The sequence below is a fragment of the Lithobates pipiens genome, unplaced genomic scaffold (genome assembly GCF_037356315.1).
Source record: "Lithobates pipiens isolate NorthernLeopardFrog02 unplaced genomic scaffold, aLitPip1_a1.2 Scaffold_25, whole genome shotgun sequence".
In the NCBI taxonomy this organism is placed as follows: Eukaryota; Metazoa; Chordata; class Amphibia; order Anura; family Ranidae; genus Lithobates; species Lithobates pipiens.
The window spans coordinates 224,756,836-224,901,014 of NW_027507787.1; the positions used below are offsets into that span (position 1 = coordinate 224,756,836).

Here is a 144,179-nt window from a genome sequence, read left to right on the forward strand (position 1 = left end):
GTGGATTTACTGCCTATTATGGACTATTGCCCCAAGAAGGGATTAGTATGGATTTAGCCACGTGTCTAAAGTATGACTGCCTCATGGGGCTCTACAGTACTTTGGGGCACTTAGGCCCCATTCATACTAGCGTTTTCAGGCAGAAAGTCAAAAGGTCATCCATGTAAAAAGCAGAAAAAACACCCAAATCTCCCTAAAAAACAAATTTCCAGAACTTGTTTGAGCTTCAGGCGTTTTGGAGCTTCTGGCTTCAGGCATTTTGGAGTGGAAGTGTGAACCATCTCCATAGAGAATAATAGATTTTTTCCCCTCCAGCATTTTGTAGCTTCAGGCTTCAAGCTACAAAACACTCAGGTGTGAATGGGGCCTTAGAGAGCTTTGTACAGGAAAGTGTGCGAAAGAAGTCTGAGAACTGTTTACTTGTTTCTTGCAACTACCTCAGTAAAGTGTCTTTATTGTTGATCTAAATTGTCTGGTCAGAAGTCTCGGAAAGGGGTGCATGTAAGGCACATAAACAAAAACAGGGCATACAACAAGGGCACTGGAAAGGTTAGAAAAGATACAGTACAGAGATCTAATGAGCAGACCTAGCCTGGAATCACAAAGAGAGAAGTAGATGGGGCCGGAGGAGGAGAGCAAGCATGGAGTTATGAAGGAGTGTGTTTTCTGTATCGAATAGCAACATACAGAACATCGACACAGGAAGTGTGGTGAACGGACTACTGAGTTGGTGGAGACCTGTACATACTCTGCGGTGAGTATCCATTTCACAAGGGTGCGGTTAGGGTTGCCACCTCATCCCTTTAAACCTGAACACATATGAATTACACAGGTTCTGAGACTAATTTAGTGCAGATAAGGCACCAAGTGAGTTTAATTACCACCTTAATCAGCCACGAAACCTGTGTAATCAATATGTGTTCGGGTTTAAAGGGATGAGGTGGCAACTCTAGGTGCGGTGGATGATTCTGGAGCACTGTACTGGATCCCCTCTTCACTTTTCATCACCACCAAATTTTTCTGCACATCTTTGCACCAAACAAGGATAATGACAAGATAAGAATAATGACAAGACAAGAAACAGGAAGTGGGCTATATAAAGGTATTTACTGTCAGAAAAAATATATATGTTTTACTATCCAAAGGTAAAACAACAAGGGCCTAAGATTTAATAGACGGAAAGATGAAAAAAATTACTGAAGGTCCACATTAAAGTGGAAGTAAACCCATCGATTTAAACAGAAAAAAAAAAAAGGCATGCTGGGAATGCTAACTGCATATTGGCTGTGCTCTCAGCCAAACTATCAAACCATCCAATGGCTGGTGTCATAACGAATCACATGTGCAGCACCATAGCAGTTGAAGATTAAACAGAGGCAAAGATGGCAGCTTCCTTGGCTGAAAACGATAGGGGAGTTTACTTCCACTTTAAGCTCATTAGAAGTGACCCTTTGGGTCATATACAAAGAGGAGTTGAGATGATAAAAAAAAACATAGCTCCCAACTGTCCCTGATTTCGAGGGACTGTCCCTGATTTGGAGCAATGTCCCTCTGTCCCTCGCCCCCCCTCATTTGTCCCTCATTTTGGTCTGATCTATATAGTTGTATATAAAATGCACTATTTATCTATCAAAAAGTGTTTCCCAGTGCTAAACCTTTCATCCAAATTGTAAATTGGTGCATTTTTTTATTTTAAAAGCCAATATAAAGGAATAGTAGTGGTAAAAAAAAAAAAAAAAAAAAAAAAAGCTCTTGTGGATTTGATTAACCTTTTGTTTTGGTTAATTTTGCCTTTAAGAGGGTGTGACAGGGGGCGCGTCCTATGCCTACATACGTTTGCTAGTAGGTGTCCCTCATTGCTATCTCAAAATGTTGGGAGGTCAGGTATAGCAATATGAAAGTAGGAGTTCTTTCCAAAATGAGGCAAATGTCCTCTTGGACAGTTATCTTCAGAACAAATGTCAGCATTCAGTTATCAATCTTTAGTGGATTTACTCTTTAACAGATTGACTGAATATAAAGTCATGAAAAGGCACACACATTGTACATATTTTTATTTCACATATCCTTATAGTAAAGAACACAGAAAGATGACCATGGAGAATGACTATTTACTGGTATGTAAAAGAAGTTGGTCTGATGAAAGATACGATAGTGAAAATCTTATTCCCTGCAGATTAAGTGACACAGTTGACATATTTGTTCCTGTGAATACCGGAATGTGGGTACTGCTCCTGCCAACGTTCCGAGTCTTCATTCCTCTATCTTGAATTGCCAACATTTTTACCTAACAATCAAAGTCAGAATGAGAAAATTACCAGTGATGGAAATGAATGTTTGACATCATGTATATAGCTGGTTTAGTTACTGCTACATAAGTGTTACTGTGCTCAAGACAGAACCAGGTCACGTGATCTGTAGATGTTGCGGTGTGTTCCTGAATAAATTTTAAATTAGCAATTTCTTCCACATTTCTTCTGTTCTGTGTAAACTTTCAGTTATGACATTTAAATTATCTTTTTATTATCTAAATTGATATCATATCATTAATAGTACTGACTTAGCAATAATAGCTGGACATGTGGGTGACTAGGCATGTGCAATTCGCTTTGATCCGAATTCGTTTAACAAATTTTGTCAAATTTGTAAATTTGAATATTTCAAAATCTGTGAATTTGAATATTAAAAAAATCATATCTTTGTGAATTTGTAAATTTGATTATTTGGAAATTTGAAAATCCAAAAATCTAAATTTCGGAAAGTAGGAACCTCAAAAATGTGAAAATAAGAACAAAAATTCAAAAGAATGAAAATAAGATTGAAAATTTGAGTATCTGAAATACTAGCTGCTGACTTTTAATAAGGACACTTACCTGTCCAGCGAGCACGCGATGATGGCCGTCCCGAGGCTGATCCGTCCATCAGATCGTCTAAGGGAAACAGGCAGTGGAGCCTTGCAGCTACACTGCCCGTTTCCTCCTGCGCATGCCCCGTTGTTTCCTGGGACACACACATGTCCCAGAAGACAACGGGGCTGCTCGCTGAGGAGGAATTGAAGAAACAGCGCCGCGGAATAGGAAGAAGCAGATTAGGAACACTGCCTAGCAACAGGGGTTTCTGGTGAGTTAAAAAAATAATAATTCAATTTTCTTTTAAATATTTTTTAAGAATGTTAATATACTTTTTTTTTTAGGGTGGCCCTCCACTTTAGCTATTACTACAAACTAACTATTAAATTATAGGTATTGGAATTTCCTTTAAATTTGGCTATTAGTCAACATAACGAATTGCTAATTATTCTAAATAACGAATGCTGTATCTAAACGAATGGAATGCAACAAATTAATAATAATAAATAACAATCATAAAAATGTATTATTATTATTATTATTATTATTATTATTATTATTAATAATAATAATAATTCATTATGTTTCATTTGTTTAGATGCGGCATTCGTTATTTCGGATAATTCACAACTTTAGATAAATTCGTATTTGTTATGTTGACTAACAAATTTTTAAAGGAAATTCCAATACCTATAATTTAATAGTTAGTTATTATTAGTTAGTTATTTAGTTAGTTTTAGATTCCAGAAAACATCTTACCAGTACTACAAGGATGATTATAGTCTGCAGCCGCGCGATCATCTGCAAGATAAGACAGTATTTTACATTTCATGTTTTATTTTTTGGCTACAAATCAGTAACTTAATATACATTACCACAACAGTTGTGTTTGGACTTTTCCAAAGGACAGAAATTAAAGTGGTTGCAAACCCACAAAAAAAATAATAATAAAAGAAAAGCTGCAAGTCAAAGTCATAAAGAGCTAATATGCATAGCATACTTTACTACAGTAGGTGCCGCCAATATTGTATTTCCAGCGCAACAGTATCACACTGGTTCCCGGCGACAGGCTCCTCTAACCAGCGCGATACTGTTGCGCTGCCTGCAATAGGAAAATGTTATTTTCCTATAGCAGAAAGACCGAGGCGATAATGTCGCCTCACTCATGAAGCCTGCATGCCTTCTCGGGGGCATACCAGGCCCTTAGGTCTGGTAGGGATTTTAAGGGGAATCCCCTTCGGCGAAAAAAATGACATGGGCCCCCCCAAAATCCATACCAGACCCCTACGCAGCCCGGCCGGCCAGGAAAGGGGGTGGGGACGAATGAGTGCCTCCCCTCCTGAACCGTACCAGGCTGCGCGCCCTCAACATGGGGGGTGCCTTGGGGAAGGGGGGGCCATGCGCCCCCCCTTCCCCAAAGCACCTTGTCCCCATGTTGATGAGGACAAGGGCCTCTTCCCGACAACCCTGGCCGTTGGTTGTTGGGGTCTGCGGGCGGGGGGCTTATCGGAATCCGGGAGCCCCCTTTAATAAGGGGGCCCCCAGATCCCGGCCCCCCACCCTATGTGAATGAGTATGGGGTACAATGTACCCCTACCCATTCACCTGTGAACAAAAGTAAAAAAAACAACACACAAGGGTTAAAATAGTTTATTGCACAGCTCCGGGGGTCTTCCGTATTCGGGGGTCTTCTCGCCGGACTCCTCCGCTATCTACTGCTAGCTCTTTTACTAGCGGAGGAGCCCGGCATTCTTCTTCGCCGCCACCACCCTCTTCTTCCGACTTCGGGGGTCTTGCCCCCCTCTTCGGTTCTTCTTGCCGGGCCACCGCTTCTTCTTCCAGCTCTTTTACTAGCGGTGGCCCGTTCTTCTGGTCTTCTGGTGGCCTGGTACGGTCCAGGAGGGGGGCGCTCGCTCGTCCCCACCCCCTTTCCTGGCCGGGCTGCGTGCTCGGATAGGGGTCTGGTATGGATTTTGGGGGGGACCCCACGCCGTTTTTTTCGGTGTTATGTTGAGCCTTGAAATAAAGGACATCTACGAAGTAGCATTCGTCTCAATGCATGTTTACTTCAGAAATACTCACTGTACAGAGGACCACACCTTCCAAGCGGTTGTGGTAAAGAATACAATTTGTTACAGCCTTTTATAAGAAAATGATAACATAACAGTGTATGGCGGGCAAATTCCCAAGTTACAAAATACGCAATACATTCCAGGATAATCTATTTCATATTTCATATGGTCATTCTGGCCCGAACACAATAACAATTTTAAAGGTCATTCTGACAATTTAGCAATTTAGATATTAATTAAGAAGGGGAAAAGTTATGTTATAAACAGGGACTTTCCATAAAAACATTTCAACATCATTTCTGGGAATAATATGCTTTATCATGTTACTGGCAGGACATCTCATGTCAAGCAAAGAGCAAGACACAGAAAATAAGTCAAAATAAGATATGTGTTGCAATATTGAGAAATACCAAAAGAATCAAGAAACATTTTAGAAAGAAATACATTCTTATATTGAAGGGGAACTCTGAGTTACATGCAGATATGTGTTGCATATGTCTTCATATCTTGACATCCCCTCCTATGTTTATAATTCTTTGGGTATTCCTCTTTAGACTTCCTCTGTGTCTCTGGGTTGGACTCCAGGTATAAAAGCCACCATCTCATGAGCAGTTCTGATTTTTGACCTTTGGGGCTCAAAAGAACCAGTATTAGTACAAGCTTTCCAAATAGCACTACAAGAAGTGGTAGTTATTTTCAAACAACATTTGAATAACATAGGTGCACATTTGATTATAAGGATTATAAGTACTATGATACCAACAATATAAAGGATACCATGTAATATACCAGCAAACCAACCTCCAATGCTTGAAAACCAGTTGACAGGATTAAGCCAGGAAGTCTAGCTTTCCCAACTTCCTTCAACCCAAGCAGTTTCAGTATGCTCTTTCCGAAAATTGAGCTTAAGCTGTTGCACCTGTTCCACATGTGAAATGATGGCATCTTCTGCTTTAGTATAATTTCCAATGTAGTTACAACAGCCTGTTCTCACTATGGTGCATATTCCTCCCTGGCTTGCTGTAAGATAATCCAGCACCAGCCGGGGCTGCAAAATCTCCTTTTTAACCATTTTTAGTTCTGTGGCAAGAGCCACAAAGTTCCTATCATACAATGCTGTAATATTATCAATCAAGTCAGCTAAATCAATGATAAAACTGAATGCCTTTTTGATACAACATCTATTTACCCATGGTATGGAGAATATTGGCTTTATTTCCTTGTCATGTGACTCTACATTAGTGTCAATATCACTAGTATCAGTATCATTAGTATTTTCCTCAACCATAAGTGGCGGTATCTCAATGTTAGTCTCACCCTCCTTGTTCATATCAGGATCTTTAACCTCATCATGATTCTCTTCCTCCCCCCAGGTTCTGACTGAGAATCTAAATCTCTTTTTTAAAAGATGTATGGGGATTTTACGGATTTGAGACTCCTTAAACTCATCGTTACTCATATACCAAGAGGCAGGTATTACTCTCCCAAAATAACAAACCCCCATAGAATTTAAAGGGATCCAATTATATGCTTTCTTCCCACATATAAAGTAATAACCTGGGGGAGCTGCACAAGCCTTCTTGAAATTATACACCTGCAAACACATTAATAATTTCATATTGTTTTGTCTAGAATGTTGTCGATGCGTGTAGTCATGTAGTTCCTGATACCGATCTGTGCTCCATGCTGTATCCTTACCATCAAACCAATATCTGATCTCAGCATTGTTCATACAGTTGGAGTTCCCAATAGGTCTGGTAGTACTTTGGAAACCCTGAGTAAGCAGCTCAGATGAGTATTCTCCAGTGAAGTTTATATAGACCGAGGGAATTTTCATTGGAGCATTAGTGAACAACAGGAGTAAAACAACTCTGTCAACCATAGGTCTGCTTACATCTTCAAAGTGGGCATTGTTCTCTATTTCGGCCAATGTGCTGGGCACACCTAATAAGGGTATAGTCTTATATGATATAGGTGCATGTGTGCATATCCAGCAATTAGAAATGTTCAGTCTTTTTGCTGCATGTAGATGCATGGACACAAAGGAGTTATGAAAGGGTTCACCCAATTTAACATGATACTCATGAGTGTCTCTTCTTGTTCTTTGATTGGGATTACGGCTCTCTTCAGATTGCAATTTTTCACTTGTGACAGTGGCATTGAAAAGGTAGGTGTCATGTATCTTACCCTTTTCTTTATGGTATGTCCATTTGAATGCCATGACTGTGATCCACACCACCACTCCACCACAGAGGATAACGCTCCATAACTCCACATTCGGTCTAGGCCCCAGGAGATTCATTCTGGAGTCTTCTGGCTCTGGCACGAGTGATTGGCGGTGATGACCTAGAAGGCAAGGGTAAAGAAGAATACCTGCTAACAGCAGAATGATCTGTATGTTCCATCGGACCTATAGTCTTTTTACAATGGGAACCATGAACCCAGTACTTGTAGTCTTTCAGCTTTACAGCAGTTGGAGATTCAAGAATGATCTGAAACGGACCTTTCCACCTAGGAGACAAAGTGGTCCGGGGTATTCGATTCTTGATGTACATGTGTTCCTTCACTTGTATCCACTGGTTGTCCTGCTTTGGCTCTGGAAAAGGTATCAGAAAACACATTTGCCAATTTGCGTAAATAGTCTATCATGGCATCTTGACCTTTTAGCAAAGTCACTGTCTCTGGTGGCACAAGGGTTGCAGGAAGTCTCTTAGGCGGTCGCCCAAATAGTATATCAAAGGGTGATAGTCCATGCTTCTCCTTAGGGGTGGTCCTAATGGTAGCTAAGGCTATTGGCAGTGCTTCTACACATGTGCTTTTCCCATTAGTAGTTATCTTGGCCAGATACCCCTTTAAAGTTTGATTGCTGCACTCCACCATCCCGCTAGCTTGTGGCCTATATGGGGTGTGCAGCTGCTGTCTTATCCCCAGAATATTCACCACTTCTGCCATTAACTTGTTATCAAAGTGTGTACCTCTATCTGAGGAGAAAACAGCCCCTATACCAAATCTTGGGATTAACTCTCTAATGAGACATTTTACTACTGTTCGGGCATTACTCCTGGCACATGCAAACTAAAAGATACTTGAGCCGACCACAAGGGGGTATATCTGAGAAGTCAATCTGCACAATTTGAAACGGCTCCTCAGTATGTGCAATATGCTTCATATGAGTGGGCACTGGTTTTGCAATGTTATGCATTTGACATATTGCACATTCATTAATCTATTTAGCAGCATATGTATGAAAGCCTGGAGCCCACCAGTGTTTGTTCGCCACCCAACACATCCCTCCTGTTGAGACATGGCAAGGCCCATGGCTCAAAGCAAACAAATAAGGAAACAGAGTTGGAGGAGCAACCATTTTTCCCTTCATAGTCCACAGGCCATCCTCATCACAAACAGCCCCTTTGGAGCACCAGGATGGTCTGTGAGGTGAGTTTTCCTGTAAGGCAGACAAAATGTGTAAATCAACAAGTAAGTCAGTCAGAAACAACATAGGCATGGCAGTGGATGGCTATTCGTAGATTGCTCCTTTAGCATATTCATTGGCTTGTTACACAAAATAGGTAGTAAGGTTTAGTATAGTCAGGTAGCCCAAGATTTGGGGTTGTCAGTAAAATTTCTTTCATTTCTTTCTTCACTGCTGGGGTTAATTTGTCCTCGATAAACTTATAACTACCCTTTGTATGTCGCTTTAATAATACTTGTAAAAGACCTAATACTAGTGGAGGATTGAGTCTCCTTCATCCAGTAAAATTTTTATTTTTTTTATTTATTATCTATTCTTAATCACCGGGCAGCTTCCTCCGGTGACTTCTCTACTCAAGATACTGAAAAATTCTTGGTACTGACAGGGCTAAATCCCCATGACTTTTCACCGTGGCCACTTTCATATAGTCTGGTGAAAATTTCCAGTAATCCAGACTGCTGGATTCATAAGCCCCTTGTGGGCTTCTTGTAATCCCTCCTATTTAGGGTTAATAAAGTTCTGGCATAAGGAGCAAATTTAACATCTCCCTTTGCTTCAAGTATGTTTTACTCCCATCCCTTCAGGCATTAAAACTATAGTTACTCTTATATTTTCTCTGTCTAGCAGACTGCTAGGGGAGTATGGCGATACACCACCTCTTACCTATAGAGGTTCAGTGACGTTGGCAGTAATTACATCATTACTTATCTTAACCAAGAAAATACCTGCTGATTCAAAGTAGGAAAATTGGCATCACATATGTTTAACAAAGTCTTTTTTGTCTTTCTCGTTTAATTTGAAGAGCTACAACCTGCACTTCAATACTTTCCATTTGCAGTGCTGTTTTCTTAGGTATGGGAACTTGTTATACATTTACTATTTTTATCGCTATCCTTATTAATCTCTTAGATTCTTTAAGATCCACTTAGCGCTGGCTTATTTCTCCATTCTTTAACTTCCTATAACAATCCTCCCATGAAACTGTTAACCAGACCATGTCTTTACACTTTCTTTTAATTCTTCTTAAATTCTTATTGCTGAGTCAGAAACTGTAGCAGCAGGCGTCTGCCGCACTGTTCCCTCACTGACACGGAGCCTGTTGACCCCTCCCTTTCAGAAAATCATAAGCACATCTGCAATTTGCTAGCTGTCCCGTGCACACCGATAGGGAGAGATTAACCCATTTGCTAACTCATCACTTACTTCTCTCTAACATTTTATTGTTCACAAGCACCCTTATTCTTTGCAAATACGTTACATACATCCACATACTTTTCAGGCACCACACAGTCAATCAAGATCCACATATCTGTATATGTTGCTTGTTGAGTCCTTTCCATCCACATCATTTTCCCATACCATTTCTTAGGACATTTTTCCATATTGGGCAGTTTTGCCACAATTGCTCTTATCTCACTAGGCTTCCATGGGACATAAACTTGAGCCATATTAGCTACATATTGATCTCCCACTACCCCTCCTAGCAGGGCCACTTCCCTTAGGGGCATCTGCTCTACCGGCTTTTCTACCGGCTTCTCCTTTAATAGGGACCTGATCAATTCCCTTGTTTCTCTTTCCCTATCTGGAGTGTGTAGTATCCCTAAAGCTTTCTGCTTTGCTGCTGCTTTTTGCCTCGTAACCACTGGGGTATAAGTCTGGCTTGTCTGTTTTATGGGGGTGTGTAATCTATCTATTTTAGTGAACTTTACTAAAGCATTTGGTTTTGATGGAGTGTACTGCCAAATTTGTCCATCTTTATCAAATATTACCCCCTCACTATTATCCAATGAAGATCCCAAACTACTCCTCCGCTGAGAAGTCCCTTGGGCTCCCTCTAACATTCGGCTCCTTCCCTCCTGTGAGAAGCTGGAAACAGCTTACTGCTGCTGAGGGGTAGCCTGGATGCTGGGAGCCCTCTATTCTCCCATGTCTTCTTCACTTTGCCCCATATGATCAATTTCAACTATAGGGGCAGAAGCTGCTCTGGATGCTATTACTAAATCCCTTCTTGCAAAATCATTAGGAAGTTCCTCTTCATCTTCCAGATGTAGAGCAGCTTTCTCAGTACACATCTTATAAGGGGGTGGTTTTAAATTCTTTCGGGACTCTTCTTCCCAAGCAGCTAAACATTCAGTCCCCCCGCAATCACACATTTTAAAGAGTAAATTAAATAATGCATCAATTGTTGGGGTATCAAGAGAACCCTCAGGGGGGCCACCATTTCGATGGGTCCTCTTTGTATTCCCTTTTGGTAATCTTACACCATTTTACATGATGCTTTAAAGCATCCGGCTCTCCACTTACCATCATCTTGATGATAGGAGCGCTTGGATGCAATTTCACTACACTTAACCCTGTTTTCTTTGCTATTTTTAATAATTTCTTTGCCCTTTCTTTTGTTAACCCAAAAGTATTCATTACCGGTAAAATATTTTTTTCAAGCAAATTTCCCATTTTCTTTATATTTCCCCTGTTACTCTTTTCAGAAATGACAATAGTTTAGAGCTCCGGGACTGAGAGCTCTACTTTTTACTTCTTACGGCTGTGTACCAGCAGCCCAGTACATATATTGAGATATCTCACTTCGTTCTACTCTCAGAAGGACGTCTCCTTTCTGAGTGGTAATAGGCTAGTCTCTTTCTCAACTCCCTATTCCAGAGAACATACAGCAGGTCATTCACCCATTTGTGGCTATCCGCTGAAGGCAAACCTATCCGCCTTAGGACCACAAACGTTTCTCAAAAAATCACACAAAAAATTCAACATCCACCACCTTCTATTCACTCATAGAAATTGTGGTACCTGCATTTTACACATCCCTTAATAACATGACTATATTCATTGTCATTTCTGAGAGTAAGAAGAAGGACAAGTAAGTACTTTTGCATGCTTAAGCTATAACTGGTAACATTAGTATTCTCAGTAATCATACATAGACAGAATGCAGTAAAATCAAAAAGGAACGTGTTACCTTCTGTATTCCACAAGCCCCACCCGGCTCCTCAAAACCGCACAGAAAGACAGTACTTTCTAATATGAGAAATAAAAGGTTTCTCACCTGAGGCCTCTGTCCTGTCCCTCCTGTTGCGGGTTGAGAGCCGGTGGTGGAGTAGCAGATAAGAAGACCGTCCGAGGGTCACCAACTGTTATGTTGAGCCTTGAAATAAAGGACATCTACGAAGTAGCATTCGTCTCAATGCATGTTTACTTCAGAAATACTCACTGTACAGAGGACCACACCTTCCAAGCGGTTGTGGTAAAGAATACAATTTGTTACAGCCTTTTATAAGAAAATGATAACATGACAGTGTATGGCGGGCAAATTCCCAAGTTACAAAATACGCAATACATTCCAGGATAATCTATTTCATATTTCATATGGTCATTCTGGCCCGAACACAATAACAATTTTAAAGGTCATTCTGACAATTTGGCAATTTAGATATTAATTAAGAAGGGGAAAAGTTATGTTATAAACAGGGACTTTCCATAAAAACATTTCAACATCATTTCTGGGAATAATATGCTTTATCATGTTACTGGCAGGACATCTCATGTCAAGCAAAGAGCAAGACACAGAAAATAAGTCAAAATAAGATATGTGTTGCAATATTGAGAAATACCAAAAGAATCAAGAAACATTTTAGAAAGAAATACATTCTTATATTGAAGGGGAACTCTGAGTTACATGCAGATATGTGTTGCATATGTCTTCATATCTTGACATTGGCGAAGGGGATTCCCCTTAAAATCCCTACCAGACCCAAGGGCCTGGTATTCCCCCGAGAAGGCATGCAGGCTTCATGAGTGAGGCGACATTATCGCCTCGCTCTTGCTGCTATAGGAAAATGACATTTTCCTATTGCAGCCAGCGCAACGGTATCGCGCTGGTTAGAGGATCCTGTCGCCGGGAACCAGCGCGATACTGTCGCGCTGGAAACACAATATCGGCGGCACCTACTGTATATTGCTCTTCTGTAATTGAGCTTAATTAATCAGCCATCTGCAGGAGTTTCTGGGTGTTGTCTGTGTGCCCTGAGTGCAGTATACACCTGTATCTACCTATATAGCTATATTGCTCTTCTGTAATTGAGCTATTAGCCGTCTGCAGGAGTTTGTGGGTGTTGTCTATGTGCCCTGAGTGCAGTATACACCTGTATCTACCTATATAGCTATATTGCTCTTCTGTAATTGAGCTTTCAGCCATCTGCAAGAGTTTGTGGGTGTTGTCTGTGTGCCCTGAGTGCAGTATACACCTGTATCTACCTATATAGCTATATTGTTCTTCTGTAATTGAGCTATTAGCCATCTGCAGGAGTTTGTGGGTGTTGTCTGTGTGCCCTGAGTGCAGTATACACCTGTATCTACCTATATTGCTCTTCTCTAATTGAGCCATCTGCAGGAGTTAGTTGTGTGTTGTGTGCCTCCAGCACAGCACAGTGTACACCGGTATCTACCCTTTAATTCCTGTTGTTCTATAATAAAGGCATCTGCAGGAGTTAGTGGGTGTTGTGTGCCTCCAGCACAGCACAATATACACCTGTATCTACCCTTTATTGCTGGTGTTCTATAATAAAGGCATCTGCAGGAGTTAGTGGGTGTTGTGTGCCTCCAGCAGAGCACAGTATACATTGGTATCTACCCTTTAATTTCTGTTGTTCTATAATAAACACATCTGCAGGAGTTAGTGGGTGTTGTGTACCTCCAGCACAGCACAGTATACACCAGTATTTACCCTTTAATTTCTGTTGTTCTATAATAAAGGCATCTGCAGGAGTTAGTGGGTGTTGTGTGCCTACAGCACAGCACAATATACACCTGTATCTACCCTTTATTGCTGATGTTCTATAATAAAGGCATCTTCAGGAGTTAGTGGGTGTTGTGTGCCTCTAGCACAATATACACTACCCAATTGCTGGTTTTCCCATCTCCCTTCAGGCCATTACCATGTCTGGGAGGCCAACAAGGAGAGGCAGACAGGCACGGGCCGATAAAAGAGGGCAAGCAGGCTCTGTGTCTAGAGACAACAGTGCTGGTCGTGGACACGGTGCATCATCATCAGCACGTGGCCATGGGACACGCTTGTCCTTATTTTCGGCAGCTGGACGTGTTGAGCCGCATCATGCCGAAGACTTGGTAGAGTGGATGACCAAGCCCTCTTCATCCTCCTCATCCTCTCTCACCCAGGCTCAGGGTACTAGCAAAGCAGCTGCCAACGCACCGTCTTCCCTCATCTCAATGTCACCATCAGTGACTCCTTCTCTATACCCACCAAGTCCTCCTGAGGAGCCCCCTGAACTCTTTGAGCACAGTGTTGAGTACATGCTCCTGGAGGATGCCCAGTGTTTTGTAGGCTCTGATGATGATACTCAGCTAGAGGAAGGCAGTAGCGTGAGCGCAGAGAGAGGGGTGCTAAAGAAGGACAGCAATCTAGCAGTCATGTTCCACAAGCTGCAGCATACTGCCAGGTTTGCTCCAGCGATGAAGAGGTAGGGGATGATGAGAGCACTGACTCCACGTGGGTGCCTGGTAGGAGAGAGGAGGAGGAGGAGGCACATCTCCAATGAGGCAGGATGCCCTCCGGGGGCCAGCTTAGGGGCAGCACACTGACTGAATAACACCGCAGAGCTCCGCCTGTGCAGGGCGCTGCCTCTGCGCGTTATTCTAAAAGTTCTTTGGTGTGGGCCTTCTTTGAGACGAGTGCATCAGATCGCACCACTGCTATTTGCAACATGTCTCAAGCGTATCTTGCGTGGCCAAAACATCAGCCGCTTGGGCACCACATGCTTGACTAGACATATGTTAACCTGCCATGCAGCTCGTTGGCAAGCTTACCTCAAAGACCCACACCAAAGAACAAAGCGGACCTCTCCTTGCTCCTCATCAGCTGGGATCTCCAACCCCACTAGACATTCAGTCCTCTCTGAAACCTGTGCTGAGAGGAATGAAGATGTAGAATTAGGTGTGTCACAGCCAAGTGCTTGCGGGAACTCTGCTAGCAGTACACCCACGTCCGATTGTAGCAGGCAAATTTCCCTGCCCCAGCTGCTGAACTGTAGAAAGAAGTTCACTCCCAGCCATCCACATGCCCAGTGGTTGAATGCTAGCTTGGCTAAATTGCTAGCACTTCAACTGCTGCCTTTTCAGTTGGTAGACTCAACCCCCTTCCGTGAGTTTGTGCAATGTGCGGTTCCTCAGTGGCAGGTCCCCAAACGCAACTTTTTCTCACGGAAGGCGATTCCGGTTCTCTACCGGCATGGGGAAGGCAATGTCCTTGCCTCGCTGCACAGGGCGGTCAGGGGTAAGGTGCATATTACCGCTGACTCATGGTCCAGCAGGCATGGACAGGGATGTTACCTGTCTTTCACTGCCCATTGGGTCACTCTTCTGGCAGCTGGGAAGGATGCAGGACAAGGTGCAGTAGTGTTGGAGGTTGTTCCACCACCACGCCTCCAAAATGCTACTACTGGTTGTGACACACCGCTCTCCTCCACCCCCTCCTTTTCTTATTCCTCTGTGGCCTCTTCCAGTGCTCTGTCTTTGTTTGGGAGAAAGAAGCCACACTGGGGCAGATATTTTGTTAGCTCTGCAGGGACAGGCCGAGAGGTGGTTGACACCACGCCAGCTTAAGCCAGGATTGGTGGTTTGCGACAATGGCACCAACCTTCCCTCCACCCTCCGACAGGGAAAAATGACCCATGTGCCCTGTGCAGCTCATGCCCTTAACTTGGTGGTGCAGCAGTTCTTGGGCAGGTACCCGGGGTTACAGGATGTCCTGAAGCAGGCCAGGAAAGTCTGTGTGCATTTCCGCCGATCATTTAATGCCTGTGCTCAGTTGGCTGAGCTCCAAAAAGAGTTGAACCTGCCCAAGTACCGCCTTATATGTGACATGCCCACCAGGTGGAACTCAATGTTGGCCATGCTGCAGCGGCTGCACATGCCATCAATGAGTACCCGTGTGACTACGGCACCAGGACAGGGGCAGGGGAACTTGTTTTTTTCTCACCACGCCAGGGGGACATGATCAGGGATGCATGCACTGTCCTGTCACCGTTTGAGGATGCCACAAGGATGGTGAGCAGTGACAGTGCATGCATCAGTGACATGCATCAGTGACACTGTACCTCTTGTCCAACTCTTGGAGCATACACTGCGTGGAATAATGGACAGGGCATTTGAGGCAGAACAGAGGCAGGAAGAGAAGGACTTCCTTGCCTCTCAAGACCCCCTTTATCCAAACAGTTTTCCTGCCGTCCCACCATCACACAGGAAAAGGACGAGGAGGAGGAGGATGATTGTGTCAGCATGGAAGTGGAGCCTTGCACTCAGCATCAGCAACAGCAGTCTTGTAGGGATGATTTACAGTCCCAAGAAATCCGTGGACTTGTACGTGGCTTGGAGGAGGTAGCTGTGGATCATGTTGCCCTTAGTGACCCAGAGGACTCCGGACCGAATGCCTCAGCCAACATACGCTGCATGGCCTCCCTGATCCTGCAAATCCTGCGGAAGGATCCTCGTATTCTTCGGATCAAGGAAAGGGACCATTACTGGCTGGCCACTCTTCTTGATCCACAGTACAAGGGTAAGGTTGCAGACCTTATCTTGCCATCGCAGAGGGAGCAGAGGAAGAGACATCTCTGGGAGGCCTTGCAGAAAGGTCTGTGCAACGTGTTCCCAGAGACTGGAAGGTTACAAACTTCTGGTCCTGGACAACATGTTGCTGAGGCTTAGGTCAGAAGGAGCGGTGGAGAAGGTGGCCGTCTGACCGATGCGTTCAGACAATGTTTTAGTCCGCAGCCCCAAGGTATGATCAGTTCCAGCAACCATCACCAGCGTCTGATTTACATGGTGCAGGAATACCTAGGGGCAAGGTCAGACTTGGACACTTTTCCCACCAAAAATCTTCTGGCTTACTGGGTCTTGAGGATGGATCACTGGCCAGAGCTTGCACAGTATGCAATTGAGCTACTGGCCTGTCCTGCATTCAGCGTTCTTTCGGAATGTACCTTCAGTGCTGCTGGTGGCTTTGTTACCGATCACAGGGTGCACCTGTCCACCGACATGGTTGATTGACTGACCTTCATAAAGATGAATCAGTCTTGGATCACTCACAGCTACCAAGTACCTGAAGCTGATGTAACCGAATAATTTTTTTTGAAATATCACATCCCTTCAAGACTATGCTGATGCTGACTGTCCTGTTATGTTGACTGTCTATCCTCTTCCTCCTCCGTTGATATCTTGGAAGAAAATTTTTGGTTCTGGGTGATGCCACCAGCCCAATTTTTTCAGCCCCTGTTTAACAGGGGCATGTAATTACAATTTTTGATGCAATGCTTTGCAGCAGGGCTCATTCCTGCACTACAACTAGAGTATATGGGAGAGGTTGCAGTGACGTGGCACCAGCACCAGTGCCTAAGGCCCAATTTTTAAGCCCCTGTTTAACAGGGGCATGTAATTACAATTTTTGATGCAATGCTTTGCAGCAGGGCTCATTCCTGCACTACAACTAGAGTATATGGGAGAAGTTGCAGTGTCGTGGCACCAACACCAGTGCCTAAGGCCAAATTTTTTAGCCCCTGTTTAACAGGGGCGTGTAATTAAAATTTTTGATGCAATGCTTTGCAGCAGGGCTCATTCCTGCACTACAACTAGAGTATCTGGGACAGGCTGCAGTGTCGTAGCACCAGCAAGCAGTGCCTAAGGCCCAATTTTTCAGCCCCTGTTTAACAGGGGCATGTAATTACAATTCTTGATATAATATTTCACAGCAGGGCCCATTCCTGTGCCCACTGAGAGCAACTGTGAGGACTTATAGTGTTGTGGTACCAGCACCACCACCATAACCACCAAAGGCCCAATTTTTCTACCACTGTTCAACAATGGCATGTAATTACAATTCTTGATATAATCGTTCACAGCAGGGCACTCCAGCACCCACCAAGAGTCACTTTAAGGGCTTACAATGTTGTGGCAACACCAACACCTTGTTCCGCCATTTCTACAGAGCATATAGGGCAGGCCCCTACTTTCAAACATCCAACTTACAAACGTCTCCTACTTGCAAACGGAAGGAGACAACAAGAAGTGAGATGAAAAAAGACATACGGGAATTTTTTTTATACAGGGGTGATAACCCCTCCCTATGTTTTCCAAAATGCTTAAAAATAGATTTTTTGACTGGAGCTACACTTTAAACATGTACCAGTTCAAAATTACAAACAGATTCTACTTAACACAACAAACCTACAGAGTCCCTGTCTTGTTTGCACCGCCTGTATACTGCTGTTCTGAGTATATAGGGCCTGGGGGCCACACGTCTTTCCTTTTTTTAATATGGGTACGGGGTTCCCCTTAATATTAGAAGGGGGTTGCTGTGAATAGATCTGGCGCTATACCTATGTATTATCAAATAATATATCACCGGGGACTCATTTGTCCGAAGTGTTCAGCATAAAAGTGGGTGGTGTTCAAAAATGAAATTGGTGGTGTTGGTGTGCCAATAAATAAATTGAAAATCTAAAAAGTGTTAAACCAGCCCAATTATAGAAGGAATGAAAGTGTGCAGTATACTGCCACTTTGTGTAGCACTAGTGAAAAATGAAAATTAATACGAAAAATTAAATTAAAAATATTTTCCACAACAATAAATATTTTCCAGCGTGCTGGCTATATGAGTGAAAAAAACAAAAAGATTATAATCCTCAAAAGATTGTGACCAATGCTGGTACATAGAATATATAAAGTGCTAGTGCTATTATATTACTAATACATTAGTGACAATAGAGTATAAAACCAGGACTGACTGTGCTGTTTTCAAAAAGTGCACTGATGTGACAGTGAAGTATATACAAAAATTCATGCAGCAAGTAAATAATACAATAAATAGGTGATAAATATCAATGCATCAAGTGAAACATGCCAAAAAAATTTAAAATATTAAAAAATAAAAATAAAAATAAAAATAAAAATAAAATAAAAATAAAAATAAAAATAAAAATAAAAATAAAGATAAATATAAAAATAAAAATAAAAAATAAAAAATAAAAAATAAAATATAAAAATGAAAAGTCTCTGGTGAAATAAGATTGATGGGATTGTCCCGTGAATAGGGAGGGGGGTGTGATAAATTCAGATTCTATTCTTCATGCATTGTGGACACTTCTAGGTTGTACTCTCACCGGAAAAAATACCCCATCCGGGGTGGATCAGCCTTCACAATATTAGCTATTGTGTCGCTCTCTGGCTTGCTTCTGGTAAATGGTTGGGGATCCCTCGTTATTTCCAGGTGGAGTGTGCCACAGTGTATATGTTAAAAAAGAGGACCATCCATAGTGTGATACCGTATATAAAACAGTTTTATTGACAAAGATTAAAACTACTTACAAATTGTCAGTAGGAGTAATAGCGGTATGGTTTGGTTGTCTTTATTGCTGAAAAACAGCTACGAGCGTTCCGTTCGGCTTCCCCGCCGTCTGTGTTTGAAGGGGAAGCCGAACGGAACGCTCGTAGCTGTTTTTCAGCAATAAAGACAACCAAACCATACCGCTATTACTCCTACTGACAATTTGTAAGTAGTTTTAATCTTTGTCAATAAAACTGTTTTATATACGGTATCACACTATGGATGGTCCTCTTTTTTAACATATACACTGTGGCACACTCCACCTGGAAATAACGAGGGATCCCCAACCATTTACCAGAAGCAAGCCAGAGAGCGACACAATAGCTAATATTGTGAAGGCTGATCCACCCCGGATGGGGTATTTTTTCCGGTGAGAGTACAACCTAGAAGTGTCCACAATGCATGAAGAATAGAATCTGAATTTATCACACCCCCCTCCCTATTCACGGGACAATCCCATCAATCTTATTTCACCAGAGACTTTTCATTTTTATATTTTATTTTTTATTTTTTATTTTTTATTTTTATTTTTATATTTATCTTTATTTTTATTTTTATTTTTATTTTTATTTTTATTTTATTTTTATTTTTATTTTTTAATATTTTAAATTTTTTTTGGCATGTTTCACTTGATGCATTGATATTTATCACCTATTTATTGTATTATTTACTTGCTGCCTGAATTTTTGTATATACTTCACTGTCACATCAGTGCACTTTTTGAAAACAGCACAGTCAGTCCTGGTTTTATACTCTATTGTCACTAATGTATTAGTAATATAATAGCACTAGCACTTTATATATTCTATGTACCAGCATTGGTCACAATCTTTTGAGGATTATAATCTTTTTGTTTTTTTCACTCATATAGCCAGCACGCTGGAAAATATTTATTGTTGTGGAAAATATTTTTAATTTAATTTTTCGTATTAATTTTCATTTTTCACTAGTGCTACACAAAGTGGCAGTATACTGCACACTTTCATTCCTTCTATAATTGGGCTGGTTTAACACTTTTTAGATTTTCAATTTAGTTATTGGCACACCAACACCACCAATTTCATTTTTGAACACCACCCACTTTTATGCTGAACACTTCGGACAAATGAGTCCCCGGTGATATATTATTTGATAATACATAGGTATAGCGCCAGATCTATTCACAGCAACCCCCTTCTAATGTTCTCCACCCCACCAGGTGGATATTAATAGAGGCTGCTTTTACCTATCTACTTATATATAGACTCCATAGCGCAACCTACCACCTCTTTTCTTTCTCCCCTTAATATTAGTACAAGACCCAAAGGGGCTGGTAATGGGCAGGGGGGGCTACCCATGCCATTTTTCTCAATGATTTTCATCCATATTGCCGGAACCAGATATTACATTAAAACCGCAAGCAGTTTTAAATGACTTTTTTTCCATTAAATGTAATTTTGTGCAGGGACTGTTCTAAACACAGCAAACATGTGCCACTTCACAGGCATACTATAGACACCCCCAGGCACGATATTTAAAGGAATATTTCACTTTTTTTTCACTTTAATAATCATCAAAATCAGTGCTCCCGAACAAACTGACGTTTTTAAAAACATTTTAGGCATAGACCCATATCCTCTGGGGCAGGAGCCAGGTCCCCAAACCCTTTTTAGGACAATATCTTGCATATTAGCCATTAAAAATAGCACTTTTTATTTCGAACATTGGAGTCCCATAGACTTCAATGGGGTTCTAAAGTTTGCACAAATTTTCGGTCCGTTCAAAAGTTCTTGTGCGAACCGAACCGGGGGGTGTTCGGCTCATCACTAGTCGTATATGAACTACACCTTACAAAAATGGGGCTTTGGTCCTAACTACATAAATTGGATAATGGCATTATATAACAAACCAGAAGCTTACGTAAAATATGAGGGTTGCAAGTCTGAACTGTTTAACATTGAAAGAGGTACAAGACAGGGATGTCCACTTTCCCCTTTATTGTTTGCGCTTTTAATTGAGCCACTTGGTCAGTGAATAAGATCAAATCATACTATAATAGGCATTGAACTGGGTGGTTACCAACACAAAATCTGTCTTTTTGCAGATGATATATTACTATTTCTTTCTTCTCCACAGGTCTCAGGGAGAATTCTTATTCTTAATGAATTTGCTGCTTTTTCTGGCCTATCAATCAACCCCAAAAAATGCTTCGCTTTGAACATATCCCTTTCAGAGTTGAAACTAAACTCTTTGAAACAGGGACTCCCATTTAATTGGAATGAAAAATCAATCCCATATTTAGTGATCAATCTTACTGTGTCATTGTCAGATCTTTTTCCATTAAATTATCCTCCAACCCTGAAATCTATATCAAACCTAATGAAATCCTGGTCTCACATCCCACTATCATGGTTTGGAAGAATAAATGCAATTAAAATGACAATACTTCCCAAAATACTATACTTATTCATAGTGTTACCAATTGCGGTGCCTGCCTATTTTCTGAGAAATCTACAGAATAGAACATTGACATATATATTGGGTTCCTCTAAACCGCGAATAGAAAAATACACGTTATTTCTCCCTAAATTAAACAGGGGTTTGGGATGTCCTAACTTTGCGCAATACTATTTGGCTAGACTCATCAAATATCAAGCAAATTACGAGATTCCTCTATGGGTACACATTGAAGCTGCAGGATGTGACCCATTGACGATTTCCAACCTACTTTGGATTTCCCAGAAAGACCGCAAAGAATTGCGCAATCCATTACTAAGCATTTTCTTTCTCTATGGGATAAAACTAAAATTGGGAGCCGTTTACAATCAATGCAAAATCCTCTCCTCTCATTCTACAAAAATCCAGCTTTCTATCCTGCATGGGTTTCTCCCAAATCATTTAGAGAATGGTTATCCCTTAACCTCTTGACGATGTATAAATTCGTAAAACTCCTCATCCTTTATCCCTTTTCCATCTCTATGTGAATCTTATGGTTTACCCCAATCTAAATTATTTTTATACCTCCAAATTAAAAATTTCTTCACACCCTACCTAAACTCTGATACTCAACTTGATCAACTCACTCGTTTAGAAAATATTTTAGCACTATTATACTCCCAGATTTTAACACATCCTAAATTGGGAAAACCTTCCTATGTACAAAAATGGGAGTTGGATCTGGAAAGAACATTAGAAAATGTGTAATGGAACCGAATTTGGTCAGTAACAAAAGCAATCTCCCCCAATGTATTGGCAGTTGAGGCAAACTGCAAAGTGATAACCAGATGGTACCTTGTACCATTTAGAACTGCTAAATATGCACAGAATTTCTCAGCACAATGTTTCAGTGGTTGTTCGGATTTGGGCACATATTTCCACACCTGGTAGGTATGCCCTAAAGCACAAACTTTTTGGACGGCAATATTCAATATGGTTCCTAAATTGTTTAACACATTTGAGGGAGTTCCTCTCCCTTCCTGTTATGGAACAGGAAGTGAATGGAAATCTCCCCAATGGACACAGACGGCAAAAAAAAAACTAACAGGGGTTATAACCCTCCCTTACTCTATGTAAATATTTAAAAAGTTGAACTTTAAGATCTACTTTAAAAGTAAACTGTAATTTGTCATACCGCATGAATTGGAGGACATATCAGGGCAGTTGACAAGTTATAGAAGACTTACGCAACACCTATTCCAATTTCAAAAGTCCTCACTGGTTCCCCGTCACATTCCATTTCTGAACTGGTCTCCACAGTAAGTCAAAATACAGATTCTGCTTTTGGTGGAGGGACATTGTCTCTTGAAACAGCCTGTAAAGCAAACAAAGAACCTTTTAATAGTCATAAAAAATGAAAGTAGCCTTCATAAAATATTTGAGAGAATATCAAAGGCAGTTTTTATTCTGTACATAACAAATACATCATTAAATGTGTTTATTACCCTTAGATATGTGCACGACAAAAAAAATGTGTTTTGGATCCGCTGTGCTTCAGGGGTTGTCACCTCAGGGGTACTCTGGTCCACGTGTGGTGGGAATGTCCCCGGTTAAGATCATTTTGGGTGAGAATTTTTAAAATTATAGACGGAATCGCTGGGTGCCGGGTCCCCCGGTCCCCTACCATTGCTCTTCTTAACGCTCCAATCATCAAGATCCCCAAGCATTCCATGAGTCTGATCAGATTTATTCTAATAGGAGCCAAACTCACCATCGCAAAAGCTTGGAAACAACCCTTAGTTTCGGTCAAGGCAGCTAAAAGGAAAGTCTCCTGGATCATGGCTCAAGAGAAAATTGCTAGCATTATATCTGATAAACGTGATAAATTTGACATTGTTTGGGAACCTTGGGCTAGGCTCATGGGCATCCCCCTATTCCACGCCCCATTGGGGCTATGATCATCAACTATTACTCATAAAGCATCAGATCTTGGGTAGATAGCAAAGCCCTTTGGTTTATTTATGAATCATTCTACTGGATCCCCCTCCCCCTTACCTTTCCCCCTCTTTTCCTTTTCTTCTCCCTTCTTTACTTCTCTTTGTGGTTATGTTTGGCTTGTATGGCCGACATTTGAGCTTAAATGTTCTCTTTTGGTTTTTGTTTGTTTTTTTTTCACATGTCTTTATTATGATGTCAGATATGATCTGTTGGGTGGGTTTAGGGGTGGGGGGATTGGCCTCCTACTAATGGGGGCCCTCTGGCTAGGTCCCTCACTTGGTACAGCATGATCCCGCAAGGGGTACCAAGTGGCCCAGGGACCGCTAGGGTGTTCTCCTTACCCCAGGTCATGGAATTTGTAGGGGACTTCTGTAGAAAGTTTTTTTCCCTGAACGGTGCTCTACCTTCAAGAGTGCTGGTATATGTCAGGTTCCAGGACCTTGATAACCCTAAGTTGGTTAGATCAGTCTTGAAAAGACATTGTTTTCCTATGTTCAAATATTGGATGGTGCATGGTTCAAATGCTTTGTTAAATAATCTGCTGGCCATGTGGGCCTTTCTTTTGTAACATAAGCTGTTTTCAAAAATAAAATATTTTGAAAGTAAAAAATGTGTTTTGTTTTTCGATTCGATTCATCTAGTTATTTAGTATCAATAAATTCGGTTGATTCGTTCAATTTGTATTCGGGATTCGTATTTGGAATTTTACCAGGTTTTTTTTTTTCAATTCAAAAAGTTTAAATCTATACATTTCGAATCGGTCGAATCAAAAACTGTTTTTTTTTCGATTCCAATGTGGCAAAGTGAACAAACAAAATAAAAATCTTCATCAATGATTACAATGACTCTATAAATCACCTTTGGCTTAACAAAAACATTATTATTTCAAAATGGTACTCTAATAACACACACAGTCTTTAATTTCAGCATTATGTGTACAGTTAGAATTCGACTGAAGTTCAATGTAAAATTCGATTCAAATTTCAGTCCAAATTTCCAAAATTCAGATGAATTTCATTTTGTTATTTGGAGCATTCGGTAAAATTTGTTTATACTGTAATTCCGATATACAATATCCAATCAGTCCCTAACCTGTCCACCTTTAGGAGATCCCTGAAAACTCATGTATTCAGGGAAGCCTATCCCACACCCACCTAACAACCCCATCAAATTATTCCCTGCATCTATTACCTTTTATACCACCATCCCCTCCCTTTAGAATGTAAGCTCTACAAGGAGGGTCCTCTTGTCCCTTCTGTATTGTACTGAAATTGTAAAGCACTGCGTAAACTGTTGGCGCTATATAAATCGTTGATGATGATGATAATTCGGGTATATGGATATATCTGAATCTCTGAATAACGAAAATTAGTCAGAATATTAATTCTCGGGAACAAAACAAACCACGCATTTCTAATTACCCTTTTACTGATGAATGGCATATGTTGGTGGCAGCTGGTGGTTTTACATACACTCCCAGGTGCTACAGTAGTCGGGTCCATCTCACAAGTCAACTTGATTTTCAGATGAAAGCAACTAGGTGGCTCTACAGCAACCTGATCACTTTCACATGCAACCCCCATACGCTAGGAATTCCAGGCTCTGGTGCTGTCCTATCTGCATGCCTGGGACCTCCATGGCAGGTGTCCTGGGTAGAAGAGAGGAAGATTAGCAAACTGATCTATTCTACTTATCTGCTTTCAAAAGCTAATGGGGCTTAAAAATAATAAATAAAACCCAGATTTTTTTTTTGAGCCTGCCATGCCCCATGCACATGCCAGCGGTGCCTAACACGGAAACGTCACTTGTGTTACACATTTTGCTGCACACATCAGAGTAGAAGCAAAAATTCCAGGCCCATTATTCACAATTAACTCTAAACTGAAGTGATCCAATTTCCATAATCCAAGGAGTGCATTTCCAACAATTAAAATTTTTAGCTGCATTCCAAAATATTCCTATTGGTACAAAGGTAGGAAGCTTGTAATCAAATTAACCAACATCGAAACAAAGCATGAAAAAACAGATAACCTTTTGATTTAACACCCATCGTAAACCATATTAACAGGACAATAGACATGCCACTCTGGCTCCTGTAGCCATCATAAAACCTTTAAGTTTTAAGTAATTAAAACATTATACAGATCTCTATCCCAGTGTAGCCAAGGGTTCACTAATATAAGGCATTACAGTTGTTATGGTTGCAAATGAGTTTTGCTCCATCTAGTGTCCTTTTAATGCTGTTAGAACTTTCTTTTAATTTCTGAGAAGCAGCGCTGAGAAGCATTGTGGGAGATATAGTATGGAGGAGGAAGTGACTCTGTTAGCTGGATCAGCCCTGAACTAAAATACAGACAATGCAAAGTGTGCAGCACTGCATGCTGGGAGCAGTAATAAGAGGAACAGCCACCTTTCGGCCTCTCTCGACACCATTCAATACCTGCCAGCAGGGGGTATATATGTATGACCAGGAGACGGAGGCCTATACAGTATGGATCCAGCCTCTGAGGTGCTTCAGAGTACAGCCCGGCCAGCCTAGCAAGCGGATTGGTTTGCAGAACCAGGGTAACTGTAGGTTTCCTGCATTTCAGCCATCCAAAGGAGTGGTACAGCATGGCAGCGCCATTTTTTTTATCAGACTGAGACATCAGGAGGGGAGTCCAGACAGATCCTCACACCCTCTGAGTCTATTGTGGTGAGAGGGCACTTGCCCATTTTAGTAAAGTGCACTGTTTGCTGAGCGAGTTATTTACAGACTGCTGGTGAAACTTGTAGTTCCACAGAAGTGATTCTATTTATTCACAGGCCACACACAGCTGAACTCTGGGGTTTGTTATTCCCTGTGCTGTAAAGTCAGTACTCTATTACACTCACACATAAGCAGGAAGTGTTACAAGTGCTCTATTTCTTCAGTTAAACAGTTATCAACCATTTATTCTAAAGTTTGCTTTCTCTCTGTTTCCCTGTTGGATTACAAATACTGCATTTTAAACTACAGGCTAGCTGAAGATATCTTTTGCAAAGCATCATGGTTCTACTTTGTAGTTTGAACATTGAATTAAAACCTAGGGGGAGCCCTTGAGTACAGATTATTGAGTACAGGTATTACTGAATGTGAGAAACATTATATTGCAATTTGGTGGGTGTATTGAGACTTCAGTGGGAAGGTGTTTAATATAGGTCTTGGAGAATAATGAACATTTGTCCCACTGTACACCTATCTATGTATACTCCCTACGGTGATTATTGAATCCACAGTTTCATATTTATACTGATTGTTATCAACTGTCATTTGATGTTTGTGTTTAATCACATTGTTCTTTGTGTTTAACATTCATTCTAGTAAACTTTCTGAGTGGTTCAGTGACATTGTGTGAGTTTCTCATTGATAACATTCCATTACAGAATGGAACCCAAGGTGTCAGAGGTAAGAGGGGATTTTCAGAGTCGGGATAGCCAGTGGGATATAGAGTCAATCAGCAGCCCTCACGGGGGTACTGCTACATTTGGAGGCCCCATCAAGATATCCCATTTGGGGTGCCCAAGCAGATCAGTTGATGAGTCCAGAGTAGAAGAGGTCATGGACTCAGCTACTGCCACCGAATGGAGCCAGGAGTATGGGAGCCGATTGGAGAAAACCACAGTTCTGAGGCTAAAAGGAGACCAGAGGTTTGATAAAGGGGTACGGCTGTTGATGGGGAAGGGTGTCCCAGAACAGGGGTCCTACCTTTGGACTTGAAACATGATTTGGAGGAAGATTTCCCCTATGCCCTTCTAGAATGGAAAGAGGACATTCCGGCAGAGCTCAAAAAGGGAGTGGTGAGTCTAGCAGAAGGTCTAGATAAATGGCCATGTGATCCTAGTACAGTTGCCAGCGGAGGCGGGAGAGAAATCACCTGGGTCACCACCAGAGAGCCCTGTTGCAGGTAGTCTAACTGTCGGTAATCCAAATACCACCAGCATAACAGTGAAAAACCCAGGAATCGGGATGCCTCCTGCGTCATTCTATCTGGACATGAGTCCCCTAATAGACTGAGTCACAAGACATCCACCAATGAAGGATATCGGAAGCTACCAGCATTCTCAGGTCATGTCCCTAGACCTGATGGGGAAGAAGAATTTCATAGTTGGATGGATCAGGCTATGCAAGCCATAGAAGACTGGAATGTGTCAAGACCAGTGGAAAGACGGCAAATTAGCGAGAGCCTGTTGAGCCAAGCAGCGGATGTCATCAGGAGCTTAAAGAGGGGAAAGCTGGATTGTGAAGCCAGAGACTATATCTACTCATGTTAACGAACAAGTAGAGAAGCTATCTGATCTGATGTACAAGTTTGAGCATACCCACCAGATGACAGGAGAGAAGTTGTCAGAATATATTGTCCGCATAGACCAAATTCTGCACCAGATCATCCTAAAAAAAGGTGTTGACCCTAAAGAGGCAGACAATGTCCGGTTGGACCAGACCTCTCAAGGAGCTAGGCCAAACCATCCCATCTTGCTTTGATTTGCTTTTGAAAGGCACCAAAGAGGCTCCTTCTTACCCAGAGTTGATGGGGTTGGTGAGAGAAGAGGAGGCTATTTTGGATGAGAAGAATCAGGAGGCTTGACTCGCAGCAAGGACCTTTCAAAAGAATGAGAAGCTCACTGCACAATCAGTTCAGGTGCATGGCAGCGTGGAAGAGAGCGCCGAGGAATCTGAGTGGGGGGAGCACACTTAAATTTCTATAGTGCAATCCAGCCCAAAGGTCCTTCTTGTCAAGTCACCAGAAAATGGAACTCAAGTCCAAGAACAGACACGGCAAGCTTTGTTAAAAGTGATGTAAGCACAGGCCAAATACCAGGCTGAACGGACAGGTATTTGGAAGTGTTATATGTGCAGTGATCCAGGACACTGGAGGAGTTAGTGAAGATGTTAAAGACATTATTGAAAGATCGGTGAACAAAATGAGCTGCGCTAAAAACAAATAATTAAAAATTAAAAATTAATCAAACACCTAAAACCTAATCAAAACCTATACCAATAAACGTGTAAAACAATATTGAATTGACAAAAAATTTGATTAGTAAATAGTATACATGAATACTATCATATCATCATAGAGTGAATAAAGTGTATACTAGATCTAAATTGAAATTAGTATAAATAATATAGAAAAAACCCCACAGTAATTAATGTAAATTGAAACAAAAAATATGTGCTAAATCTAAACGAATAAAATTAACAAAAATAATATTCAAAAACCATAAAAAGTTCATATGTGATGAAGAAAAAAAATTTTTTTTAGTCCAAAAATATTATTGATTCTTCAAACTTGATATTAGGGTGCAAAAATATCCACAAATGCGTGTATATAGAAAATATTCAAAACAATCCTCCACCAGTGAGAAGAGGGGCCGCTTACCAGAGTTTTAGATCCCAGTGTTAGTGAGATCAGTAAGGCAACAGCACAGAGGTTTCTGGGTGAACCGTCACAGGCATCCCACCATCTACATCTCCAATACGAAGGCTCCAATCGGGGAACGAAGGTGTCGTAGATTGCTGACACCACGCTGTCTCTATCTCCAGTACGAAGCCTCCAATCAGGAAACGAGGGTATCGTGGATCATCCCTTTCTTCACAGTGTTAACATGCACAAGACCACCGTCTGGCTTTTCAGATGGATCCTCTGGGCCTTGAACAGGATCGCAGGAGATAATTTCTGTGATGTTGACCAAGGCAAAGGCACTTCGTTCCCCGATTGGAGCCTTCGTATTGGAGATGTAGATGGTGGGATGCCTGTGACGGTTCACCCAGAAACCTCTGTGCTGTTGCCTTACTGATCTCACTAACACTGGGATCTAAAACTCTGGTAAGCGGCCCCTCTTCTCACTGGTGGAGGATTGTTTTGAATATTTTCTATATACACGCATTTGTGGATATTTTTGCACCCTAATATCAAGTTTGAAGAATCAATAATATTTTTGGACTAAAAAAAAATAAAAAATTTTTTCTTCATCACATATGAACTTTTTATGGTTTTTGAATATTATTTTTGTTAATTTTATTCGTTTAGATTTAGCACATATTTTTTGTTTCAATTTACATTAATTACTGTGGGGTTTTTTCTATATTATTTATACTAATTTCAATTTAGATCTAGTATACACTTTATTCACTCTATGATGATATGATAGTATTCATGTATACTATTTACTAATCAAATTTTTTGTCAATTCAATATTGTTTTACACGTTTATTGGTATAGGTTTTGATTAGGTTTTAGGTGTTTGATTAATTTTTAATTTTTAATTATTTGTTTTTAGCGCAGCTCATTTTGTTCACCTATTTAGTTTGATATCGGAGTATTACGATCAGGGTTGCTGCTTATAGGTTGCTTTCTTTTGTTGTTTGAGTAGCGCGGTTTACCCTTTGTACCATTATTGAAAGATCAATCGGTGGAAAACTCCAGGGGGTCTCAGTGAGGAAGCCAACTGAGAACCCCAATGAGAAACAGAGCTCCAGGAAGCAAAGGAAGAGGGGGCCAGAAGGAGGCCACAGAAAGGAAGAGTGGTTCAATCACCTGAGCCATACCGGAGACCAAGTAACCTGGCACTAGGGTCTGAGGGTTAATGCTTTACCATCCCCTAGGACCGCAGTTAGGTACTATGAGAACACTTCTAAGAAAGTTTGGCAGACTGGCCCAATTCAAAGAGGTCTGGCGACACCATTCGGGACCCCAGTCAGGTCCTACCAGAACACCCCCATGAGGGATTACCGGCCTGGTCCCATTGAACGTGATCTGGCAACACCATCTAGGGTCCCTGTTAGGTCTTCACAGAACCTCAAGAAGAAGGAGAATTGTAACCCTAACCGAACTCGAGGCACCTCTGCCAATTTCTCGGAAAAGATGGTGGGGCCATTCCTGATTGTACCGGTACAAATTGAGGGAGTTTATACCAAAGCTCTACTATACACAGGGGCACAGGTCACACTATTATATCAGGACTTCTATGACAAACACCTGAGTCACATCCCCCTCCACAAGCTGGAAGAGCTTGAGATCTGGAGAATTGGAACCACCAGATGCTCATATGATGGCTACATCCCTATTACTATTATTATTATTATTATTATTATTATAATACGTGATTTATATAGCGCCAACAGTTTACGCAGTGCTTTACAATGTATAGGGTGGACAACACAACTACAGTACAGTTCAATACAAAAGGTACAGGAGGACCCTGCTCGTAGAGCTTACATTCTAAAGAGAGGGGGTGGTGGTACAAAAGGTAATAGCTGTAGAGAATGATTTGATGGGGGTGGCTCGGTTGTTAGGTTAGTTGTTAGTTGGGTGTGGGATAGGCTTCCCTGAATAAATGAGTTTTTAGGGATCTCCTAAAGGTGGACAGGGTAGGGGCTGATCGGACAGACTGGGGCAGGGAGTTCCAGAGGATGGGAGAGGCTCTGGAGAAGTCTTGAAGGCGAGCATGGGAGGAGGCAATAAGGGAGATAGAAAGCAGGAGGCCCTGGGAGGAACGGAGGGGACGATTTGGGTGATATCTGCAGATGAGGTTGGTGATGGAGATGGGGGCGATGTTGTGTATGGCTTTGTATGTTATAGTTAGCATTTTGAATTTTACACGTGGGGAGGGGAAGCCAGTGAAGGGATTGGCAGTCACGGATCGTGTAGATGTGACGCAAACTAAAATTGTATTACTGAAATGGTTAAAAAAGAGTAATGAAATCTGTTCGGGAGAAGTGTGTGTGACTATAAGCATCAAAAGAAGTTGGTTCTTGCAGCATTGTAAAGAACAAGAGAATGCACTTGATGAATGATTTTTTAACATTGCAGCGTGACGAATGTGCTATATCGCTTACGAGCAGTAGTTTTACCTGAACGAGCGCTTCCGTGTCGGAATTTGAATGTGAGCATGCGTGGCACTTGGTCCGATGAAAATGCTCTACACATGATCGGATTAGGTCCGTCCGGCCCAGTTGGTCGAGAAATCTTTACAACATGTTGGAAAATTGGATTGGACGGAGATTCGGACGGAATCAGTCCGATGCATACCACACACAGTCGGATTATCTGACGACACGGTCCGATAAGACTCATTCCGACAGATTCTCCGACCGTGTGTACAAGGGCTGAGAGTATCATTGTCGTGTTTCGGTGAGAATGTGGTGTGAGTTTGACGAGCCATCTGTCACAAGTTGGTGAAAAGGCGTTGCTCTCACATTTATCACAGTTATGTTTTATTTTTTGGCACTAGACATACAGGATTCCAAATTATTAAATTATAGGTATTGGAGTTTCCTTTCAAGTTTGTCTGTTAGTGAATGTAACTAATATGAATTTATCCAAAGTTACGAATTATCCGAAATAACAAATGCCGCATCTAAACAAATAGAACGTAACAAATCAATAATAATAAATAACAATAATAATATTAAAAACTTTTTATTATTATTATTTATTATTATTATTATTGATTTATTATTTATTACATTCCATTTGTTTAGATGCAGCATTTTTTATTTTGGATAATTCATAACTTCGGATAAATTTGTATTCGTTACATTCACTAACGGCCAAATTTGAAAGGAAATTCCAATACCTATAATTTAATAGTTAGTTATTATTAGTTAGTTATTATTTAGAATTTTCTAATCTTCAAATTTTTTTCTTATTTTCGGATTTTAGATTTTTTCGGATTTTGGAATTTACGAATTCTCATATTTTCTAATTTACACATTTGCGAATCTTTGAATTTACAAATTTATGAATCTACTAATTTACGAATTGCGGTCACAATGAATAACCCGGAAAAAAAAACAAATGAAACTAAAACAAACACATTTTTTGGCAGTGCACATGTCTAATCAAATTCTTTATGAAATATTTTGATTCCAATTGCCCATACATGCTAGATGCTTGATCACTGGATACCAGACACAATACACCTCAGGCGGGAATTACACCAACCAATCATTACTCATACAGGAGGTGGGTTACTAGCCAGATCACCGGGTGAAACAGAGAGGAAAAAATCCAAAGTAATGATGAGTAATGGTGGGGTGAATTTCTGCCTGAGGTGGATCGCATCTGGTATCCAGTGTTCAAGCGTCTTGCATGTATGGGGAATTGGAATCAAAGTATTTCATAAAGCGTATTTTACTACTTTACTTTACTACTTGTGGTCCATATTTTGCTGTAAGGGTCAGTGTGAACCTTTCATCTTGGTGGTGGTCTGGCAGACCCCTCTATACACTCTTTTGTGTTGACCAACACAGAATTACGTTTTTATTGGAGATGTTTTACTCTTAAAATATCTGGATTATGATCTGGGCATAAGCTCTCCATTTTGTGTTATGATATTATTGTTTTCTATACCAGGAGGACTGTGTACGCTGCTTTGCCATACTGTGATTGATATTTTTTGTGACTGTATCTAGCGCGGGTGGAAGAACCTTGAAGTTGCGCACATTGCTGGATCAGTTCTCTGAAGCGATGTGCTGCAGAAGTTCAGGTTATTTAAGCAATTTATAATGGAGCTCTAAATCCAATTGATAGGGTACCTTGAGCCCTCTGCACAGAGAACTCTACACAACTTAAGCCTCGTACACACTATCAGATTTCCCGCAGACATACAAACGGCAAGGAATTGTGGGCCAGCAAAACACGAACATACTGCATGTTTTTTCAGCTCTTTAGCACCACCCTTTGGGCTCCATTTGCTAATTTTGTGTTAGTAGAAGTTTGGTGAGTGTTGATTCGCGCTTTTTATTTCATGCTCTTCATTTCATACTTTTCAGTTCATGCTTTTCAGTACATTTCTGAACGGCCATTTGTCAACCAGACAGGTTGCAGAATCTGAGGAGAAACATGTTATTTATTATTAGCTTTGGAGTTATTGTTTTGACCCAAGTTCAGTCCTGGAACAAGAGGAGGAAGAGTTCTTGGACCAAAAATTGGTTGCTTTATTAACTGTGACCAATTATGTCATATGCCTTTGCTGTGGGAGCTCCAGGAGAATAATCCAGATGTTTTTTCAGAATTATCTCCAGATGATGGACCCCTGCTTTCACCAACTCTTGGCATTGTTGACCCCCTATATTAAGAAGCAGGGCACATGCAGGAGGCTTTTATTTTATTTTTTGGTTGAATAATAATGGTTTGATTTAGTATATTTTCTATATTTTTGGATGCATAGAATGCCCTTTTTGGTTAAGTTCTATTGGCAGACAGCATGTCTAATTTTATTTGTTTTCTTTTTTTTAATGCACAATAACAAAATTGTGTAGAATAATACTTGGCTATGTGTTATACTTCAAATGACAGTTTGGGAGTAGGCAGTTACATTTAAAAAAAATACAATGTAAAATTGACAAGGGACACCAACATAGTTGTATCTTTGATCGTAAAAACTATGGGATAATGGTGTTGTGGTAAGTTACCCAAAAAAAAATAAAAAAACATAATAATATTATTCTTGATATCACTAGAAAAAAAAGCCTTTGAAAATTAGTTTGCATTAACTCCGTCAGTATCACCAGCAAAGCAGCTTCATTATTATCTCATTAAAGAAAAAGAGAATTGTGCGCTGCATTTTGAGATTTCATAATTTGCTGCGTCACCAATGTTAATTCTCCATTACGACCGCTAGTTTACAAAACCAACTGCTTCTGGCTCGTCCTTGCTTCTGAGCATGCGTGTTTGTACTTTGGACTTTTATCCAATGGACTTGTGTACACACGCTCGGAAAATCCGACAACAGACGTTTGTGCATGGAAAATCCAACAGCAATTGTTCAATGGAGGGTACAAGTGGTCACAGCCTGTCATCACACAATTCCCATCAGAAAATCCGATCGTATGTACAAGGCTTAAGTCTACAAAGACTAAGTTGCTGGCTACCTTACATTTTTTTGTCAAGGCATCCTACCAGATGGTCGCTGGTGAGATTGTGGGATGTGAGATGCTTGTGATTACTGCATGGTTTAATGCGGTATTTTTGGAAATACAAGTTTTTTTATCAAGAGTTTCTTGGTGAATATCACAGTTCTTTGTTTCTGAATGTTGTGCCATTTGTTACGGCGCACTCGGATGCGGTAGCTAATCGCTTACTGAATTGTGCCCATAGAGATTGTAACAAGAAGAGGGGAAACTCTGAGACACTTTGGCTGTAGTATAAATAAGATTCCAAGAGGCAGAAGCTATGATGAGGAGATTTTGCTAGAGCCCCCAGGAAATACAGAACTCAGTGGGGTTGATTTACTAAAGGCAGAGAGACTGTGCACTCTGGAAGTTGCTCCAGAGCTTAATAAATGAGGTAAGGCTTTTTTTTGCAAAGAATACCCAATCACGTTCAAGGAGAATTTAAAAATACTGCCTCTTTGCTTGCATATGATTGGATGATGGAATTTAGTAGAGCTTTTGCTCAGTTACAAAGCTCTGGAGCATCTGCTCTCACAGAGTGCAACTGCAAAGTGCACAGTCTATTTCCGTTTAGTAAATCAACTCTAGTGCGTAACTTATCTCACAGACATACATAACTAAAATATAACTTTTGGTGGACATTTTAAATGGGATTAACAGCCTTTTTTTACTTTTAACCACTTTAGCCCTGGAAGAATTTACCCCCTTTCCTGTCAAAAGCACTTTTTGTGATTCGGCACTGCTTTGCTTTAACTGCCAATTGCATGGTCGTGCGACGTTGCACCCAAACAAAATGTATGCCTTTTTTTTCCCTACAAATAGAGCTTTCTTTTGGTGGTATTCAAAAAAAAGAGAGACACTTTTTAAAAAAAGCTATATTTTTTAACTTTTAAAAAATACATTTCTTTCTCAGTTTAGGCTGATATGTATTCTTCTACATATTTTTGTTAAAAAAAAAAAAGCTATAGCGTCTACAAAATAGGGGATAGATTTATGGCATTTTTGTTATTAATCTTTTTTTTATTAGTAATGGCGGTGGTCTGCAATTTTTATTGTGACTGCGACATTATGGCGGACACATCGGACACTTTTGACACTATTTTGGGAGCATTGTCAATTATACAGTGATCAGTGCTATAAAAATGCACTGATTATTGTGTAAATGACACTGGCAAGGAAGGGGTTAAACACTAGGGGTGATAAAGGGGTTAAGTGTGTCATGGGGAGTGATTCTAACTGTGGGAGGGATTGTCTCACTAGAACATGACAGCGAGCAGTAGATCCCTGTCATGTTGCCAAGTAGAACAGAGAAATGCCTTGTTTACATAGGCATCTCTCCTTTCTGCCGCTTCGTGACACAAGGGCTCACGGTCCCCCGGTGGACATCGAGTCTGCGGGACCCGTGGGCACGGTTACGGAGTATCCAGTGGGGTGTGCGCATCCACAATACCACGATTTAAAGGGGATGTACCTGTTTGCCCATTTGCCCAGCTGTGCCATCAGTGATCTTCCGCCCTCACAGCACAGTGGAGTGGAGGTCATGTGCTTCCTGTCATCGGTGGAGCTCCACTCTGCAGCCAGACCCCATTGCTTCAATGTCGGAGGTGCGTCAAGGAGCAGTGAAATGGCATCTCTCACTGCCCGCACTACATCACCAATCTCCTGCCCTCACTAAATGGACCAGTGCTGCCAGCCTGCCACCAATGCAGCGACAATGCACATTTGGTGACACTGGCTGGCATGGTAAGTTACAATCCACATTGGTTGGCAAGTGACAATCCACATCTGGTGCCAGGTAACATGTCAAGTGACAACCCACATCTAATGGCAGGTGACTTGGCAAGTGACAATTTGCAAATGGTGGCAGGCGAGGTGGCAATCTGTAAATGGTGGGAGGTGACATGGCAAGTAACAATCTGCAAATGATGGCAGGTGACATGGCAAGTGACAATCTTCAAATGGTGGCAGGTGAAGTGGCAAGTGACAATCCACATCTGGTCCAAGGTGACAGTGGCAAGTGACAATCCACATCTAGTGCCAGGTGAAAGTGGCAAGTAACAAGCTGCATCTGGTGACAGGTGATGGTGGCAAGTGACACTCTGTATCTGGTGGCAGGAGATGTGGCAAGTGACATGCCCAGGGCTCCCACTCATTTTGCATTATGGTGAGTTGAACCACTTGCTTACCACTGGTGTGCCCCTCCCTGCAGGCCTGCAAAAAGGCTGGTGACCACTGCTATAGGCTCTAGACCCAGATCTTTTGCAGACCTAGCAACAGCCTTGTGGGTCACACAAACTGTTTCTGTAAACCTGTCCAGATATTCCTCACCTTTTCCCTCATTCGGCCACATCAGAGAGCTAAATCTTTTCTTCCTCAGGACACCTCCAGGCTGTGAGGATCAGTAAAAGAAACATTATATAGTTTGTTGTGTTACAGTAATTTCTCTGCATATATAATAGTTAGGGATTAGCCGAACCTCCCCCTCCCTCCCCGGTTCAGTTCATACCAGAACATGCCAACAAAGAATTTGTGCAAACACCAAGTCTATGGGACACGAACGTGTAAAATCATTTAAAGGCTAATATGCAAGTTATTGCCATAAAAAGTGTTTAGGGACCTGGGTCCTGCCCCAGGGGACAAGTTTTAATGCAAAAAAGTAGGGCTGTTACTGATTAAAATTTTTGTGTTTGATTAATCATTTTTTTTAATCGATTAATCGACTAATTGTAGCACTAATTCTAACTAACTGTAGCACTGATGTAAGTAATATTTTTTCCACAGTAGTATGACAATCCCTCCACCTCCGGTCTATCACTCTCGCCTTATGGCATGGACCCCTGTGCAAACAGGTGGTCATGCAAGCGGGTATCAAAAGGGTTAACACGGACCATAAACTTCTCTCCTTAGATCTCAGCAAGGACGCCAGGTCATGGGTAGAAAGAAAAGATCTAAGTGCTCACCGCTTAAGTATAAGATTACATTTTTGTGTTAAAACACAAACTACTCACATAAAGATGATAAAAACACACAGCATGTAAAGCCGTCAATCACGTTAGTTCCGTAGAGCAGCAGCGGGTGATGTCATGCGTAGCTCCTCCCCCATATGTGTTACGTTCATTCAGAACTTCAATGCCACTGGACTCCTCCCTCCTTCCCTTCATTAGCAGATGGAGGCACTTGGGGAAGGGGGAAGAGTCCGGGGAAGTCTATGTCCGTGAAGTCACCGGATCTCTGGAACTCCCTGAAGACCCGGAAGCCGGCGGAGAGGTGAGTACCAGTCAAAAGAATTTTGTTCGATCAAAAAAAATTTGATTGATTAAAAAAATTAATGATTAATCGAGGAATTAATCTTTAATTTCCACAGCCCTACAAAAAAGTTTAAAAATCGGATATTTTTTCCAGGAGCACTGATTTTAATAATGCTTAAAGTGAAACATTAAAATTGAAATATTCCTTTAAATATTGTGCTTGGGGGGTGTCTATAGTATGCCTGTAAAGTGGAGCATTTTTCTCATGTGTTTTACTGTGCTGCAGCAAAATGACATTTCTAAAGGAAAAAATGTCATGTAAACTTGCTTGTGGCTGTAATGTTGCCGGCAATATAGATAAAAATCTATGAAAAAAACAGCGTGGGTCTCCCCCCAGTCCATAACAGGCCCTTCGTGTCTGGTATGGATATTAAGGGGAACTCCATCCCAATCAAAAAAATGTTGCGGGGTCCCCCCCAAAATCCATACCAGACCCTTATCTGAGCAAGCAGCCATGGGGGGGATGAGTGACTGCCCCCCCCCCCCCCCCGAACTCCTGGACACATCGGATATTTTTGACATATTTTTGGGACCATTGGCATTTATACAGTGATCAATGCTATAAAAATGCACTGATTACTGTAAAAATGCCACTGGCAGGGAAGGGGTTAAACATTAGGGGGCAATCAAGGGGTTAACTGTGTTCCCTTTCTGTGTTCTAACTGAAAGGGGGAGGGGACTGTCTAGGGGAGATGACAGATCGCTGTTCATACTTTGTATGAACAGACTATCAGTTTCTTCTCCCCTCAAAGAACTGGGATCTGTGTGCTTACACACATAAATCCCGGTTCTCGGTGTGTCATGAGCGATCTTGCATTGGGTCCAGGGGAAGAGCAGTGGGCGCCCGCCCCTAGTGGCCATAGGGCAAAGCAACGTTACATGACGTTGTTTCGCCCAGCTGTGCCATTCTGCCACAGTAAAACTGTGGCGGCTGGTTGGCAAGTGGATAAATTAAAATAAAAGTCCATAAGTTCATATCAGAAAAAATAACTTCAGTAATAAGATTAAAGTGTAGTAAGTCCTGCCAAACGTGCATGCTATTGGGCAGTATTTTCATGCCACACTCGTGCCCCACTCGTGCTGCACTCAGATAATATTACCCATCAAAGGGTAACTAGACTCCACAGTGTCAAATGATTGTAAATGAGGTCCTTGCGGTTTACTCCTTGGCTCTTCCGCCTCAGTAAGCTTGTGAAAAGAGAATAATGATGCCCATAGCGTGACTCTGTATACCTCTTTTTATTGCCCAATTTATATAGTACACTTACAGGAATCCAAATGATTTCAGGCATTGTATAACAAAAAACAGGAAGTCCGGGTGCTTACAAGAGACCAAAACTGGATGTGACGTAATGACGCAATGGCCCCCTAATGCGTTTCATTACAAAGACGTCTGCCTTTGATGACATCTTCATGATGAAACGCATTAGGCCAAACCATAGTGGTGAGCCAGGGAGTGCAGCACAAGAGGGGGGCACGAGTGTGACACGTAGCTACTGCCCGATTGAATGCACGTTTGGCAGCACTTACTACACTTTAATCTTATTACTGAAGTCATTTTTTCTGATATGAATTGATGGACTTTTATTTGAATTTATGGACTTTATTTGATGTTATCATGTTTACACATACATCACTGTAGCACTTTGTACATTGTATTATTGCACATTACCACTTTGCATGGTATAGTTACACTTAGCACTTTTTTTTTATGGTTGCTTATGCTTTTTGCTTTTTTATTTATTTTTACAGTTGTGTATGATTTTATTGACACATTAGAGCACATTGTGCATTAGCAGTGCCAATTCCACCTACCCTACATCATATACTGCAAATTTTTGTATACCTTTGACCGACTGTGATCTTTTGGCAATTTGACTTACGTGATCCAACACATCTAGCCACAGCATGTCAAATTTTGTATAATAGTGACAACAAAAATGTTAGCTATTTCATTTTAATCCCCTTTAAATTAACTACATAATGGCACATTTTTTGTCTCATCAGTATAATAGGGGAAAGTGTTAGGGATCCAGGATTTATAGTGGAGACCGCAAAGGATTTTCCTTCCCTTCCATTTTATGAAATACAAGCTATGGCTTCACATCAAATGCTATGTATGGACATAAGTGAAAAGGAAGGTGGGAAACGTTCTAGATTCTCCAGACACTATAGAATAAAGCTTGTCTGATGCATACTGACCTGAACAAGTAAAGACTTGACAATTGTATTCTTGCCTCCTTGCTTAGGGACAATTGGGATCTTGTCTTTGCACAACTCTTTTGTGTCCAGAGCTTCAGTGTTCACTGTGAAGTTTACTTCTCCTATAAGGAAGCATAGATGCTCATTACAAATAAACATACACTATCTAATGTAGCTTTTATATAACACTAGCATTATCCACAGCATTCTGCAAAACACTGAACTACATTATTAACCTCTCCCCTGGTTTCCTCCTGGTCCCCACCAAAAACATACACATACATAAGATAGAAGGTGGTAGCACAAGGCTGCATTTCAGTCACAGGGAGAACCGATCTTCATAAGTCAGCCAATAAGGAGAAGGGTTAGTGGGACTTTAGATTTGGCAGATGATACGTAGTTTAACATTTATTGGAATGTTTATTGGCATAGATAACATACCATGACACATTAGAATTGAATGCATGACATAAGAATAATACATATATACATATATCTATCTATATATCTATCTATCTATATATATATATATATATATATATTAGACATGTGCATTCGTTTTCGTCCGAATGCATTTTCGTCCGAATTTCAGCTATTTTCGTTTTCGTTTTGACAAACGATAACGAAAGCACAAAATCCGAAAAACGAAAGATCCGACATAAATAAATGCTTTATTTTCGTTTTCATTGTTACAACAGTTCGATATAGAATAGGAGATTCGACATGACTCTGACAATAAAAATCTGTCTATAGAACCTGTGGTCGAATGTGCCTAACCTTAACCTTAGTCCAAGATTATATAGAGAAAATATTCGACAGAGAAAAAAGATTTGACAGAGAGAAAAGATTCTGCAAGTTACTGTCCTAAAAAGTGTTTGGGGACCCGGGTCCTGCCCCAGGGGACATGGATCAATGCAAAAAAAAGTTTTACAAACGGCCGTTTTTTGGGAGCAGTGATTTTAATAATGATTACAGTGAAACAATAAAAGTGTAATATTCCTTTAAATTTCGTAGGGGGGTTGTCTATAGTATGCCTGTGAAGGGGCGCATGTTTCTGGTGCTTAGAACTGTCCCTGCACAAAGTGTCATTTATGCAGGAAAAAAAGTCCTTTAAAATCACTCGCAGCTATTATGAATTGTCGGCTCCCGTAATACAGAGAACACTCATTGAAAGTCATTGATAAAAAAATAAATAAATAAAAAAGCGTGGGGGTCCCCCAAATTCAATTACCAGGCCCTTCAGGTCTGGTATGGATATTAAAGGGAACCCTGCCTCAAATTTAAGAAAAAATTTGACGTGGGGTTCCCCCTAAATATCCATAACCAGACCCTTCAGGTCTGGTATGGATATTAAGAGGAACCCCGCGTCAAATTGAAAAAAAAATTGACGTGGGGGTCCCCCTAAAAATCCATACCAGACCCTTTATCCGAGCACGCAACCTGGCAGGCCGCAGGAAAAGAGGGGGGACGAGAGAGCGGCCCCCCCTCCCTCCTGAACCGTACCAGGCCACATGCCCTCAACATTGGGAGGATGCTTTGGGGGTCTGTGACCCCTCAAAGCACCTTGTCCCCATGTTGATGAGGACAAGGGCCTCATCCCCACAACCGTGGCCGGTGGTTGTGGAGGTCTGCGGGCGGGGGGCTTAACAGAATCTGGAAGCCCCCTTTAACAAGGGAACCCCCAGATCCCGCCCCCCCCCTGTTTGAAATGGTAAGGGGGTACAAAAGTACCCCTACCATTTCACAAAGAAAGTGTAAAAAAATAGTTAAATAAGACAAACACACTTTTGAAAAATATCTTTATTAAAAAAAAAAAAAAAAAAAAAAAAAAAAAGATTCCAGCGGTGGTAATCCACTCTTGCTATCCAGCGACAGACGGTCATCTCTCCAGCGATGGCTCATCTCATCCAGCGCAGCGTATCCATCCTTCTTCTGTCTCAGCGGAGGAGACACTGCAAGGATTCCGGCGGCCTGACGTTTCTTATATACGGAGGGCGGGGCCACCCGTCACCTGACCCCGCCCCCCTCTGACGCAAGGTGAAACCCGGGGTTCCCTGTGACGTATGGGTGACCCCGCACCCCTCTGATGTAACACAGGCAGGTTTCCGTTACATCAGAGGGGGCGGGGTCACCCATACGTCACTGGGAACCCCGGGTTTCACCTTGCGTCAGAGGGGGGCGGGGTCAGGTGACGGGTGGCCCCGCCCTCCTTATATAAGAAACGTCAGGCCGCCGGAATCCTTGCAGTGTCTCCTCCGCGGAGACAGAAGAAGGATGGATACGCTGCGCTGGATGAGATGAGCCATCGCTGGAGAGATGACCGTCTGTCGCTGGATAGCAAGAGTGGATTACCACCGCTGGAATCTTTTTTTTATTTTTTTATTTTTTTTAATAAAGATATTTTTCAAAAGTGTGTTTGTCTTATTTAACCATTTTTTACACTTTCTTTGTGAAATGGTAGGGGTACTTTTGTACCCCCTTACCATTTCAAACAGGGGGGGGCCGGGATCTGGGGGTTCCCTTGTTAAAGGGGGCTTCCAGATTCTGATAAGCCCCCCGCCCGCAGACCTCCACAACCACCGGCCACGGTTGTGGGGATGAGGCCCTTGTCCTCATCAACATGGGGACAAGGTGCTTTGAGGGGTCACAGACCCCCAAAGCATCCTCCCAATGTTGAGGGCATGTGGCCTGGTACGGTTCAGGAGGGAGGGGGGCCGCTCTCTCGTCCCCCCCTCTTTTCCTGCGGCCTGCCAGGTTGCGTGCTCGGATAAAGGGTCTGGTATGGATTTTTAGGGGGACCCCCCACGTCAATTTTTTTTTAAATTTGATGAGGGGTTCCCCTTAATATCCATACCAGACCTGAAGGGTCTGGTTATGGATATTTAGGGGGAACCCCACGTCAAATTTTTTCTTAAATTTGAGGTAGGGTTCCCCTTAATATCCATACCAGACCTGAAGGGCCTGGTAATTGAATTTGGGGGACCCCCACGCTTTTTTTAAAAAAAAATTTTATTTATTTTTTATCAATGACTTTCAATGAGTGTTCTCTGTATTACGGAGCCGACAATTCATAATAGCTGCGAGTGATTTTAAAGGACTTTTTTTCCTGCATAAATGACACTTTGTGCAGGGACAGTTCTAAGCACCAGAAACATGCGCCCCTTCACAGGCATACTATAGACACCCCCCCTACGAAATTTAAAGGAATATTACACTTTTATTGTTTCACTTTAATCATTATTAAAATCACTGCTCCTGAAAAAACGGCCGTTTTTAAAACTTTTTTTGCATTGATCCATGTTCCCTGGGGCAGGACCCGGGTCCCCAAACACTTTTTAGGACAGTAACTTGCAAATTAGTCTTTAAAATTAGCACTTTAGATTTTGAATGTTGGAGTCCCATAGACTTTAACAGGGGTTCTAAAGTATGCTGTATACTAGCTCCGTCGAATCTTCTTTATACATTCGACAGACACCATAAGCCTTAAAGACAGATTCGACTGTAATTCATGTGGATTTTCGGACGAATGCAATTTTTGAACGAAAAACGAAATAAATAAAAACGAATTTCGGGAGTAACTAAATAAATTAAGTTTTCGGACGAAAACGAAATTCCGAAATGAAATATTTTACTCTGCACATGTCTAATATATATATATATATATATATATATAGATATATATATATATATATATATATATATATATAGATATATATATATATATATATATATATATATATATATATATATATATATATATATATATATATATATATATAGATGTATATATATATATCTATATATATATATATATATATATATATATATATATATATATATATATATATATATATATAGATGTATATATATATATCTATATATATATATATATATATATATATATAGCACTGGCCACCGAAGGAGTTGCTGAATTTGGTTGGGCCTGCACTCTGCTATTAAACCCCCAATGTCTTGGCTCAGTCCCCTTGACACAGCTGTGGTGCAATTTTGGTGTGAAGATAATAGTAAAGGATAACCCCACAATGTACAATATAACAATAGTATACCTTTGTTGTTACCTGGGTATGCGATGTTCCACCTGCTGGAAAAGGAACAACACTCCACACCAATTGTACTTAAAGTGGAAGTAAACCCACTTTTTTAACTTTTACCTACAGGAAAGCCTATAATAAGGCTTACCTGTAGGTAAAAAAAATATCTCCTAAACCTGTACGGTTTAGGAGATATTCCCCTCGGTATGCGCCGCTGACTGCAGCGGCGCATGCGCACAAGGGGGTTCTCTCCGCGAAAATCCGGCAGCGCTCGTCCGGCCGGATTTAAATCTCCCGCGCGCATGCGCGGGAGTGACGATATCGCGGCTCCGGCCACTCACAGCGCCGGAGCCGCGATACCCGGAAGAGACGCCGAGGGAGCATGTCGGCTTCCTCGGCGTGGATCGGGCGAGATGTCGGGGCCTCGTTCTAAGGTAAGTATTTCATAATGAGCTAGTATGCGGTGCATACTAGCTCATTATGCCTTTTGCTTTGCAGGTTTTAAAAAAAAAAAAAAAAAAAATGCGGGTTTACTACCGCTTTAACCAGAAACGTATTTTCACTGGAACTGATATAAAATAGTAATTGCAGTATTTGCACTGCCACACAAACGTAATGCAACGGCACAATAGGTATTCACAACAGTTGGTAACACATAAAGTTGTTTTAGATAACCCATGAGAGTGTGTCTACAAGTGGGACTAATGCTCACAGTACTAATGCCCTAACTCTGGGCACCTTCCCACTTCCAGCACACATTGGTATGCAAAGTTAATCAATAAAGTACAACACATTCACTAGGGAGCTACCCCTACTTTATAATGCAGTCCCTCTTAGCATTAATAGGATGCAAGGCCTTGCAATGAGAAATGCAATCTGTAGTCTTCTGTCTTCTGCTAGCTATTTGTGTTATAGTAATTGTAATCCAACAGTTGAACAAACAAGGATTAAAGTAAGGTGAATGTTAGAACTATTCTTGTAGTGCAGTACACCCGTAACTGCTTCCGGTGCAGTTGGATTTGAATAACACAGTGGCAGTATTACAGTGAAGGGTAGGCTTGAGGCCTGTTTAAACTCAGTCCTTTTGAATAAGATCTCCTCTGTGGAACTACAGGTCCCAACAACACTGTGTTAAAAGTCTAGGTGTATAAAAGTGTGTTAAGAACTATGGGCAACATCCCTCTCACTCAATCTGGCCTGAAGAATAGAACAGCTCTGCTCCGGTGCACACAGTCTTGCTTCGTGCCAGCCGCCACCGCCACACTGCTCTACTCTGCAAGGTGTCTCTGGATCCTTCCTGCTCTGGTCACACAGTCTTTCCAGCACACAGGTATAAGGCAGAGTCTCTAGTTGTTCTGCTCCACAGTGGCTGTAGGCCACGCAATCTGGAGACCTCCTCACAGGTCCTTGCAGGCAGGCCACGCTTCCAGAAGAGAGAGAAAATGGCCATGCGTGTCCTTTTATATCCTACCCAGCATGCAGTTCAGTACTGAGTGCTCTTGGGTAGGTCACTCTGTATTCTGGGTAGGTAGGTAGAGTTGCCACTTTTTCTTCAAGCCAAACCCGAACACTTTAGTGGCGCACAGCAAAAGATAATTTTTTTTGCATTCTATAAAGGATTGTAAAAGACCTAGGACACCTTTGGACTCTCCAAGGAGAATAGTAATGTGGCTTGCATAGTGCCCCCTCACCCTCACTGTTCTGAGCTACATTAATGCCTGAATATTGTGTCCAGGTTTCAAGTGGACTGAAACCCGGACACATGATTCAAAACTCGAACTGTCCGGGTGAATCCTGGTGGCAACCCTATAGGTAGGTCATTGTAAACAAACAGTCACTTCTTGTAATATTTCTCCATGTTCATGAAAAGAAAATAATTGAAGTCCATTTCACATTTAGGCCACTAGATGGTGCCAAATACCAAGATATAACACTATGATAGTTTAACACTGCATAACTAGCAGGCAAAAATACCAGCACTACATTATATATATATATATATATATATATATATATATATATATATATATATATACCTGTATATCAAGTGAAAGTACTAATGAGCAAACTAAAATAAATAATACACTAAGCAGCTGCCAACATAAATGGTGTTTCCACAATAATACTAATACTATATATAAAAAAACATTATTCATCATATATATATATATATATATATATATATATATATATATATATATATATATATACATATATATATATATATATATATATATATATATATATATATATATATATATATATATATATATATATATATATACTGTATATACACTTACAGATGTACCCAAGGTGGATATTCCTTTTCCTCCTGCCCTTACTTTTTTCTTGCCCTCTGGGTAAAATACAAGATTATATTAGTAGCCTCAGTTTTTTGCTATGCTATGCGTCTTCTCCTGAAGAAGTGGAATATATCCACGAAACGCATCAAGCTTATTAGATGCTACCATGTCTTTAATATACATTCAATTTCTTAAATTTCCACCCTGACCTATTTTATTTCTATTGATTATCATTGATTATATTTAGTACTATTGGCATACAACATCTGGTTACTGCAATGGGTCATTATGCTAGCTACAGGTGTATAGGTATATATATATATATATATATATATATATATATATATATATATTGCTCTTATGTCGTTATGAATAAAGAGGATATTATTATTCAATCAAATCAAATGCGTCATGCTATGTTATCTATGCCAATAAATAATACAATACATTTTAAACTGGGTATCATGTGCCTCATCTAAAGTTCCACTAACCCTTCATCTTATTCTCATATTTAGGGATAGAGGTGCATATACATACACTTCATTTAAAGTCCTACAAACCACTTGTTCTTCATAAGTCAGTGTGCCAAAAGACATTGTTCTGTGTACATCGGGAGCTGTGCAACTGGTGCTATTCTGACCACGTGCGTTACCACGTCTGCTATTTCATCCACCTCATATACACCAGGGTGCATAGCCATAACAAAGACTGTAACAGCAATTTTTATAACAACAAACAGAGTAAGCATTACACTTATCAAATGTTCTGGGGGGGGGGGGGGGGCGACGATGGGGACTACATGGCCCAGAAAACGGCAGTGTGTGAGTGAAATTTTGTGCGTCGTACTTGTGTACACACAATCGAAAATTCCAACAACAAAGTGTTGTTGGCGGAAAACTTGAGAATCTGCTAGCCAACATTTGCTGGCAGAAAGTCCGACAACAAATGTTCGATGAAGCATACACACGGTCGGACTTTCAGCCAACAAGCTCACATCCAACATTTGTTGTCGGAAAATCCGATCATGTGTACGGGCATAAGTGTAGCAATATGGTTACATTTAATGAAAGCACAACATTTAGCAATTGTTTGAAAAATTTCTAAATTCTCACATGGTTGATGAATAAAACAAGCACATCTAAGTATGCAGACATCCGGTGTAAAGCTGTCCACATAGACCGTCTTCCGCACCGCCATCAAGGTCATCCCTTCCATGCTGCACTCCACGAGCGTTTCAAACCTCACTTTCAGATCGCTCTACTGCAGGTCTCTTCCCAGTCAGGATTGCAGAGGATGGTCCATAGGAACAGCTTTACCCTGGATGCCTGCATACTTAGATGTGCCTGTTTTAATCTTCAACCATATGAGTTGCTAAATATTGTACCTTCATTAACCACTTACAGACCGGATTATTTTGCTGGCTTAAGACCAGACCACTTTTTGCGATTCGTCACTGCGTTGCTTTAACTGACAATTGCGCGGTCGTGCGATGTGGCTCCCAAAAAAATGACATCTTTTTTCCCACAAATAGAGCTTTCTTTTAGTGGTATTTGATCACCCCTGCGGTTTTTATTTTTTGCGCTATAAACAAAAATAGAGTGACAATTTTGAAAAAAACTAATTATGTTTTACTTTTTGTTATAATAAATATCCCCAAAAATATATAAAAAAAAACATGTTTTCCCCTCAGTTTAGGCTGATACATATTCTTCTACATATTTTTGGTAAAAAAAAAAAAACGCAATAAGCGATTATTGATTGGTTTGCGCAAAAGTTATAGCATTTACAAAATAGGGGATCGTTTTATGGCATTTTTATTAATAATTTTTTTTTACTAGTAATGGCGCAGGTCAGTGATTTTTATTGTGACTGCGACACTATGTTGGACACATTGGAAATTTTTGACACATTTTTGGGACCATTGTCATTTATACAGCAATCACTGCTATACAAATGCAGTGATTCCTGTGTAAATGACACTGGCAGTGAAGGGGTTAACCAGTGGATGGCAGTGTAGGGGTTAAGTGCTCCTAAGGGCGTGTTACTAACTGTTGGGGGCTGGACTTTCTTTTAGTGAACACTGATCTCTGCTCCAATCACATGGAACAGAGATCAGCGTCCCTTGTTGCTAGGCAGAACGGGGAGATGATGTTTACAACAGCATCTCCCAGTTGAGTCCACGGGACCCGCGACTGGACTCACGGTGGTTCTGACCGACACGCAAGCGTGCCACCGGCGGTGCGCTGGTGATGGCAGGGCGGCATTTAAGATTGGACGTACCTGTACGCCAATATGCCTGCCCGTGCCATTCTGCTGACGTACATCGGCGTGCGCCGGTCAGGAAGTGGTTAAATTTAACCATATTGCTACACTTAGAGGCGCCTCTCTTCTCTTTTATACTCTGTAGCTCCTGCTGGATTTTGCTTATAATCCCCTTGTGGAGGCTGCAATTTGTGGCTGGACATTTTATGGTTACACAACCTGGTCACATTGCTATAATCTTTTTATATGGACTATAAACTGAAGAACTTAATGAATAAATGGTTGTGGAATGAATCATTTGAGTTTCCATTATTTCTTATGGGGAAATTCGTTTTGATATACAGTACGAGTGCTTTGGATTACAAGCATGTTTCTGGAACGAATTATGCTCGCAATACAAGGTTTTACTGTACTGTATAGTAAGCTACAGCAAACACTTAAAATATCAACATAAGAGCATTTCAGTGGTGAAGAGATTGGAATCTTGGAGAGGTGAGGGATAGAGATGGCCTTGCGGTTCGCCCGGCGGTCGGTTTGCAGCGAATTTTGCTTGTTCGCGATTTGCCAAACCAGCGGACTTCTGGCGCTGTTTTCAACAGCCATATTTGTTTACATTGTGAAGAACTTTGACCCATGACACATCCATCATAGGGTAAAGGACAGCCAATTGAGACATTTCAGCACATGGGCAATTGGACATTCCCCCTACCTTATAAATAGACCTGATCTGGCGGCCATTTTACATTCTGTCTTTTGTCAGTGTAGGGACAGGATGCTGTGTGGAGCAGGGACAGTCAGTTTAATCACTAGCTATTACTATAAGGTCCACAAAGGTCCTTTTAAGGACTGGTATAGGTGTACAGTATATAGGGTTGTAATACACTTATTATTATTATTATTGATTTATATAGCGCCAACAGTTTATGCAGCTCTTTACAATGTATAGGGGAGACAACACAATTACAGTACAATACAAAAGGTACAGGAGGGCCCTGCTCATAGAGCTTACATTCTAAAGGGAGGGGGTGGTGGTACAAAAGGTAATAGCTGCAGAGAATGATTTGATGGGGGTGGGCCGGGGACAGTTAGGTGGGTGTTGGATAGGCTTCCCTGAATAAATGAGTTTTCAGGGAACTCTTAAAGGTAGACAGGGTAGGGGCTGAGAGGACAGACTGGGGCAGGGAGTTCCAGAGGATAGGAGAGGCTCTGGAGAAGTCTTGAAGGCAAGCATGAGAGGAGGTAACAAGGGAGCTAGAAAGAAGGAGGTCGTCAGAGGAGGAGCGGAGGGGATGATTTGGGTGATATCTGCAGATGAGATTGGTGATGTAGATGGGGGCGAGGTTGTGGATTGCTTTGTATGTTATGGTTAGCATTTTGAATTTTACACGGTGGGGTAGGGGAAGCCAGTGAAGGGATTGGCAGAGAGGGGCAGCAGTCATGGAACGATTAGTGAGGTGTATTAGTCTAGCAGCAGCATTCATAATAGGCTGAAGGAGGGATAGCCTGCTTAAGGGTAGGCCATTAAGGAGAGAGTTGTAGTAGTCAAGGCGGGAAATAATCAAGGAGTGAACAAGTTGCTTTGTGGTGTCATTAGTCAGGAAGGGTCGAATTCTGGAGATGTTGCGGAGGTGAAGGCGGCAGGATTTAGCCAGTGATTGGATATGGGGGCTGAAGGAGAGGTCAGAGTCAAGGATTACACCCAGGACTCTGGCATGAGTGGAGGCACCAATGGTTGTGTTGTTGATATTAATGGTAAAGTCACGGGGGGGGGGGCATCGTGAAGGGGGAAATATAACCAGCTCAGTTTTAGAAAGATTGAGTTTAAGGAAGTGGTGTGACATCCATACTGATATGTCATTCAGTAAGTTGGAGATCTGTGAGGAGATTGAGGGGGTGAGTTGAGGAGTGGAGAGATAGATCTGGGTGTCGTCGGCATAGAGGTGGTATTGGAAACCATGGGAGCTTATCAACTGGCCCAGGGAAGAGGTATAGATTGAGAATAGGAGGGGCCCAAGGACAGAACCTTGGGGTACCCCAACAGAAAGAGGAAGGGGAGCAGAGGAGATGTACTTGTAAGCGACACTGAAAGTGCGCTGAGATAGGTAGGAGGAAAACCAGGATAAAGCAGAATCGCAGAGGCCAAGGGAGCATAATTTGCTGAGGAGGAGCAGGTGGTCAACTGTGTCAAAGGCAGCAGAGAGGTCTAAATGTATGAGTATGGAGTAGTGGCCATTGGTTTTAGCAGTTAGTAGGTCATTGGTGAGTTTTAGTAGGGCAGTTTCAGTAGAATGTTGTGGGCGGAAGCCAGACTGTAAGGGGTCAAGAAGGTTGTTGTCCATGAGGTAGCGACTCATTTGGTCATGGTTCGATGAGCTTGGAGGCAAACAGGAGCAGGGAGATGGGTCTTAAGTTGTTCAAATAGGTGGGGTCTAGTGAGGGTTTTTTGAGTATGGGGGTAACCAGTGCATGTTTGAGCAGGGAAGGAAAGGTGCCGGAGGAGAGGGAGAGGTTGAAGATTGAAGGTTAGGGAGTTAAGGATAGAGTGGGAAGGTGGTAACAGTAATTGTGAGGGGACAGGGTCCAGGGAGCAGGTAGTGAGGTGGGCCGTGGAGAGGAGTTTATTAACTTTATCTGTGGTAACTGGGCAAAAAGAGGAGAGTATTGAGCGTGGTGTTGGACCTGTTGTGTTGGGTAGGGGAGGAAGTTGAATGCTGGATATCTCCTTGCGAATTGTGTCAATTTTGGTATTGAAATGGTTGGCAATCTTTTGAGCGGTAAGCAAGTTGGTGGGTGGGGCAGTGGGGGGTGAAGTAAGGAATTAAGGGTAGAAAAGAGTTGACGTGGTTTGGATGAGAGGGTTTTGATGAGAGTGTTGTAATAGGTTTGTTTAGCAGTGTGGAGGCAGGAGTTGTATTTGAGAAGGGCAGATTTGTAGAGGGTAAAGTCTTGCAGGGACTTATATTTACACCACGCTCGCTCAAGAGCACAGCTGTGTCTCTTAAGACTTCTGGTGTCGTCTGTTTGCCAGGGTTGTGGCAGACAGGGCCTTGTTCTGCATGTAGAAAGAGGAGCAAGTATGTCTAGGGAGGATGACAGCATGTTGTTGTAGATGGAAGTGGTTAGGTCTGGGCAGGACAGGGGTGAAATTTTGTCATAAAGGCCATCAGTAGCAGAAGGAAAAAGGGAAGGGTTGAGGTTGCGAAGGTTTCTGCAAGTAGTGGTTTGTAGGTTGGCAGTATGGGATGTAGGAGACAAGGAGAGAGTGAAAAGGATAAGGTTGTGATCAGAGAGAGGAAAGGGTGTGTTAGAGAAACTGCAGGGAGTGCAGCGATGGGAGAATATGAGGTCGAGAGTGTTACCGTTGGAGTGAGTGGTGGTTTGTGTCCATTGTGTTAGGTTAAAAGAGGAGGTTAGGTTGAGTAGTTTAGAAGTGGTAGCAGTATTAACATTGATTGGAATGTTAAAATCACCTAGGATGATAGCAGGTACTTCAGATGAGAGAAAATAGAGTAGTCATCCAAAAAGCGTGACACTGGTCCAGGAGGTCGATAAATAACAGCGACCCTCAGACAAACTGGAGAGAAAAGACGAATGCAGTACATTTCGAAAGAGCAGGGGGAAAGAGAGGGAGGTGTGGGAAGTACCTGAAAGGTGCATTGTGGGGAGAGGAGAAGTCCAACGCCACCTCCTTTTCGTCCACTGGGTCTGGTGGATTGAGTCCAAAGGAGGCCACTGTGGGACAGGGCAGCTGGAGAGGTAGTGTCAGATTCCTGGAACTTAGAATATACTTTCCTTCAAATATATTATGGTGCACTGCTGACTGCTGTGCTGCTGAGTGCTTGCTGACCGATTCTGCAGCTGTCTTTTATCAGTGTAGGGAGGGACAGTTTGGTGTTTGGAGCAGAGACAGTCTGCAAATCACTAGCTATTAGGTCCACAAAGGTCCTTTTAAGGACTGGTATAGGTGTACAGTATATAGGGTTGTACACATATAATATACTTTCTTTCAAATATAGAAAGCATATTATACTTGACTGCTGTGCTGCTGAGCTGATTGCTGCCCGCTTCTGCAGCTGTCTTTTATCAGTGTAGGGACTGAGGGACAGTCTGCAAATCACTAGCTACTAGGTCCACAAAGGTCCTTTTAAGGACTGGTATAGGTGTAGAGTTTATAGGGTTGTACACGTATAATATACTTTCTTTCAAATATAGAAAGCATATTATACTTGACTGCTTTGCTGCTGAGCTGATTGCTGCACGATTCTGCAGCTGTCTTTTATCAGTGTAGGGCAGGCTTTCTCAACCTTTTCAACACAGAGGAACCCTTGAAAAAACTCTAGGTCTCAGGGAACCCCTGTTAAAAATGACTATATCTACAACTCGTGATACATTGGTGTAATGGTCAGTGGAAGATTGCTCCATACATCTATGGTCTTGAGGAAGAATGTCCCCCCTACAGATAGTTAAAAAGATCATTGCTGTCACTGGGAACTTATCTGAGAGGGAAAAATTGGTCATTGCTCAAGGAACCCCTAGCAAACTTTGGAGGAACCCTTATTGAGAAACCCTGGTGTAGGGACTAAGGGACAGTTTGGTGTTTGGAGTAGGGACAGTCTGCAAATCACTAGCTACTAGGTCCACAAAGGTCCTTTTATAGGTGTACAGGGTGTATAGGGTTGTACACGTATAATATACTTTCTTTCAAATATAGAAAGCATTTTATAGTGCACTGCATGCAGTGCTGCTGACCGATTCTGCAGCTGTCGTTTCTCAATGTAGGGAGGGACAGTTTGGTTTTTGGAGCAGGGACAGTCTGCAATTCACTAGCTACTAGCTAGCTACTTGTCATGGTTATGCAGTGATCTTCCTGTGTTTGCTTACCTCCCCTCATGTGTTCAGACTAAGAGGCCAGCCACTTCCACCTGGTGGTTTTTATAACCTCTCCTCTAAGCATGGCTCCACCCCAGGCCCTATCAGGGAACCCTATATTAACCCGTGCACTGCAAGCCATCAGGGCTGATCAACCTTTGTGTGTTAGCTTCCTGTTACCTGCCGTGTGCTCTTCTGTTGTTCCGTTACCGACTTTGGCGTGTCCTTGACTATCCCTGTTTGCCTGTGATCCTGACCTTTTGGCGTGTCCCTGACTATTCCTGTCTGCTTATGGCCCCGACCTTGGCTTTGTCCCTCACTATCCCTATCCTCCTGTTGGCTACTGTGGGTGTGAGCTGGGGGACCTTGGGGGTCGCGACCTGGAGCCAGTTGCAGCCAAGTCCATCCTCACCACTAGAGGCGCTGGTGAACACCTGCTGGCTCTTAGACTCCGCGCCCCAGGGAATCTTACGCTCTAACCCGCAGCAGTCAGCAGTAGGGTCCACAACCTTGCGGTGCACTCCTGATCCCTACGGTGTGCATCTGTCACCTCGCCTCAATGTGACCTGACAGTTTGATCAGCCATGGACCCAGCTGATGTGCTGCTACCCGCAGATGATCCATTGCAGGGCTTAGTTCGCAGACTTGAGACCCAAGAATCGCATCAGACCCAGGTGATGTGATTCCTTCAGGATTTGGCATCCCATGCTGAACAGGTTCAGGCCTCATTAGGACCCCCAGTTCAACAACCTCAACCGCTATCTGCCGCTGCACCTATCGCATCAGTCGCAGCCACAAATTCATTACAACTACCAGCTCCGGCCCATTTCTCTGGGGACTCCAAGGCTTGCAGGGGGTTCCTTAGCCAGTGCACAATTCATTTTGAACTTCAGCCCCAAAACGTCCTGTCCGATCAGGCGAAAGAAGCATATATTATATCCCTCCTGTCCGGTGAGGCGCTAGCTTGGGCTGCCCCTCTGTGGGAACTGAATGATCCAGTGGTTTCTAGCCTGTCTGATTTCTTTAAACTTTTTCGGAATATCTTCGAGGAACCGGGTTGTGTCTCCTCAGCAGCTAGCACTCTTTTATGTCTCCGTCAAGAGTCCGCTTCTGTGGGACAGTATGCTCTTCAGTTCCGTATCCTCACAGCTGAATTGAGCTGGAATAATGAGGCCCTAGTTGCAACCTTTTTACATGGCCTCTCTGATAGAGTGAAGGATGAATTAGCAGGAAGATCCCTTCCTGCTGATCTGGACAGTGTCATCACCTTGTGTAACCAGATCGATATTCGCTTTCAGGAGAGGGCCCTGGAAAAAAAGACGTCAGCACTCCCCGTTCTTTAGGCAGCCTGAGCTCCCAGTCCCTTCTCTTCGATCCGAGGAGCACCCCATGCCTGCTGAGGAACCTATGCAGTTGGGCTGGACTAAGTTATCTCCCGAAGAACGCGCTAGGCGCAGAACTCTGGGCCTATGCCTCTATTGTGGGGCTAAAGGTCATTTCCGTGACACTTGTTCTCTTCGTCCGGAAAAACGCTAAGGGCTAATACATCTGGAAGGTGGAGTATTAGACCCTGAAATATTACCTTCACCTTCTCGTTTTCTACTTTCTGTGTTGCTTCATGTCGGTGCTTCCTCTTGATCGGTCTCAGTACATCTGGATTCCGGAGCCGCTGCCAATTTCATCGATTGGGAAACTGCATCCTCCATGAGACTCACCCCTTTGCCCCTTACAACGCCATTGGTGGTCTTAGCGATTGATGGCACTGTTCTCCCAGGGGGCCCTATCCGCTTACAGACCCTTCCTGTTAAGATGTCAGTAGGGACACTCCATCGGGAGTGGATATCCTTCCTTGTCTTACCTAAGGCTTCATCTCCTATCATATTAGGTCTTCCTTGGTTACGGCTCTATTCTCCACATGTTGATTGATCTGCTGGACAGATCCTGGCTTGGGGTTCCTCCTGTTCCTCTTCCTGCCTATTCAAGGGTACCCCAAAAGAGAAACTTCCTGTTACCACCATCCCAGTATCTTCTGCTCTTCCCGCTGTATATAGCAATCTCTGGGATGTGTCCTGCAATAGTCGGACTGATGCACTCTCTAGGTCATGTGATACTCTGGATGAGGGGCCCACCTGTGAACCTGAGTTGATCATTCACTCCAGTTTGCATAACCATTTACCTTTGCCTGTCCCTAATCTCCCTTGGACGCACAGCCAGGCTAACTTGTCTGCAAGTTCCACAGTCGCTATGCCCTGTGATGCGATGGAGATGGTTGCTACACCTGACAACACTATTCAGTCGGCCTCTGTACCAGTTATGCCAGTCCAGCCCATGCCCAATGAGCTTCCTGCTTCTTGTTCAGGACCTTCTGTAACCTGGCCTCACCCTACTGCTACTATGCCCATTCAAACCCGTTTAAGAGGCTCAATACATCCTTTGGATAGAATACCTCATTCGGCCAGGTGAGGTTTTCAATCTTTTTCTCAGGGCTCTCGGCATTCTGTTTGTGTTTCAGCTATCCAGCTTGACTCTTGTGACATGTCACCTTCTAACCAACCTGACCTCAGGGATCCACTGACCTCTGCCCAGTCTGCTGGTCCTGTGCTGGATGTCCAGCTCATCTTTAAGGGTCTGGGGGACCCTGCTCAGACTCCTGATCTTCTCATGCCCTTACCCATTCCTAAAAAGCCTTTAGTCCTCAAGCCCTCTCATCCTCTCCCTACCTTGGTTCCGGTCTCTGAGGATAATTTAAAATCAAAGATTAGTCAAGTTTTGGATTCCCGGCTTCGTAAAGGCATTCTTCAGTACCTCGTACATTGGAAAGGGTTTGGTCCTGAGGAGAGGTATTGGATCACTGCATTTGAGGTCTTTTCTCCCTGTCTGTTAAGGAGGTTCCATCTGGAGTTTCCCTTTAAGCCTGGACCCAGGCGGGGGAGGGGGAGGCCTTGTAAGAGGGAGGGTACTGTCATGGTTATGCAGTGATCTTCCTGTGTTTGCTTACCTCCCCTCATGTGTTCAGACTAAGAGGCCAGCCACTTCCACCTGGTGGTTTTTATAACCTCTCCTCTAAGCATGGCTCCACCCCAAGCCCTATCAGGGAACCCTATATTAACCTGTGCACTGCAAGCCATCAGGGCTGATCAACCTTTGTGTGTTAGCTTCCTGTTACCTGCCGTGTGCTCTTCTGTTGTTCCGTTACCGACTTTGACGTGTCCTTGACTATCCCTGTTTGCCTGTGATCCTGACCTTTTGGCGTGTCCCTGACTATTCCTGTCTGCTTGTGGCCCCGACCTTGGCTTTGTCCCTCACTATCCCTATCCTCCTGTTGGCTACTGTGGGTGTGAGCTGGGGGACCCTGGGGGTCGCGACCTGGAGCCAGTTGCAGCCAAGTCCATCCTCACCACTAGAGGTGCTGGTGAACACCTGCTGGCTCTTAGACTCCGTGCCCCAGGGAATCTTACGCTCTAACCCGCAGCAGTCAGCCATAGGGTCCACAACCTTGCGGTGCACTCCTGATCCCTACGGTGTGCATCTGTCACCTTGCCTCAAGGTGACCTGACACTAGTATTAGGTCCACAGAGGTCCTTTTAAGGACTGGTATAGGTGTACTATTTGGTGTGCAGTATATAGGGGTGTAATACACGTATAAAATACTTGCACATATAGAAAGCATAGTATAGTGCATTTCCACTGTGCAGCATTGTGACTGCTGAGCGGTTCTGCAGCGATACTACAAAGAGTGACAAACGCAATTAAAAAAAAGTATTATAACTGGTGTGATAGACCAGTGGCCCCCAAAAACGACAGATTGAAGCAGAGTCTTATATACCTTCTTCCACATACATACTGTACTTCTCTAGAGACTTTTGTCACAGGGTCATTTAAAAAATGACAGGCAGGGGAAGAGGCAGACCCTTCCTTAGGGGTGGTAGGGGTACGGACTTGAGCCAAAGTGGCAAATTGCAGAAGGTGCGTGCGATTACGTTAAAGGACGCACCAGACTTGGTTGAGTGGCTCACTCAGCCTTAAGCCTTGTACACACGGTCGGAGAATCTGTCGGAATGCATCTTATCGGACCGTGTCGTCGGATAATCCGACTGTGTGTGGTATGCATCGGACTGATTCCATCCGAATCTCCGTCGGACCCAATTTTCCAACATGTTGGAAATATTTCCCGACCAACTGGGCCGGTCGGACCTAATCCGATCATGTGTATAGCATTTTGATCGGACCAAGTGCCACGCATGCTCACATTCAAATTCCGACGCGGAAGCGCTCGTTCAGGTAAAACTACTGCTCGTAAGCGATATAGCACATTCGTCACGCTGCAATGTTAAAAATGAATTCATCAAGCGCATTCTCTTGTTCTTTACAATGCTGCAAGAACCAACTTCTTTTGATGCTCATAGTCACACACACTTCTCCCGAATGGATTTCATTACTCTTTTTTAACCATTTCAGCAATACAATTTTAGTTTGCGTCACATCTACACAATTTTAGATTTTGTTTTTGATTTTTTGGATGTTTTTTTTGGGGAGGGGGTTCCCTAAAAATCTCCTTTAACCACCTCAATACAGTGCAGTTACGCCCCCTTCCTGACCAGACCAATTTTCAGCTTTCAGCGCTCTCACAGTTTGAATGACAATTACTCAGTCATGCAACACTGTACCCATATGAAACTTGCGTCCCTTTTTCCACACAAATAGAGCTTTCTTTTAGTGGTATTTAATCACTAGTGGGTTTTTTATTTTTTGTGCTATAAATAAAATAAAATGTAAATTTTGTGAAAAAAATGCCTTTTTCTTTGTTTTTGTCATACATTTTTGCTAATTAGTAATTTTTCTTCATACATTTTGGCCAAAATTTATACTGCTACATATCTTTGGTAAAAATAACCCACATTAGTATATATTATTTGGGCTTTGTGAAAGTTATAGCGTCTACAAACTATGGTGCAAATCACTGAAAATTGATCACATCTGATCAGGCCTTCAGTACATCAGGTGTACCTCATTTCTTGAAACACTAACAAGTCAGGAAAGTACAAATACCCCCCAAATGACCCCTTTTTACAAAGTAGACATTCCAAGGTATTAAGTAAGTAGCATGATGAGTTTTTTTAAGTTGTCATTTTTTCCCACAATTCTTTGCAAAATGAAGATTTTTTTTTTATTATTATTTTTTTTTTACAAAATTGTCATATTATCAGGTTATTTCTCACACACAACATATGCATACAACAAATTACACCCCAAAATACATTCTGCTACTCTTCCCGAGTACGGCGATACCACATGTGTGAGACTTTTACACAGCCTGGCCACATACAGAGCACCAACATTGATGTAGTACCTTCAGACGTTCTACGAGCAAAAATTACGCATCTCATTTCTCATCCACCTATTACACTTTTGAAGGCCCTGGAGTACCAGGACAATGGAATTTCCCATAAAATGATCCCATTTTGGAAAGAAAACACCCCAACGTATAATCTGTGAGGCATAATGAGTCTTTTGAATGGTTACTTTTTTTCCAGAAGTTTTTGGAAAATGTGGAAAAAAATTTAGACGCATTTTTTTTTACACAAAATTGTTTATTTATGAGATATTTCTAACACCTAGCATGTATATAGCAAAAATTACAACCCACAACACATTCTGCTACTCCTCCCGAGTATGGCAATACCACATGTGTAGGACTTTTACACAGCCTGGCCACATAGAGAGGCCGAACATTGAAGTAGTACGTTCAGGCGTTCTAGGAGCATAAATGACACATCTCATTTCATTCCTACCCATCACACTTTTGAAGGTCCTGGACCACCAGGACAGTGAAATTACCTACAAAATTACCCCATTTTGGAAAGCAAACATCCCAACGTATATTCTATGAGACATGGGCTGCAAATAGGTACTCGGGTACTCTGATGGGCTGGAGATAGGTACTCTGGTACTCTGATGGCCTGGTGACAGGTACTCGGGTACTCTGATGGCCTGGTGACAGGTACTCGGGTACTCTGATGGCCTGGTGACAGGTACTCGGGTACTCTGATGGCCTGGTGACAGGTACTTGGGTACTCTGATGGCCTGGTGACAGGTACTCAGGGTACTCTGATGGCCTGGTGACAGGTACTCGGGGTACTCTGATGGCCTGGTGACAGGTACTCGGGGTACTCTGATGGCCTGGTGACAGGTACTCGGGTACTCTGATGGCCTGGTGACAGGTACTCGGGTACTCTGATGGCCTGGTGACAGGTACTCTGTTGGCTTGGTGACTGGTATTTGGGTACTCTGAAGGGCAGTGACAGGTACTCATATGGACTGTGACAGGTACATGGGTACTTAGATGAACTGTGACAGGTACTCAGATGAACTGTGACAGGTACTCGGGTACACTGTTGAACCGTGACAGATACTTGGGTACCATGATGGACTGTGACAGGTACTCGGGTACTCTGATGGACTGTGACAGGTACTCGGGTACCCTGATGGACTGTGACAGGTACTCGGGTACCATGATGGACTGTGACAGGTACTCGGGTACTCTGATGAACTGTGACAGGTACTCGGGTACTCTGATGGACCGTGACAGATACTCGGGTACCCTGATGTGCCGTGACAGGTACTCGGGTACTCTGATGTGCTGTGACAGGTACTCGGGTACTCTGATGGGCTGGGACAGGTACTCGGGTACTCTGATGGGCTGGGACAGGTACTCGGGTACTCTGATGGGCTGGGACAGGTACTCGGGTACTCTGATGGGCTGTGACAGGTACTCAAATACTCTGATGGACTATGACAGGTACTCTGATGGACTGTGATTGACAGGTACTATGAGGGGTGGTGACAGGTCCTCTTTATTGGGGGGGGGGCAATCAGTGTGACAGTGGTGTACACTAGGCGGTAACGAGATGTTACCGCAATCTCCTCCTCACACACGATCGGCGTGTGAGGAGGAGAACAACCCGGTAACATCACGTTACCGCGGTTTGTTTACATTTTAGTGATCGGCTGTGAAAGGATCACAGCCGATCACGTGGGTAAACAGCCAGCCAATGGCTGTTTACCAGTGTCGGACGAGTAGTGTTCCCGGGGAACACGCCACCACCGACGTGCACGCGCAGCGCGCTCGCGATCGTGCGCATGCGCCATGCACAGCCGGGGTGTGACCATGTGTGATCGGCCGTGACTTCATCACGGCCGATCACGTGGTAAACAGCCATAACCAATGCGCACGATCGTGCACATTCCCTGTTTAAACACCACAATAGGTGCGCCGCCTGGCCGTCATTGGATGGTCGGCGGTCAGCATCTAGTTAAAGACACTTTGCTCATTTCTCATTATTTATTTTTTTATTTTTTTGTGTGTAAACTTACAACAACATTATTGTATTTTTTATATTTTCTTTTTCTTTTTTAATCGACAGGAGGTTGTTTAGTGTTGTTACCCCTTGTTATTTAGTTCATTTTTTATTTTTGAAATATACCTGCCTGCTCACAAATAAACTGTACTTTTTGAAGGAAAACACATTACACAAGTATTTCATCAAAGAAAATATTTTTTTTTTTGTTTGCTAGAAAATAAAACTAGGAACACAGCACTGGAGAAACTTCTTAACTTTGGTGCAGCCTTTGGCCCCCAGGGCAGACATGACTAAATGAGATATTAAAAAATTGGTGGCCTGAGGAGTAGATATCTCAGGGAGAGAAGTCTGGTCCCGAAGTCCTAGAGAGCATGAAATTCAGATGCCATTTCTGTCCCCGGGATGTGGATCTTCAAGAGGCTGCATCTTCTGGCAGACCAGACTCAACCCAGGCCATCACTCTCTCGTCTTCCTTTGGGACTTCCCACCAGGCATCCTTCCAGGCTGTGGCTGGGCTCCTGTAGCTGGGGCAGGAGGAGGAGGGCATTGGTGGACCTCCTGGCTGCCACTTGCCACAGCCTCCCCCCGACTGAGGTCATCCTGTGTATGAAAAGGGGACATAGTTTTAGTTTTTTGATAATTGAGTGTTAACAAATAGAACAGACTATCATTCTGACACCAGCAATTTTCTTTCCCGTCCCAAACATTTTTGGTCACTACTGTCTCTTGAGATGTAAACCACTTTGAGAAATCTCAACTTACTGATCAATAAGAACATCTAGTTAACATCATTAAATGTAACACAAGAAATATGTTCAACAATGCAATACCTGTCTCAAGCTGGGCCCCACCACATGGTGCTGCCTGGAAGGCCCAGGTTGGACATCAGAAGCCTCAGCTGGGGGTGAAGGATGCCTTGGAGGAAGCCTGGAGAGTGGTGGCCTGAGTGGTGGCCTGGGTACCCCTTGGTCTACCAGAAAATGCAGCCTGTCAAAGTGCACCATCCTGGGGTAATAAACAGCATCTGTATCTCCTGCTCTCAAGGACTCCAGGTACTTCTTTCTCTCCCTGAGATATGTCATCTTCATGGCCACAATTTTGCGATTCAGATACGTCATGTCTGCCATGGGGACCACGATCCTCACCAAAGAAAGAAGTTTCTCCAGTGCTGCGTTCCTCTTTGATCTGTCATTATAAAACGTGTTGTGGAACTGCCACAGGCAGGGCATCTCCATGTACAGTTCTATGAATAGCCCCATAAAGTTGGCATTGTTGAATGGATCCATTTTGTCTGCAAGACACAACACAAGACAAACCCACAAATACTAATAATGCAATTAAAATCCCTCCTAATCTTGTCCCAACATCGGCCTAGATAGAAGCATTCTAGTTTAGTGAAGCACCAAGTTAAAAATGTTACCTTCGTTTCCATGTTCGCCACGTCCGTGACTCACACTCTCCTCCCAGATCGTACGGACGATACACATATGTTACGTTTTATATACAGTGCGCATGCGTGAAACTCCGCCCGCCCCTGACGTTCTTTCCAGACTATTCCCCGCCCCTTCGCTTCCTGCGCAGTGGGGAGAGCACATGGTGGAGAGAATGCAGGTGCGCACTAATAGTTCCAGTAACGAGGAGGAGGGTGAGGAAAGCCCGGAGCCTGAAACGTCCCGATCCAGGAAGAGAAGATTTAAGGCCTCAAATATGTCTTCTGGAGAGATGTTGGAGATGGTGGACATATTGAACAGGACCGATTATAATGGGAAGTATGGACCTTACCCAAACCCAAATCTCAGAAAGGCCAAGATCATGAATAAAGTTGTGAAGAGTCTTCTGAAGAATTTTGGGGTACGCCGATCCAAGGATCAACTGAGAAGACGCTGGTCAGACCTGAAACTGAGGGAGCACGAGCAGTACCTAAGGATCAAGTGTGTTCTTAAAAAAAGTAAGTAGTTGTCGTGTGTTCATATGATTATTCTTGCTTGCATACTGCTCCATATGCTTTGATTTCATATTGTGCATTTAAAAATGGCCACTTTCAAGGTTATGGGTTTTCGTTCGTATGAAACATCGTTCTGCAGGGAAGTATTCCAGCTTAACAAAGTGTCCCCAATAATGTTCTCACCTTGTAACTCGGCCCAAAAACACAATTGTACAGCACTTCCAAGCAATGTTTCAGATTCCTATTTATGCCCTCTGTGTGTTAATTAATCTTTGTTTACATTCTCATAGGGGAGAGAAGACTCGGCAAGTATGAGGACACCAGGGACCATGAGGACACAAGGGACCACACCCCTCCCAAAGAAGGGCAACTTCCAAAAGCAGAAACGCAGGAGCAGGAGGAGGAGGAGGAAGGAGAGATCATGGAGGTTGGACAAATTGTCACCACAACAGGTGAGTGTCGGAGAACACAGCTTCCGGTAAGCTCATCCATGTATTTCACCATATTTGGATTACATGGTGTGTTTGTCTGCTTTGTTTTCTAGGTGATGTGGAGGAAGATTCCCGTTTTACCAGTGAAAGTGCCCAGATCTTGATCGTGGAGATAATGGGGTGCAATCGAGATTTGGAAATTGTACAACAAAACATCAATGATGTTAAAAATAAAATAAAATGAAGAACATCATTGATGTTTTGGGGAGAGTGTGAAAACGAAAAAAACTAGGGTTTTATTTTTGCTTCTTAACATAAAAATGTTGTATTTTGCATAATTAAAAATTTGGAATATGCACAGAGTGTGTAAACATGCGCTATCTCCCATCATGGGGGATCAATGTACATGTTTTGTGGAAAGTGTGTGTGATATAGGGGTTTCAGCCCCAAAGCATGTACACTGATCCCCCATGATGGGAGATAGCACATGTTGACACACTGTGTGCATCTTTCAAATTTGGATTTTTCAGGGGTCACACTCCATGTGATGAAGGCAATATCAGCCCAGTTTGTACATACTATTGTCTTCACGTTTCCAAGTTGAACTTTGTAAGTTCCTGTGTTCTGTATTTTACGGTTTGATACATGACTGTTTACACAAAAAAAAACAAGTTAAAAAAAATCTGATTAAACTCTGTTTTGGATACCCAAAATCTCTTGGTTTGTTGTAAAAACCTTTAATAAACGCACATATGAATGTGCTTGTATTAAAAAGTTGAATTCTCAACAATGTGTGGCTTCCTTTTTCATTGGGCTTAAGATTTAATAAAGGCAACTCCACTTTGCACTCCAAGTGCAGTTTCAGGTGTACTTTTGCAGTGCACTTGTAGTGCATAGTGGATGTGCCTTTAGTAAAAAAACACCCACAGTGATGTGTAAATTTGGACAATCATGCCATTTTCCTGCCATGGTGCTGAAAATAAGCACGATTTTGGTCATTAATTCACTACATATATTAATTACAAAAAGAAGGTGTGTGTGTAGCAGACCCACAACATAATAAGATTATCTGAAGAAGAGACTGTCCCCTCATCTCGCTCTGAACTTGGGTTTGCACTGTTGGTGGAAAAGGCACAACTTTAATAAAACTGGCAAAGTGGGAGGCCACAGTCTGCCATTCCCGTGGCATTGAAGGACACTGTGTAGTGAAACAAGAACAAAAACTAGTAATTTGACAAATCAACATTGCATGCAGATTAGAGACCCACATTATTTTTGGCAAATTAGTATAACATTTTTTTAAATGAGTATTTAAAGCCTAAAGTATAAGGTCCCCTTATGAGAGTCATATACCCCCCCATCTGATGGGCCCTTGCTAAAAAATGAGGGGGGATGTTTAGGACAGGTAACCCTCTCCACTTGATTGAGAGCTGAATGCCTAAATAATGTGTGATACTTTGGGAAGCCCCTCCTTAGTTACACTATTGGCAGCCCACCGGACAGGTAAGAAGTGTCATAATAACAAAATGGAAGGACATTTTGACATTCTGCTATTACATAGCAAGAAAATTAATGTGTTAAAAAAATAAAAATAGCATTTGAAAGTATTGAGGCAGGCCCTTACACTACATGCTTTGGTGAATTTGTCCATAAATGTGATCATGAAAAAGGTAGGTATAGTGTGTATTGGGTTGGGTCAAGTCATGAGATAGAAGATTGCTATCAGCTGAGGTAGCAGTTGGGGAGAGGGGGGTTCCTAATGAGTTTGGCACAACTCCAAAAAACAAAAAAAGGTCACTTTGCATGAATTGAAGCACACACATCACATTTATAGACATTTTAGAGGGTGTTTAGGGGAAAGCAATACTATGGAGCTGCCAAAAGACATTGTTAAGTGACTAGACTATAGTTTTAGGAGCCAAGAAGAGCATGGTGGGGAAGTTACTGAGGTAAATCTGCATGAGGACAAAGGGGCAGAGCATATGAATTAGAACATATTGCAATGATGGTAATTAGGGAATGAGGAAAGAAATGCAAGACATTAGCAATCATGAAATACATAGAATGTGATGTTAAAGGATAAAACTTAGCAGAATATAGTCCTTCTGCAGGAGCTGAATGATGGCAGAACAGGTCTCTGGAATAATGATCCCCAGAGCCTGGGGGGAGATGCCTGTAGAGAACTTGAGGTCCTGAAGACTTCTCCCTGTCGCCAAGTAGTGCAACGTGGTGATGAGCCTCTGCTGCGGAGTGATGGCTTGCCACATGCAGGTATCCTGCCTGGTGATACAAGGGGTCAGCAAAGCCAGCAGACAGTGAAAAACGGGGTCCGTCATCCTAAGAATAATCCAGAAATGATCAGGATTATTCTTGCGGATCTCACGGAGCAAAGGCATGTGGGAGAACTGGTGACGCTGGCGCAACCAATTTTTGGTCCACAAACGCCTCCCCTCCCTGTTCATGGACCGGGCTTGTGTCAAAGTAAGAACCCCAACACGAAGCCCCTGCACAGCACAAACTGTACAATGAGTACGTAGATGAAACATGTTTAGAAAACGGTCAGCTGGTCAGAACGGACACCAGAAAGCACCGATAAACAGCAAGGCCTGAAAGGACGACCTGAATAGCAGAAGCAAGCAGACAATAAAAAATGCCTTTCAAAGCGTACTATACCAAGATACAGTCCACAATGAGAAGCAAATACTTAATGACTGCACGCACTGATTATCAGATACGCAAAGACAAGCACAAACTGAAGAGCGGTAGCGATCTGAATCACTAATCTGAAAAGCGCAAATCGTCTCTCACCAAACTTCTACTAAAACACGAGATCAGCAGAAGGAGCCCAAAGGGTGCCGGACGTAGTGCTGAACTTCCTTTTTCTAGTCCCGCCGTACACGGCTTACGTCACCGCGTTCTTGGCAACCGCTAAATCAGACAACTTGGCCCGACCGTGTGTATGCAACAGTTTCGGACACAATTCGTCGGTCTAAATCCGACGGACAAAATCCGACGGGTTTGGTTGGCAAAATCTCCGACCGTGTGTACAGGGGCTTACTCTTCTGCACCCTCCTCATCCTCTCGATCTGCACCCTCTTCTTCACTCTCTGCTGTGTGCACCCCCAAAGACACTACCACCAACACCACCACCATATACCCTCCGCTTGAGTCACAGGAATTATTTTCCGATTCATCACAAGACATTGCCGATGCACAGTCACTCTTGGCATTGGATCAGGAAGAGGAGGTAGCAACAACTGCCACTCAGCAGTCTGATGACAGTACCCAGATCAGCCCAAGGAGGAGGATGGTCCCCGGTGTTGCTGCCTACTCCGAGATCTCTAAATATAGAGGTGGGGAAGGTGATGTAGATGAGAGAGGAAGAGGAGGGGAGTTTGGAGGGAGATATGGACCTTAGATTGCACAAGAGGGGCAAAGCAGACTGCTAATGTATCAGGAGCGAGGCATCAACCATGTACAGTCACATCTGGTGCTCCCAGGATGCCAGCACATGGCTCCGCAGTGTGGGCTTTTTTTAACGTGTCCGCTGCTGACAATAGTGTTGCCATCTGCAGCCTTTGCAGTCAATGCATAAGTCACGGTAAGCCCAACACTCCCCTAGGGACGACCGCCTTAAGAAGGCACATGATCTGCCATCCCTGTGCCCAGTGGGAGCAACGGAACCCACAAAGCCACACTCCAGGCTCTCACCGTCTAGCCTCGTCTTCTACTTCTCCTTCTCCTCTCTCCTCACAATTATCCTCCACTCCACCATCCATCATGCCATCCTCCCGTTTTTTCTGGAAAAAGGCAGGCTTCCGTGGGCCAAATGTTCAAGCGTAAAAAAAAATGATGACGTCGGATAACCCTATTGCCCATCGGTTGACGGCTGGCTTGTCAGAACTGATAGCCCGCCAACTACTGCCATATAAACTGGTGAACTCGGAGGCCTTTTCGAAAATTTGTGGCCACCACAATGGAAGGTCCCAGGAAGGAAGTATTTCTCACAGAAGGGCATCCCAGAGCTATATGGCCATGTTCAGCGGCAAGTGAATGTATCTGTGGCACACAGTGTCCGTGCCAAGATACATCTGACCACAGACACGTGTGCTAGCAAACACGGGCAGGGAAGGTATATAACTTTTACTGCCCACTGGGTGAACCTTCTGACGCCCGTCAAGCATGTAACCCGTGGCACCCGTGTAGATTTGGTTTTACCACCACGGATTGCATGCAGGCCTGCCTCTTCTTCTCCTCCTCCTACTCCATCCTCCTCCCTCTCCTCGGCTGACTCCTCCTTTTCCGCTGCTAGCGTCTCTTCCGCTGCACTGCCCAAGCTCCCCAGAACCTATTCGACATGCCAGGTGAGACGTTGCCATGCTGTGCTGCGTCTGTTGTGCCTGGAAGCCAAGAGCCACACTGGCCCTGCACTCCTTTCAGCTTTGCATTCACAGGCAGATCAGTGGCTAACACCGCTCAATTTGACAGTTGGTAAAGTGGCGTGGGACAACGGTGCCAATCTGCTTAGTGCATTGAAACAGGGCAAAATTACACACATGCCATGCATGGCACATGTCTTAAACTTGGTCATTCAGCGATTCGTTGTCAAATACCCTGGGGTCCAGGACATCTAGCAGCAGGCAAGGAAAACCTCGGCCCATTTCAGAAGATCTTACACGGCCATGGCTCGCCTTGCTGACATTCAGCGGCGACACAATCTGTCGGTTAGACGTCTTATTTGCGATTTCCTGACGCGATGGAACTCAACCTTCTATATGCTTGATATACTGCACAAGCAGAAACGTGCAGTTAATGACTACCTGTACGAGCTTTGCGGCAGAACAGGTTCTGGGGAAGTTCTTTTTCCACCGCGCCAGTGGCTGCTCATACACAACGCATGCAGACTTCTGCGGCCATTTGATGAGATCACCAAACTGGTCAGTAGCAGCCATGGCGCCATCAGTGACATGGTACCTTATGCCTTCTTTATCAGTGCTCTTTATTACGGTGCCGGTGTCAGTGCTCAGTCTCTATCACGTTGCTGGTTTCAGACAATAAGGGGGATACAGAGGAGAAGCCAATCAGCAGGCAGTGCCAGCACCATGGCTGAGGATCAGCACTGGACTGGCACCTCCGGACCACCGCAGTGGAGCCCTGCATAGGTGGGGGTAAGGGCCAGGCAGAGGGAGGGGCTCAAGCACAGGTTGGCACACTGGGACACTGGCACAGGTCTGCGCTGCCCTGACTGTGGCACTAATCATCTCCTGCACCCCCTTCATAGCCTGCCCTGACCTTGCCTCTCCTCCATGGCCTTCATGTGCTCCTGAATTGTCAAAATTTCACAGATAAAAAAAGAATGCTTGTTGTTGTCTATCCCAGATTCACTTCATACTTTTATTATGTCAGTGTCCATGTGGTGGGACTATGTGTGCACAGCTAGTAAGTATTTTGTGGCTGAAAATATGACCTGGAGGTTTTTAAGGTTCGCCTGCCATTAAAGTCAATGGGGTCCGCGTGAACTTTGCGGTTCGCAAACTTTTGGCCACGTTCGCGGTTCACGAAACACCCCGTCGGAAGTTCATCCATCACTAGTGAGAGAGTCTCAGTGTTGCATAGTGAGACCTACAAACTGCATTGAGTGAACATAGCAAGGAAACCCCTCTGCTCATCACCTGCAATGAGTCATTGGTCCGAAGAGTACATTTTTATGCCGCGCACACATGCTAGGATATTCCGACAACAAAATCCTGGATTTTTTTCCAACAGATGTTGGCTCAAACTTGTTTTGCCTACACAGGGTCACACAAATGTTGTCAGAAATTCCGAACCTCATGAACGCAGTGACTTACAAGATGTTTGATGAGCCGAGAAAAATGAAGTTCCATAGCCAGTGCGGCTCTTCTGCTTGATTCCGAATATGTTTGGAATTTTGTGTGTTGGAATTGTGTACACACAATCGGAATTTCCGACAACAAATTTTGTTGTCTGAAAATTTTAGAACCAGCTTTCTGTCGGGAAATCTGACAGTAAATGTCCGATGGAGCCTACACAGTTGGAATTTCTAAAAACAAGCTCCCATGGAACATTTGTTGTCGGAGATTCTAACCGTGGGTACGCGGTATTACACTTAGCACATCCTTATTGAATTTAGCTATATAAAATGATAAAATGTGTTAACTGAGAATTTCAGATGTTTTACTATAAATTCCATGATGGCCGATGAGCCAAAAGAGAGACTCTTAGCACATTTACCTATTCCTACCCTTAATCTTTAAGATGAATCTTACCCAAAGATACAAGGTTTATTATCCAGGAGAAGGTTTTACTCTCATCTGCTCCTATACAGCTGCTGTGATGACATTCTTCACATGGCATTTCCTCTATGTCACTGTTCAGTGTGCTCTGAATCTGGAAAACAAATAACACTGTTGTAGACATCTTTCATTAAGGCATTGAGCTACAGTATTAAAACAGAGCATGTCAAAAACTTACGTTAGGATTAGGGATGAGCTCGGTGTTTGACTCGAACGCATGTTCGACTCGAACATCGGCCGTTCGTCTGTTCGGCGAATTCAGAACTTTGTGGACCGTTCGCACCAAATTTGTGTGGTACATTGATCATGATTGGCCAAGCATGCACTGTGACCCGTATGCTTGGCCAATCACAGCGCTGGCAGCGAGGAGAGCCATAATTGGCCACAGGCAGGATGGCTGTGGCCAATTATAGCTCAGGGGGTTTAGTACACGCCCCACACTATATAAGGCCTCCAGCGTGCCAGCCTTGTGTAGTGTTTTCCGGTGTGCAGGAAAAGAGCAAGATAGGCAGGGACAGTGTTTTTTTCTCAGGCATCTGCAGGAGATAAAGTGGGTGTTGTGTGCCTCCAGCACAGTATACACCTGTATCTACCTTTTTTTGCTGGTGTTCTCTAATACAGGCATCTGCAGGAGTTAGTGGGTGTTGTGTGCCTCCAGCACAGTATACACCTGTATCTAACCTTTTATGCTGGTGTTCTCTAATACAGGCATCTGCAGGAGTTAGTGGGTGTTGTATGCCTCCAGCACAACATAGTATACACCTGTATCTACCCTTTATTGCTGGTGTTCTCTAATACAGGCATCTGCAGGAGTTAGTGGGTGTTGTGTGCCTCAAGCACAGTATACACCTGTATCTACCTTTTCTTGCTGGTGTTCTCTAATACAGGCATCTGCAGAAGTTAGTGGGTGTTGTGTGCCTCCAGCACAGTATACACCTGTATCTACCCTTTTATGCTGGTGTTCTCTAATACAGGCATCTGCAGGAGTTAGTGGGTGTTGTGTGCCTCCAGCACAGCACAATATACACCTGTATCTACCCTACCCTGCTGGTGTTCTCTAATACAGGTATCTGCAGGAGTTAAAGTGGGTGTTATGTGCCTCCAGCACAGTATACACCTGAAGATACCCAATATTGCTGGTGTTGTCTGTTGCATATTAGCCTTTAAAATTAGCACTTTTGATTTCGAAAATTTGAGTCCCATAGACTTTATTAGGGTTCTAAAGTTTGTATGAATTTTTGGTCCGTTCAAAGGTTCTGGTGCGAACCGAACCGGGGGGTGTTCGGCTCATCCCTAGTTAGGATGTTTCACTAGTTCTGTTTGCACCACTCCTAAAACAAACAGTTTTAGTCCCTAAATACTTATATATTTTTTGGAGGGCGTTCCTTCCAAAACTGAGATGATGCCTGATATGGCACAACACTGGTTATGCCTGGGCAAAGGACAGCCAATCTGTGCCTCTGAATAACACAAAAAACTTTCTTGGCTGTGGAAAGCATGGGAAAATAATTGTGTAGCATCTTCAGGTCAGATCCAAATGAAGCTTACTCCAGGAGACCAGATACAACTGTAGGATTTTGGGAAGCTGGGGAAAGGGGTTCCATTAAGCCTAAAGTCACTTTTTGACTTCATAACCTTATGCATTAAGCTTACATTTTATTCCTTGTGTAGTACCTCCCTAACATAGGATGCTAGCCTTGTTTTAGTTTTAGGCTCCTTTTGCAGACAAGTGAGCAGTGATCGTTTGTTCTGCTCTGTTCAGAGTTTCACAGGCTGGGAGTTTTATTGCTTCCTCCTGCTTCTGGAACAAGCTTCTGGAATGTGAGGCAGGGAGATTCAAATAACCAGCCTGAATATTTACCATGCCCTAGCCAAACCCTGGAAGGCTGAATCAAAAGAGTGGCTGGGGAGGTGATAAATAGTTTGGAGCCTTTGAGAGATCGCTCTTTCCCTTCCAGGGAGGGTTCCAAACAGCGGCAGCCTGTCCATAGGGTGCACATGGGCTCTGCCAACCTCCCACCCCCAAAATATTCAGAAAAAGAATGTCCAGATACTGGACACACAGCAGTCTATGGGAAGCTTCCCAGCCTGCAATCAGCTGATTGCAAGCTGGGAAGCTGATTTGCCCATGTTTAAGGAGTGTTCGGGGAGGAAGCAATGTGCCCACAAACACTCCCACTCTACACTTATTTGTCTCTGGCCTCCTTTCCTATGTTTTAATTGGCGGGGACCAGGCAATGGGTGGTGCTTTTTGCAGCACCGCTTCCGGTTTCCCGACTCACTGTGCTGTGGACTGTCTGACTGACTGTGAGTTTCCAATGAGGGGTTTATTAGTAAGACCTGAGCTCATTGAGCGGTGTGATTCCAGGCTAGGTAAGGCTGATATAAGTGTGCCAGGACTCAGTCTCTCTCTCCTGACTGACACTGCCTGACTATGACAGCCGCAATCCGCCCCTCCACTCTGCACACACTTCCCTGCTCTCTCAGTCATTTCTTCAGTCTCCACTCAGACAGTGCACAGCAGAGATGGATGTACCTGTCCCAATTACAAAGTGAGTGTGTGTGTGTGTGTGTGTGTGTGTGGAAGAGGGTGACAGCCAGCCTCTGCCCTCTCCATAGAGGATAGATACGATTGTCAGAGTTAGGGATTGGGGAACAAGTGCACTGTGTCTATAGGGATGTGTGATGGATAGATGAGCCTGTGAAGCCAGCAATGTGTGTGCAATGTGTGTGCAGTATGCAGCTTCCTACTTTCTACACTTCCCCCCTCTCCCTAACTTGCCTACTTGGAATGCATGGCTGGATGCTGGAAGAATCATACCTGGCTGTGAGGGGAGGTGAGGGGACATGAACAAGTCTTTAGGAGGTGGGGAGGGGGTTGTTCACCTGGAAAAGTGTGTTTGTACATGTCTACTGCCTGTGTGTGTGTCTGACACATGGGAGAACACTGGCTGCATGCTGAGAGATCCCTCACCCACTCTATACACAGCATGTCACAGTACACAGGGGCCCTGATAGATAGAGTGACAGTCCTGGACACCAGTCCCTCTCCTTCACTCACTACTGTGTAGTGCATTGTCCAGGTCCCTGTTTACTATTTCAGGTTTGGAAGATTTACCCCCTTAATAACCAGGCCATTTGCGATACGTCACTGCGTCGCTTTAACTGACAATTGCATGTTCGTGCAATGCTATTACCAGTAGCTCCTACAGGGGAAGCTCTAGACTCAGATTTCCAAAGTATGGATTATCAGCCTTTCATCAAAAATTTGACAACATTATAACAACTATTAGACCTCAGATGAACTGTAATCCTTGTCTCTCAGTCTCTCAGTCTCATCATACTTCACTGTGATGGCTATCTGCACAATCCAAAAATATATTTCTCTGATGGGTTTCATCAAGTCTTGCTCATCCTCTCATAAATCATAGCTTTTGAAGCCAAAAAATAATTTTCTTCTCTTTAGACGTAAGAGAATTGCTCAGAATTTGCTCCAATGGGGATACAATCAATCTGCTGGTACTGAAACAGGCCAAACCCCAGGTCATACCCTGGTCAGTGCTGCTTTCATGCTACACAGATTAGCCTTTAGCATTAGCTTTTCTTTAGCTATAAATGCCTCACCAGCACAGCATTATTGATACAGTGCTTATTTGTAAGAAAAAAAAACATGATCAGCTGGTTATTTTTCTTGCAAAACTCTTGGAATAATTCTCCCACTCTACAAGACTTTGGTCCGGCCGAACCTAGAGTATGCCGTCCAGGTCTGGGCATGCGTCCTCAGGAAGAATGTACTGGAGCTGGAGAGAGTCCAGAGAAGGGCAACAAAGCCAATAAAGGGTCTGGAGGATATTAGTTATGAGGAAAGATTACGAGCACTGAACCTATTCTCTCTGGAGAAAAGACGCTTGAGAGGGGATATGATTTCAATGTACAAATACCGTACTGGTGACCCCACAATAGGGAGAAAACTTTTCTGCAAAAGGGAATTTAATAAGATACGTGGCCATTCACTACAATTAGAAGAGAAGCGGTTTAACCCTTTCATGACTAAGCCTATTTTTGGCATTTGGTGTTTACAAGTTAAAATCCATATTTTTTGCTAAAAAATTACTTGGAACCCCCAAACATTATATATATTTTATTAGCAGAGACTCTAGAGAATAAAACTGCGATTGTTGCAATATTTTAGTCACACGGTATTTGCGCAGCGGTGTTTTAAACGCAACTTTTTGGGAAAAGGGACACTTTCATGAATAAAAAAAAAACAAAACAGTAAAATTAGCCCAATTTTTTTGCATAATGTGAAAGATAATGTTACGCCGAGTAAATAGATACCAAACATGTCACACTTTATAACTGCACGCACTTGTGGATTGACAACAAAGTACAGTACCTAAAAATCTCAATAGGCGACGCTTTAAATTTTTTTTATGGTTACCAGGTTAGCGTTACAGAGGAGGTCTAGTGCTAGAATTATTGCTCTCGCTCTGACGATCGCAGAGATACCTCACATGTGTGATTTACATAGGCGGGCGCGACTTCCGTATGCGTTTTCTTTGCTTCGCAAGCTCGCGGGGACGGCGGGCGCTTTAAAAAATTTTTTTTCTTTTTTTTATTTATTTTAAAATGACTAAATTGTTTTTTAAAAAAAATAAAAAATGTGATCACTTTTATTGCTGTCACAAGGAATGTAAACATCCCTTGTGATGGTAATAGTTGGTGACAGGTACTCTTTATGGAGGGATCGGGGGTCTAAAAGACACCCCACACCTCCTTTACACTTCAATGTATTCAGATCGCCAAAAACGGCGATTCTGAATACCGTATATCTTTTTAAAACCGGCGCCATTGGCAGCCGAGTAAACGGGAAGTGATGTCATGACGTCGCTTCCGTGTTTACTATGAGGAGACTGGAACAAAGCCGATTACGGCTTCGTTCCAGTTCCTCCCCAGCAGCCGGAGGCAGCGGAACATGAATCGGTGCTCCCGGTCGAGCGGGAGCTCTGGTAACAGCGGCGGGAGGCGGGGAGGGGTTAAACTGCGTAGAGGGTCCTCTATGGTAAGAGGCTTAAGGATTTGGAATTCCCTTACACAGACAGTGGTCTCAGCGGGGGGCATCGAAAATTAAAAAAAAAAAAACTATTAGATAAGCACCTGAATGACCACAACATACAGGGATAGACAAGGTAATAGTGGCATAAAAGCACACACACAGGTTGGATTTGATGGACTTGTGTCTTTTCAACCTCACCTACTATGTAACTATGTAATAGAAACAAAAGAGTCCATCCACTTACATGCAGGAAAAATCTACAGGTTTGGTTATAGTGGTATCAAAGCATGAAATGTAAAATTAAGAACAATCTTTTTTAGTCATCAAGAGTTACAATGGAACAGACAAAAATAAAAAAATAAAAACCTCTTTCACCCATTATTACTGGTAGACAACAAATAAGGGGAAAGTATATTTTTTTTACAAAGTGACATTCATTTTCTCATTTTTATTTACCTTCATAGGGTCCTGCATGTAGTTAAATATAGAAGCTGTTAAGATAAATGGTTCTCCCTGCACTACAGAGGATGGAAGGGTGACATCCACAGAGAATGGTTGGAAGACTCGAAGTGAGGTAGGAGAAGACCGGGCAAATCTAGTGGGACCCAAACATACGGCTCCTCCATTGCAGTCCGTGATAGTGTCTGGAGCCTTCATTTGAAGTTCAGCACTGCCACCCATCCTAAAAAGCATAGAAATTATCATATACGATCATATATGATCATGTGTTTGTATTATCAGCTTGAAGTAAACAGATAAGTCAAAAATACAGACGTACATGGACTGCAAGCAAAAGGCACACACAGGATGATGAAAATTGGCTTAAGCTTTGTTCTCCACACATAAAATAACCCCAAAGCATTTCACTCACATGGGGCTTAAACGTTGAGGCCTCTATGTATAAGCCCCACCTAGGCCAAATGCATTGGGGGGGGGGGGGTGTTCTGTTGGTGGAGAACCAAGCTGAAACCAATTCTCATCATCTTCTATTATTTTAGCTTTACAGTCTGCTGGGCGCCATTTTCTTGTAGTTTTAGTTGAGCCTGATGAGCCTTGCATTCCAACCAGCACACAGTGTCACCAGCTACTAGATTTACTTTCTTGAGCATGAGAGCATTATTGTTTTTTAGTTAAGCCTACAAACTTACACGGACTATTTGAAATCTAACAAGATAGAATCCCCTTAGACTTTTTATAAGTGCTTGGTATGAGGATGTCTTCAATGGAAATCCAAGCCCTAACCATTCTATCGCCCATTATGTTTTATTGTGAAATCCTCTTCATAAATATTCACTCATAGTTCATACTCACGTTTCATCCTGCACAGTTGTGTTCTAGTCCATAGTGATCAGTCGTGAATTAAACTTCATTATCCTGACCACAATTATCTGATAAAAGTTACATTTTGATTGCTGGTCATGAGTTATTGCAAACATCTGAATCTTCTCCTGTGATATAAAGTCTTGTTGTTGTATTGCTTGGGTAGGGGATTGCATCAAAATAGCCCTTATTTATGAAAGCATATGAAAAAAATATATATATATATATATATTTGTGTAGCCAGATTCTTCCTTTAATTTTTCTACTGTCAGTTTTGTTCATTTGGTTTGAATCTATTTGGTGGTTGTTGAGGTACAAGGGGTTCCACGTGTAAGCAGGTCTAGTTTATTTTCCCTACTGCAGGTGGCGCTCAACCATAGTGGCTCTGCAGCTGGAGAGGAAGTCAGGAGGAATCTGGTTCCTCCATGGTTTCCTGGGTCAGTGGTTCTCAACCTCTGTCCTCAAGTACCTACAACAGGCCTTGTTTTGGGAACTTCCCATAGATAAAATAGCTCTTATCAATACCATGTCACTGATATTGATTTAAAGCAGCCACACAAAGTAAAAGAAAACCTCAAAACATGGACCGTTGGGAATACTTGAGGACTGAGGTTAAGAAACACTGTGCTGGGTTACTGAGGGATGCTGTTGCCCCATGTGACTTTGGCAGCCATCCTGGATCAGATAGAGCCTATTTAAGGCCTTGCGGTTTGGTGTGCTTTATAGGGGTGGGTAATGCAGGGAAAGGCACCCTGTCTTTTAGGGACAGTACTAGCAGTAGGGAAAGGTTCTGACGAGAAGGTTAAGTGTGGGATTGCATTTCTTCTGAACATCTTCCCGATTTGGCACAAAATGGCCAGGCTGCATTCTTCCCTTCTCTACTGTAATTCTGTCTGTATCTCACACTCTCCACGTTGCTGTAACTGTGAGTGCACCTGATTGGGCAGTTTTCCCACTGGGATTGTTGTGAACTGTTGCTGCATTGCATCAGTGCAAGTTTATTATTGCACCTGTGTGAATTATTGCCGCCTCACCATGCTGCACCCCACCTACATACCTGCATGTAAATTTACACCAGGCAGTGTGTTTATTGTAAATGGATTACTTCTTGTTTGGAGTATGTATACCTGATCAAAGGAAGGAAATGAGGCACATAACAGGGCATAAAAGCCAGATGTGTTTTAAACATAGGTAGAAAATAACTAGACACCAATGAGCTCTATAGTAGACATGTGCACTGTCAAAAAATGTGTTAGTTTTCTTGTCATTGTTTTAATTTTTTGGGTCCTTCATTATGATTGCAATTTGTAAATTCGAAAATGTGTAAATTAGAAAATTTGACATTTTGAAAATCCGAAAATAAGAAAGAAAATCCGAATATTCCAAAGAGCAAAAATCCCAAAATTTTAAATAATAACTAACAAACTAACTAATAATAACTAACTATTAAATTATTGGTATTGGAATTTCCTTTGAAATTTGGATGTTAGTGAACGTAACGAATACAAATTTATCTGAAATGACGAATGCCGAATCTAAACAAATGGAACAGAACATTATTATTATTGTTATTTATTAATATTTCTTTCTTACATTCCATTTGTTTAGATACAGAATTCGTTATTTCGGATAATTCATAACTTTGCATAAATTTGTACTCATTACGTTTTCTAACAGCCACATTTGAAAGGAAATTCCAATACCTATAATTTAATAGTTAGTTATTATTTCAGATTTTCTAATTTTACGAATCTTACGAAATTTAGGAATTTTACGAATTTTCACATTTTATGAATATTCGGGAAAAAAAACTTTACATTTTTTTTTCCTTCGGACATTTGCGAATTTTTGAATATTCGATAAGAAAATGAATTGCACATGTCTACTCTCGAAAGTAGCCTAGTGGATAGAAAAAATGCAACACAATAAAACCAGTTATGTATGGAATTGTTCTCATCTCTAATGTGCATTTTTGTTAATAAATGGATTAAAATGAGTCAGTCTGGAAGTTGTGTGTTGGTGTCTTTAATTGTAGATGTTCCTTTGCTGATACAGCCTTGTGCTGTTTTTTATTTCATTACCTTTTTGCTGGGTACTACCCCTCTTGAGTGTTATTATTACTAAAATTCAGGGTTTTACTTACCCCACTGCTAGATCTCCAAAAGGGAAGGTTTCAGGAAAATAACTTTGTACTCTTTCCTCCTCCTCTTTTTTTGCTCCTCTACCTTCTGTCAAGGTGGTTGTTGGTTCATCTACCGAACTACTAGCTAAAAAGGAAATACAAACATGCTTACACAACCAAACACATAGCTCTCAACAACCCTGCATTTGGAAAGAAAGTCTCTCTTTTAGTAAACCTAATCCCTTTGTCTTTTCCGTCCTAGTTGTCCCCCTTTCCCCTAATATTGAGTAGGTCCCCCTTTTGTCACCAGAACAGTCCTGTGCCATCAAGGCATCAACGGCGTCCAAAGAAAAGGTAACGCTGCTCCAAGTGGGACCGCAATCCATATACTAAGCTCTTCATACTGGGTAGACATGTGCACTGCTGAAAAATATGTTTGTTTTTGTTCATTCATAATTTTTTTTTGCTTTTCAGTTCATTCGTTATGTTCACAATTTGTAAATTCGTACGTTTGAAAATTTAAAAATCCATAATATCGTAAAGTTGGAAATTCGTGAATTCAAGAATAAGAAAATGCTAAATAATAACTAACTAATAATAACAACTAAATATTAAATTATAGGTGTTGGAATTTCCTTTCAAATTTGTCTGTTAGTGAACGTGATAAATAAAAATGTATCCAAAGTTACAAATTATCTGAAATAATGAATGGCGCATCTAAACAAATTGAACAGAATGAATTGATAATAAATAATAATAATGAAAAGATTTTATTATTATTATTTACTATTATTAATACGTTACGTTCCATTCATTTAGATGCGACATTCGTTATTTCGGATATTTCATAACTTCAAATAAATTCGTATTCCTTACGTTCACTAACAGACAAATTTGAAAGGAAATCCCAAAACCTATAATTTATTAGTTAGTTATTATTTCAGATTTTCAAATTTTCGGGTTTTCGGATTTTAGAATTTCCGAATTTATAAATTTATGAATTTATGAATGTTCTAATTTATGAATTGACAAATTTTTTAATTTATGAATATTCTGAAAAATTTGTGAAATGGGTTTTTGTTAATTTGGATGTTTCCGAATTAACAAATTTGTCGAAATGTGCTAAGAAAACATATTTGGAACTAAACTAATTTCACATGTCTAGTAAAATAGAAAGAGTTGGCCGCACACCACTTAAAGTGTTTGTTAACCAAAAAAAAAAAAAGATATCCTGGTCCTTTAACCACTTGACCATTGGGCACTTAAACCCCCTTAATAGCCAGACCAATTTTCAGCTTTCAGTGCTCTCACATTTTGAATGACAATTACTCAGTCATGCAACACTGTACCTATATGACATTTTTGTCCAAATAGAGCTTTCTTGTAGTGGTATTTAATCACTGCTGGGTTTTTTGTTTTTTGTGCTATAAAAAGAAAAAAGACCAAAAATTCAGAATTTCTAAATAAATGAATTATTCTTCGTTTCTGTTATAAAATTTAGCAGATTAGTAATTTTTCTTCATAAATTTTGGCGAAAAATGTATACTACTACATATCTTTGGTAAAAATAAATACAATTACAGATTTGGAATTATTTTCTGTTGGCAAAGATATTCATGCCAAGAATTTTGTGACTTCAAGGCAACTTCCAATAAAATCTATGGGCACAGGTTGGATAGAAGTCACCTTAACCACATAAGGACCACCTCACGCCGATGTACGTTGGCATAATGGCATGGCTGGGCACAAGCACGTACCTGTACGTTGCGTTTTAAGTGCCCAGCCATGGGTCGGGAGCGTGCCGCTGGGAAGGACGATCAGTGACGTCACATGCCAGGCCACGCCCCCTACAATAAAAAAAACACAACGTCATACATAACACTACACTGCCCCCTAGTGGTTAACTCCTTCACTGCCAGTGTCATTTACACAGAAATCAGTGCATTTAAATAGCACTGATTGCTGTATAAATGATAATGGTCCCAAAAATGTGTCAAAAATGTCTATATCCCCTATTTTGTAAACGCTATACCTTTTGCGCAAACCAATCAATAATCGCTAATTGCAATTTTTTTTACCAAAAATATGTAGAAGAATACGTATCGGCCTAAACTGAGGAAAAAAGCGTTTTTTTTAAATATTTTTTTGGGGGATATTTATTATGGCAAAAAGTAAAAAATATAGAATTTTTTTCAAAATTGTCTCTCTATTTTTGTTTATAGCGCAAAAAATAAAAACCGCAGGGGTGATCAAATACCACCAAAAGAAAGCTCTATTTGTGGGAAAAAAAGGATGCCAATTTTGTTTGGGAGCCATGTTGCACAACTGCGCAATTGTCAGTTAAATCTACGCAGTGTCGAATAGCAAAACGGGGCCTGGTCCTTTGGCTTGCAAATTGGTCTGGGGCTTAAGTGTTTAAAGTAGTACAGGAACCTTTTCTAAAGTCACAGTAGCTTCAGTAGTGCTAATTAAGACAGCGATTAATAATCACTTCAATTCTGGGCACCCCCCCCCCCTTCCTGCCCAGGACAATTTTCAGCTTTCAGCGCTATCACACTTTGAATAACAATTGCACGGTCATCCAACATTGTACCCAAACTAAATGTTTATAATTTTCCTCCCACAAATAGAGCTTTCTTTTGGTTGTATTTCATCACTACTGGGGTTTTTATTTTTTGCTAAACAAACTAAAAAAGATCACCATTTTTGAAAAAAAGAAAAGTCTCTTTGTTTCTGTTATAAAATGTTGTTTTCTCCTTCATTGACGGGCACTGATGAGGCGGCACTGAAGGGCACTGATGAGTTGGCACTGATAAGGTGGCCCTGATAGGCACAGATGATGGGGCGCTGCTATGTAGAATTAATGGGCACTGATAGGTAGCACTGATATGCAGCACTGATGGGCACTGATAGGCAGCACTGATGGGCACCAATAGGCGTCACTGATATGCGACACTGATGGGCACTGATAGGAGGCACTGATGGGCACTGACAGGCGGAACTGTTGGGCACTGACAGGCGGCACTGATTGGCACTGACAGGTGGCACTGATGGGCACTGACAGGCGGAAGTGATGGGCAGCACTGATGATGAGGTACTGACAGGCGTTTCTGATGGGCACTGTTGGTGGCACATTGCATACCCCCTCTGACAGGGAGAACCGCCGATCGGCTCTCCCTGTCAGCACAAACCGAGGAAAACCACTTACCAGCAATTCCTGGTTCACGCAATGATCAGCTGTGATTGGTCACAGTTGACCACATGGTAAGGAGCCTCCATCAGAGGCTCTTTACTACGATCGGAGATGCGGTGTGTCAGAGTGATACACAGCACCTCGCAGAGCACGTGCCAGCATGCTATCATGCTGGATGTCATATTCTCCTATAGGCTTGGCGGGAAGTGGTTAACTTAAAATGGGACTTAACATGTCACGTGACTTGGAGTCTCACAAGTTGGATCCCAAGTCGTGAACCGAGCCTAACAGTGTGAACTGAGCCTAAATGTTGTACCTTCATTAAATGTAACCATATTGCTACACTTAGAGGCACCTCTCTTCTCTCTTATACTCAGTTGTGACATGACGCTACTTGTATATCAAGACATCGCTCGTTTATTAAGTTAAAATTCAAAAAATAAATGTTTGCTCATCTTGTAAAACACTCACAGACCAATTTACTCGCAATCCAAGGTTTTACTGTACATTGCAAACACAAGGATGGGAGTGGGAGGCTTGAGAATACTGGTAATTTCTTTGCTTTGTTACCTTTCTGTCCTGGTTTGTACACAGCTCTGTCTGTCTGGATAAGACGACCAGATTTTGCCTTCTTCAGGAGTACTTTTGCACTCTTTTTTATGGTTTCTCCTGCATTTTCAATCACGGCTACTAATGTGGCAACCACACTTTGTTCCTCAGTTTTAAAATCGGGAACCTGTAAAATAAAAGAAAAGAATAATGAGTTGATCATAAATTATTCAGCGTATTTAAAATGAACTTTGAGTATCAACTTGAAGAAAAAATTGTATACTTCTTTCCCATGATAAGAGCAAAGATATGGGGAAAGTTACAAGAGATACAACTTTTTCCAGCAGGCCACTGACCGTCTGTAAAAGACACCAAATGTAAAGGTGTATGTGTTTTGTGGCCTAAAATAAAGTTTCATGAAAAAAAAACTATTTTCGTTAGACATGTACACATTAATTCGTAAATTTGAAAATTTGGAAAATCTAAATTCAAAAATCCAAAAACTCAAAAACTCTAAAATCTGAAATAATAACTAACTAATAAGAACTTAACTATTACTAACTATTAAATTATAGGTATTGGAATTTCCTTTCAAATTTGGCTGTTAGTGAATGTAACGAATATGAATTTATCCAAAGTTACGAATTACCTGAAATAATGAATGCCACATCTAAACAAATGGAACTGAATTAATTAGTAATACATAATAAAAATAGAACATTTATTATTATTGTTATTTATTATTATTAATTTGTTACGTTCCATTCTTTTAGGAACGGCATTCGCTATTTTGGAATAAGTCATATTCGCTACATTCACTAACATCCAAATTTGAATTTGAATTATCCAAAATAGCAAATGCCATGTCTAAATGAATGAAACGCAACAAATAAATAAAAATAAATAATAATAAATAATTTTTATTGTTATCTCTGGTAAATCTGAAATAATAACTAATAATAAATATTAAATTATAGGTATAAGAATTTCCTTTCAAATTTGGCTGTTAGTGAACGTAACGAGTACGAATTTATCCAAAGTTAGGAATTATCTGAAATATCGAATGTTGTATCTAAACGAATGGAATGTAACAATCTAATAATAATAAATAACAATAAGGGCCGGTTCACACAGCGAGCCGCGGCGAGGCGTCTCTGACTTACCTCACCGCGACTTGCGGGGAGCTCAGCGGCGACTTGCAGAGGACTTCTGCATAGAAGTCAATGCAAGTCGCCCCCGAAGTCGCTCCGAAGTAGTACAGGAACCTTTTTTCTGAGTCGGAGCGACTCGAGTCGCTCCTCTCAGAACGGTTCCATAGTACTGAATGGGGGCGACTTGCGGGAGCGAGGCGAGGCGAGCCGTGTCGCCTCGCCTCGCGTCGCAGTGTGAACCGGCCCTAATAATGAAACCTTTTTATTATTTATTATTAATTTGTTCCGTTCTGTTTGTTTCAATGCAGCATTTGTTATTTTGGATAATTCATAACTTCGGATAAATTTGTATTTGTTATGTTTACTAACAGCCAAGTTTGAAAGGAAATTCCAATACCTATTATTTAATAGTTAATTATTATTAGTTAGTTAGTTATTCTTTAAAATTTCTGAATTTTATTTCTTATTTTTGGATTTTCTAATTTTCTAATTTACGAAATGTAAGAATTTATTAATTGCGATCATAATGAATGACCCAAAGAATGAAAAAATGGAATAAAATGAAAATGAACACATTTTTCAGCAGTGCCCATGTATACATTTCAAGTCACACTGAAATTAATGGGAGGCAGTTTTCAGGCGCTTTACATGCACTATTTCTAGAGCTAAAACACCTGAAAACCTCTTCAGTGTGAAAGGGGTCTAGGAGGAAGGAGCGATCAGAGAGGAACAACACTTGAGCAAGTACACATTATAGAGGGATATGCTTTGATAATTTTTCATGTCAGAGGCTTAATTTTTTCATGTCAGAGGCTTACAAGCACTATAAAACCGGAGTTCAGAGCCTGACAGGGAAAAGACTTAAAAAGGACCTCTGGCCAACACTCCAACACCCCCCCCCCCACACACACACACACTCACACACACACTTTTTTTTTTTTGATTACTCAGCTTACCTGAAGGTGATATCTGCATATTTCCCATACTTACCCCTCCAGTGGATCTAGCTTTGTCCCACTAAGATCCTCTCACACCCGGCCATAGCTACGTTCTGTGTCACCATGTTCAGTCTGACATTATCAAGAGACCCGCTGGCTCTTCTGGGTTCAGCAGACAGGCCTCTTGATGACGTGTCGATAGGCCCACCGCCTCCTCCTTTCTTTGGATGGATGGCTAAACCTTCTACGATATGTGATGTGCATATCCCAGGAGGTACAGTGGGCAGGATGAGCATCGATCGCCTAAGGCAAATGACTCACGTGGGAGAAGGGCCCAGACTTTTTTTCTAAAGAAGAAGGTAAACAAAGAAAAAGAAATGCCTGATACTTCTGCAGGATGGGAGTAGGGGTGGAATAACAGGAGCTTGAGGAATAGTGAAGGTCCGCTGTAAGGAAGCCTCTCATTTTAATCCAAGATTGGAGTTGTGTACACCTTAGGATCAAAGCAATGGTAAGGCCATGGCCTCCTGAAGAAATAAACTTGCCTCAAAAAAGGGAATGAGCAGAAAAGACGAAAGCAGAAATTGCCAGTGGCCATCTTTCCGAACATCCAATAAGACATGTACATGTAGTTTACATTATTCTTTTTGCAGGGAATTTTACCTGTATTTTTATGCAAGTGAAGGTGGAGTCTTGGAAGGTCTTTTCTGCGAGGGTGGTGTTCTTATCTTCCACATTTAGTAAAATCTCTACTCGGCTCTCTCCCTGAGCTCCCTCCAGTTGGATACAGACCTCCTCAGATTGGTCAGAGCGCAACTCTGAGGGGAAGATGACTGTATGGTGTCTAAGGAGAACCATAGAAATTAGCTGTCTATATACTGGATACACTTGATACAAGTTTAACAGCCTTAAAACCCAACTGAGCATTTCACATTATATTAAAATGCAGCCTGGGCATAGCCTAGCTCAGAAGCCAAGTGTTTTTTCTTTCTTTCAAAGCATTTGCATAGCCATTTACCCAGTGAAAGTACATGTGCATTCATTATGTGTGAATGAGGCAAATAAATGGAAGTAAGTGCTGGGGGTCCCCTTAATGTGCCTGTAAACTGGTGCATCTGTAGCATGAATAAAACATGATGCAGCAAAAATACATTTCTTAAAAAAAAAAAAAAAAAAAAAAAACGAGTCAAATCACAGTTAAAATGACTCGCGGTTACAATTGCCGTCATCCGGCTATTAAAAAAATAAAGAAAAAAAATGGCATGGGGTCCCCCAAGTCCATACCAGGCCCTTCAGGCCTGGCATGGACTGGGGGGAACCCCACACCAAAACATGTGGGGTCCCTCCAAAATCCATACCAGACTCTTATCCGGGCGAGCACCCCCCGAACCATACCAGGCCACATGCCCTCAACATGGGGGGTGGGTTCTTTGGGGCACCAAAGCACCTTGTCCCCATGTTGATGGGGACAAGGGCCTCATTCCCACAACCGTGGCTGGTAGCTGTGGGGATCTGCAGGTGGGGGGCTTATCGGAATCTGCAAGCCTCTTTAGCAAGAGGGCCTCCAGATCCCGCACCCACCCCCATGTGAATGAGTATCGGTACATAGAACCCCTATACATTCACCAAAAAAGTGTCAAAAAGTAATAGAAACAAGAGACACGTTTTTGACAATCCCTTTATTAAAAAAATAAAATAAATAATATCTCTCAATGTAAATCCATTGGCAATCACGCTGCCAACCAACCTTAAATATAAAAGACAAACAAAAATGCTCCACCTCCTGGAACGGCCTCCCACTGAATGTCAGCTCTGCTGAAATTTCTTATATAGGCAAGGGGTCATCTAGCTATGTCACCCATTGGCACTGTCCCCTTCTGATGTCATAGACGGTGCATGCTTGGACTGTGATGTCACAAGTGGGTTGGGGCCATCAAATGATGTTGCTGCTGGCCAAGCCCCATACCTATATAAGAACTGTCAAAGCGTAGAGGAGGCATTCGGTAGGAGGCAGTCTCAGGAGATGGATCATTTTTGTTTTTTTAATTTTCAGGTCAGCTGGTCAGCAGGTGCCATGATTGACAATGAATTTACATCAAGGGGCACTATTTTTTTTTTTTTTAATAAAGGTTTCTTTTTACTTTTTGTACACTTTTTTGGTGAATGGGTAAGGGTACATAGTACCCAATACTCATTCACATGGGGGGGCAGGATCTAGATCTTGTTAAAGGGCGCTTCCATATTCCAATAAGTTCTCTTCCAAAGCCCCCGTCTCAAAGCATCCCACCCCCCCATGTTGAGGGCATGTGGCCTGGTGTGGTTCAGGAGGGGGCACTCCCTCATCCCCCCACCTTTCCAGGTTGCATGCCCCCATAAGCGTCTTTTTTTGGTATAGTGTTCCTTTCCAAATCTATACTAGACCTGAAATGGATATTTTATAGATAGGCAACTCCTATCCTCATATTGATTAGTGGTTCCAAATTAATAATAACTACTGCAGTAGGGAACAGACACAAAAGATATGCTCAGCATCTTTCCAAATAACCGTTCTCCTTTATTATGACGCATTTGAAGGTTTTTATACACATGATTACGTAGGTATCACATTAATATTACAATTGTATGAAAAGAATGCAAAACATGTACTGAAAACATTGTTAGTGCCGTGTGCACAGTGAGGGCATCATGCAATACATATAAAATAGAATACAATTATATACAGAACCTACAAATTTCCATTACAGTCTCCTCTCTTTTGATCAATATTTTGATCACTAACCATACCTGCTATCACCTTTAACCTGGAACCTCCACACGCTTAGGTGGAGGTAGTCCTGGCCAAAGAGGCAAAAACTCCATTGTGGAGAAAATAATAGCTAAGCAACTTTTTTCATTACAAAATTACTTTTCGTTGTGAAAAACAAAGACATATTTACACTCTGGGTACTGGGTGTACACTCCTGTGGCCAGAATGGCCTTCTAGCTTAACCACTTGCCGCCCGCCCTATAGCAAATAGACGGCGGCAAAGTGGTTTGATAATCCTGACCGGACGTCATATGACGTCCTCAGGATTATGAGCCGCTGCGCGCCCCCGGGGGCGCGCATCGCGGTGATCGTTGTTGCGGGGTGTCAGTCTGACACCCGGCAACTACGATCTCGGTAAAGAGTCTCCGATGGAGACTCTTTACCACGTGATCAGCTGTGTCCAATCACGGCTGATCACAGTGTAAATAGGAAAAGCCGGTGATCGGCTTTTCCTCACTCGCGTCTGTCAGACGCGAGTAGAGGAGAGCCGATCGGCTGCTCCTCTGACAGGGGGGGTCTGTGCTGATCTATTATCAGCACAGCCCCCCCAAGGATGCCCACACTGGACCACCAGGGATGCCACCAGACCACCAGGGATGCCAAGGACAAGGTATGCCACCCTAGACCACCAGGGATTCCAATTAGTGCCACAATGGATGCCAATCAGTGCCCATAATGGATGCCAATCAGTGCCCACAATGGGCATCACTGATTGGCATGCATTATTGATTGGCACTGATTGGCATCCATTAGTACAATATATTATAATACAATGCCGCCTATCAGTTCCCATCTGTGCCGCCTATCAGTGCCTACCCATGCCCACCTGTGCCGCCTACCCATGCCCACCTGTGCCACCTAACCCATGCCCACCTGTGCTGCCTAACCCATGCCCATCCATGCCAATCTGTGCCAATTTGTGCCACCTATCAGTGCCCATCCGTGTCGCCCCGCAGTGCCACCCATCAGTGCCGCCTATCAGTGCCACATATCGGTGTCCATCAATGCGGCCTCATCAGTGCCACTTCATTGGTGCCACCTCATCGGTGCCCATCAGTGCCGCCTTATCATTGCCCATCAGTGTAACCCCATCAGTGAAGGAGAAAACTTACTTATTTGCAAAGATTTGAAACTGAAACAAAAAAAAATAACATATTTTTTTCAAAATTTTCGGTATTTTTTTATTTGTTTAGCAAAAAATAAAAACCGCAGAGGTGATCAAATACCACCAAAAGAAAGCTCTATTTGTGGGAAAAAAATGATAAAAATTTCATTTGGGTACAGTTTAGCATGACCGCGCAATTGTCATTCAAAGTGCGACAGCGCTGAAAGCTCAAAATTGGTCTGGGCAGGAAGGTGTTTAAGTGCCCGGTATTGAAGTGGTTAATTGTTGGTATGCTGACTTATCAGCACATGTAAACACAGACAATTCTACATAAAATAGAAGAGGTACAAAAGACAAATATGACTTCAACGTGGCTAAACTACTTTTCAAATATATATATATCCCTTACAATTAAAGTAACTGAATCAAAAAGTACCCTAAACTGTGATCGCAAGAGGGAAACAAATCAAACACAGAGATTTCTTTAGACATTTTTGCAGTGTCTGGTGTGGATCCAGGTGACCTTTCCTTCAAGTTTTGCAAAACTTTACATGAAATAGATGCTGTATTGAGTCTCCAAACATTTCCTTATATATAAATGTCTCTTAACAATCCACAAGTTAACTGGCTTTATTTTTAGATCCTTCCAAACTTCTAGGATCTGGAATTGGGGAGAAAACACATAAATGAGTTTGTCAAAAACCTTAAAAGATCAGCAACATTCTCTGTGAGATCCAAATGGAGAACTTCAGCTGCTGAGACAAAATATAAGCGAGTAACACTCTCCAAAACCAAATCCCATCTGGAGAGAATCCAACATCCCCTTACGGGCTTGATAAAATATAATAAAACATTCAGGTAACAGTTTTCTAGTTTCTTATGCCGCGTACACACGATCAAACAAGCGGGTGGAAAAGTCCGGCAAACTCAAGTCCGCCGGACAATCCCCCCGTGTGTAGCCTCCAGCATACTTTTTTGACCCGAAAGTACGGCGGACTTAGAATGTAGTTTTACACTCCAATCTTCCCGCCGGACTCGCATTTCGGCGGACAATCCGGCCGTGTGTGTGCCAGTACTTTTGCCGTACTTTTGAAATGAGCGGACTTTTCCCGCCCGAAGAAAAGTCCGCTCATTTCGAGCGGGTCTCCAGGTAGGCGGGGCCCGCGAAGGAGACGCCGCTGGCCCCGCCGCCTGGTATGGACTTAAAGGGGAACCCCAACGCCGAAAAAAATCGGCGTGGGGTCCCCCCAGGTCCACATCAGACCCTTGTCCGAGCACGCTACCCAGCCGGCCAGGAAAGGGGGGGACGAGCGAGCCCCCCCCCCCCTGAGCCGTACCAGGCCACGTGCCCTCAACATTGGGGGTGCCTTGGGGAAGGGGGGGCCGCGCGGCCCCCCCACCGCAAAGCACCTTGTCCTCATGTTGATGAGGACAAGGGCCTCTTCCCGACAACCCTGGCCGTTGGTTGTCGGGGTCTGCGGGCGGGGGGCTTATCGGAATCCGGGAGCCCCCTTTAATAAGGGGGCCCCGGATACCGGCCCCCCACCCTATGTGAATGAGTATGGGGTACAATGCACCCTATCCATTCACCTGTAAAATAAAAGTACAAAAAAAACACAACACACGAGATAAAATAGTTTATTGCACAGCTCCGGGGGTCTTCCGTCTTCGGGGGTCTTCTCGCCGGACTCCTCCGCTATCTTCTTGTAGCTCTTTTGCTAGCGGAGGAGCCCGGCTTTCTTCCTCGCCGCCGGCCTCTTCTTCCGACTTCGGGGATCTTGTCCCCCTCTTCGGTTCTTCTGTCGCCGCCGCCTTCCGTTCTTCTCTTCTTCTTCTTTAGATGTTGCCTCGCCGAGTCCTCCGCTCACAATGACGGGGGACCGAGCACGCGGCGACTTACATAGGGACAAGGGGCGGGGTCTTCGGTGGATGTCACATGGCGACAGTCCCAGCATCCTCTGGGACTGTGACCCCGCCCCTTGTCCCTATATAAGTCGCCGCGTGCCCGGGAAAGAAGAAGAAAGAAGAAGAAGAAAGAAGAAGAAAGAAGAAAGAAGAAAGAAGAAAGAAGAAAGAAGAAGAAAGAAGAAAGAAGAAAGAAGAAAGAAGAAGAAAGAAGAAGAAAGAAGAAAGAAGAAAGAAGAAAGAAGAAGAAAGAAGAAAGAAGAAAGAAGAAAGAAGAAAGAAGAAAGAAGAAAGAAAGAAGAAAGAAGAAAAGAAGAAAGAAGAAGAAGAAGAAAGAAGAAAGAAGAAGAAGAAGAAGAAGAAAGAAGAAAGAAGAAAAGAAGAAAAGAAGAAAGAAGAAAGAAGAAGAAGAAGAAGAAGAAAGAAGAAAGAAGAAGAAAGAAGAAAGAAGAAAGAAGAAGAAGAAGAAGAAAGAAGAAAGAAGAAAGAAGAAAGAAGAAAGAAGAAGAAGAGAAGACGGCGGCGACAGAAGACCGGGCCACCGCCTGTAAAAGAGCTAGAAGAAGGCGCGGTGGCCCAGGAGAAGAACCGAAGAGGGGGACAAGACCCCCGAAGTCGGAAGAAGAGGGCGGCGGCGAGGAAGAATGCCGGACTCCTCCGCTAGCAAAAGAGCTACAAGAAGATAGCGGAGGAGTCCGGCGAGAAGACCCCCGAAGACGGAAGACCCCCGGAGCTGTGCAATAAAATATTTTAACCCTGTGTTGTGTTTTTTTGTACTTTTTTTCACAGGTGAATGGGTAGGGGTACATTGTACCCCATACTCATTCACATAGGGTGGGGGGCCGGTATCCGGGGCCCCCTTATTAAAGGGGGCTCCCGGATTCCGATAAGCCCCCCGCCCACAGACCCCGACAACCAACGGCCGGGGTTGTCGGGAAGAGGCCCTTGTCCTCATCAACATGGGGACAAGGTGCTTTGGGGTGGGGGGCCGCGCGGCCCCCCTTCCCCAAGGCACCCCCAATGTTGAGGGCACGCGGCCTGGTACGCTCGCTCGTACAAGGGTCTGATGTGGACCTGGGGGGACCCCCACGCCAATTTTTTTTGGCGTTGGGGTTCCCCTTTAAGTCCATACCAGGCGGCGGGGCCAGCGACGTCTCCTTCGCGGGCCCCGCCTACCTGGAGACGCGCTCGAAATAAGCGGACTTTCCTCCGCGTGTGTGGGCGAGTCCGTTCATTTCAAAAGTAGGGTGGATAGTATGGCGGACTTAGTACGCCGTATTAGTCCGCTGAAAAAGTGCCGTGTGTGGGCAAGTAGCTCGTTCAAAAAGTCCGACGGACAGTCTGGCGGGAAGTCCGCCAGACTAAGTACATCGGACAGTACATTGTAGACAGCAGGGGGTGTAAAAATAAAACCTCAAAACTTCTAGTAAAGACTCTCGTATAAAAATGATTTCCTCTGTTACTCTCTGTAGATTCTGCACTCTGTACTTAAAAACTACTTCTGAGAACACTTTTTTACTGTGGCCTTTGCAGTAGTATTTGCCACTGGACATCCAGAAAACATGTCCATACAAACAAAATACATACTCGTAAGATCCTGACTTGGGCATCTGGATATATCTTTTTGTTATCTCTGGAAGGGATGTTCAGCTTTTGGTAACACCTTTGGTAACAGGTAAAACAAGAAGTGGTATGTTACAAAAACAAACTGTGGTGAACCCTGGCTCTATCCCATGCTCATTTACTAAGGCAGCCATAACTGCTTGTGACTGATGACACGGTCCATGTGTCAAGCTGAAGGGAAAAGAGTGTCTGGCAGACATACATGATCACCTTTTCCAAACTCTTGTTTCGTAAGAAGTTGCCCTCTATGGACCACTTGTTCTTCTTGTTCTGGGGTCCTTAAAGTTTAATTATTAATCCCAGCTATACTGGGCCAGACCTAGGGTGGAATCTGTGAGTTGCACAGACCCAGCAAGTGTCCGGGGCTGTAAATGCAGCATCCTTAGAGTTGCCTGGTCTGCGTGAGTTTTACTGTTAGTATGGCTACCTCAGCAAGAACCTGGAAGGCTGAAAACAGCCAATCAAATTAACATGCTTGATTGGTTTACCTCCCGAAGTAAAAAAAAAAACTTCTGGCCCTTCAAATGGAACCAAAAGCTCTCTCTATCTCAACTATCTATATAAATATCCACTCTTTTTATAGCTCACAGGCTTTGCTAAAACATGGAGCTCTGCTTCTTGAGCTGGGGGAAAAGGATCCAATGACTCTGAATACAGAGAATTCTTCTGGGTGATAAACTTCATCCTCAGTATAAAACCGGGAATAACACTACAAAATAGTGAATACTCGGGTCTTCAAGGAGTGTGTCCTGCACTAGGGTCACAGCAGCTGATTCCTACATCATCAATTTAACACATGTGGTTTTTCTTTGTCTCCAGCCTCCTCTAATAAGGCAATAAGGTGGCTGGATTCAAATTTTAAGCATTTTTCAATGTTAGATTTGTACATAAACAAACAAAACAAATGCATATCTTTCATTAGACAAAAATTTAGTTAGCTATATATTTGCTGTGCAGAATGTCGGACCATTAAAAATTAAATATTCAACCAAAATAATGTCTGTAACTTTGCATAAAGCTACAGCTCTGATATATCGGGGTGAACCCTTCATTACTAGGTCCAGCTTCTATAAATATAACAATGCTTTGTTTTCTATCATGCTGTTTGTGTAATGCCACGTACACACATAGCCTACTATCCGGTGACGACAGCGGCGACAGAAGACCGGGCCACCGCCTGTAAAAGAGCTAAAAGAAGGTGCGGTGGCCTGGCAGAAGAACCGAAGAGGGGGACAAGACCCCCGAAGTCGGAAGAAGAGGGCAGCGGCAAGGAAGAAAGCCGGGGCTCCTCCGCTAGTAAAAGAGCTAGAAGAAGATAGCGGAGGAGTCCGGCGAGAAGACCCCCGAAGACGGAAGACCCCCGGAGCTGTGCAATAAACTATTTTATCTTGTGTGTTGTGTTTTTTTTTTACTTTATTTTACAGGTGAATGGGTAGGGGTACATTGTACCCCATACTCATTCACATAGGGTGGGGGGCCGGTATCCGGGGGCCCCCTTATTAAAGGGGGCTCCCGGATTCCGATAAGCCCTCCGCCCGCAGACCCCGACAACCAACGGCCAGGGTTGTCGGGAAGAGGCCCTTGTCCTCGTCAACATGGGGACAAGGTGCTTTGGGGTGGGGGGGCACCCATGTTGAGGGCACGCGGCCTGGTACGGCTCAGGAGGGGGGGCACTCACTCGTCCCCCCCTTTCCTGGCCGGCTCGGTAGCGTGCTCGGACAAGGGTCTGATGTGGACCTGGGGGGGGACCCCCACGCTGATTTTTTCGGCGTTGGGGTTCCCCTTTAAGTCCATACCAGGTGGCGGGGCTAGCGACGCATCCTTCGCGAGCCCCGCCTACCTGGAGTTGCGCTCAAAATGAGCAGACTTTTCTCCGGGCGGGAAAAGTCCGTTCATTTCGAAAGTATGGCAGACTCTCACACACGGCTGGATTGTCCACCGAAATGCAAGTCCGGCGGGAAGATTGAAGTGCAAAACTACTTTCTAATTCCGCCGTACTTTCGGGTAAAAAAAGTACGCCGGAGGCTACACATGGGGGGATTGTCCGGTGGACTTGAGTTTGCCGGACTTTTCCACCCGATTGTTTGATCGTGTGTATGCGGCATAAGAACTCCAGTTTCATGTTTCAAAAAGACAACTTTTTCCTGGCAATATTATAATAAATGATAAGAATACCCTGCAGTCATGCAGAGATGTCCATAAATCCAAAATATTCTTCTACTTATACCCACTGCACTTACAAGGAAAAGGGGCACATCATTTCACAATCCACACATTCTGCTTTGGATTTCAAAAATAAAAATACATAAAAACAAAAGGACCAACAATATGTATGATGGACCAGAAAGCACTTGGCCATCAAAAACTATAAACCAACTGGCTGCAGGGAGCATCTATCCTAACAGGGTGTGTGGACTTGATGTGATGGGTCTGTTATATTTACATTTTATTTATTATTACTCTCACATCATGGACCGCACAGTCAGTAAGTAAGTAAGTTATTATCAGACTTTAAGATTTAATTTTTGTAGAAAAACTTCTTATGTATCCCATCCATCTTGGCTTTGTTAAACATTATTGCAGCTGTATTCAAATTAACAACCTCATCTTAATATTTTTTTTTTTCTTTCCACTCAATAAATGTAAAATTACAAAATTGTTGTTATCTTAATCTAAACTAATCCCATTTTTACCAATTTCCCCATTAACCTGGATTTCATTTCCAACCAAAGGTTGTCTAAACCAGTTTCAATATATCTATATTTATTAATAAAATTGTTAAACTCATATTAGAAATTATTATTCATATGATAATTTCAATATCACACACTAATATATATGCACAGATAAATGTCCTTAAAGGGGGACATATTACTTAATTTTACTCAATTTCTCTTTTTTTTAATGCACTATTACAAGACATTCAATTTGTGTAAAACAGTTTGGAAAACAGATTCAAAAATAATTGTGATCACAATGTTTATCATTAGATTCGTTAACCCGGCACATTTTGTTATAAATGTTTTGTCTAAAAAACTGAAATTGGCATGGTGTCCTTCCAGCTTATCACCAACCTCTTTTTCCAGCTACATTCTATCAGGAGAGCACAAAGGAGGGGGCCACATCTGCGTACATGACACATACAAGCGATAGAACTAAAGGTTCCAGCATTCACACACATACACCAATATCTCTCTAAAATCACTTACATTTATCCCATTTGTACACAACACATACATATCATTCTCTCACTTTCTTTTAACTTTAAAACTTCCTTGCTTAAACCTCTGCTTTCCTTATTTTACTCTGATATCCTTTGCATCCAATGTATTGTAATACCATACTTCACATACTGTACCTTCTATGATCAGACAGGCAGCCATAGTGCTCATCCCATCTTCCCTCTCTGACAACATATAAAGGATTCTGTTTTAACTCTCATTACTGTTTCTTGACTTTATAAGTTGTAGTGCCTGACCCCAAATTCATCCCACAACTTAACATGAAAATGTCCCTTTCTGTCTCGTGTTAATGTCAATCTTGATCCATCCTGCTCACATAAATAGCTGTTTCTCTGGCTGTATACTCTGCATGATTCTTTGTCCCTGTGGACTTTGGTGGTAACCCAGTTATCCTTTGTGGATCCCTGTCCACTTTAACCATTAATCTAGGGGCTCAGTATAGGCGGAACCGCACCTTCGGTTCATATATAGCGCTCCTCTTGCGCTGGGCATTTGAGGCACAGATTGTCTCTTACCCTTCATTCCCTTACTTAATTTTCTTTTCAAATATTTTATTGACAATAATCAAGAATAAGTAACAGGCACAGTTACAGATATTATAGACATAAAAGTACATCCCAGCAGAGCATTAGAGTAATAAAAAAGACACGGTCAGGTATTGAAGTATAAGTTGTACCTTTGACTCCCCCTTAAAATGAGACAAAAATCAACCGATAGCATCCATGGGGGAGGGAAATGATTGTGAATTTGTAAGCTATAACCAATACACAAAGCAGGGATACTCTGCCCAAACAATCCGGGCAACAGTAATGGGTACATAATGTGTATTACATGCCATCATAAGCAGAACAGTTAGTGAAAGAGGAGGGCAAAGTAGGTTGGGGGAAAGGACAGGGGAAAGAGTGAAGAGGGGACTAAAAAGAAAAGAGGAATAAAGACTAAAGGGAGAGAAAAAGAGAGAGGAGAAAGAAAAAGAGAGAACAAGCATAGTTGGGAAAGAAATAGAGCTGGCCAGGCCGTCCACCATCTCCATGAAAAACGCAAAAAAGGGAAAAAACTGAGAAAAAAAAAAAAAGAGAGCAGCCCTCCGCTCCAAAAAAGAAAAAGAAAAAAAAAGAAATGGGGTCAAGGCTCTAGGAGACGGCTATCAAAATCTGGAGGAAGAAAGTGATCTGCCCAGGGGCGCCAAATTTTAAGGTGTCGGGGGATCTTATCTAAAGTGGTAGCTTCGATTTTACTGTGTATCATAGCCAAAGTGACTCTGTTTTTAACTTCCACAATATTCACGAAAGGGGACTTCCAAGCCTTCGCAATAGTCTGTTTGGCGGCAGTGGTGAGCTGAAGAAAAAGACACAACTGTGCCCTAGTGAGGTCGTGTGGGGGGAGATTAAGCAATGCATGAGCTGGATCCGGAACAAGGGTTATATTAAACAAGGTGGAGGCCATTTGGAAAATAAGTGCCCAAAAGCGTTCTATCACAGGGCATGTCCACCATATGTGAAGGTGAGTACCCCCTGCATCACATCCGCGAAAACAGTTGGGAGACGAGGTTGGAGTGTATTTAGCAATCCTTACGGGAACCAGGTACCACCTCATAAGGACTTTGTAAATGGCTTCTAATGCCACCACATTCTGCGATGACATTTTAGTAGTTGACCATATCTCTGTCCAGTCCCCCGAGTCCCAATCCTTAGATAAATCTCTAGACCAAGCAGCGGCATAGGATGGTAGCGGGGAGGGGGAAGAAATAAGGTGCATATAGAGGGTAGAGATGATACCCGGCGCATGAGGATCCGAGTCACAGATATTCTCGAATATGGAAAGGTTGCTCACTACCCTATGAGAGCCCAGAATTGTTTGAATAAAATGGGATATTTGGAGGTATCTAAAACACTCCCGTGAAGGGATGTGGGTCTGCGTCTGTAGAACTGGGAAAGGTGTGATGGCACCATTAGAAATAAAATCACGTATTCGAATCAGGCCGGCCTGAGTCCAGGCCTGAAAGGAAACTGGGTGAGAGAAGGCCGGATAAAATAACGGTTGACCTATCAACAAGAGTAAGGGCAGGTAAGGCGTGAGTAACTTAAAGGACTTACATAACTTATCCCAGATGCGTAAAGAATGTTGGGTTAGGGGGTTAGTGACCATGCCCCTAGCCGAAGCAGGGAGCCACAGGACGTTGGCAATGGAGATAGGGTGCAAATCTATAGCCTCCAAGGCGACCCAGAGTGGGATTTCCGTCTTCGCATGATACAAGGTAAGTTGTGCCAGTTGGGCAGAGTGATAGTATTGGAGAAAGTTGGGAACTCCTAATCCCCCATTAAGTGTACTGCGAAGTAAAGTGGTTCTAGAGATACGGGGGGTCTTGGTGCCCCATATATATTTATACACCCGACTCTGGATCGCCCTGTGGAAATAGGAAGGTACTGTAACAGGAAGGACTCTGTAAAGATACAGGAGCTTGGGTAACAGGGACATCTTCACAGCAGCAATTCGTCCCAACCAGGAGACGTGGAGGGGTAACCAGTTATTAAGCAAAGAGGACAAGTGCTTTAACATAGGCAGATAGTTGGATTGAAACAGCTGGGTGGGATCACTAGTTAGTTTGATGCCCAAATATGGGATTGATAAAGGGGACCATTGAAAGGGAAAGTTGCTCTGTATGCGTTTCAATTCATCAATAGAAAGAGATACATTAAGGGCTTTGGACTTCGCCTGGTTAACCTCCAATCCTGAGATCCTAGCGAACTTTGTTAAGAGTAGATGAAGATTAGGTAGGGAAATATGTGGGGAAGTAACAAATAAAAGAGCGTCGTCGGCAAATAGGCAAAGTTTGTGGGAAGTGGAAGCTATGTCTAGACCATGAATGTCTGGATTAGATCTAATTAGGGCTGCGAGAGGTTCTATTATTAAAGCGAATATTAATGGGGATAAGGGGCAACCCTGCCTTGTACCTCTTCGGATGGGGGAAGCACGCTGAACTATAGCCAGAATACTTCACATAGGCTTGTGGATGGGTATACAGGGCGCTCACCCATTGTAGAAAATTGGGGCTGAAGCCCCAGCGAGCCAGGATGTAGTGGAGATAAGGCCATGAGACAGTGTCAAAGGCTTTTCTGATGTCTAGTGATAAAAGGTGCATAGGGATCTTACGGGATTTTGCTATGTGTTGCAAGAGGATAATCCTACGAATATTATCACTGGCCTGTCTACGGGGAATAAAACCTACTTGGTCGTTATGAACCAAACCCCCAATAATTGGGTTGAGCCTAAGGGCAAGAATTTTAGCTAAGATTTTCACGTCCAAATTTAAAAGAGAGATTGGCCTATAATTGGACCAAAGGGCATGATCCGTGTTGGGTTTAGGGAGCATGGCTATAATGGCTGTCAGCGTATCCCGACCTAGAGATTGTTGTTTTAGCAGGGCGTTATATGATTTGGCGAGGAGTGGGGCCAGAGTGGGTGCGAATTTTTTGTAGTATATACTTGGAAGACCGTCTGGGCCTGGACGTTTATTAGGTTTAAGAGACTTGATAGCACCAAGAACCTCCTCAACCGAGATTGGTTTGTCTATTGACTCACGGCTGGCATCCCGCAGTTTTGGTAACTGTATGTCCTGGAAAAGGGCCTCTGCCTCCGTAGAGGGAAGAGGCCCCTTCCCTTCATATAAATCCGCAAGACGCTTACGGAATTCCGAGAGTACCCTAACAGGGTTACTGGAGTGAGTGCCGTTGGCCAGCCGAAGTCTGATAGGTTTACGTGCATGATCTGGTCTACTCAGGCGAAGAGCCAGGAAAGTATCAGGCTTGTTGGCCTTGGTGTAGATCCTGTGGCCGGACCGGCGGATGGATTTGTCCGCCGACTCGGCCAAAAGCAGGTCCAACTCCAGCTTGGTCTTCTCTAGAAGTTTCCTATTAGTGGCTGAGGGAGATTTCTGAAACAATAAAAAATAGTGATGAAAATCCGATTCTAATTGATGTATTTTAGAGTTTTTAATACGTTTAAGGTGGGTGGCAACAGAGATGCAAGTGCCTCTGATTACCGGTTTATGCGCTTCCCAAAGCAAGGTTGGTGAAATATCAGGGGTGACATTGTGTAGTAAATAGTCATCGAGAGCGGATTGAATATCGAGACAATAGGACTGATTGGTTAGATGTGATTCATTCATGCACCATGTGTTCGTGGTAGGGCGAGATAATAGTGAGGAGACCGTGGTGATCACAGCACAATGGTCTGACCACGTGATGGGGTGTATAATTGAGCGTTGAAGGATTGGAGCAAGGAGTTATGTGGGTAAGAGTAATAAGTGTAGTTTTTCTTTAGAGGATTACACTCCCTCCACGTATCCAAAAGAGAAAATTGTTGAAAGAGTTTACGTAGTTGTGATGAGGGGGAGTAATGGTCTGGAGAGTATAGGGATCTATCCAGATGTGGGTGGAGAGCTAGATTAGAATCGCCACACATGAAAAGCGTACCCTTGACATGTGTTCTAATAACCTGCAGTAGATGCGAAAAAAACGGGAGAGGGTTAGTATTGGGGGCGTAATAGGAAACCAAGGTCATCTCCACATCCTGTAGAAAGCCAACCAATATAATATAGCGGCCGGCTGGATCTTTGATTTCGGTGGTCACTTTAAAGGGCAAGGAAGAGTGGAAGGCCAGCAAGACCCCTCTGTGCTTAGAGTCAGCAGAGGCAGTGTACACTTGGGGGTAACGGGAACTGAAAAATTTAGGGGTATTATTGATGGAGAAGTGAGTCTCCTGTAGAGCCACAATATCGGCTTTCAGTGAGACGAAGGTGCGGAAGGCCTTGACTCTTATTTGGATAATTTAGTCCCTTAACATTAAGGGAGAGGATGTTTAAGGGGGCCATTGGAGCGGCATGAGGAACTTATCGAAATATAGTGGGAGATAGTGGTGGACAACCCGACCAGGGGAAGAAAGTAAGAAGGCAGTAAGAAGAAGAGAAGAAGAAGAGGGGACAGAAAGAGAGAGGAATAAGTAGAGAAGAATAGGCGTAGGGGATAACATTACAATGAAGAAATATAGCAGGACTACTATATAGCCCGACTAAATAGCGTGCCAACCCTGCAGCCAACAAAAAACGGCCACAGAGGAAGAACGCTGTAAGGTGGGGGAGCAGTGACAGCTCCCCACCGCAGACGGATCAAACACATGAGTCGTCACATTAAAACTAAAACAGGTGAACTAAGATGGGTTGCCATGAACACATAAGCTAAGACTGTGATGCATAGGGCCCCCATTGAAAAAACAGCAAGTATCTAAACACATTGGATTATGAACGAACGGACAGACCGTCCGAGGCATCTGGACGAAGCCACAAAGTAAAGCGAACGTTACTCGCTGAGTGTGCTTATCTATTGCAGGAACGAAGTTTAAAACTGTTATGCATGTAACGAACTTGTTTAGGAGAATTAATAAACAAAATACAAACAAACCAAGAAGGACTGGACCTAAAACGAGGGCCCCATAGGGGCATGCCATTCGTTCGGGTCGCCTCAATCCGGGTACTATGACCAGACATCGGTGTGGGCCCCTGAGTTTTCTGCTGAAAACAGACAAAAACAATAGCAAAAAGGGCAATTAAGAAAATTAAAAGTAAGTAAGTAAAGTAAAAAAAAACAGAAAAATGAGAAATCAAGGCAGATGGGGTCCAGTGTCATGACCAACAGTTACAAGACGGATAAACATTACTGGAACCTTCGGACACAGGGGAAACACACCGAGCTTCTCGAACGGATGAGGAAGGTGGAAGAAAAAAAGACAACAGTGTTCACGGAACCAGATCAACGTGGGATCCGAGACTTCGGACTGAGAAACGGGTCTTCATGCCGACGTGATGGAGTCCCTTTGCGGACCGACGCCGGGTCCAGTGATGCGCGTTTAGGCGTAGCCGTATATGGATGAGCCGTGGACCGGGCGGGGGTCCGAGGCAAGGCTGTCTCCGAAGGTTGAGCCGATGGGGCCAAACGAAGCGATTCCAGAAGGTGTTGAAGGGCTTCAGGGGAAGAGCAGGCGTGCTGCTGGCCCAGGTGGGTAAATTGCAGAGCAAAGGGAAACCTCCAGGTATATTTGATTTGGTGTTGTAGTAAAACTTGCAACTGGGGTTTCATAGCACGGCGTTTTGAGATAGTCAAAGGAGCCAGATCGGAGAAAAGCTGGAATTTGTGGGTTTGGAAAGTCAGTTCCTCCTTCTGGCGAGCGGCGTTAAGCAGTTGTTCTTTCGTACGAAAGAAGTTCAACTTAATAATGATGTCTCGAGGAGGACCGTCGGGTTGGCGGCGTGTGAGGGCTCGGTGAATTCTGTCAAATTCGAGGCGTTCGATGGGAATGGAGGGTGAAAGCTCCTGAAACAGAGCGGTCGTAAAGGATTGTATATCGTCAATTGATTCAGGAATGCCACGTAGGCGCAAGTTGGACCTACGGGATCGGTTTTCGGCATCCTCTAAGCGGGATAACAATGTGGCATTCTCCTCCCTAAACACAGAGAAGTCCTGGGAATGTTCTTGGAGGGTAAGCTCCATGTCGTCCACCCTCGTCTCTAAGTCAGCGGTGCGTTGGCCTATCTCACGAATTTCCCGTGAGAGCCTGTCTGTTATTTGCTCTGAAGTGTTCTTGAGAGCTTTCTGAAGCATGGATTCCATGTGTTTCAGGAATGCGGTTTGCGACATACCTGTGGAGGGTAGGGGTGGGGAGCCGCCAAGATTAGAGTCTGTGTCCTCCTCTTCTCCACTATCCGAGGCCGCCGGAGATTCCGCGTGCTGTTTAGCTAGAACTTTCGCCGCCATTTTAGAGGAGGCCCGGGCCAGAGCTTCTTTAATGGGTTTTGGCTTGTTCTTGCCCTTAGGTCCCGTGAGAACCATACCGCTAGATGCAGCGGAGTATCAGGAGGCGATCCCGATCTGTTTGCAGCAAGATAGCGTTTTATATCCGCAGATATGATCCGGTAATGGGGTGGGGAGTGCGGAGCTCTATGGAAGCACGTCTGCCATGCCGAGCCTCGCGCATGCGCCCCCCTCCCTTACTTAATTTAATGCCCATAATGACTGGCCAGTCTTCTCTACGTGTGCCTATACCCTTTTGCCTCTAAACTACTTTATCTAGCAGATGTACTACATATGCCTGTGAACAGCACTATTCTTCCCTTTCTCTATAACAGTACGATGGACAGTAGATAGGGACAACATAACATATAACCACCAATCAATACAGTTTGATTAAGGGGAGTAAAATAGGTACCCTTTGTCCCGAAAATGCCTTACCGATCAAGGAAGTCTGATAACTCAAATGTAAGCAAAAGGCTTACCTCAGCCGGCTGATTATCAGAAATTCCCGGATCGTCTCAAGCTCCTCGTTTCGGATACTCAGGGTCACCTGATAACCCCTGCTGGCCAAGCTCGCCACCTGCAATGGATATTATATAGATGGGCAACTCATATCCTCATATTGATTAGTGGTTCCAAATTAATAATAACTACTGCAGTAGGGAACAGACACAAAAGATACGCTCAGCATCTTTCCAAATAACCGTTCTTTATTATGACACATTTGAAGGTTTTTATACACATGATTACGTAGGTATCACATTAATATTACAACTGTACATTTATGGTAACAAGGGGCGTTACATAGGCAGGCTAATTCTAATCAGGACTCGAAAGAATGCAAAACATGTACTGAAAACATTATTAGTGCCATGTGCACAGTGTGGGCAGTGTGCAATACATATAAAATAGAATACAATTATATACAGAACCTACAAATTTACATTACAGACCGAAGGGGCCTGGTATAGACTGGGGAATGGGGGGGGGGGGTGGCGTGGTTCCTCCAATCTGAAAATCTCGGATTTTCAAACTTCAGAATTTTCGGATTTTCTAATTTTCTAATTTCCAAATTTCGAATTCTCAAATTTACGAATTTCACATTTCAGAATTTTCAAATTTCAGAGTTTTGGGGATTCAAAAAGTCAGAAATTCAAAAATTCGAATATCTGAAAATTTGAAAATCTGAAAAAGAAATAAATGCTCAGTAAAATTTGAAATAAAAATGACCTAATAATAACTAACTAATAAATTATAGGTATTCAAAATTCCTTTCAAATTTGCCTGCTTGTGAATGGAATGAATACAAATTTATATGATGTTACGAAATATCCAAAATAACAACAAATGGAATGGAACAAATAATTATAAATAATAAAAGGTTTAATTATTATTATTTTTATTATTATTAAATCGTTATGTTCCATTTGTTTAGATATGGCATTCGTTATTTCAGATAATTCATAACTTTGTACTCATTATGTTCACTAACAGCCATATTTGAAAGGAAATACCAATACCTATAATTTAATATCTTCTATTAGTGTGAGTTTTCACATTTTCAGATTTTTCATTCTTATTTTTGCATTTTCAAATTTCCAAATTTTTGCATTTTCAAATTCATGAAATATCGAATTTTCAAATTTCCACATTTTGTAAATTTCAAATTTCCAAACTTCAGAAATTCAGAATTTCTGAAATTTCAAATTTCTGAACTTCTGAATTTCCGAGTTCAAATTTTAGAATTTCCAAAATTTTCGAAATTTCTGAATTTCAAATTTCTGAAATTTCAAAATTCCGAAATTGGGAAATTTTGAATTTTCAGAATTTTTTTTTTAATTTGAAACTTGAAAACTGCGAAATTTTAAATTTTCAGAAAAAATAGAACATTTGGAAATTAGGAAATTCAAAATTTGGAAATTCGAAATTTGGAAATTCTGAAGTTCGGATATTCGAAATTTGGAAGTTCTGAAGTTTTGAAATTTGAAATTTGCAAATTTGAAAATTCGAAATTCGGAAATTCAGAAGTTTGGAAATTCGAAATTTGGAAATTCTGAAGTTCAGAAATTTGAAATTTGGAAATTCTGAAATTCGAAATTTCAGAAATTGAAAAATTCGGAAATTCTGACATTTCGGAAATAACGAATTTGTCAACATTTGTTAAAAAACGAATTCAGAACTAAACTAATTGCACATCTACCGCACAGAGCTACAACCCTCTCAGGACTTACCTCCTTCTTCCTGCCTACCCTTCAAATGTTCCCCCAGTGATCATCACTCAAGACCTTGCTGGTAACTTGTGCTTCTTTGTGCCCTATACCCTCTGTACCACCTTCAGGGCAATAGTGTGCTTGGCCGCAAGGAGAGCCGCTCTCGGCATCTCAGCCAATAATCTTTAAAGCATGTTTTGGCAATGTATAATAATGTAATCTGATCAAGAGACTATATCAAATATAATAAAATAAATAATATATACACATTTCTATCACTAGGAAAGGAGTTCATCCATGTTCGCTCCTTGCGCAATCATCCATCTCCGAACAATTAGTGCCCACACATAACACACAGGGACTGTGTTGTGGCGATCTGGCATGCACTGTGGCTCTTTCCCTTGGTCTGCTGGGGATTTCTTGTCTCAGCACCGGGTCAGATATTTGCATGAGACCCCCGTTGTTTCCCGTTTTGAAGCTGGCCCCCGCTAACTGAAGATGTCCTCCAATAATGCACCTATATTGAGACTGTAGTTGATTTGTATATGTATATAAAACAAGAAAATTCCCAGCTCGACCTACCAATCAGCTTGCAACCAACCATATTATCCATATCGCTATATACCACTTACCCCCGAAGGAGCTGTTGGAAGTTATTTGGGCTTGTACTCTGCTCTTGCTCCCTCTTGACACAGCTGTATAGTGCTATTGATGCGAAACCCAATGGCAACAACCACCCAACAATAACATAAAATATTGTATTTTTTACCGTTACCTGAGCTTCTCTTGCTGTAAAGATAGGAAACAATCTCACACCAATCGTGCTTTAACCAACCGGAAATTTTACTGGAAACTGAACAAAGTAGTACAATTGTCAGGGACCTATCCGCAGGAGAACTGGCATCAATGGCCAGCAGAATTGCGGATCAGCAAATACTAATTCCCCAATGCTAATGCACATGCGCGCGCATGCACGGGCAAGGACGGCCAGGACAACATATTATTATTATTATTATACAGGATTTATATAGCGCCAACAGTTTGCGCAGCGCTTTACAACATGAGGGCAGACAGTACACTTACAATACAAATCAATACAGGAGGGACTAGAGGGCCCTGCTCGTTAGAGCTTACAATCTAGAAGGGAGGGTCAAGTTGAAACAAAAAGATAATAACTGTGGGGGATGAACTGATGAAGAAAATGAAAATACAGTTGTTAGATGTGGGTAGCATAGGCTTCTCTGAAGAGAAGGTTTTTCAGGGATCGCTTAAAAGCTAATAAAGTAGGAGATAGGCGGGCAGATTAGGGTAAGGCATTCCATAGGATTAGAGAGGCTTTGGAAAAGTCCTGGAGGTGAGTATATTCGCCAGTGTGCACACTCGCTAATGCACGTGCCAATGCACGCCAGTGCGCACACCCATGCGCCAATGTGCACATGCGCCCGAGAGGGCTGCCAACCACCTATGACCTGTAGCATCCAGCTTTGCTGTAGTGAGTAAGTACGCGAGGGGGTTATTATCCATTTTGACTACAAACTCTGCATCGTATAGATAGTCCCTCAATTTATCCACCACAGTCCACTTAAATTCAAGCTTGTGGGTAGGGTAATTCTTCTCAGCAGGATCCAAACTTTGGCTCACATAAGTGATAGGTCATAAGTAACCATCATGCTCCTGGTAAAGCACTCCGCCCAGTCCATCTCGACTGGCATCAACGTGCAGTTTGTAGGATTTGGCAGGATCTGCATAAGCCAAGACTGGGGCCGTGGGAAGACTCCATTTCAGCTGTCTGAAAGCCCTTCACATTGAGGGGTCCACTGGTCTTTGATGGACTCTTTTTTCCTAGTTCCCTCTACAGGTTTTACAGGCATGCGAGTCTAAACCAACATCTTCTTTGTTTTTCAACAGCTCAGTGAGTGGGTGAGCCATCTTGGCGAACCCTTCTACGAACCTCCGGTAGTATGAACAGAAACCTAGAAATGACCTAAGTTCAGTTACGTTCGTGGGTCTGGGCCAAGAGGTGACAGCTTCTAGCTTCTGAGGATCTGTGGTCACTCTTTCGGCAGACACAATGTAACTCAGTAATAACAAGGTAATTTACCGAAGGTTGGTGAAATTGGCACTTTTCCATGGAGAGCTTCATCATGGAGTCTCTTCAGGACTTTATCCAGGCGCTCTTCATGCTCTTCCAACGTCTTGCCAAACACAGTGATATCATCCAAGTATACTAACACTTCAATCAGGTTCATGTTCCCCACAGTCTTCTCCAACAATCTCTGAATCATGGCTGCATCTCCAGACAGTCCTTGTGGCATACGGTTAAGCTCAAAGAATCCCACAGAAGTAATGAAAGCGGTCTTGTCCCTATCTTCAGGGTGCATGGGGATTTGATAATATCCACTTTTCAAATCCAACACGCTAAACCACTTCGCCCAAACAGGCTCTGTAAGGCATCCTCTATTATGGGTGTGGTGTACTGGTCGGGAATGGTCCACCAGTTGAGTATCCTGTAATCAATACACAACCTCAGTGACCTATTCTTCTTCCTCACCACCACTATAGGGGAAGCATATGGACTCCAAGACTCACGGACAATCCCTGTTCTCTTCAGCTCACCCAGCTGTTATCGCAGGTCTCCCAAAGGGATCCGTCTTACTCTTTCTCTGAAAGGCTTGTCTTCCTCTAATCGGATCTTATGTTCTGCAATTTTTGCAAGCCCCACATCAAACTCATTTTTCGAGAATGCAGTTCGCTATCTTAAGAGTTGAGTCTTGGCCCTTTCCATCCAAGCAGGTGTGAGAGGAGTGTTCTTCGGGTAGAACTCTTCCACTGGATTGTCATCTTTTTCTCGTCTCATCAAGTGACTCAGTGGGACTGGAGTGGCAGGGTTTACTTGCCCCAGCAATATCCTAGTGGGCATCTTCTCCGGGGAGGCCGTTTTGTTAAAAACGCTAACTGAGACCTTCCTGTGACTTCTTTGTAATGCCTTGGTCAAGATCACTTCTGGGATCATTTCCAATCCTCTGTTTTCCCTCTGACTGTCCCTCTTCAAGGGCCTGGCTGTTTCCAATTCAGCTTGATGGAAGCTTTCAAACAGACAACCTCACCAGGCTGCAATATCCTCTCGTTTTGGTCCAATTGACAGATTTTTCCCACTCCTTCCACTGGGGCCTTTTCTTCCTGCACCAAGCGCTGATAAACTGGTCAAAACATAGGGTGCACACTGGGTTTTGAAGTGTTTTGTCCTCGAATGAGAGGTACCAGCAGTCTCCTCACCAGATCAGTATTAGTCCCTATGATGAGGGAACTTCTTCCAGCCCCTGGAGGACGGGCACAGACTACTGCCAGGGTATCAAAAGTCTCGGCCTCTCCTGCAACTGAGGGGTCAAAGGACAGCCTAATTGATAGGTAGCCTTCTTAGATGAAGTTTTGGCTATCTAGGCCCCAGATCTCCAATTCTTCAGACTTCTGTAGCAGCAAGTTTTTGAGGTGCTTGTCATAGAAGTCTGTGTAAAGGAGAGTTACCTTACCTCTGGTATCCAAAAGGGCCTTGGTATAAATCCCTTCTATGTGAATGGAGACAATTGGGGAGGGTCCCACCATTTTTGGGGTGGAACTTATGAGATGATGCAGGTTTGGTCTGTTTGGTGAGTCATATCCTGGCTACTTTCTTGCAAATATTTTGATCCGGCCACTGTTTCTGTTTGGCTTTGGGAGTCTGGTGTGCACTAATTCCCTTATGCCGGGTAGTCCGAGTTGATAGGAGTGGGGCACTGACATGCAGGTAGGTTAATTGGCTTCTGTCCAAAATTGGCCCTAGTATATGAATGGGGACCTTGGATTGTGAGCTCCTTGAGGGTAGGGGACAACTGTAGACACTCACTCAGGTTGAACTAGATGGACTGGTGTCTTTATTCAACCTTACTAACTATGTAACTATGTAACAACTGGGGCCTCTTGTGAGTGTTTGACACCTTGTTGCAGTTTCTTTATATGGTTTGAATCTGTGGAGCTCACTGATGTAATAGGGCACCCAGCTGACTCGTTCACTGGGGCCCGCTGAAGTTTTTCCACCGGCCTTTGGCGCTGTGTTTCAGGCTTTATTGGGTTCAGACATACTTGGCGGTAGTGTCCAACTCCTCCACAGTTGAAACAGGTGTTTGGCCTCGCCGGCTTCTCTGTCTGAGCAGTTGTAGAATCCATCTCGGTCTCGGGTATCGGGGCTTCATTTCTTTGTGGTTCAACTAATTTGGTAGTCAACATAGCCATCATCTCTAACATCTCATTTTGCATCTGAAGTAATTTTTATAGTTCAGAATCACACTTTGGCAGATGTTGTATAGGTGAGGACCAATCAGTGTTCACCGCTAGGACACTAGACTCCCGAGAACCCCGTAGGACCTTGGACTGGCATTCTTTGATTCTCGTTGTGCTGTTGGACTGAAGTTTCTTTTGTTTCTGCTCCCTTTCCATCTCCATCTTGGCTGCTTCATTAGTCTCTTCTATGAGCACCCTTTCTGGAATGGAGAGGTCATCCAAACACTGCCTTAACTGTTGGAACTTAATGCAGTCACTCCTTAATCCTGTAGCCACGTACCTCAGGAATTTCTTCTGTACCAGTTCAGGCCCGAAAGTGTTCATTTGAGTCTTCTCCTTTTGAGAAAGGCAACAGACGGTCTTTCAATTCAATGGCTCTAAACAATCCAAAGCATCCAAACAGTCCTCACAGATACTCTCTTGCTTGACTAGTGTCACCCTCCCTCTGGGCACCTCCCTCTGGGCTGGAATCTGGAAGTGACACATATGCCGAAACCGGAAGTCGTCATCGGCTCTAAAACAATAACTCTGACCAGCCTCACTTCCTCTGTGAGCAGGAAGTTGCTTGGTGCCATCTAGAGCTAATTAGTGAGTACTACATATAATCCCAATAATATATTAAAAGAAAACCACAATACAGCACACCCCATAAATTAGTCATCCTTATTAGTAGCCAAATACCAAGTCATTATTACTTCTGTTTTCCAACGAAACTGAAAGTAGCATAAATGCCGAGACTGTAAGTTGTCTTCAGCTCTAAAGGTAAACATTATCATCCCTATTTCCTGTATAAAACGACAAATTCTGAGTAAATAAAAGAGTACTACACTTATATAGTTCCTAAAGGAACAAACCATGACATATTTTAATTAGCTTTCCCAAAAAACAAAATAGAAATTCAAATAAAATAAAATAAGAATGCAAATTAAATTAAAAAATAAATAACAATTTAAATTAAAAATTACTAAGGAAACCATTTATATCTAAATCCACATTTAACCCTTTAGGTGTTAGGGACTGTAATTTATAAATCCATTGGGTCTCATTTTGTGAAATGGCTTGTTTAAGATTTGAGTGTGTTTAAGTTGTTTCAGGTTATACTCATTATCAACGTTAATAAAATTATTGGAAAAAAAATGTCCTCTGTGTTGATTCTTTTCTTGTTGACAAAATCAAATAAGTCCATTGCTGCTGGGTGAAATTGTGAAAAGCACAAACTGAATAAAAAATAGTAATTATAAACCCGCGCTGTGGAAGTATAAACAAACTAGGGCTGCTGCTGAAATGAAAGGTAAATACCTCAAAATAGTGATAGTGAAGATTAAAAATCAGCGCTGCACCTACTATTATATAAATGTGTATCAACAGTCATCACACATTAATATGTGTGCTATACAAATAACCAATTAAGTTACTGTGCAAATAAGATATGACCAATTGGCCGATTAAAGTGCTATGTGCCAAACTACAACAGTGCATTCAAAAAATCATAACAATACATATAAAGTCCGTGCATAAATATCCTGTGCAGTCAGAGGAAATTCATCCAAATGTATCCAATGCACATGTGATATAGGTAGAGCTAGAAACATATATAAATCATTATTGTGCTTGAAAAAGTTCATCAAACATGCTGTGTATTATGGACGCAAATATCAGCTGTGATTCAAAAGGCTTCCTGTGCTCCCCTCCTGGTTCCGCACTCACCATATAAAGCAGATAAAAAGGCCTGTATGTCACAGATAGCTTCCGTCCACTGACCTGAGAATATACCAAATACCATGAGCGGGAGTGTCTCCAAGTGGGACTGGTGCTCAGAGTGGAAAGCCGTAACACTGACACTGGGCACTTTCCCACTTCCAGTACAGCCACGCAAACCAACACAGCTTGTAATCTGCTATGCCACACTGAATATCAGTATGTTATGACTCATAGGCTCAAGGGTTCCCCCTAGATTGCAATACCTCCCCCTGTGCACACTGCAGAATAAAAGGCCTTATACTGGATGATAAGTCTATTGTCTTCTTTCTTCAGCTAGCTCAGTTAACTGCAGTGTTTGTATTCTATAGGATTTGCAGATGGTAATGTAACGTAAAATAGTGAACAACAGCAACTTCAATTATGCAATGCACCTATAACTTCCTGTTCTTTGAGGATGCACCCCCAACCGTAAGTCAGTTCCTAGTGAAGAATAGGCTTTGAGGCTTGATTGAACACAGTCTAATTGGAAGGAACTGTTTTGTGGGACTGCGGGTCTCAGAAGCACTGTAGTGACTAGTCTATAGTGTGTTAAGTGCTTTATATAAGTTCTGGGCAACAGCCCTCTCACCACACCAAGCCTGGATAATTTGATACCTCTGCTTCGGTGATCTCAGTCCTGCTGCCAGCTAGCACCGTCATGCTGCACACTCCGCAAGACAATCGGGACACTCGGTTGTGTTGTGTTCTGGATCCTGCTGTCCGGTCACATTTCTGCTCCAGCATGCTGTGTTAAAACACTCTCCAGTGGCTTGGATTTTGTACCGCGCCAAGCAGGCCTTTGGCTCTTCCAGGCACACATCCACAGGTCCCTACAGGCAGGTCTCACATCCCGGGTAGAAGAGACAGCATGCAGTTCTGTCACTTAGCCTCATGGGTAGGTAAGTGAGCATTGTGGGTTGGTGAGGCTTTTCACATATAAAACTTTAAGTCACAAGAAGTATAAATGTTCTGGCCACTAGAGGGAGCCAAAAACGAATCTAATAGCATTACATTATTATATAGCAAAAATTCCAGCGCTATATATAATATTGGTGTACTATACATGTGCAAAACAAAAATTTGTTTTGTTTCGTTCCGTTTCTTTACATTTCCGTTGATTCGTAACGATTCATAATTTTGTAAGACGTGAGTTTTCATATTCAGTCTCATTCGTATTTTCGTAACAGGTATATTTTCGTTAATACGAAATGATTCGTAATTCCATTAGTCTAGCGATTCATAATTTCGTAAAATGCAAGCTTTCATATTCGGACTCGTTCGTATTTTTGTAACAGTCTGATTTTCTTTGATTCGAAATTCATAATTTTGTTATATAACAATTTTCGTTTATTCGGTACACTACTCATAATTTAGTAATTGTTACTTTTGTGAGATTGCCTTTTTCGTTGATTCATACTTTCGTAGGAAATAAAGAATAATAATCCTATACTTGCTTTTCTAATAAGTCCTATACTTACTCCAATCCACTCCTTCAGTCACCAGACCGGACTCTGTCTCCTCCTCAACTGAATCTAAAAAGATTCAGGAATGCAGTGTGACTCAGACCCAAAAGGGATAAGCTGATTGGCTAAAGATATTAAGGAAGATACATCACTCACTGCCCATTCGAAACAATGATTCGAGAACACGAAGTTATGAACATACAAAATAACGAACATGCATATTAAAATACACTAATGCCGCGTACTCACAATTCTGACAACAAGATCCATGGGATTTTTTTCCAACGGATGTTGGCTCAAACTTGTCTTGCATACGCACGGTCACACAATGTTGTCGGAAATTCTGAACGTCACGAACGCGATGACGTACAACACATGCAACGAGCCGAGAAAATTGAAGTTCAATAGCCAGTGTGGCTCTTCTGCTTAATTCCGAGCATGTGTGGCACTTTGTGCATCGGAATTGTGTACACATGATCGGAATTTACGCAAACGGATTTTGATGTCGGAAAATTTGAGAACCGGATCTCAAACTTTGTGCAACAGAAATTCCAATGGAAAATGCCCGATGGAGCCTACACACAGTCGGAATTTCCGACAAAAGGCTCCCATCAAACATTTTCCATCGGAAAATCCAACCCGCATTACACTGTCCATTCAAAAGAACAATTCGAGAACACGGAATTACGAACATACGAAATAACGAACATACATATTAAGATACACTTACACTGTCCATTCAAAAGAACGATTCGAGAACACGAACAAATGAAATTACGAACAGACGAAGAAACAAAATTACGAACACACAAATGAAAATACGAACATACAAAATTATGAACAGACAAAGGATCGAAAATAAGAAATGTAAATCATTCATTATAGATGTAATTTTCTTTTTACTGTTTCTGAGTTTTTCATTTTCGTAAGTGTGTCCGTTCATAAGTTTCTATTTTCGTGTGTTTATTATTTTTCTTATTCATAATTTCTTCATTTTCGAATTTTGGTTCTTTCAGCTATTCGGATGTTTCGAATTGATCCAAATGTACGAATACAAAACCGAATTGCACATGTCTACTATCTACTGTGTACGAGTGATTCCTCCCAAACAAGGTATCTAATATACTCCCTGCCTACATGTTGATCCAATACCTTCAGCCGTTGTGGGTTCCTGCCCCAGATAATCTATGCAAGTCAGGAGTCCTGAAGTTAGCCTGGAACACAGAAATACGTGAAGCCAGAAACTGCCACGTAAATAGTATTTTTTTAGAAGGAGTTCTGCAGGCAACCCACTGCTCCCAGTTATACAAAGACAAACACAAATACACGCTGTTTTTTTTTGCCTGCATAAAGACCTAAATGATTAAATTAAACATAAAAGTACTCACAGTTTAGCTTCTAAAGACCAAGGGCAGTACAGAAGGAGCAGACCCACACAGAGCGCCCAGGACACCATAATGTAGGAGCTCAGGGTAGCGTGTGGCTCTGTGCTCCGTGTGCAGATTTTTTAACGGGCTGTACAATTTGCACACACCCTTTTCCTGGAAAAGAGAAGATCGACACTAAACACAGAAGCCATTTATTAAGCAATGGTTGGTTGACACAAGAATTGCACAATAATATTGGAAAGAACACGCTGCTGACAAGAGCAAGAAGGGTGCTGCTCACCCCTATAAATCAGAAAAATAAAACAAATTCCCCCACCAACGGGATTTTTAGGCAGCAATAAACAATAAGCGTAGCATACTATATAAAAAAGATTATTTTATTGTATGGTAAAAACATGAGCTTCACCCAGGTATTTAAAATAAAAAATATAGATAGAACCAAGCTTGTATATACAAAAATTACAATGACATCAATGGGCATACACTAAGCAGACCTAACTATAAATATACTGTATAAAATTAGTAACAGCAAAAAGAAAAATTTTTTATAGTCCTAACGCGTTTCAACCACTAGGGTCTTCTTCAGAGATAGTCTGTTGATAGAGAGACAAGATACAACTTAATAAATCTATCGAATAGTATTAGTATTAAACATATTCTAAATTTGTTAGTGTAGTTACCCAGTATAGTATTGCCGAGAGGTTCATATAAATTATAGTGCTTAATGGTGGAGTTTACCCAGGTTCACGCTTAGACGTCCCTCACAAATTAAAGAAGGTGTATGGTCCGTACATCTCGCCACAGAATCCAGCAGTGGGGTGAGGGTCGGAAGCCCAGAGGCGCGGCTCACGAGCGGTCACACGGCAAAAACCCTATGCCCCACAAAGGTTGTAGGAAGTAGGTGCAAACGTAGGCAGCCTGCCTGTATGGTAAGCCACGCCTGTGATGGAAATCCCAACATAATCGGAATTAGACATATATATTTTTATATTTATTTTTTATATTCTATATTTTATATATAGGCCCACATGTGTGGTATGAAGATATCATGTATATGATTTGTGTGCATATAAAGGGAATATCCCCAGATATCTGTATTCACATCTAAAAAAAAAAAAAAAAAAAAAAAAAAAAAAGGGAGGGGGAGGGGAGGGGAAGGGGAGGAAAGAAAAACAAAACTCAAAAACCAAACACACACTAAAAAGGAGGAACAGAACAACAAACGTAACTCTAATCAAAAGAAGACAAGCGTGAAATGACATGTAGTAGAAATAGTGTGTGTGATGACAACCCAATATTGGGTGACTAGAGTGAGTGAGTGAGTGGATTGTGTACAGGGGAAGTGAGTGGTGAGGTGAAAGGTGTGGGTGTTGGTGTAATGAAAAGAATTTAAGGGATAGCATATTAGGGAATCAGGGTGACAATGGGAAGAGTGCATTGGGGTGCTGGTGACGGGTAAAAATAAAAATAAAGTTACATGGAATGCTAATGTGGGACTAGTGAGAGGTGACAGAAAAAAAAAAAAAAAAAAAGGATGATTACAATAACTATTCAGATGTGGTAAACCATGTTTATACTGAGGGTAATAACAGTTACCTGGATAGCTAGGCTGGACAAAAGATTCCCAAAGTGGAAAAGGAGAGACAGTAGCTGGGAAACTATCCCGGGAAGAGTGCCAGATACGGTCAATGACTCCTAGTCCATAGGGGCACCCCCATCTAAAAATGAATAGAGTGGTAAGGCGAGCTAGCTGGTAAAAAAGCTAGTTTGAGAAAATTGTTTAAGTAAAATGGGGGCATGTCAGCCAAGCTAGCAAATAGTCAAACTTACCAACCAGGGATTCAGAGATACGAGAGTCCTTGTTTGTGTACAGGAACTGACGTTTGCTGCCAAGTGTACTGTGTTATATAGTGCCCCGGGATTGCATCACAGGCAATGGCCGCCCACCCATTGGCTGGTACTGCCTATTATTGCTTGGCCGCCTAAACAGGTCGACCACGTGTGACCGCCCCGGCGTCCCGGAAGGTCGTAAAGCGACCCCGAAACGACGTCACTTCCGACGCAAATGCACGACGCAATTGCGTCACGTCCGTCCGTACGAAGGGTCAGACGAACGTGAGGCACGTCCGGAAGTGTTCAGGGACGCCGCCGACAAGGAAATACGTGTCTCCAATGGCTGGGCGGGACCAGCCCGCACCAGTCATATATGGAGACATCTGTGGAGAGAGCCCTGCATGTGCACAGACAGGGGTCCCTCCTGCCCTTGTCGGGGAGTCGCGCAAAAAAGGCAAACAACCCCCCACACACCACCTCCTCCACATAAAAGCGGGAGGGCATTGGAGGCAATGTGCAGAGGGACCGTAAATGTGGGGGACAAGCATAGACCCGGATCAGGTCGATGTGGGGATATGCCGCTACTGTCCAATACCTCCCCTAACCCCCAGAGCGGGGATGGGGTAAGGGTGTGTGGGTAAAAGACGGGAGGGGAGAAGAAAAAAAAAAAAAAAAAAGGAGAAAAAGGGGGGGGGGGGAGAGGGACAGGCGACCGATCCCAACACACCATTAGCTAAAAAAGCCATTTGTTTAACCAAAGAGAAGAATAAAATAAAATCTTTTTCAGATTATTACATATACACATATAGCATGCATGTCCCGACGTGCAAACGCACGTCTTTATTCAAGGACAGACAAAGTAAATATATAGCTAAGTGAATGTATAAAAACAGCAAAAATGAAGTGATAACATAATTATACAATCAATCACAGAAGAATATGGTGTTCTGTTGCGAACACTGTACCATGGTACCCTGTTTAGTTGTAATCATAGTAATTAGAGACTATCAACAATTTATAGGAGGGGCATGGTCAGGGGATGTTCCTAGACACTTACTAAAGAGTTAGAGAAGAGAAAAAGAGGGAGCATACAGGAGAACGGGCTCACAGGGTAAGGGGGCAGGTACACCCGGTCTCTACTGTGTCCTCCCTGAGGAGAACCCCTTTAGGAAGGGAGCAAAAGAGACCGATTCGTTCAGGCCTGGGAAAGAGGTGGCGTCCAATTTATGTATCCACCTCTGTTCCCGTTGTAATAAGGTCTTATTCCAGTCGCCCCCCCGAACAGGTATGTGTATACGGTCTAGGGCAGTGAATGTAAACTTAGGCATTCTATAGTTGTGTATTTGCACGACATGACGTCCAATCGGCAGGTAATAGTTGCCTATTTCCATGCTATACACATGTTTGGACATTCGGCGATGGAATTCCTGTTTTGTTTTGCCCACATAGTACGCCCCACACTCGCATTCCAAGAAGTAAACCACACCTCGTGTCTGACAATTTACGAAGTGTGTGGGTCGAAAGTTGGCACCGTTTGGTAGACAGAAGGTTTTATCACGTCTAATGTATTTACAACACGAGCAGTGATTGCAAGGGAAGGAGCCAAGAACTGAGCAGTGTTTGGACCTTTTGTTCTCATTCCTATATTCGCTCTGCACCAGTTTATCGTATAGTGAAGAGGCCCTTTTGAAAGAGATAGAGGGGCGTACTGGTACCAGACAGCCGATCTTAGGATCGTCTTTTAAGATCGACCAGTGTTTTTGGATAATATCCAAAATGATATTGTGTTGTTTGCTGAAGCGCATAATGATCCTCAGTGGATCCACTGTAGGGTCACTGCGTTCCTTTTTAGAGAACAAGAGGTCCCTACGTGGTAACACTGCAACTTTGTTGTAGGCCCTGCGAAGGCAAGAACGACTATATCCTCGTGCAAGGAATCTGGTCTGAAGTTTCTGTGCCTCTTCTTTAAAGAGACTACCACTAAGCACTATAATTTATATGAACCTCTCGGCAATACTATACTGGGTAACTACACTAACAAATTTAGAATATGTTTAATACTAATACTATTCGATAGATTTATTAAGTTGTATCTTGTCTCTCTATCAACAGACTATCTCTGAAGAAGACCCTAGTGGTTGAAACGCGTTAGAACTATAAAAAAAATTTCTTTTTGCTGTTACTAATTTTATACAGTATATTTATAGTTAGGTCTGCTTAGTGTATGCCCATTGATGTCATTGTAATTTTTGTATATACAAGCTTGGTTCTATCTATATTTTTTATTTTAAATACCTGGGTGAAGCTCATGTTTTTACCATACAATAAAATAATCTTTTTTATATAGTATGCTACGTTTATTGTTTATTGCTGCCTAAAAATCCCGTTGGTGGGGGAATTTGTTTTATTTTTAAGAATTGCACAATATTGCTAAGGAGTCAATGCTAATAAAAACAATGCTTTAACTTTAGAGGTTAATTTAAAGGGCAAATTCACTTTTAACCACTTCCAGACCAGAAGGATTTACCCATTTCCCGACCAGGCCATTTTTTGCAATATAGCACTGCGTTGCTTTAAATTATAATTGCGCGGTTATGCGGCGTGGTACACAAAAAAAAAATGTATGTCCTGTTTTTTTTCCATAAATAGAGCTTTCTTTTTATGGTATTTGATCACCTCTGCGGTTTTAATTTTTTTGCATTATAAACAAAAACAGACCAACAATTCTGAAAAAAATAAATAAATATTTTTTACTTTTTTCTACAATAAATATCCAAAAAAACAACAACTAATTTCTTCATCAGTTTATGCCAATACGTATCCTTCTACATATTTTTGGTTACAAAAAATCGCAATAAGCCTATATTGATTGGTTTGCACAAAAGTTATAGCTTCTACAAAATAGGGGATATATTTATGGCATTTTTATTATTATTTTTTTTTTTACTAGTAGTGGCAGTGATCTGAGATTTTTAGCGGGACTGCAACATTGTGGTAGACAGATTGGACACTTTTGACACTTTTTTGGGACCATTGACAGTTTATATAGCGATCAGAACTAAAAATAGCCACTGATTACTGTATAAATGTCACTGGCAGGGAAGCGTTTAACGCTAGGGGGCGGTTAAGGGGTTGAGTGTTCCCTAGGGAGGTTTTTCTAACTGTGGGGGATGGGACTGACTGGTGGAGGAGAGAGGTTCGCCAGGGCCGCTGATAGGACAGTATAGCCACTGTTGTTGTATCGGGCCCAGCCCCCATCAGCTCCACAGGGGGGCCCGGGCAGCTTTGCATATTAAAAACTAGAGCTTTCTAAACCTCATCTCCGCTACTACTTTCTTAGAGAAAGGGGGGTGTAATTACATTGTGCTGGGCCCCATCTGGTCTGCAGATGGGCCCAAAGGGTGAGTGCAGCACTTGGACTATTTCTCCTTTTTCCGGGGCATGCACATAAAACTGCCCCGCATATTGCTCTGCTAGTTTACTAGACCACTGCCCACTGCCTTCCCTGGCGGAATGATACTACGAGACTCCCCTTAGTTCCGCCTCCCATGCCGACTGCCAAGACTGAGGTGAGGCGGCTCAGTGGATTATAGGGAGCAACAACCTGGAGGAAGTGGCGTAGCATGGGTTGTCAGCGCCCGGGGCAAGGTAAGTAATTTGCGCCCCCTTGCGACCACCATACTACACTAACCATACTACACTAGACTGTCCACTATACTACACTACAGTGACCACCATACTACAATGACCATCATACTACACTATACTGTCCTGTCCACAGTCTGTCTCTCTCTCTCTCTCCCTCCTGGGCCAGTACCATGACTCTCAGGAGGGAGTCTCACTCACCTTCTTGTCCTGGCCTGCATCAGTCCAGAGATAGGAGGAGGAGGAGGAGGAGGAGGAGAAGACAGCAGCAGCTCACATTTTTGCATCTCTCCCCCACACTCTAACTGCCATGTTCAGTGTCCGGCCTGCGCACTGTTATTGGGCGTAAGGGGGTTATGTGCGGAGATGGGACTTCAGGAGGACAGGACAGCCCTACGCCTCACATGACCCTCATACGCCCAATCACAGGGTGCTGGACACTGAACATGGTGGCCAGAGAGTGGGGGGACACAGGAACTTAAAATTAGGAGGAGGCAGCCAGTAGTGACACATACTGGTGCCCCCCCGTAAATGTCCCACCCGGGACAATGGCACCCTCTGTACTGCCCATGCTACGCCCCTGCCTGGAGGACATTGTGGCTGCACCTGCACTAAAGAGTGAGTGGAGAACAGCAGATAGAATTCTCACTTGGGCTTCACTGTCACACAGCATAGCAGGTCATGATTATCAGCATTATGATACTCACGCAGGCAGCACAGTCAGCATGTGCTCTGTCATGGATCTGTCAGTGTCTCATTTTGCTATTTGGTGCTTACTTTGTTATTGCTGTACAGGGTTAAAGATTGTAACACACAGTACAGCCATCAGTTAACAAAGTCAGCACCCAAAAGCCATGTGACACTGACAGATCCATGACAGAGCACATGATGACTGTGCTGCCTGTGTAATTTCCATAATGCTGATAATCATAAGACACAGTGAGATGCTAGTTTGCACTTTCCTTTGGGGAGAGGGGCAGTAATCATGTGCCTCCCAACCACCCCCCCCCCCTTTAACCATTTCTTGTCCAGCAATGTACTGGTACATTGCTGGATTGGAAGGGTGATATCTTGGTCATAGCAGCAGCAATGATCAAGATATTATTTTTTAGCCCCAACGAGTCTGCACAAAGTAAAAGTAATCCTAATGGCTAAGAAGCCCCCTGGATTACTTTTGCAGGCAATGGAAGTGGTTTTTCCCCACTGTTGCTCTACCGTGCAGTTAAGAATGTAGGCAGCAACATCCAGTTCCTGGGACAATGTGAGAGGAACTGATGATGTTCCTCCTATCTACATGATCTCATGTAAGCAAGCCATTACTGGCTTAACCTCTTGGCGTCCGCGCTATAGCCGAAGGATGGCCACAACGCGGACCTGAATTTCTGGGAGGCCGTCATATGATGGCCTCCTCTGTGCACGCGACCTGCAGGGCGCATGCGGAGTGTGCAGTGATCACTGAGTCACTGAGACTTAATCTGAGTAAGGGGCCGGTCACGGCCCCTTACCATGTGACAGCTGATCACATAATGTACACAAAATCTCGGTAATAGTTTTTTTTCTCCTTAGGCTGAAAAAAAAGCAGATCACCGGCTCATCTGCAAGGGACATCGATCTCGAAGAGGAAGAGACAATTATGCCTCATCTGTGCAACCTGCCATTGCCACCTGACACCTGACCATAGTGCCCACAGTGCCCACAAGTGCCACCTATCAATGCCCACAATTGTCACCTATCAATGACTACCAGTGGTGCCAATCAGTGTCACCTAGCAGTGCTGCCTATCAGTTTAACTGATCAGTTCCCATTATTGCCACCCATCAGTGCCCATCACTATCACCCATCAGTGCCCATCACTGCCACCTACCGGTGCCCATCAGTGTCGTCTCATCAGCGTACATCAATAAAAGGAGAAAAATTACCTGTTTAAAATTTTTATAGCAAAATGTAAAAAATTATTATTATTTTTTTAATTCGGTCTTTTTACATTTTTTTAACAAAAAATAAAAACCACAGAGTTGATCAAATACGACCAAAAGAAAGCTCTATTTGTGGGAAAAACTATTTTTTTTTTTGGGTACAGCGTATGACCGCGCAATTGTCCTTCAAAATGCGTCAGCGCAGATAGCTGAAAATTGGTCTGGATAGGAGGGGGGTTTAAGTGCCCAGTAAGCAAGTGATTAAACAAACATCTGATCAAATCGATCTTTGTTTGATCAGCTACTTTGGAAGCCAGAGGAGAGGTTTGGGGTCTAATAGACCCCAGATCTCTCTAAAAAGAGGACCTGTCACTGCCCCATGCTATCAGAAGGGATGTTGTTCACCCCTTCTGATAGCAATAAAAGAGATACAAAAGGAAATGAAAGATACAGTGTACATTTTTTTTGTGCCTCTGTCACCCTGTACTTATGCACAATCATGAACGCGTGTACATATGTAAACAAAATCTGCAGAGGTTGGGTCAGGGGAGGAGCCTAGGGTGGGGTCTAGGGAGGGGTTAAAGGGGGCCCCATCGGGTAGGCTGTACGGGGCCCCATGATTTCTAACAGCAGCCCTGGAGGTTGCTCTTCCTGATCATTAGGAACATCAGATCTCTCTCTACTTCCCTGTCAGAATGGGGATCTGTTCATATATTTGCATAATCTCGGGATCAAAATATCTTTGAACCTTTTATAATAACTGATTGTCAGTCCGTCAGGTCCAGGACTTTTCCCAGGGGCTGAATCTATTAGCGCCTTATTTATTTCCTCCTCCGTTATGGGGCTTTCTAGGTTTTCCTTTTTATTTTCATCAAACTTGGACAGTCTAGCATTGTTTAGATATTCATTTATTTCTTTTGTTTTTCCTCCTGTGTTCTTCTCCTTATTTTTTACTGCATATAGTCTCCCGTAGTAGGTTTTAAATGATTCTGCTATTTCTTTTGTTGTATAGACCATATCCCTATGTTCTGTTTGAATTTTCTCTATATAATTTATAGCTTTTTTCTTTTGAAGCATTTTTGCTAGATATTTAGTAGGTTTGTTCCCGTCCTGATATCTTTCTTTAGCCAATTGATTAAAGATGTTTTTTGTTTCTTGTTCCATTAACCCTCGTAGTTCTTCTCTTTTAGATAGTAATTTCTGGTAGAGTTTTTTATCTATAATACCTTTTTATGCTGTTCTGCTCTAAAGATTTCCTCCCTTTTTTTAATCCTATCAGAACCCTCTTTTTTTTTCCTCGTCCCCAAAGCAATCAAGATCCCTCGAATATATGCTTTGTGAGCATCCCATAGAATTTGCCCTGAGATCTCCTCTGTATTTGTTAAAAAATACTTTTCTAATTCCCTACGCACTATTTTGCCCCCCTCCTTATCTTGGATTAATTCTTCGTTTAAACGCCACGAGAAGGCTTGTTTATAATGTCCAGGGATCTGCATTTTCATCGTTACAGGAGCTTGATCTGACTGTGTAATTATTTCTAGTGATGGACGAACTTCCAACGGGACTATCGCGGTTCGCGGCCGATAGTTCACGAACCGGAACGTTCGCGGCGGGCCCCATTGACTTCAATGGGAGGCGAACTTTGCAAACCTACAGGTCAAATTTGCAGCCACAAAATAATTAATAGCTGTGCAAACATAGTCCCACCACATGGCCAATGACATAACACATGTATGAGGTGAATCTAGGATCGACAACTACAAGCACTCTTTTTTTATATGGGAAATTGTTGTGGCAATTTAGGACTGTGGAGCGCATTAAGGCAATGGAGGAGAGGGAAGGTCAGGGTAGGCAAAGAAGAGGGTGCAGGAGATGATCACCAGCAGAGTGAAATACAGCAATGACACCTGCACCGTGATAGAGAGCACTGACATCAGCAGCGTGACATAAAGCAATGACACCTGCACGGTGATAGAGTCATCTGACAACAGCACCGTGATAGAGAGCACTGACATCACCAGAGTGACATAAAGCACTAACACCAGCACCGTGATATACAGCACTGACAGCAGCACCGTGATAGAGAGTACTAACATCAGCACCGTGATATACAGCACTGACACCTGCACAGTAGGCAGCCCCATAGGCAGCCCCAGGAGGAAGTCAGCATAGCACAGGGATGGTGGGAGCCCCTCATAATGAGCATAGCACAGGGATGGTGGGAGCCCCTCATAATGAGCATAGCACAGGGATGGTGGGAGCCCCTCATAATGAGCATAGCACAGGGATGGTGGGGGCCCCTCATAATAAGCAGCCCCAGGAGGATGTCAGCATAGCACAGGGATGGTGGGAGCCCCTCATAATAAGCAGGCCCAGGAGGAAGTCAGCACAGCACAGGGATGGTGGGAGCCCCTCATAATAAGCAGCCCCAGTAGAAATATGACACCGCTCAACCTCTTCAAAGAGGAGGGTACGGGCATATAGTACGGTGTGCTTTTTTTGGACAAGGAAGTGAGCCAAATGAAGAAAGAAGGTCTGTGTGCTTGATTAAAAAAATTGTTTATCGACATATACATGGTCTACTGGTCACATATGTTGAATTCCTCCGAGATCCATGCCTCATTCATTTTTAGAAATGTGAGGTAGTTAACACTGTCGTGAGCTAGGTGAATACGCTTATCGGTCACGATCCCCCTTGCTGCGCTGAACGTCCTTTCGGACAGGACACTGGATGAGGGGCAAGCCAACAGTTCGATTTCAAATTGGGCAAGCTCTGGCCAGAGGTCAAGCCTGCCCACCCAGTAGTCCAGGGGTTCATCACTCCTCAGAGCGTCCACATCGGCCGTTAACCCGATGTAGTCGGACACCTGTCGGTCTAGGCGTTCCCTGATGCTGAATCCGGATGACACCTGTCGATGGGTCGGCTGAAAGAATGACCTCATATCAGAAGTCACCAACACATCTTCAAACCGGCCTCTTCTTGCAGGCGCTGTTGGATTGGTACCCGCAACTCCTTCTCTGGGAGTGGGAATTGCTCCTCTGCCAGCGCACGCAAAAGCAGAATGCAGCATTTCTCGAAGCAAGGCCTGGAAGTGCTGCATTCTGACAGCCCTCTGTGACGGCGGTAACATTTCCACCATTTTGTGTTTGTACCGGGGGTATAAGTACGTTGCCACCCAGTACTGGTCCTTGACCCTTATGCTTTTTATACGGGGGTCCCTATTAAAACACTGGAGCATGAAGGCCCCCATTTGCACTAAAGTGGAAGCGGTGTGGTGGCCTGGCTCCTGCTCATCATCCAGGATAATGTCATCCTCTTCATTCTCCTCTCCCCATCCACGCACAACAGGGATCCCAGAAAGGTTTAAAGCATGCTCTTCTTGTTCCTCCTCATCCGCCCCGGCACCATCCTCCTCTGACTCCTCTTCAGACTCCTGTTTTTCACTTGTCTCAGATAGAGTAGCCCCCCCTGGGAATTCATCCAGAATTACAACTTCCTCATCTCCCCGCTCCTACTGCTCCACAGCTTGTTCAATAACACAACGCAATGCACGCTCCATAAAGAAGGCATAAGGTACCATGTCACTGATGGCGCCATGGCTGCGACTGACCAGTTTGGTGATCTCCTCAAATGGGTGCAGAAGACTGCATGCGTTGCGCATGAGCAGCCACTGACGCGGTGAAAAAAAAAACAGCTCCCAGAACCTGTTCTGCCGCAGAGTTCATACAGGTAGACGTTAACTGCACGTTTCTGCTGGAGCAGCCTATCAAGCATATAGAAGGTTGAGTTCCATTGCGTCGGGCAATCGCAAATAAGACGTCTGACCGGCAGATTGTGTCGCCGCTGAATGTCAGCAAGGCGAGCCATGGCAGTGTAAGATCTTCTGAAATGGGCCGAGATTTTCCTTGCCTGCCGCATGTCCTGTACCCTAGGGTATTTGACAACAAATCGCTGCACGACCAAGTTTAAGATGTGTGCCATGCATGGCACGTGCGTGATTTTGCCCTGTTTCAATGCGCTAAGCAGATTGGCACCATTGTCACACACCACTTTACCAACTGTCAAATTGAGCGGTGTTAGCCACTGATCTGCCTGTGAACGCAAAGGCTCTTGGCTTCCAGGCACAACAGACACAGCACGGCATGGCAACGTCTCACCTGGCATGTCGAATAGGTTCTGGGGAGCTTGGGCGGCGCAGTGGAAGAGACGCTAGCAGCGGAAAAGGAGGAGTCAGCCGAGGAGGAGAGGGAGGAGGATGGAGTAGGAGGAGGAGGAGAAGAAGGGCCAGGCCTGCATGCAATCCGTGGCGGTAAAACCAAATCTACACGGGTGCCACGGGTTACATGCTTGACGGCCGTCAGAAGGTTCACCCAGTGGTAAGTAAAAGTGATATACCTTCCCTGCCCGTGTTTGCTAGACCACGTGTCTGTGGTCAGATGTATCTTGGCACCGACACTGTGTGCCAGAGATACATTCACTTGCCGCTGAACATGGCCATATAGCTCTGGGATGCCCTTCTCTGAGAAATACTTCCTTCCTGGGACCTTCCATTGTGGTGTTCCAATGGCCACAAATTTGCGAAAGGCCTCCAAGTCCACCAGTTTATATGGCAGTAGTTGGTGGGCTATGAGTTCTGACAAGCCAGCCGTCAACCGTTGGGCAAGAGGGTTATCCGGCGTCATCATTTTTTTTACGCTCAAACATTAGACCCACGGAAGCCTGCCTTTTTGCAGAAAAACATGAGCTTGGCGTGATGGAAGGTGGAGTGGAGGACAATTGTGAGGAGAGAAGAGAAGGAGAAGTAGAAGACGAGGCTGGACAGTGAGAGCCTGGAGTGTGGCTTTGTGTGTTCCTGTGCTCCCACTGGGCTTGGTGATGGCTGCTCATGTGCCTTCTTAAGGCAGTCGTACCTAGGTGAGTGTTGGGCTTACCGCGACTAATGCGTTGACTGCAAAGATTGCAGATGGCAACGCTATTGTAAGCAGCGGACACGTTAAAAAAAGCCCACACTGCGGAGCCATGTGCCGGTGTCCTGGGAGCGCCAGATTTGACCGTACATGGTTGATGACTCGCTCCTGATACATTTGCAGTCTGCTTCGGCCCTCCTGTGCAATGTAAGTTATTCCTGCTTCTCCTCCCTATCTGCTGGTCCATATCTCCCTCTGAACTCCCCTCCTCTTCCTCTCTTGTGGGCACCCACGTGACATCACTAGACACGTCATCATCGATGTCACCTTCCCCACCGCTATAAGTAGAGATCTCGGAGTAGGCAGCAACACCGCGGACCAACCTCCTCCTTGGGCTGATCTGGGTACTGTCGTCAGACTGCTGAGTAGCCGTTGTTGCTACCTCCTCTTCCTGATTCAATACCAAGAGTGGCTGCGCATCAGAAATGTCTTGATATGGATCGGAAAATAATTCCTGTGACTCAAGCGGAAGGTATGTGGTGGTGGTGGTGGTGTTGTTGGTGGTAGTGTCTTTGGGGGTGCAGAGAGTGAAGAAGAGGGTGCAGATCGAGAGGATGAGGAGGGTGCAGAAGAGTAAGGCTGAGTGAGCCACTCTGGTGCGTCTTTTAAATGAATTGAACGCACCTTCTGCAACTTCCCACTTTGGCTCAAGCCTGTTGCTCCTGCCCTACCCCTACCACCCCTGCGGAAGGGCCTGCCTCTTCCTCTGCCTGTCATTTTTTAAATGACCCTGTGACAAAACTCTCAGTCCGTATACTGATAAAGGACTGCTGCAGTATAGGGCAGCGGTCAGCAGTAGTGCACCTCAACCCTATGTATTGTGGACCTATTCCAGTCCTTATAGAATAGCAGACTGTACCTCACTCAACCCTATGTACTATAGCACCCTACACCAGGTTACCAGTCCTTATAAGAACCTTTGTGGAACAATTAGGTTGTGTGTGACTGATTAGCAGACTGTACGTCAGTCCCTATACCGATGAAGGACTGCTGCAGTACAGGGCAGCGGTCAGCAGTAGTGCACCTCAACCCTATGTATTGTGGACCTATACCAGTCCTTATAGAATAGCAGACTGTACCTCACTCAACCCTATGTACTATAGCACCCTACACCAGGTTACCAGTCCTTATAAGGACCTTTGTGGAACAAGTAGGTTGTGTGTGACTGATTAGCAGACTGCAGCAGAAGGGCAGCAGTCAAGTATAATATTCTTTCTATATTTGGAAGAAAGAATATTATACGTGTACAAGCCTATTACCAGCCTGATACCAGTCCTGAAAAGAACCTTTGTGGACCTAATATAGTAACAGTTACTGATTAAACTGACCCTCACTGCCTCACACACAGCCTCCTGCCTGTCCCTATATAAACTGACAAAACAGAGGCTACTGGAACAATAACTGGAATAGCACTTTTGTGGACCTGATAGTAACAGCTAATGACTAAACTGACTGTCCCTGCAGCACACACCGTCCTGTCCCTTTCTCTATACTGACAAAAGACACTCAGGCTGCTGCAACAATCAGTAGCACAGCAGTGCCTCAAACCTATATCCTGAACTACACCTAACACCTATACCAGTCCTGAAAATAACTTTTGTGTACCAAATAGCTAGCGATTTGGGTCACTGCAATCTCTCCCTGCTCCACACAGCAACCTCTCCCTATAGTGACAGAAGAAAGAATGTAAAATGGCCGCCGGATCGGGTGTATTTATAAGTTAGGGGGTGGCCTTTTTTTCCATTTTTCGGTCAATTTGGACGCGCTTTTCTACGCTTTATAATCACATTGTTGTTATTATGTGCCTTCATCTGCCTTTTACTTCTAGGACACACCACGGGTCCCAGTATCTTCCTGGTTGGTATGGTTATATCCGTTTTTTGTATGTATATTATGGGTATCTTAAGCTTTCACTGTTTTCTACACGATGGCTTTAAGGGTACTGACTTACAATGTTAAGGGCCTGAACTCAATCCATAAGCGCTGGTTGGCTTTGAAGGAGTTCAAGTCCTTAAACGCAGATGTGGTCCTAGTCCAGGAGACCCACTTTCGCCCAGGAGGATCTCTTAAATTTGCAGCCAAACATTTTCCGGTCTCTTATGGCCTCTGACCCCTCTGGTAAAGCAGGGGTGGCAATACTGATTAAAAAGACATGCCCGCTACGGGTTAAGTCCTCATTTATTGATCCACAGGGTAGATACATCCTCCTGGACTGTGACTACTTATCTCGTTCTCTTACTGTTATTAATGTCTATGTCCCCAACTCGGGCCAGATTCACTTCCTTACTGAGGTCTTGGACAAACTGGGCACGTATGCTAAGCCATTCATGATCCTTGGCGGGGACTTCAATATGGCCATGTCTGCTAGGAAGGATAGGCAGACCCTGTTTTCAGACAATCCCTCCTTAAAAACGGAACGTCAATCTACTGCGTTTCGCAAGCTCATTAGATCCCATAACTTTTTAGACATCTGGAGGATTAAACACCCTACGCATCGGCAATTCTCCTTTTACTCTCCCCCACACAAGATGTACTCCAGATTGGACTACATCTTTGTTACGGCGCCTCTTCTAACGTCGGCAGTGGCCTTGGAGTTAAATCCTATAACTTGGTCTGATCATGCATCGGTCCAGCTTGACCTCGTCCTCACCCTCTCTACACCTAAGACCTGCCACTGGAGATTCAACGAGTTTCTCCTCCGTGATCCGGTTACAGAAGCCCATTTATCCCACGGTCTAGCCAAATTTTTTCAACTTAACGAAGGGTCGGTGCGGGACGTGTCCACTCTTTGAGAGGCCCACAAGGCCGTTTTTAGAGGATTGTGTATCTCGGCTGGCTCCCGCCTCAAGCGAGACTCGGCTGCGCAGAGACTAGACCTCCTTTCGCAACTGCAAAAAGCTGAAGCTCTGCTTTTGTCCTCCCCATCGGTGCCACGTCTTCGTACAGTGACCTCTCTCTGCGAACGGTTAAAATCCTTAGATATGCACAAGTGCTCTAAAGCTCTGCTTTGGGCTAAACAGAGGTTCTATGAATTTGCCAACAAGCCTCATAGGATGTTAGTGAACAAGCTAAAGCCCCGTCCATTTCACTCCTATCCTGATCTCCTGCTACAGTCAGACGGCACTCCGACTTACTGCCCCTTGACGATGTCTAAAGTATTTGGTGCCTTCTACAAAAAATTATATAACTGCCTAGCTTCAGACCCTAACGTGTTCTCCCAAGACAGCTTTGATGATTTCTGCACTTCCTTGAAATTGCCAGTGCTGTCTTCCCCACAAGTGGATACCCTGAATACCCCTGTTACACCAGAAGAATTGGCTGTGGTTGTAAAAGACCTCCCGTTCCATAAGTCCCCAGGCCCCGACGGGCTCTCTTATATTTATTATAAGACTTTTCTCCCGACGCTGAGCCCTCATCTGCTTAATCTCTTTACCTCCCTACAGAAGGGCATTATACCGCATTCTCAGTTTCTCCATGCACACATCACAGTTATCCCGAAACCGGGTAAATCCCCTACCCTACCAGATAATTACAGACCCATAGCCTTACTTAACTCCGACTATAAAATTTTCACCAAAATCTTGGCTAATAGGCTTTCCTTATTGATCCCCGCCCTGGTTCACAACGACCAGGTGGGATTTGTACTGGGCAGACGGGCTGGGGACAACACCAGGCGTACCATTGACCTCATAGATTTACTCGATAAAACGACTCGCCCGGCTATCGTTTTGAGTTTAGACGCACAAAAAGCCTTTGACAGGCTGGGATGGCCATACATGTTTGCTACGCTCCCGCGTTTTGGCCTTTCTGGTTCTTTCCTGTCAGCCCTGCAAGCCTTATACTCATTCCCCACATCCCAAGTCCAATTGGCATCTTACAGATCCCCGCTCTTCACACATAGTAATGGTACCAGACAGGGATGCCCCCTATCCCTCTTGTTGTTTATACTGTGCTTAGAACCCTTGGCCGCAGCTATACGGGAGGATTCGGAAATAAGTAGAATTTCCCTCAGACTAAAAGAATACAAGCTGTCTCTCTTTTTTTTTTTTTTTTCATAAAATTTTATTGAGAAAAGAAAAGGGTACATTACAGATGGGTAAACAGTACGTACAAAATTTTTCTCATTTTTGAAAATTTACAGGCTATATAATAGCAACATATTGAGCAACAATTGGTGCCAGAGCACCGTCCCATAAACCACAAAAATGGAGAGTATCACTCTACCTGACAGTCAAATAGAAACGAGGTAGCAATAGCTGGATGGATCAGGGAATAATTAGGCACTAACTCAACCTCGGGGAGAAGACCAATATATATATCAGATCATCAAGAAGGCTCTGATTGGGGGGGGGGGCCATAATTGCAGTCTTGTCGTGGGTAGCTACCCAGTAGTGGAGGGGGTTGCGGTGAGCCATTGGCCATTGTAGATAAAAGAGTGTTCAGCAAGGTGAGCTTGTTCCTGAGGAGTAAGTTGCGATTTCACAAAAGAGTCCCATCTGCTGTGGAAGCACTGAACAGCCTTTTTGTGGGCTAGATTAGCATTAATTTTGTCACGAAATAGGAGATGCAGGAGATCTCTGTTAACCTGCACGACTGAGGGTGGAGCAGTAGATGTCCAATTGGCTAGTATGGCCCGTCTTGCCATCAGGAGGCATATCAAGGCCCATTCTTTGTCTCGTGGGCCAGAAACTTTTGACCAGGGAAGTAGTGTGGTATCCCAATATCCGAAAATAAGAAGTAAAGGGTCTTTGGGTAGCTTCAGCAGTGTGATCTTAAAGATGAAAGCCAGGATTTGGTCCCAGAACGCCGAGATAAAGGAGCAAGTCCAGTAACGATGCGCGAGAGAGGGCTTAGGTTGTTGGCATAGAGGGCATAGTGAAGACGGAGTGGAGTGGGGTTGTTTGGCAGGAAGAAAGGGGATGTGTGCCCAGTGGGTGATTGAGTTGGGTTTCCCTCCAGGATTCATTTGGAACCAAGTTGTAGACTGTGCGAAGACCTTGAAGGATCTTGTCCACCATGTCGTCGTTCGGGAAGTCTTTTGCCCAATTTGACACTGATGAGGAATCCAAGGGAGGCGTCGTTTGGATGAGTAGAGGCTTATAGATATCCGAGATTTTGTATGAGTCCTTCTGTATAAGGGTCTCGAGGAATGACGATGTGAATCTCGTGGATGCGACTCTGCAGGTGTTGCGGAGAAAGCTGAGACATTGGCCATGATGAAAAGAGGAGGTTGCGGTGAGGGAGAATCGAGTAGCTAGAGTATGAAAAGGTAGTGCTTGGCCAGTAGCAGGATCACAAAGGGAGAAGAAGGTGGAAAGACCCTTTTGCCGCCAGGAGTCATAGGGTTTGTGTTCCAGACCTGGAGAGAAGCTCGGGTTGCCTTGCATCGGGAGAAATTTTGAGATGAAAGGAGAGAGTCGGAGGCTTTTCCTTACCTCCCTCCATGCTATAGCAGTGTCTCTCAACAGAAGGTTATGTTGATATGGTGTTGGTAGAGATTTCCACTTACAGTGGAGAAGGGCTGTTAGAGAGTATGGGTGGACCATCGCGGCCTCCAATTGGTAGTTAGAGCATTTGGATTTTTGGGTTATCCAGTCCAGACCTACCCTTAAAAGACAAGCAAGGTTATAGATTCTAAGGCTCGGGAGACTAATACCGCCTTCGGTCCTGGGAAGATGAAGTTTTGAGAGAGCTATGCGTGGTCGTTTGTTTCGCCATATAAATTTTGAGATTGCAGAATTCAGTAATTTGGAGTCTTTGTGTCTTAACAGTAGAGGAATTGTCTGGAGAGGATATAACAGGCGAGCGAAACTGACCATTTTCACCAAATGACATCTTCCCAGGAGCAAGAGGGGCAGATCCATCCAGTTGTCTAATTCCTGAGTGATTTTGGCAAAAAGTGGGGGGTAATTCAGGTGGTAGAGAGAGGACGGGAGTTTCCCTATTTTGATTCCCAAGTAAGTGATATGTGACTTGGCCGTAGTAAAGATGGATTTTTGAACCCAGTCAGGTGGGGGGCGGGATCCTAAGGGCATAATCTCGCTTTTGGAGTAGTTTATGCGCAACCCTGAGCATTTTCTGAATAAATCAAAAGTGTATTTTATTGTGGGCATGTCTACGGATGGGTCAGCAGAGAAGATGAGGACATCATCCGCAAAGAGGGATGTCCTCAACTCTTGGTTCCCTATTCGAATGCCATGTAGCGGGGCAACTGTTAAGAGATATCTAGAGAGTGGTTCCAGAGCCAAGTTAAAGAGGAGTGGGGATAGGGGGTAACCTTGTCTCGTGCCTTTGTGAAGGCGAAATTCATTGGAGTGGAGGCCAGCGGCTACCAGCCTAGCCGCCGGTGAGGTGTACATGGAATTTATTAGATGAAGGAAAGGGCCAGAGAATCCCATTTTACGTAAGACCATGGCGAGCCAATCAAAGTTTACATTGTCAAAAGCCTTTTCGGCATCAAGAGTGATAATGGCATAATCCCCCCTTGGATGGCATCTGGCGTGTTCTAGCGCCATCATCACCTTTCTAATATTCATCGTTGCTGTTCTGCCTTTCACAAAGCCGGATTGGGCAGGATGGATCAGAAAAGGGACGATGTCAGCCAGTCTTGTGGCTACAATTTTAGAGAGAATCTTAACATCAAGATTTAGTAGTGAAATAGGTCTGTATGAACCTGGTTCCTGGGGGTCTTTCCCTTTCTTTTCTAATAGTTTAATTATAGCCTGATTGCCCGTGGGAAGGTAGGAGCCACCAGACCACATACGTTGATAGACACTATGAAGAGTGGGTGCCAGGAGAGGATGCAGTGATTTGTAGAATTCGCCTGTCAGACCGTCTGGGCCTGGCGCTTTAGAGGAGGCTAACTGTCGTATCGTGGCAGTGATTTCTAAAAGAGAGATAGGGGCATTGAGGGTTTCTAATTGGGAGGGAGATATTGGTGTCAGAGTCACTTTATCTAGGAAGTCGCACGCCGTGGGTTTGTCAATGGGATCGGCGGCATATAGCGTAGAGTAGTAGCGCAGCATGGCAGCGTTTATGCCTTTTTGCGTGTTCGTGACAGAACCATCCGGCTCACGGATGGAGGGGATAATAGTCGGGCGATAGGTTCCCTTGCTAAGGCGGGCTAGGAGCTTACCTGCCTTATTTCCAAATTTGTGGAGAGTGGCGTCTAGGTATGCTTTCTTGGTCGATTCCACGGTGTCTGCCCAGGTGTCAAAGGATTGTTTGGCTAGTTGCCAAGCAGCCCGATTTTCGGGGGAGTCATGGGCATACAATGCACGTTGAGCCATGTGAAGTCTGGAGCTGGAGGAGTCGTAGTTGCATTTTTCTTAAAGGACGACGCATACGAAATGATGCGGCCTCTGAGAAAAGCTTTCCCTGCATCCCAGAATAAATTAGGGTCGTCAGCGTGTGGTGCATTAGTTTGCGTGTAAAACTGCCATTCTTTAGTGATGTAAGTTTGGAAAACCGCGTTGTGTTGGAGGAAGGAGGGGAAACGCCAAATTCTAGGGTTAGGATGTATGTCTGGGCTCTCTAGGGATATGGATATGGGGGCGTGATCAGAAATGGCTATATCATGTATCTCTGCTTCTGGGATTAGAGGAAGTAGATCATCAGAGCAGAAAAAATAATCTATCCTGGTAAAGACATGATGTGGGTGTGAGTAAAAGGAAAATTCTCTATCAGTCGGGTGGTGAAATCGCCATATGTCCCGAAGGTGGAGGATTTCCATTGTTGCTGCAAGTACCGTGGGGTTCAAAGAAGTAGGGATCGAGGTGGGGCGTAGTCGCGTGGATTTGTCATCAATCTGGTGGACGACAGAGTTAAAGTCGCCCCCAATAATCTGAGGGAGGTGTGAGTGGCGTAGAAGCCAAGTGGTCAGCATATTGAAAAAGTCCTTCGTAGGACTATTAGGGGCATGCACGTTGGATATTGTCAGTTCCCTTGTCCCAGTGAGAAGTCTGCCCTGGTCGTCCGAGTCTGTGGAAAAGAGTTTAAAGGGGAGACGTTTGTGAATGAGAACAAGGACTCCTGCTTTGCGGCCTAGAGCCTCAGAGCCCACAACTGTGCCCACCCAGAGTTTCCTCATCCGAGCAAAGTCGGGTGAGGAAAGATGGGTTTCCTGAAGTAGCGCTATGTCCGTGTTCAGTCTTTTGAGATGGCGAAGGACCTTCATCCTTTTAGAAGGAGAACGAAGGCCCTTCACGTTCCACGAGATTATCCGTAGCATTGCGAGGATATATTAGGGAGATGTTGTAAAGGTATTGTAGGTACTAAGACATCGGGGCCTGGGTGAGGAAGATATCTAAAAACTTCTGAGGACCTAGCTTCCCCAGGCCTATGAAGGGGAGCAGTGCATGGGCTCAAAACATCAGCGGGCCTTAAGGGGAGAAGGAGACACAAAAGGGGGGAGGGGGAGGACGGGTATGTGTACCAACAGTAAATGGAACAAAAATGAACATATGCATTAACCAACTTCGCTTTTTTCCGCATGGGGGTCACCGTGAGGACCAGCTCCCATAACCAGCCCTGTGTCTGAAGTGACGGTTTCCGCCCTTCAAATGATAAGTATAGGATAGTGACAGCGGCCGCAGAGAATTGGAGCGTGGGTGTAGGTCCGCACAATGGCGCCCAGGGGAGGAGGACATGAGCACACAAATAGTAGAAACAACATCTAAGGTATCAATAAAGACAAACTAAACCGTATCATAAACTGTAGCAAAAGGAATAGCACCTGAGAACAGCAGAGGTATCAGGCCATAACGAACCTGGATGTCGCTGGAGATAACCCCATAACCATAGAACTTTTGTCGAACAGTACCTGAGAGGTGTGGACAGTCCAGTAAGGGGAGTCCAAAAACAGTTCACCTGGAGCAGGTCGGGTGGGGGCCAGGAAAGGCCTTCCGGGAGAGAAACGAGAGTGTGCCAGGGGGGGGCACCGTCAAGTGCTTCGCCCCTCAGCGGGCAGTTAGGCCATGTTGTGTTGGGCCGGAAGCCCTAAACCGCTTGGGAGAGTCTTTCCGTGGGCTCCGTTGATCCAAGGCTCGGTTGATTGGCGGGGCTTTGGGTGCGGGACTAAGATGTGAGCCCGAGCGGGAAGATTTCAAGAAGGACGCCACCTCCTCAGGATTGTGAAAAGGGAGTTGTTCCCCGGCGGGTGTTTTGATCCGCAGAACGGCCGGGAATGCCAGGGTGAACTGGAGTTGGCGTTGATGAAGTTCTGCGCAGATGTGCTGAAAAGCCTTACGTTTCTTAGAAACGTCCGCCGAGTAGTCAGCAAAGATTAGAATTTTGATGCCATCAATCTGTACAGATCTGGATTGACGGTACTTTTGCAGTATGGCGGCCTTGTCGGAGTAATTGAGGTATTTGGCAATTATTGGACGCGGTGATTTGCGTTCTGAATTAAAGGCTCCCACTCGGTGTGCGCGTTCCACTGTGTAAGGGCCTCCCAGACCCAATGCCTCAGGAATGCGGCGGGCACAGAAGTCAGACAAAGCAGATGAGGGAAGCGATTCGGGGAGTCCTACAAACCGCAGGTTGCTCCTCCTGGACCTGTTTGAGGTCGTCGAGTTTTTCCAGAATGAACTTGTTCGTTCTGTCTTGGGCATGTTCAAAGGATTGCGTCTGGTAGAGTTCATCTTCAAGATTTGATATACGGTGTTCTGCTTCATTTAATCTGGAAGCATGTTCCCCTAGCTGGGCTTGGATCTTTTGCATACCTGCGCTGACAGCCTTTTCTACTGATGCTGCAATCATAGGGGAGAGAAGAGCAGCCACAGCTTGAGCCAGAACCTCAGTGTGGTGGTCCTGCAATGGCTGAGGTATGTGAGGCTGCTGCACATGCTGAGGTATTGCAGGGCCAGAGATTTGCGGAGGTGCATGGGGTTGTGGAGACAAGGAGTCCCTCTGAGTAGAGTGTGTAGCTGTCTGATCGCCTACCTCCATGGCTGGGGCCGTCTCCGCTGGATAGGCCGCGCAGGCTGGTTCCGTGTAGGCCGAAGCCGGGGCCTCGATTTGCGGCAGGGCCGACCGTGCGGTTGCGGCCGCATAGGATCGCGGCCCGGTTTTTTCCACGAACCGGTCCATCTTGCGGTCGGATTCGTGGAGAGGGTCGCAGGGAGCGTTTTGAGCGAAAAACGCCGACTTTATATGCCGTTTTGTAGGGCGGTCTGCGGGAGCTGTGAGGAGAGACAGCTACTCCATGCGGCGCCGGAACCGGAAGTCAAGCTGTCTCTTTTTGCAGACGACATACTCCTCACCCTGAGGAAGCCTCTAACCTCCCTTTCCAAACTTCACGCTCTTTTAGATTCATTTGGTAGACTCTCGGGTTATAGGGTTAATACGACTAAAACCGAAGCGCTCCCTATTCATGTTCCCCCCACGCTTCAAGCTTCCTTGGAATCCACATACCCCTATCGTTGGTGCCCCGTTCTCCCTCAAATACCTCGGCATTAACCTGACCTCCAAGTACAGCTCCCTCTATGAAGCTAACTATATCTCTTTAATAGCGGAAACGCATAGACTGCTCAGAAGTTGGTCGTCGTGTCCCCTATCTCTCCTGGGCAGGATTAACGTATTGAAAATGGCCATACTCCCTAAGTTTTTATATCTTTTTGAAACATTACCAGTTGCTATCTCTATGCCTCAGCTTAGGAATATTCAGCGAGCCTTTGCTAAATTTATATGGGGGAATAAATTGCATAGGATAGCCCAAACAGTGGTTTTTGCTCCACGGTCTCATGAAGGACTGGGAGCCCCCGATATAGTGAAGTATTATTATGCAACACACCTTCTGGCGGCTGTCTCCTGGTCGTCGTATTTTACTACCAGTAGATGGTCAGAGCTGGAAATGAGTGTGGTTACCCCTGTCCATCCTTGCTCCATGCTGTGGTCTGATCTGACCTCCTCTATGGCTCAGCTTAGGCGCATATGCCTGGGACCGATGCTTTTTACTCTCTCCATATGGAAGCAGTGTCACAAACGGTTCTCTCTCTCTTCTCCATGCTCACCCCTGTTGAATGTCATTTTTAATCCAGATATGCCTGACAGCCTCTCGGTGAAGAATATGTTTCCTTGGTATAGGTCTGGCATCTTCCAACTCCGCCATCTGGTGCATCCGGTATCTCGCAAATTCCTATCCTTCCCTGAGCTTCAGGATAAATATGACATTCCAGACCGACTCTTTTTCATACATTCAATTTAAACATTATTTCCACTCCAGATCCCCTGACCTGACTTTAGCCAACCCTAACACCTTTGAAACTTTGTGCTCACAAGGTCCATGCCAGAAAGGACTTATATCCTCTATATATAGTGTCCTCCACAATTCAATCTCGCCCACCACGGAAACACATCTCTACATGAGAAGATGGGCTACAATTTTACCATCCCCCTTAACCATTTCTCAATGGCAGGACGTCTGGACTTCTACTTCTAGAGTTTCCAGATGTGTGGAGCAGAGAGAGACGGCCTATAAGATACTAATGTTTTGGTACAAAACCCCTGAAATGTTACATAAATATGATCATTCCATATCTAAGCTGTGTTGGAGATGCCTAAGAGATGAGGGCACCCATTACCATATTTTCTGGAGCTGCCCTTTGATTATACCTTTTTGGTCTATGGTCCAATCCCTACTACAATCTGTTTTGGAGGTAGATATCCCGTTGGACCCTAAACATTACCTGTTAGGCCTGCCTATCGCAGCGTTATCTAAACACACCAAGAGACTGACAGCCTATATTCTCCTAGCTGCCAAGAGAGTGATCCCTGCTCTTTGGTTGTCCCCCTCCCCTCCGTCCCAGCCGCAGCTAATTTCCGCTATTGCATACATACGCAGGATAGAACGTATGACTGCGCTGGTACAAGACTCTCTACCCAAGTTTTCTAAAATATGGGACAGGTGGGACAATTCCACGTTTAACCCTGAGACAACACCTTAGTCTATGGCTATTTACTCTCGGGAATGTTTTTCTCAGGTTTAACCTTGATTTATGCTCCACGACCTCTCCCACAAATACAAATACATCTCTTGGTCTATTTACGTATCATTATTGGTAGATTCGTGGTGTGTCCTTTTCTCCTTACCTTTTGACGTGCTGTAGTAAAATGTTAACATTTTATATCCCGCCTGCGGCGGTTTTCTTTGTTGCTGTTACATTGTCAATCTTGATTATTTGTATCGGATTGTGCAAATTCGTCTGTTGTACAAATATACATTTTTAAAAAAAAAAGTTAGGGGGAATGTCCAAGTGTCCATGTGCTGTAATGTATCAATTGGCTGTCCTGTACCCCATGATGGATGTGTCATCATAGGTCAATGTTCTTTTACACAGTGAACACGGAAGTCAGCCGGGCGAACGGCGGCAATAGTCTGCCGATCGGGTGGACCACGAATAGCCGAAATTCGCTGCGAAATGACCGTTCGGCCATCACTAATTATTTCTATACTAGTTTCCATTACACTCTCTAGGGCTCTGTGTTCCATGAAAATATAATCGATCCTAGAGTACGTCCCGTGCACAGGGGAGTAAAACGTGTAGTCCAATAATTTTGAGTGTTGTACCCTCCACACGTCTACTAGTTTGCTACTGCTCAATTTTTGTTTTATCTGTTTTAGTTGTACGTTACTCATGTACGTTACTCATCCCCTGTGCACCGGACGTACTATCCAACTTAGGTTTCAAACAGAAGTTCATATCTCCCATCATGATCCCATAACCGCTCTTGAACTCCTGTAACTTGGCCAATATTCCCTTTAGGTATTTTATAGGGTTTCTATTCGGAGAGTAGATATTGGCCAGTGTATACCTCATATTTCCTAGTTTTCCCTTTAGGAAGAGAAATCTTCCCTCTGATCTCTCTTTCCTCCAGGACAAAGCAAATATTTTTTGCAAATCCTATTGCTACCCCCCTCCCCATATTTGTAATCGTGTCACCATGGTACCAACTCGGGTAATTTTTAGAATAAAGCCTGACCTTTGATACGTGCAAAATATGCGTTTCTTGCAGGAAGATCACCTCCGCCTCTTATTGTTTTAATTCTTTCATAATCTTATGCCTCTTTTTTGATGTATTTAGCCCCTTCGACATTATAGGACATAAAATTAATAGCCATTGTTTTTGCTATCCGGGTTTTCTAAACAGACCTTGTTTTCCTTGCCAATCCCAAGAGATTTCTCTACTGACATTTCTCCCCCCACCCTCGACCCAACCCCTCTCCCCCTTCCCCAAACCCCCCCATCCTCCCCCCTCCACCTTTTGGCCACAATCTGGCCCTCGACTTGTTGATGAGCCTAGAATCTCTGGCCATCTCGAAGTCTTTTGTGTTCCGAGGTGGGGCTCGGTATTTTGCCTCCACTCCCCCCCTCCTCAGATGGAGCACCGAGGAGGAAGGGGGGTAGTGGGCCCACCTCCCGCCTTGCCTTGAGTCCAATCTATCCCCATACCGTGCCCCCACCTCCCCCCCACCCTCGTTAGTCTCTATCCCATCTCCCTATATATGGATATCAATTCCTCTTATAATATTTCCCAGTGACCATCCGTCCAGCCTGGGAGGTTTGGAGTCTGGATTTCTAATTTCTCACAAAAATCCCCAAGCTCTTCCGGGAATCTCAGCCTAGCAGATCTTCTATCTTTGAATCCTATCAGGCATTCCGGGAAACCCCAACTGTATCTTACATTCTGTGCTCTCATCTGTTCCAACAGAGGTTTTATGAGACGCTTCCTGGCCAATGTTTCAGGCGCTAAATCTGGGAAAATTTGTATTTCTGATCCTGCATATTTTTCTATTCAAATTTTTTATTGTGTAGAAACATAAGGATAAAGGTTACAGGCAAACACATTCAAGGCCGTAAGTACAGCGCGTGACATCAATTCAGCAGGGATAAAAAAAAAAAAAAAGAAAGAAAGCATAACTTATAAGTCACAAAGTATACATAGCAGGGGGTATAACGTTAGCACTCTTCAAGTTAGAACAAGGAGATTAAGGAATTCCATAGAATGAAATCTAGTAGGGGAGGAAGGACCCCCCACCCAACTTCAGCATAAAACAGCAAAACTACTATGTCGGGATAGGGGAGAACATAAGATCAGTCAAGTCGTCAGTAAACAGGCCTTGTTCATGGTTCAGGGAACACAGGTATATCGTATGCAGCCATAGGCTAAGAAAAAGAGAAAGAAAAAGAGAAAAAAAGGGGGGAGACAGAGTAGGAAGAAAGAAGGTAGCATGTAGAGGGGGGACAGAATAGAAGTGGGGGAGAGTGGGGGGAGAGGGGTGGTCGGCGTCGGTGGGAGCACTCGGAGCCCCAGACAGCCATCAGATTAACCAATTAAAGTGTGGACTAAGTTTATGGTACAAGAAGGGTAGAATCAAAATCTTGGGGAAGAAAGTTATCCACCCATGGAGCCCAAATTCGAGAATGGTGAGGGACACGGTCTAGTAACGTCGCTTCAATCTTGCTATGGATCATAGCACGAGTCACTCTATGTTTAGTCTCAGTTATATGAAGGTTCGGGGTCTTCCAGGCTTTAGCTATGGTCTGTTTTGCAGCCGTAGTCAATTGAAGGAGAAGACGGCATTGCGATTTGGTATAATCTCCCGGGATATGATTTAGAAGCGCTATGGCCGGGTCGGGGGCTAGGGTATCATGAAGCAATGTGGAAGCAATTTGAAAAACTGCCAACCAGAATTGCTGTACTATTTGGCATGTCCACCATATATGAGCATGTGTGCCCCTATCCCCACAGCCTCGGAAACATGCTGGAGAGTAGTTTGGTAGAAATTTGGAGATCCTGGCAGGGACCAGATACCACCGCATGAGCACTTTATAATTAGCCTCCAGGGCTACTAGGTTTTGGGTAGATGATTTAGTCATGGCCCACACATGGGACCAGCTCTCCATATCAAGGGTCAGTTGCAGGTCCTTGGACCACTGCGCAGCATAAGAGGGAAGGGTAGTAGAGGAATTGGTTAGGTGGGCATAGATGGTTGAGATAGTACCCGGGGCGTGAGGGTTTGAGGAGCAAGTTTTCTCGAAGAAAGACATATTGGTAAGAGAGGTAGAGGAGCCAATTATTGTTTTGACTAAATGGGCTATTTGGAGGTATCGGAAGGCTTTAGAGGGGGGTAAACCATTTTGGGTCTGAAGAACCGAGAAAGATTTAAGAGAGGTATTAGTAACGAGATCAAGTATTCTGCAGAGACCAGCTTGGGACCAGAGGAGAAATGACCCAGGCTCCATCAGAGCCGGGTAGAAACGGGGGTGGCCAAAGAAGGAAAGTAAGGGGGAATGCCGAGAAGCCAGCCCAAAAGGGCCACGTAATCTGTCCCATATTTTTAGAGAGTGCTTCGTAATAGGATTAGTTATAGGGCCACGCACCGAGGGCGGGAGCCATAATGTGTTATGTATTAGTGAAGAATATAACTATCGCTTCCAAGCTGACCCATAGGGGGATTTCTGTAGTAGCATGAAACAGGGCCACCTGAGCCAGCTGGGCAGCCTGATAATAACGAGTAAAATTAGGTATACCAAGACCTCCCCTACCCCTATCCCGGAGAAGAATGGATCTCGGAACCCTGGATTTGGTTGGACCCCAAATGTACTTGAACACCCGAGACTGTATAATACGATGGAAGTAGGACGGGACTGGGATAGGGAGAACTCTGTAGAGGTAGAGGAGTTTAGGCAGTAGAGTCATCTTAACGGCCGTAATTCTGCCTATCCAGGAGACACATAGGGGCTTCCAGGTTTCTAACGGTGAGGTAAGGTGCGATAGCATGGGGATTTAGTTAGCACGGAAAAGAGCGGAAGGATCCCCGGTCAGTTTAACTCCCAAGTATGGGAGTGTAGAAGCTGACCAAGGAAAGGGGAAGGTACTTTGTACATGTGCCAATTCCGAGGGCGAGAGTGACACATTTAGAGCTTTAGATTTCTGCTGGTTAACTTCTAGGCCCGAGATAGTTGCAAATTTATCTAGAATAGAAATAAGATTTGGGAGGGTTGTTCGGGGGGAGATCATGAATAGGAGCGCGTCGTCGGATTTTGTGAGAGGTGGATGCTACTTCAAGTCCTTTTATATCAGGGGAATTTCTGATTAGGGCAGCGAGAGGTTCGATAGTCAAAGCAAAAATAAGGGGGGAAGAGGGCAGCCCTGTCTAGTTCCTCTTTCTATGGGAAAAACATCTGAGCGGAAACCCGAGTATTTAATATAGGCTTGTGGTTGATTGTAAAGAGCATTCACCCATTGAAGAAAACCAAACCCCCAGCGTTTGAGGATATATTCTAGGTAGGGCCAGGACACCGTGTCAAATGCTTTTCTTATATCAAGAGATAACAGGTGCATCGGGATTTTACGGGTCTTGGCTAGGTGTTGGAGTAAGATTACCCATCTAACGTTATCACTAGCTTGACGTCGAGGCATGAAGCCCACCTGATCCTTATTGACCAACTTACCAATCAGTGGGTTAAGACGAAGGGCTAAAATTTTGGCTAGGAGTTTAATGTCCAGGTTCAGCAAGGAAATAGGTCGGAAGTTAGACCATAAGGAGTTACCAGTGTTAGGTTTGGGAATCATAGCTATTATAGCAGTTAGGGTGTCTCGACCAAACGTCCGATTCAGCAGAAGGGCATTAAAGGATTTACAAAAGGAGAGGGGTCAGAATGGGGGCAAATTTTTTATAATACGTGGCAGAGAGCCCATCTGGGCCAGGTCTCTTATGTGGCTTGAGAGTCTTGATAGCTGCAAGAATTTCTTCCGATTTAATGGGCGCTTCTAGGGATTCCCTATCAGTGTCAGTCATAGATGGCAGGGAAAGGTCCTGAAATAGTTGGTCAGCCGTCCGTTGAGAAAAAGTAGATTTAGCTTTATATAGGGTTTCAAGGCGGTTACGGAATTCCCGGAGTACTTTAACGGGGTTACTCGTGTAAGCATTCTTACCTATTTTAAGCCTAATGGGGGCCTGGGCTCTATCAGGGCGTCTAAGGCGCATAGCCAATAACGTATCCGGTTTATTAGCTTTCATATAGAGAGTATGATTGGATCTACGGATAGCCTTGTCAGCCGATTCAGCCAGTAGCAGATCCAATTCAACTCTAGATTTTTCCATTGTCAATCGGTTTTGATCTGTTGGGGAGGACTGGAACTGTAGAAAGTCTTGGTGGAATTTCTGCTCCAACCCAGCCAGGTGGAGTTTTTATATTTCTCTTGAGATGTGTGGATACTGAGATACAGGTGCCTCTAATTACTGGCTTATGTGCTTCCCAAAGTAAAGTAGGGGAGATTTCAGGGGTGGAATTATTTCTTATATAGTCCCTAAGGGCAACTTGAATGTCTAAAAGGAAAGACTGATTGGTGAGATGAGCTTCATTAATGCACCATGAGCGATCTCGGGATTGTGGAATCAGAGAAGATATAGAGGTTATTACTGCGCAGTGGTCCGACCACGATATGGGGTGAATAGAGGAATCAATCAGAATCGGGGATGAAGCAACTGACAGGAAGATATGATCAATTCTGGAGAAGGAATTATGGGGATAGGAATAAAAAGTATAATTTTTCCTGGATGGGTGGCATTCACGCCATGTGTCAAGCAGGGAGGCTTGTTGTAGTAGTTTCCGAAACCGTAGGGACAGAGCGTACTGTTCAAGGGCATATGGGGATTTGTCCAAATGGGGTTGCAGAACTAGATTGGAATCCCCACATATAAGCAGGGTGCCCTTACAATGGGTCTGTAAGACCTGGAGCAGATGTGAAAAGAAGGGGATGGGGTTGTTATTGGGGGCATAATAGGAGACCAAAGTAGTTTCTACATCTTGGAGTAGGCCTACTAGAATAATATATCGAACCCCAGGGTCTTTAATTTCAGAGAGTACCGAAAAGGGGAGGGTATGATGGATAGCTATCAGCACACCACGCTGTTTCGTGGCTGCGGATGCAGTGAAAACCTGGGGATATCGGGAATTAAAATATTTTGGGTTTGCGTTAGAGGAAAAATGGGTTTCCTGAAGAGCTACTATGCCAGCCTTCAGGGACGCAAAAGTCTTGAAAGCCTTGACCCGTTTGTTTGGGGAATTTAATCCCTTAACATTCAATGAAATAATGTTTATGGGGCCATCGGGAGGGTATTGGAAAAATATTAAAGGGCGTCTCCAGGACTCCGCCGTCCCACCGACACACGACCAAAGGGGGAGGAAAGAAAGGAGGGAAGAAGAATAGAGAAATAGGGATAGAGAAGTTGGATTCGTAAGGCAAAGACACGGGTAACTTATGGTGGGGAAAACAAATCTGTTGCCCGACCAAATAGTGTGCAGACTCCCCGGCCGGCCAGCCAACTGAAGGGTTTGCACACCATACTAGGGGGAAGCAATGACAGTTCCCCGCCACAAACGGAATCTTTTGAAAACAGGTCTAAGAGGTCTTTAAACAGCAATGGGATATCACACTAGGATAGCCACTAGTAACAAGCTATGAACAATAGTGTGACTAGCTAAGCACTCTTACAGACAGACTCACTGTGTGGGCAAGAGTAATCGTATGCTGAGTAAAGAAGCAAGTCGTTTAGACCACGTAACAGTGCACATATAACAGGAACAGAACAAAATTAAGCAAACAACAGCACAAATAATATATATATAAAAGAAAAAAATAAGAAAAAAAAAAAATGTTCGGAAATAACAGGGTTCGAGCCTGTGCAACCCCAGAGGGTGATAGGAGACTGCATGAGCTCCCCCCAAAACACACAAAGATAAGGGGGAAAGCCCATCACAGGACAGTCTCCTTAGGCCCTGGTGGAGGAGTTAGGCAATAAAAATACGAACGCGTCGGGGCCTCACACCAGGGTACCTCCGGTAGCACTCAGTATAAAAGTAGACGACAGGATTCAGCGTGGAGAGTATAACGAACGGTCAGATGCGGTCTCACGAGGCGGACGAGCTGGGGTCCCTTTTCATACAGAAGAAGGAGCTGGTGGAGGCCTCCTCGGAGTGGCAGCGTAGGGGTGATTCGAGATCCGGGCTGGGGTGCGAGGTAAGGCCACCTCAGACAGTTGAGGTGGAACAGCCAAGCGAAGGGATTCCAGGAGACTCTGGAGGGCTTCAGGAGAGGTACAGGTGTGTTGCTGCCCTTGGTACGAGAACTGTAAAGCGAAGGGAAATCGCCACGTATATTTCACCTGATGTTGTTGCAGAACCTGTAGCTGTGGCTTCATTGCGCAGCGTTTTGCGATCGTTAGAGGGGCTAAATCGGAGAAGAGTTGGTAGGTATAGCCTTGAAAGATAAGGTTGTCTTTCGTACGTGCAGCAGCCAGTAATTGTTCCTTGGTACGAAAGAAATGGAGTTTAATGATGATATTCCGCAGAGGGCCATCAGGCTGTCGTCGGGTGAGGGCCCTATGTATCCGATCGAATTCCAATCGTTCGATCGGTGTGGAAGGCGACAGTTCTTGGAAGAGGGCAGTAACAAAAGATTGTATATCATCAATCGCTTCTGGTATGCCTCGCAAGCGCAGGTTGGATCTACGGGAACGATTCTCCGCGTCTTCTAGGCGAGAGAGAAGGGTGGTATTCTCATCTCGCAGGGCCGCTTGCTCCCGGACCTGCTCTTGTAATGTAAGTTCAATATCATCAACTCTGGTTTCCAGATCCGACGTACGTTGGCCCAATT

At 43.4% G+C, this 144,179-nt stretch overlaps 1 protein-coding gene across 5 annotated transcripts; it reads right to left on the minus strand.

Annotated features, from left to right (window-relative positions):
• Window positions 1-2,039: 2,039 nt before the first annotated feature.
• On the minus strand, window positions 2,040-112,299 carry LOC143930920 (alpha-2-macroglobulin-P-like). Of its 5 annotated transcripts, XM_077455609.1 has the most exons (11): window positions 112,153-112,299; window positions 84,172-84,352; window positions 81,441-81,606; window positions 77,699-77,822; window positions 74,692-74,917; window positions 69,153-69,273; window positions 39,643-39,764; window positions 36,461-36,521; window positions 22,461-22,588; window positions 3,609-3,650; window positions 2,040-2,287 (listed from the first exon to the last, which is right to left on the minus strand). In XM_077455609.1, exons 1-9 carry the CDS (start codon window positions 112,218-112,220, stop codon window positions 22,503-22,505), a joined length of 1,155 nt encoding a protein of 384 aa, XP_077311735.1. In that variant the 5' UTR covers window positions 112,221-112,299; the 3' UTR covers window positions 2,040-2,287; window positions 3,609-3,650; window positions 22,461-22,502. The 5 variants fall into 5 exon arrangements, with proteins under 5 accessions (XP_077311735.1, XP_077311737.1, XP_077311734.1 ...); XM_077455611.1 differs by lacking the exon at window positions 36,461-36,521; XM_077455607.1 differs by lacking the exons at window positions 2,040-2,287; window positions 3,609-3,650; window positions 22,461-22,588; ... (1 more) ...; window positions 39,643-39,764; window positions 112,153-112,299 and adding exons at window positions 60,787-61,089; window positions 61,320-61,780; window positions 87,856-87,995.
• Between the last annotated feature and the right edge of the window lie 31,880 nt (window positions 112,300-144,179).

What these genes read in the sequence shown, in the direction of transcription:
- LOC143930920 (XM_077455606.1), bottom strand. Translation starts at nt 112,220, where the DNA reads ATGGTGTCCTGGGCGCTCTGTGTGGGTCTGCTCCTTCTGTACTGCCCT. An exon ending in TCACTTGCATAAAAATACAG is followed by an intron (nt 81,607 to 84,171) that starts GTAAAATTCCCT and finishes TTTATTTTACAG; the next exon opens with GTTCCCGATTTTAAAACTGA. An exon ending in ACATGCAGGACCCTATGAAG is followed by an intron (nt 69,274 to 74,691) that starts GTAAATAAAAAT and finishes TTTGTTTTCCAG; the next exon opens with ATTCAGAGCACACTGAACAG.